Source organism: Cinclus cinclus, chromosome 1, assembly GCF_963662255.1.
Source record: "Cinclus cinclus chromosome 1, bCinCin1.1, whole genome shotgun sequence".
Lineage (NCBI taxonomy): Eukaryota > Metazoa > Chordata > Aves > Passeriformes > Cinclidae > Cinclus > Cinclus cinclus.
The window spans coordinates 99,408,453-99,524,374 of NC_085046.1; the positions used below are offsets into that span (position 1 = coordinate 99,408,453).

The 115,922-nt window shown below is 38.2% G+C and overlaps 2 protein-coding genes across 3 annotated transcripts; both read right to left on the bottom strand.

Annotated features, from left to right (window-relative positions):
- Positions 1-33,466: 33,466 nt before the first annotated feature.
- CEP192 (centrosomal protein 192) lies at positions 33,467-89,147 on the bottom strand. Its single transcript, XM_062487776.1, has 43 exons — positions 88,728-89,147; positions 87,756-87,878; positions 86,110-86,264; positions 84,560-84,606; positions 83,091-83,223; positions 81,414-81,568; positions 80,174-80,314; positions 79,582-79,918; positions 79,111-79,251; positions 76,597-76,661; positions 76,345-76,515; positions 74,737-74,863; positions 74,487-74,617; positions 71,855-72,869; positions 71,621-71,744; positions 70,310-70,481; positions 68,135-69,017; positions 66,837-66,985; positions 65,007-65,237; positions 63,455-63,580; positions 62,364-62,498; positions 62,106-62,169; positions 61,248-61,387; positions 61,032-61,124; positions 60,082-60,197; positions 58,396-58,572; positions 56,486-56,576; positions 55,595-55,771; positions 54,813-55,073; positions 54,506-54,615; positions 52,354-52,463; positions 51,019-51,160; positions 50,257-50,429; positions 49,806-49,929; positions 47,931-48,036; positions 46,364-46,568; positions 45,042-45,121; positions 44,078-44,173; positions 42,473-42,592; positions 38,643-38,764; positions 37,640-37,763; positions 37,146-37,204; positions 33,467-33,938 (listed from the first exon to the last, which is right to left on the bottom strand). The coding sequence occupies exons 1-43, from the start codon at positions 88,892-88,894 to the stop codon at positions 33,800-33,802; spliced, it is 7,557 nt and encodes a 2,518-aa protein (XP_062343760.1). The 5' UTR covers positions 88,895-89,147; the 3' UTR covers positions 33,467-33,799.
- A 3,183-nt stretch (positions 89,148-92,330) lies between these two features.
- On the bottom strand, positions 92,331-103,916 carry SEH1L (SEH1 like nucleoporin). Of its 2 annotated transcripts, none has more exons than XM_062487791.1 (9): positions 103,760-103,916; positions 102,090-102,140; positions 100,514-100,660; positions 99,930-100,141; positions 99,148-99,246; positions 97,960-98,100; positions 97,529-97,686; positions 96,695-96,845; positions 92,331-93,128 (listed from the first exon to the last, which is right to left on the bottom strand). In XM_062487791.1, exons 1-9 carry the CDS (start codon positions 103,868-103,870, stop codon positions 92,939-92,941), a joined length of 1,260 nt encoding a protein of 419 aa, XP_062343775.1. In that variant the 5' UTR covers positions 103,871-103,916; the 3' UTR covers positions 92,331-92,938. The 2 variants fall into 2 exon arrangements, with proteins under 2 accessions (XP_062343775.1, XP_062343784.1); XM_062487800.1 differs by having other exon boundaries at positions 92,991-94,803; positions 103,760-103,915.
- Between the last annotated feature and the right edge of the window lie 12,006 nt (positions 103,917-115,922).

Genomic DNA, 115,922 nt, shown 5'->3' on the forward strand with positions numbered 1-115,922 from the left:
GGAAGAACCAAATGTCCAGCTATGCACACTGCATCTGCAACTACTTCAACTGGACAGTTCCTCTTCTCTGTAGCACAGCTCCTGCTAGGAGACAAGTTCAGCTCCCTTCTTTCTCAGATCCCTGAATACTATATGCCTCACTGTTCATTTCAATGTTTTTGAATATAGAAGTTTCAGGATATTTTTTCCTGTAGGTAAGTCTTCCTAAGCAAGACACAGGAACTGCAACTTTCAAACCTCTGTGGTAAAGGCAGACATTAAAAGGGGTCAATTAAAGACCTTAGAGGTTCGGGTTCTCCTGAGGTGCTCCATCAGATGAACTCCAGATTGAAAAGAAAGGGGAAGAGAGTTATTAATTGGCATCCACAAAAGCATGATAAAACATAGTTTCAACTAGAACCAGACAGTTTCTGGGCTCACAAAGCAGACAAACCCCATAAAATTCCAAATTTCCCACCAGCTGAAGGATTCAGTTTTAAAACTGTCAAATAGAACATTTTTTTTCCCTTAGTTTTAATGTTTAAAAGACTGACAGTTTCAAAAGACAGATACAGATGATTAGCGCAGGTCCCCAAATATGAAGCAGGTCCATGAGGGATTTCTTCAGCCCCTGACTTTGCAGCAGACGTCTCTTGCAGGCCATCCAATGAAACCACATGTTCCTAGAAACACAGCCTCCCTGGTCACAACGTGGGATCCTTGGCAGTTTACCTCTGTGACAAAGACCATGAAAACACCAGGCCTCTGGCCAAAACAAGTTCATCAGGAATCAACGAGAGGTTCTGTCTTATTTTGATTTCAGTCAAAGTCTGTCAGGTCTAAAACATTTGCAATGAAACATCCCAATTTCAATGAACTGCCACTTTCTGTGTAAATTACGTACACTTGAAAGTTTGTAATTAGGTCCATCTAAGATGCCTCTTAATAGCAGCATCAGGAAAACTGATCAATAACAGGGAACATGGAGGAAAGTTGAGATTAATGAAGCACAGCGTAAAACACTGAAGTTACAGCATGATAAGCATCTATGTCAAGAGCCTCTCAGTCATGGACAGATAGATTTAGATCACTGTAATTTAACTTAAGTTTTGAATTACGTTCTCCATCAGATGAGAACATTAAAAGACCTTTTATTGATTCAAATTAAATATATAAGGCTGTTCTATATTCAACAGAGCATTCACACACAAGTTTAACATACCCTAACATACACATCCTGACTCAACACTTCAAGTGATTTGCTCTGGTGTCTCCATGTAGACATGATTAAAGGCTTTTATCTCCAATCACTAACAATACCCAGGGGAGAACAGGGAATGGGAAAAGGCAGAGTCTGTTGCTAGATGCATATTCAACTGAAGAAAGAACTCAACATTTCAAAAGATACTCCCAGAATACCTTGCACACCTAACCCCCACTCTGCAAACTAAAGAGGTCATCTTACTCCTCTCTGTACTTGTAATTCCTTTTGGTTTGCTCTGCTTTTAGATAATTTCAAACAAAATTATAAATCATTAACCACATACTTTTTAAACTCATTACTGTGCATTATCAGCACTAACACATCAGCACTGCAATATTTCTTTCTTGAAATTTATGTATTTGCCCAGCCACTCCCTATGAGAAAAAGGAGACTGGGCTACATAGGTTGTTGAAGCTTTCTGCTGTAGAAACTTTACATTTTTCCAGCTGTTTTGTTCAAAAGGCTGTAAATAACAGAACAGTGATTTTTACCTACAGCTGCAAGTTAGAATCATTATCTCTGTAGCCACTGCAAGTGACTTCCTCTTGCAACTGAGTAGAGGTTTACCTCCCTATTCCTTGGTACAATAATCCCCACACAAAAAAGTTAGACCACTGTTGTTACCAATCTAATAAGGCTCTGTAAGAATAAAAATATTTGTAAAATGCTTTGATGAGAAAGCTTTGCCATAAGGTGCTAAGCAGAACAGGTCAGATAAAGCACACATTTGACAAACACTGGCAGTATTTCTGTTCATCAACAGATGGTTGCTCTTAAAAAAAAATTATTATTATAAGCTATGTGAAAGTAGCCACAAAACAGTACCTGTATTCAACCTTATGCAAGCTGCTTTAATTGGACAGATGGATCACGTGTTAGAGGCTTCCCAATTAAATAAGGGTAACTCATACTTCAGGACATTTTAAGTGAAAGTAGGGTACTTGTAACAAGCTAATCTCAAATGTCCTGTTTCTAAAAGCCTGCTAGAAAGGTTATTACAACAGCAAGAAGAACGTGAGAGGGTCACAAAACCAGAAAACATCTGCAAATATCCACAGAATTCTCTTCCACCTCACTTCTAACACCAATATAAGTTTGATGAGGAATTATAGTCAACAGAAACCTTTTGTAAAACAAAACATCTACCCATAAACTGCACTGGCCAACAGATGACATCAGTCAGCCCAAGTCTAACTTTCATATGACCAGGTGCAATCTCTCATTTAGGAGTACTGAACCTTATCTGCGTGCATTTACGAATGTTCAATTTAATTTTGCCTAGCACTAGTTAAGGAAAACCTACAAAACCATTCATCCACTGAGGTGAAACTGTAAGGGAAGAACACACACCAATGTGGTATCTCACTGAAGGCGCCAGTTCAACAGCTATGGAGATTAAGCTGGGTTATTTATAAGCGTTCCTTACATTTTCTCTCCCACTCCTTCTGCTGTGCTCCCTGACTCTGGCCCATGGGGCAGAAGCTGGAGAACTCAGTTTTGTCTTTTGAAAATCCCAATGAACCAAGGCAAACATCCAGCTGTATATATGACATACATATATGACATGCTGTATAATACAGGCCCAAATACGCTCTACAGATTAGCTTCACTTCACTCAGTAGCTAAAGGCTGAGCAGAAGCAGAAAGTAAAGCAACACCTTTTACACCCAAGAGTTTAAGAAATACTGTTACATCTAGGCAATTGCATACGTTAAGTACATCCCAACTAGATACAGGATTAACAGACCCATATAATTCTTGCTTCATGTGTCATTAACACCTAATGGAATGTTCAGAGGTGTTTACAAGTCCAAAGTAATAATGGATCGCTCTTAATTAATGCATGGGAAAAAATTCATGAAAGTCTCAGTGGAAGAAGGCAGCTGTAAAAGAGATTGCTTCATATCTCAGTCACAGACTGCCCCCTCCTTTCCCTCTATGAAATGGAGAAAAAGTAGGTTACAGGTGTGAGAAACCAAAATAATAGGTTCAGCCACACAACACAAAGACATAATTAAGAAACTGTCACACATTTTCTTTCCAATAATCTTTGATAAGTTGAAGAGTGGAACTTGTGTTTAAAAAACAGAATACTGCACTGTTTGAAGATGCTTCAAATACTGGTGCTGAAAATTGAAGACAAAACACAGTATCTTTGTAATGGCATATGCCAGATAATATGAGTCAACGCTCAACACTTATTTTAGAACTCTAAGTACATTTCAGGGTTTATCCAGAAGAAAACACTATTTTCCAGTCTCTTCTCAATATGAGAGAGATCCCAGATCTTATTTTATTAAGCATTAACATTTGTTTTAACAGAAACCATAAGAGAATTCTGTACCGTCCTCTAAAATCACAACTTAAATACACTCAGTGTGTCCAAGGTTATGACAGAATCATTCAAACCTCGAGGTATTTCTCATACAAACATGCAAAAAAACCCCCACATCTTCCCCAAAGGTCAGTACATCTTTTACAATTTCAGAACATAGAAACTAAACTTAAATACCGTGTTTAAAAAAGAATTGAAATCTCCAAATTCACCTTTTACAGGCAAGAAAAAAAATCACTATCATGACTACATTTTTTCAGAAGCAGATTTATTAACAGTTTTTAACAAAAAGGGAACTAGGGTGTTTAGCATGGAAGAAATCAAGAACACCAGCAGATGGAAAGACAAAGACATTCCAAGAGACACTTCATCAACCTGCTCCATTCTCATGTGCATCATTTTCAGCACTGCATCTTTCTAGGCAGTACTGTCCTGTCTTTTAGAGCTAATTCTAAACACATGCTCTATTAAAAACATGGGTACAATGTCCAACACTCTCTTTTTGTTTTCCCTGTCCTACAGACATCCAGGAGTCAATATCAACATAGAAAACACTTCACAAAGACCCCCACTCAACTGGCAAAATATACTTGTCCTTTTATCCACTGCAACCAGCACTGAAGTCTAATGAAGTCCAATATTTTCATTTCTCGACTCACCTTAGTGAAGCCAAACATAGCGAAACAGGAGCATCTGGATTTTGAGCTAGTCCTACTCAACTGTACTCATCAAGTAGCTGCCACTACTCTAGCAAGTAGAATTTCTCTAAAGAGGAACAGCTCTCCAAAATGGTGAAATACACAAGTGGAACCTGTACTGAAAAGCAGGTAACAAGCAGGCATATTTCCAAATTAAGCCAAGTGCAAAAAATACTCCTGTTAGAATTGTTTTGGATTAAAAAATTATTTTCAGTCATGCCTACCAACCAAATGTCTATTTATAAATTTTTCTACAGATGACTAATGTTTTTCTGGGTAGGTAAGGGAGAGACTAAACCGTGGGGAAAAAATATTGAAAATTTTCACACTTTAAATGTCTGAAATAATGTTGTGTTCAGAATATAACTAAGTTTGCTCAGCCAACCTTTTAAGACTAAGCATCTGACTCAACACAAACCAATATATTCTGCTTTTAATGGCACTTTTATGGAAAAATACCTCATCTGAGTGAATGACTGATTCTTTTAAAAGTTATCTAGCCATCAGAGAGTCTATTACACCTGCAATTCTGCTTAACATGTAGAAAAACACAGCAGCATCAGGCAGAGCCCCCATCACAGGTTTACACTGAGCAGAGGTGTTCTAGCAGCAGTAATTTATCTATCTCTGCCATATAACTTAAACAGCTTTTCTGTGTGGATGCTGGCAGTCGCTGACTTCCATTGTCCCCCAAACTGTCTAACAACATTTTCAAATGCTTTTCAGTTTTAGCAGATAATAAAACATAAAATCACTGTCATATCCACTCTCTTTTGGTGCTCTCCTCAAAAAATGAACCTCCCTAACTCATAAACTGCTCTCCTAATAAAATTGTATCTCTGTGAGAACACAGCTCTCCCAGTTTGAAGGAGCCAGACTCCTGCTCCCAGCAAGTTTTCAAAATCCTGTGGTAAGGGTTTCTGATCAGTTTCTCTGCAAAATGCAGACATTAAAAATAAATTATGGGTGTGTATGTGTCGCCTTCCCAGCCCTCTCCCCACAGCATGCACTTCCACCCCCAGCTCCTTTGCTGGTTTTCATGCACATTTGTGCCAGACATTCAGCATCCTCATTAAGTGGTGTCTGGCAACCTGCCTAAGCTTTAGTGGGTTCTGGGAATGCCAATATATTAACCAGAGGACTTTTTGCATACCCTGGAGAGATTTTTATTCTAGAAAAGTCAACCATTTGGCACCAAGAAAACTTACTTCAAATCTAGGAAAGCTCTCCATTGGCAATAAGAAGAAAAAAATGCATTTACATTCTTCTTAATTTCTGTCTCCTACCTGAAAGAAAAGTTTGATGTAGAGCAAGATCATTCAAGCACAGTTTAGAAGGTCGGTGTGTTCTCTGTAGTAGGATTTTAGAGAAAAGAACAGATATGAACAACACAGACACAGCACATCATCAAGAAAATTATTCATTTTCAGTCCCTTGTCTCTTGTGACCAAAATAATCTTAATCAGGAAGATTAAATTTACCAATTATTATGCTGAGTGATAATAAATGCTGATATGGCTGCTTGAAAATTTCCATTTCTCAACTAAACAATAAGAAAAAGCGTTTAGTAAAATGCATCTACATTTAGCATTCTGAAAATATGTTAAATCAAAGCATACACTACAGTAATGCATATATTAAATAAATATAGATGAGAAATACCAAGACATTCTGCCAGCATGAAATATAGGACACACTGTAATGTCATGCTTTTATTCACCTGCAAGCATTCTTTCTACTGCTGTCCCCTTAGAGTTACTATTATTCAACTGACAGTCTCAGAACTAAGCAAATAAAACTCTCAGAGAAAAAAAATGACATTTCTTTTTCAAATATGAGGTTCAAAAGAACACAATGGAAAATAGAAAGGCCCATAGCTTTCCTTCACTTGAATATTCTGCCTGTGCAGCATACAGAGAAAGTTAAAGTACACCGGACAAATGCGTCATTTCAAGATCATTTCTTCAGGCTTGTGTACCCAGAGAATCCAATTCATTTCAAGAAGTAATCTGCTACCATACAGATATCACTACCCATTATTATTATAAGTTTCTTCAAACTGACATCTACTTCAAACTCATCATCTTTCTTTGTGCAAAAAATTGCCAGATTCCGGGCATCAACTCCAAAACACCATGGTCCCTTTATAATGGCCAATTAGAACCAGAGATTCAGCAAGAATCAATTAAAATCAATTCCATTTAAATGTTTTAGTGTACTAAGATTATGTTTGGTGTGAAAGAAATTTTTAGCTATCTAGGCTGCCTTTGCTTAGATATCAACCTTCTAGGCAAGACAGCTATTCTTAAAAATAGCTGTCAACTGAGAAAAGAAAATGTATATGCATGAATCATTTCACTACAGGGTTGGATTCCCAGCAACTGATGCACCACTGTTCTGGCATCAGTGCCTTTAACGAGCAGCTGATACTAGATTGGTGCCATTGAAGAATTTCACGGTTACCACAGAACCAATCTGCAGAAAAATTCATCTCCAAACTCCTAGAAGTATCTGCATTCCGTAACTGGCAATGCACTTGCAGGGAGCTGTTTTGAACCATGAAAAACCAGACAGAAAAAAAACTTTTTCAAGACCACTCACAAGTTAAAACCAATAACCATGACTCCTGATGCAAGAGTTGTTGGACAGGCAACACTTTTTAACACTTCATTTCTCTTAGAGACTATGCTAAGTTAAAATACTTTGAAGTATATCTCTATTATTTCAATAGCTATTTACTTCTTTCTGGCCTATCATATCCACATTTGTAAAGTATTCCAAATTATTTCAGACAGTGTCATTGACATAAAACTAGCTCTTGGTGGAAGGGCAGCACTAGAGAGGGTACTGCAGGGCAGCTGAAAAAGAACTAATTTTTAGTCAAGATAATCAGAGAGAAAACTTTCAACCCCCTCTTCCCCACAATCCCCTCCTGCAAAAACTCACTGGCAATGCAGGGAAAACTAACAATTCCCCATTTCAAGTCTCACTTTAAGGTTCTGTGCAAAGAAAATAGCATTTTATCTACTTAAAAGTAACAAAAGGCCAGGTTAGTTCTAAATTCCTAGGCTAAGATACTGCCCAGTGGCTCAAATCTTACCACACTTAATAGAACTGTGCCTCAGTCCTGAATCTCAACTTCCTTCTACTTCCATAAATTTTCTTGTAACAAGTCTAAGGTTCTGAAAACCTCATCAGTCTAACTCTGCCTAGTGCCTGTAGTGTTTCAGTTAACAAAAACCAACGATCTGAAATACTGTGTCTCACACAGTTAACTCCTTCTGCATTACACACTGATCACCACTTAGGCCCACTCTGGCACCTGAATTTACTGGACAACATTGATGTGCCTTATGTGCATATGCAACAAGGATCTTCACATACCTGAGCTGGAACTAACTGCACTGGTATAAACGCTGATCATAAAAAAGGATGTGTTTCTACTTCTATACATAACTGTAGAGAGTTGACACGTTCCAGTTTGAGTTCTCCTCATGCTGGTCACTTTGGGTATCACAGTAACTTAATACCTGATGCTAAAATGCAAGTACAGATATAGATGTTCAGATTATCATCTCTATCTCAGCTAATACAGACAAGGGGTTGTTGATTAGGCTGCTTCCCAGCAGCGCACTGGTTTTCCAGCAAAACCACCCCCTTCATTTACAGCCACTAAGTCATAACATTTATATGTTCATTAGTGGAATCAAACACGTGTCCACCATGCGCAGTAATTTAATTCTACTCAAGGATGCATCGCAAGTTAGAGAGCTCTGGATCACTGCAAAGAATAGGTTTCCCAAAACATTTTCCTAGAAATGAAATTGAAAAGCAGAATTGAAGCTTTGTCCAAACAACAAACCCAGGTGTTGAAGGACCAGCAAGAACATTGCCCCTACTTAGGCAGCATTTATGTTCTTACCTCATCTATGACTACCGGTAATTGTCCCTTGGGCTTTCTTACTGGCAAAAACTCTCTCCCTTTTTGGCCAGCTTCAGATTTATGATGCTGGAGACACTTCACTCTTCATCCTACGTGATGCACCTCTCCAGTCCACAAATATTTTAATGTTTTTGGTTTGGAAGCACAGACAAGCTTCTTAAAGGAGCTTGCCATTCTGACAAGGAGATGTCTGTGCTATTAGATGGACAAACTTTTATAACACCAAACAGTATTTTTAACACCACATAAAATCATTCACCAGATTTTTGTTCTCCTGCACAACCATCATTTGCTATTCAGAAAAGGTTCTGAATCCCACTAAAATCTGTATCGTTCTAGGTGTTAAGATCGCTCAAGAAAACAAGTTACTTTTGCATTTTTCCTGCTTCCTGTTCGTTCTTTGCTGAACTTAAACCTACACACAACGGTGTGTTTGCCTCTTCAGCAAGCATCAAACCGTAGCCTATGCATAACAACCTACCCACCTACATGACAGAAAACCTGGCACACCATTCAGAAATTTGGGATGCCCATATTCACTGCAAACAATGCAGACAGGCGTCTGATACAGGACGGCAAGGCTAGGCTTCTGCTAATAAACTTTTTTTTTAAGGGAAAAAAAGAAAAAAAAAAAAAGTCACTCCATCAAATATAGGTCAGTGGTGCGTGAGCCCGAGTGCCGCACTGCCACTTTGCCTTCCTGCGAAAGTTGCCCGCCCGACGCCGGGCGCGCACCGCGGCCGGGCATCCCCGGCAGGGTCTCCCCGCGGGGCCGGGAAGTCCCCGGCAGCCGGGCTGCGACACCAGCCCTGACCGAGCGGCCGCACGCAGCTCCGGGATTGACCCCGGAGCAGCCAGGGAGGACGTGCCGCGCGCTCCGTGCTCCCCAGCGCCCCGCTCGCCTCCGCCTCTCCTGCGGAGCCCCGGGGGTCTCCCGTCCGGGCTGCCGCTTCCCGGGCCAGCCGGGGCAGCACGGCGGCGGGGCTCTCCGGAGCCCCAGCCGGCCCCCGCTATCAGCGGTACCTGTCACGCTGCCCTCGCCCCGGCCGGCACCCCCACCCGCCCCTCAGGTGCCGCGGAGGGACGCGCTCAGTCCGGCCCCGGCCGGGCACTGCCCCCGTCGCGGCAGGGAAGGTGGGCGAGCGCCGTCGGAGCCCCCGGCAGCCACCGCCTCGTCCCCCGCACGCTCCCAGACCTCCGACTCGGGCCTCCCGCACTTTCTCCGGCACTTTCCGCCGCGGCGCCCCCCGGCCCCGCCGCGCCGGGCGGCACTCACCTCCCGCCGGCCCCCGCCGCTCGCCCCCGCGCCGCGCTGGCCTCCTCCGGAGCGCCTCGCCTCCTCCCCCTGCCTGTCTCCGGCAGCCGCTCTCCCTGCGCTGAGGCTGTGCCTGCCTCCAACTCATCCCCAGCCTCTCCTCCTCCTCCTCCTCCTCCTCCCCCCCCCCCGCCCTGCCCGCCCCGCTGGCTGCCGCCTGTCTGCAGCGAGTCTGGCTCCGGCGGGCGGGCGGGCGCGGGGGCCGGCGGCGGGGGGGCGGGCGGAGCGGAGCGGGGGAGGGGAGGCGGCGCTCCCGCCCGGCCCCGCAGCCCACACTGACACCTGCCGGGTGGATGTGCGCGGCTCCGGCTGCGCGGGACCGGCCCCCGACAGCGGCGGGGGGCGCCCGAAATGCCTCCGTGACTCGCCTTCCCGGAGAGAAAACTAATGAGGTTCGACGAGGGCGAGTGCAGGGTCCTGCACCTGGGGAGGAATAACTGTGAGTACTAGCGCAGGTTGGGGGCTGACCTGCTGGAGAGCAGCTCTGCACGGAAGGACCTGGGAGACCAGGTGGGTGACAAGTCGGTCATGAGACGACAGTGCCCTTGCAGCTGAGGATGCCAACGGGATCCTGCGGTGCACTGGGAAGTGTGGCCTGCAGGTTGAAAGTTATCCTCCCTCACTACTTGGCGCTGGTGAGGCCACGTCTGCAGTGCAGTGTCCAGTTCTGGGCTCCTCAGTACAAGAAAGACGAGGAGCTACTGCAGAGGGTCCAGCAGAGGCCACAAAAAACAGACATCTCTCTTAGGAGGAGAGACTGTGAGAGCTGGGCCTGTTTAGTCTGAAACTGAGAGGGGATCTCACCAATACATATAAATATCTCAAAGCAGGGTGTCAAAAGGATGGTGCCAGACTCTTCAGTGGTGCCCAGCACCAGGACAAGGAGCAGTGGCCATAAACTAAAAAAGAAGTTTCACCTCAACATGAGGAAGAACTTCTTTACCTTGAGGGTGGCAGAGCTCTGGAGCAGGCTGTCCAGGGAGGTCGTGGAGTCTCCCTGTCTGGAGACATTCAGAACCCACCTGGATGTGTTTCTGTCTCACCTGCTCTAGGAGATCCTGCCTTAGCAAGAGATTTAGACCAGATGATCTCCAGAGGTCCCTTCCAACCCCAAAGGATTCTGTGAGCTGTTCCGTTACTGTGGGAATGGCCCTGCCCAGAGACTTGTGGCAAGGAGGCAGCCCCAGTGTCCACAGGGTAGCCCCACCACACACCTGCCAGTCCTCGGGCAGCCCTGCACCTCTGTTAAGGCCAGGACCGGCACAGGGTGGGAGAAACAAAAAAAAGTACACTTTGCCCCACGAAGAATGATAATTTTTTTTAACTTTAAAAAAAAATGTTGCAAGACAGGAAAACCCAGTTCATGTCACGGCCCAGCAGGCATGAACCCAAGGCAGCTTCTGCCTTGCCTGTGTTCACTTGCAGGCATGGTCCATTCCAGGCTCAGTAATGCAGTCCCATGCAGAACTGTCAAGCATTCATTAGCCCTTGGCCGCCCCCATCCCTGTTAATATCCTTTGGGATGCAGCCCAAAGGTAGTATGTGGTATGGATTGTCCAGTAAAATAGCCACCTTAATCTCGACTATGGCCAAATCACTTGGGAACAAGTATAGCAACCAGAGTTGCCATTACATGTTTACATGCAGGAATATTTATGCATACAATTCTCACAGAAATAAAGAAATCCTTGTTTCTGGGAGCACTGGAACAGAGAGAGTGAGCAACCAAGAAGTTGTGGAGTCTCCCTCACTGGAGATATTCAAGCACCAAGTGAACACAATCCTGTGCAATGTACTCTGGGATGACCCTGCTTGAGCAGGGAGGCTGGACCAGATGGGACCACTGTGGTCCCTTCCAACCTGACCCATTCTGTGATTTCTGTTAATTTAGAGAATCAGCCTCAGTTCACATTCCCATCCACAATGTACTCTTGAAGACTTCTCCCTTCCCAATTATGCCTGTGAACCTAAGAATGAAGAGGGTAAATAGTAGGGATGAAGTAACATGAAGTGTAAACGTTGCTAACTTTAAGTATGTGCATGTTTGATTCAAATGTGCCTGTTTCACTTTTTTCCTCACCTCTCCCAAACTGCAGGTTGGAAGGAAGATGTAAGTCTGCTTGAAGGAGCCAGGAATCTGCTGAGAACTCAGAGGACCAAGCTATGAAGATTGTGGAGGTGACGGCCTGAAGTTGGTGCTGTGGGTCAATATATGGGGGTCAAAAAGGGGGAACTACCAGATTACTTCCAAAACAGAGAAACAGTCAGAACAGCAGTCAAAGATAACTTTAGCAGACATAGTTTGCATTTAGCCACAAGGAGCCAAAGGAACATCAAACAGTACAGAAAGGAAGATCTTCCAGTAATATAGATGATTACTGAGGCTACTTGTCCTGAAGGTTGCAAAAATCATCAAGAGGTCACAGGGTTAACTCATAACTTGGTATTTATAATTCATTTATTTATAATCTAATGAATTGGGAGAAACTTGATTTTAATTTTGCTCTGTAGTTAGCCACCAAGAGTCAAGTGCTTCATTTTCAAAAGTGCCCTGTTAATCTGTAGATACTTCATAACAAATTAGTCTGACACATTTCAGCTGTATTCCCTTCAATGACTTCTCAAGGAATACCAACTTCCATCAAGAGAGTCTTCCCATGTGCAGAAGAATATCCTAACATGTGGAAAACCTTGTAAAGCCTAACAAAATCACTTACAAGTAACAAATTATTTCTATCCAATACCTCTTGAGTGAAGAGATTCGCCTAGAAGTAATTTGGGATATTTTGGGCATGTAGGAGGAGGAGGACAGCAAAAACCAATGAAAATGCATAGACATGCTCAGAAAGCATTGTGATGGATGCACGTCTGGAAAGTGAAATGCTGAGAACACTCTATGCTGATGATACTTTTGTTCCTATCCGAGATGTCTCTGGAAGAGAGAACCTGCAGCCTAACATACTGGCACCTGCCCGAGGACAACATTTCCTCAGGTATACAAACTCCTTTACCTTTTAATAACCAAAGTTTCCATTTTAAGTTCTCTTCAGTGTCTTTCTCCACTTAAACATTTCTGAAGAACGTCAATATTTCTGAAGCTTAGAGAGACAGTTAAATGGGAGTGTTAACATTTTTTCCCTGACAAAGTTTAAATCATAGGAGAACTTGGAGTTGTATAGAGGTTTCACTATAAAGAGAATCCCAGGGAGAGTTTGGTTATATGAAGAAGCTTATCTTAAAAATTAAAAAAGGAAAACGCCAACATCTCTTCAGTGAAAGCCATACTCACAGTGTCATGATATTGGGTTCTCGTATCCATAAGGCTGCACAGACATCCTGACTCTTTCTTTCCTGGATAAAAAAGTGAAAATTCTTGTAATTGATTTAAGGTGTAGGCAGATCTGTGTTTAATCTTCATTTTTTTCTTTATCTTCCTCTCTAAACATAGCAATGGTATAGTTAATAATTGGACTGTTGGAGGTTTTGTTGGGGTTTTTTACTACTTCATTGTTCATCTGATAGTAAATGTGACTTCAATTTTACTGGCAGACAGCAAGGCGCTGTGTTCCTAAGGGTGTAGCTTAAAAACAGAAGCCCCACTTACCCCTGTCATGTCCAGAACCCCAGTAAAAATCTAAGGAAACCTGGCAGAAAGAATCTCTGCTATTCTATAATAAATACTTGGCCCAATCATTCACCACATCATTAGATCTGGTAGGAGATACAGAGTCTAGTGAAGCACTTAGGTTCTGAATGTCCATATCCATCCCTGGTGGGCCCCTTTTCTGGGCTCGTTACACATACTGCAACTGCTATCACTTCTTCCTTCCCAGTCTGGCAGTCAGCAAGACGTGCTGCACTGCTAGGGAGGAAGTCGGTGGGGAAAGCAAGTATCTGAACAATTATACTGAGAAGAACAAATTTTAATCCAGGGACATGGAGGCTGTTGGTTTTAGTTACTGGTGACTCATCTTGTTTCCCACCAGGAAGCCACAGATCAGTGTATTTCAACTATTGCTGATTCCTATTATCTGTTACCCTGAGAGAACAAGGAGGAAGAAATTAAAAACATTCAAACCGCAGTAAGAACACAGCTAAATAACATATGGGCACGTCATAAACCAGCCTTGCTAAACCACACATAAAAACGTGCTACAAGTAAAATACCTAAAACTAGTCAGAAGAGTATTTGGTAGGGTTTGTTGCAGGTCATTGAGATGCCTCTCCCAGTTGTCCACCATGAGCAGATAAGCAATGCTCATAATTCTAAACCTGGGGCTGTTTTGCCAAAAAAAAAAAAAAAAAAAAGTTTACTGCAGCCTTACTGGAACCCTGCAATACACAGGGACAGAAACACCTTCAATATGCTGGCTTCCAAAAATCCCCACTCAGTCTAGCCTTAGGGGTAGGGGGCAGGGCTTCATCTTGGTGGTTTGGTGTTTTTTTTAGATTTATTATCATGGTAGAGTCTAGTGAGGGAAGCATTACAACAGAGAAAAACATGACAATTCTCTCTCACTAAAGCTGGGAAGTTATATTCTTTCTCTTGGATGATTCCCAAAAGGTTGTTCATTCCAAGGGCTTCCACTCTCCTTCCAGATTAGGCTAACCAGAGTACAACAGGGAAGAAAAATTCTATTTTACACAATTTATGGAACTAATGGCAAGCAATCAAATCTCTTCAGAATTTTAAAAATAAGTAACATTCAAAAACCCATGCCATAGCTCGCCATTGTGGTTTTGGCCATTTTGAAGGAAAAAGGTCTGTTAAATATTTTAGGAAAATACTCTGAAATTTTCCAAAATGGTTCAGGATCTTAATCCAAATTCTAATGTTTTATGTGTACGGGGATAGAGGCCTCAGTCTGCCCTGGCTTCAGAGATGTGCAAGGCTTTGACATACACCTCAGTGCCCCAGCAGATGTGTACAGATGGGACTAATGTAGAGCCAGACACAGGTCCCAGACTATTTCCAACATGTCACAGTGGTGTGAAATTGTGTCACTCCAGTGGGTGCAATGTCCACCTTGTATGCCTTGTTAAATAGGCAGTAGGTATGAAAGCAATGATGGGGGGAAATGGATGTAAGGATGGCAGCACAAGAAAGATTACTTATAATATTTTCCTGTTGTAGAAAATTCTCTGCCTGTTCTAGTCATTCACTGAAATTAGACTCCAGCTCGTTTGTTGTTCCTGGGTGCACACACATACACATGCTCATTCTGCAACACGTTCATCTGCCAATTCCACCCACACACCTGCAGACCCCATCACTAGATGTCAATCTCAGTTTTAGATAATCCCACATATCTTAAGAGATGTTTCGGTTTTCTTGTCATGATGGACATAACTAAAAAGGGTTTTCATGCTAAATAAAATGTAATGGCAGACTGTAAACTTAGTAAGCACTATCAATATCAGAAGCACCCCAAGACTCTCCAAACTGTAACAGCAGCGACGCCACCCTCTTTTTCCTACAAGGAGACCTAAAACAAAAAAGTTCACAATGAGTGAGCACAGATCAACTTCCCAGGTCTACCTTCAGCTTCTGATAAATCAGCCAAGAAAGCTAGTATGCCAAAACTCTCTTCAAGGTACCAAGCAAAAGGGAGTGGAACCAAATTGTATCTCATATGATAATACCATGTACATTACCATAATTACACACCCTGTGTAAGAGGGGCTGGGCTACATCTTATTAAACAGAGTCGATAATGTATGTAGCAATTAGACAATATTTGATCATCAAATCAGAAACTAATTCTTGTCTTAATGTGGCTGTTCTACAGGGAGTGCTCTGTTGTCATGAATTTACAAAAAATTTACAAATACGTACGTTTTCAGCTTCGCAAAACAGTCTTTGCCACATGAAGGTACAAGATTTTTGTTTATAATACCATTTCCCAAATATATTTTTAATATCTTTCTAAGTCTCAGACTGATTTTGTTGAAGGACAAGTCTCAATTTCCCATTATATAGATAGAGAATTTAAGTTATAAAAGAAATATGACTTGCTTTAGGAATGCACTGTGAGAACAGTACAATCGGGAACTGATCCAAATTCTCCTGGTTTATTCTATGGCGTTCTGTCTACTGGATCACAAAGCAGCTATTCACTGCTTGTTATTCTACACTTTTTGATTTAATGTACTACCAAAACCCCCTTTTTCTCCAAAAACATTTCCAGAATTAACTTTCTTAGCTACCAGTCCTACCGCACTGGCTTATCTCAGGTTGTGAGGTAAGTAATTAGTTGCAAAACACTTGTAAATGAAAGAATTGACAAATGTCATTGGAAAAGATCCTCTTTTCAGGTTCCCACCTGAAATCCCACTGACTTCAGTAGAGTACAAATGATCAAACTCATTTTATACACACACACACACACACACACACACACACACACACAGAAAACCTACAGAAAAAGCATTCAATAAACAATGTGTTGCCCACCTACTACATCAAATGAAGCCATGAGTCAAAAACTCCAAAACCTTGATAAGTCTTCAATGAAGAAAGGGATATTGTATGACAGGAATGGATAACATAATAACCAAGAACAGCATCATCATCTTATGTTTAACTGTAACGGTAAAATCAGTACTACAATCTATAACCTTCTGGTTTATGTTCACTAATATTGTAACTCCTATTCAGCTGCCCATCTTCCTACCTTCCATAACCTTCCCAATAGCTGGATACATCCACATGTGTTTAAAAGCCACTCCATTCTTCTTCTTCAGGTCTTCTTAGAGTATTTCTATCTTTCTATTTAAACACTCAAAAAATTCCCTCATTTTTGGAAATAAGGACCATTTTCACTGCTTCCCTGTTACAGTACAGATGCATCTGCTCAATGCTTAAGCCTTAAAATACATTTACTTGCATTTTAAGAACCCTACCCTTCCAATAAAGTTCTTCTGGTTCTGCCCTTTGACTCTTCCAAAAGATAAAGCTGCAGAGCTCTGAGAACTTCTCAGTGTCCACTTACTACAACTCTTCCCCCTGTTCTCTTTTTTAGGTTTGGTTGGTTTCTTTGTTGTTTTTTTTTTTTTTTTGCCTCAGCTTTTGGACTTCTTTTCAGTTAAAGCCTTTGCACTAATGCAGCATTGAAAAATCTGAAGGTTTTACCATCAGAGAAGACAACTAAATTAAAGCAAATAGATTGGACAGAGGACACTAATCAAATTGCATCTATTGTCATACAGTAAAGTAGATGAGTGTTTTTCATGCCTAATAGGAATATCACCTTCAGGGACCCCAGGCTAACACTGAATACTGAATCAGATATCCATACTGTCCATAACAAGCACAAGTGGAACCTGCTGGTGACCACATGCCTGCTTTCCTTCATCTGCTGCTCTAAGCCAATGCATTTTTTCATACCTGGAAAAATGTTTTCACAATTGATTACAGAAATACTGCAAGTTGGACTGTTACATTATTCCTTTCTAGGTAACTCCTCCCAAAGGGATCTTAGGAACTGTTCTCTCTGCTCTTTCTTGTTAAATGAATCCCAGTGATGTTTTTTATCCTCCCAACTGTTTTTGCATATCACCTGTAATATATTTTTAATATTGAAAATCTGCATAGCATGCAGTTGTTTAATGCCTTCCATGAAAGGCTCTCAAAGCATTTTGTTGTCACTAATCAGTTCAGTCTCACCAACCCAGGCGTACACAAGCATTATTCCTATTCTGTAGACAAGAAAACAACTATAGAGAGGGCTGAGTGGCAGAATTCATTCTAGCATTCAAACTCCAACCACTAGATCACAAACTGCTTGCAAAAAGACAAACTGTTCTCTAATGCTCAGATCTGTAGGACTTCATTAACTGGAGCTCCTTCAATAACTTGCTGTGTCTTCTCTCAGACACTTCCTTATGCATTCATTTATTGGCAGGTTACCTACAGATGCTAACATATCATACAGACACCAAGAACAGAGGCCACTACAAAATAGGCTATTAAAAAGGCACTTTCCCAGTTATTTCAGCATCAGTTTAACAAGTTGAAAAAGTGCAAAATACATAAAAGCTACAAATTTTTACATGTTTTTCCTTTGACATACTGTTTACTCCTTGGGCCACCATCTTCAGCATTCTTCACTGACAGCTGAATTACTTTAAACAAGACACTACTGGGAAAAAATATTCAGAACATGTGAAAGGAAAAAAAGAGTTTCTACGTCTCAAAATCTTAACTTCAAAGATCTATTTTGCCTTTATAGGTACCATCCTAACAGGTCATACATACATCTCTCAAGTGAGTGTTAGAAGTACTGAGATGTGCCCTGTCATGTTGTAAAAATAATACCTTAATTCAGATGCTTAACATAATGAGATGCATAAATCCTCCTGTATTTCTTTCTCAAATCTATGGAGTGGGAAACTACTATGTTCAAGGATAGTCTTCTGCAACTGATTAGAATTGGTAGATTATATACTGTGTAATACAGACTTTCACAAGTGAACCAGTTTTTCCAGATTAGGAATTTACACAATAGGCAGGGATGCCATATACTAGAGTTTTGGAGATTGTTTTAAATGTTAAGTGTCATGATGGATTGTAATCCTAACACTGAAAATAAAATCCTGTTTCCAGAGTAATGCAACTTTGGAAATTCTTCTGATATTATATATATATATATATATATTCTGATATAATATTAACATTTGCAAAAATAGGAGTCATATTACACTGTGAAATTAACCTCTACATGCAAAAGAAGTTGGTCCTTAACCAAGAAAATAAACCTCTTGGAATTGGCTCATACTGACCTGACAATTACAATTTGCATGCAGGCAGTTAATGCAAAACAGTTGACTTGGAGTAATTTCCTTAGAATGAAGAATCGGAGATGGAGCAGGTTATTCATGTATGCATACTCTCAATATACATGCACTTACATTATGTCAGACAGTCTGGCAACATTTTGATAAAATACAGCTACACCTGGAGCTTATGCCAATCTAAGTTACCTTGTTTCCAGAAAATTTCACTTCTTCAAGCTACGTCTTTCTGGCAAGGTAAAAATGTGTGAAATAATGTCCTTGTTCCTCAAACTTGAGACTTTTCATCATTGTGCAAACAAGGGCACATAAATACCTGCTTATGGTTTATTTGTGGCTATGCCATTCAGTCTTTTAACACATAACTATCCCAAACTTCAAAACTTGACAACTCGAAAGACAGTAAAGCCTTTGCCTGTTCTTAGGTTTTAGAACTAATTTCTTAAGGTTTATTTGATTGATCTTTATAGCTTTTACAGTGCTATTTATTTATTTCTCTGCTGTACTCAGTTTGTTACTCTGAAAGCAAGAAAGATGAGCAACAACAAAACTTGAATTACACCCCATGCAGTGAGGCCACGCAGAGACCTCAGAGCCTTCCAGGGCAAACAGGCACAACGTTATCTCCAAGCCCTTTCTCCCTCCCAATATCTGCCCTTCTGCTGGGGGCAAGGCAGCAGAGCAAAGAAGATATTGTTCTGTTCAACCCCATTCCTGGCACCGCAGCCCAACAGCAGCATGGAAATCTTGGCAGGGAACACCGGTGCCGGGGCCCCTTGAACAGTTGCACGGGGCAGGCAGCCAGAGGCTGCCCAGCTGTTGCTGGAAGGGGCTCCAAGTCACCCTCTCACCTACTGAGCCTCTCTGGTTCCACAAACCACTCACCCCATATGGTGAAAACTGGAGCGATATCAAGGAGACCTCCCCTTCCATAAGTCCTTCTATTAACTGGTATAGACTCTACTTGGTAGTCAAATACAATGATCCAGGCACAGGCTAAATGTTGAATTCATTCAAAGAGGCCTCAGAATCATGTCTGCTACCAGAAATAAAACTAAAACCACTTTGGAGTCAGTATAGCTGTGATTTGTCTGTTCCTAAAGAGAATTACATGAGCATAGGAGTTTATTTGTCAGTGGGCAGTCTCAGCTTTGTACTAGACATATGATTTTATATGAAATCCAGATGTCATTTAGAACAGTGTCAAAAGTCAGACTTAAATTAGTATTCATCAAATGAGTTTTTAAAAGAAAAAATATGCTCTGCAGCTTAAAGAAAGAACTGTAAAAATATCTCAGACTCATGTATTTCTCTTCACAATGTCAATAGGGTTTCCCTTGTACAAATATATATATAAGTCTAAAGAATCAAGAATGAAAATGCTTTCCATGTTTCTGTTCAGATGTGGCTCATAACTTGGGATCAAATTTGAGTCACAGTAGTTTCCCCTGAGTACAGAACTGCCCACCGCTACTCTTTGATTTGTATGCACAAAATCTACCTACATGAAAAGTCTTGAAAAGACCAAGATGGGTTCTTTACATTTATTTAGCAAACAAAAGAAATTACTTTTGACAGTCTTAGGTTTACCTAGGCAATACCAGAACTCTCCGCACACTAGTCTACTAGTCAGTGCAAGTAGGAAAAAAGCCCAAAATACTGCTTATTTTGTTTTGAGACAGTCACACCAAAGCTCTACCTACCACTCTACAGAGAGTTCACCTTCATGCCATGCTGTGCCTACCCAAATTGTAGCAGTCACCCACTTTCACTGAATAAAATGGTGCTTTATTTGTAAAGATGTAAATAAAGCTCTCTTTGTTCATGAAAGATCCCTATTCTTTTCAGCAAAAGGCATGATCTCATCATTCTGATATAATTGTCCCATTAATTGCATGAAAAGAAACTTTGCATTGCCACAGCTGAAACCGATCACTCTAGCAGGTGAATTTGAGAGTCTAGAGGGATGTTTACAATTTACCTCATCAGCAGGAAGAAGAATATGTGTCATTTAGCTATTCCCTAAGAGCAAGAAAGAAAGCAAAATCAGCATGGGGCTAGGCTGACACCGAGATGCCATTCAAAGAGTATCCAGACCCAACAATGTCTCAGCCTCATAATAAGCCTTTTACGATAAGTTGGCCGTCAGCTGCACTGCAAAATTCCATTTCAGTAAGGGATTAAATATATCTTTTAGTCAGGAACATTCCATTGCACCTTCAGGAACACCCATTTACATTAATGGTTGGTGTTGATACTTTCTGCTGCATGTTTTGCAAAGACATAGTTCATGTAGCTTTTTGATCAATTGCAGGTTTTTGGTTAAAAATGTTTAATTTGTGAATCACAGCAAGGACAATTCCAGGAAGAAAATATTATTATAGTCTGGGGTTTTGTTTGTTTTTTTTTTTTAAGAAGAAAATTTGGTCATACAATAAATACAGTTCTCTGTTGTAATAGAGAGTACCATTCAATACAGATTTTGAGCTACAGATTTTTTTCAAATCACTCTTCCTTCCAGAGTTCTAAACAAAGTGAATAAAAAAGTGATCAGACACAACAGCAGTGTGAAAGAAAAATCCTTTCTTTCAGATGCATCTCAGTAAGTAGTCTCAGCAACCTAACACTCTTGAACTGACAGAGTACTTGAGTCGTTTTCTAAAACAAACATTGTGAGAGTCAGCTACAATAAACACGGTGTTACCGTTCAGTGCTTTGGGAGTTTCAGTTTATTGAGACTGACAATTAAAGCAGCTTGATGCTGAAATAGCAGTACTGACTCAGGGAGGTGGTGGAGTCACCATCCCTGCATGTGTTTAAAAAAAGATTGGATGTGGCACTTGGCGCCATGGTTTAGTTGAGGCAGTGTTAGGGCATGGGCTGCTCTCAATGATCTTGAAGGTCTCTTCCAACCCAGTGATTCTGTGATCTGTTTGCAAGAATGCTGCATTAAGAAACCATCATGTTCTCCAAGTCTCACTAGGAAGACCAAAATCCTTGTAAGAATACACTGTTCTTGGTGATTAAAGCCAGAAATTCAGGAATGTGGAGTTACAAGATTAGATCTAAGCACTAGAGAAGGCAAGACCAAGTAAAACTATCTCTGCTACAGGTCCTTCTACTTCCCCCAGTTAGATGTAGTGGTGCACATTTGACACCATGCCAGAACAGGTCAACAGACTTTTCACCTTTCCTCCAGATCATTCTCTCATGGGTCTAGGATTGCAGTTCCACCCTTGCACTCACATCATGTGGATTTCACTTAAAATATCCAGTTTGCCTTTTTTGGTTTGAGTGTGTGCCTGACTCCACAGGTATCTGCTTTTGACCATGACCTCTTGGATTTTGGGACTGAGGACAAATACTACATCATCTTCAACAGGAAGATCCATTTGAGAGACCATGTATCAGTCTGACCTGCTAGAGATTAGGCCTATCATATTAACATTTAAAATGGACCTCATCCTATCCCCAGATAAACAAGTAAAGCAAATTCTTGGCAAGAGGAACTATAAATTGCCTTCTTTAGATATAATTATTTATAAAGTTTCATATCCTGAGATATATTAACTAGGCTGAGCACTGTGGAGTTCTTCCTCTGCAGAGAGGAAGTATGGCATCCCACATTAATAAGTCCTCAACTCAGGCATCTCAATGAACAAATGCTATAGCAACTCCCACATTACCACATTAACTCAAAAGCATCTTAGAACAACCTTCATGTTAGCATTCCAGCATATATGAATTGGATTCCTGAGAAAGCAGGTTTTCAATAACTGCAGTGCACTCCAGGGCATTGACAGACCCCCAGTCTCTGCTGTTGCTCCTGCAGCAGCTGTACCCTGTTTTGTTGTAGTTATGGGATGAGAGCATCTGGATTTCAACCCAGTTTCATCAAAGAATGGCACCTGTAGGTGGGCTGGTCTTTAGTCAAGCTGACAAAGGCATCCTCATAACTCAGCATCACTGTTCCAAGCTGGCCTGCTTTCCACTCCAGCATGTCTTTCTGACTTGAACAGGCTCTAAATACTGACACCCTGCTCTCAGTCACATGCCTGTAGAAGGGAGTAGATCAGCAGCATGGGTGGCTCCTGGCTGTGGAAGTGTCAGAAGCAGCTTTTGCAGGGTGAGGGGTGTCTACAAGACCCCCACCCCTGCAGCAGATATGCTTGCATCCACCCAAGTTTTGAAATAACTAATTTATCTCAAGAAACTCCTCCAGCTCAGAAGAGGTTACAACCTCCAGCCGCCTGTCATCACCCTTCTGCTTGAGATTATCTGCTGGAGGGGCTCTTATTACAAATGTTCCACAATCTGTTGCCTTCAAAGAGAACCAAGTTAACTTTAAATAAAAATAAAAAAGGTCTTTTCAACCTAACTCATTTTGACAGACAAGTTAGAAAATGACAACATGCACAACGAACAGATCTGAGATGATGATAATCACCAGCTGAAAAGACGGTGACAAGCAACTGAAGGGCAGTTACCTCCTCTGAAAACATAGCAAGATCCAGGCAGTAACTTCTGTCTACAATTTCATTAAACTATATTTTTGTCTTCTAAAACACAGCTTATTTTCTATACATTGCTAGAATAAAGAAAAATTATTTCTCAAGTGCATAGCTAAAGCTAACATCTTCTACTTAATCCACTAACAACACTTTAACTCCTGCACAGCCGAGTGTTAAAGTATATAAAGACTCTTCCCAAAATCTTTTTTTAACAACTTGTCAACTTCCTTACCTTCAATGAATCAACATTTTTCTATTTGTTTCATTCTACACCCCACCACAAAAAAATGTTTAATTTTTCATGTTAAAAATGCAAGCTCCATGTTATTATACAAATTTCTCTTTCATTCTACACTCATACGTGCCTTTGCAATGACACTAAATAAACTTCATCTTTCTACAAAAGGGTGGATAAGGAACTCCATGCCATTAAAAAGCCCCCCATGATAACCTCCTTACTGAAGCAGTGCAGGAGAATCTCACCTAGACCCTTCCTAAGAGGGTAACACCATACTACAGCATAGCTGTTTTCATGTCTGGTGATGCTAGTGATTACTCTTCTTCTGAGTAATCCTGTAGCAGTTCTGGGAAGCCTCAGCTGTGCTGGGGAAGGGTCCTGTTTGTCTGGAGTTTGGAGGGGATTTTTTTTTTTTAACTCAAATATCTTTTCGTGTTTGCAGGAGTACTGAAAAGCCTAACAGACTAGTTCCATACAAGCCACACAGGGATGCCTGGAGCTTTGGCAGTAATTCCTCTGAGGACTCCAGGGGTGAACACAACAGAGAGGAGTACACAGAAACTGTAGGGTCAATGCAAGAAATAGATAGCATATGCAAGAGGCTTTGAAATTACTTCCTAACATACATCAACTCCCTAACATGGATTGTCTGACCCCAGAAAAAGCCATGCAGTTGTGAAGGAGCAGCAAATGAGTTTTGGGAAATCAAAAAATTTGCCTGCATTTAGTTATACAAGTAAATGGTGAGATTTAAGCACCAACTGTTGCTATAGGTACACAAGCTCTTTCAAAATATCATTCCATCATTTAATTTACTTGATTTCTAAAAATGCCAGACCTCTTCAATTAGTACTCAACTACACAATGGGTTGCCAGATGTAAATCAGCATTATTTCCAGTGTAAGTTTTAGGCTCACAGTTGTGTTTTCACAGTTAAAACCAGGTAAGAATCTTTGTCTCAGGTTATGCTCACATGCTGTTCACACGCATCTTGCTTTCTGTTTTGTCACAAGGACAATAAACCTCAGACACTTTTTAATACCACTTCTGTATTTTCATTTAATTATTTTAGTTTTTAAATTTTTATAATATTTATTCAAATTACAACTATTGTCAACAATCAAGTGCATCAAAATTTTTCTTTTTTCTTTTTCACTCCCTAGAGAAAAAGCTGAAGGACTGGTGAATACATAGTTTTAAAACTTAAAACTAAAACCATTAGAAATTAATGCTGTTAGTCCTTTTCCTCCATGGTTATTCATACCAAATATGCCACTTTTATAAGACCGTGAAGTATGTAAGCTTTCAAAATGCATGATTTTATGACAGCTTCTTGGAGGTAACATCTGTTTAAACAATTAGAAAATGAACTTTTAACAGTTCACTAAAGTTTGTTTTGTCAAGCCATTTCTAGATTTCATCAAATGAATTTTTCCTAACAACTTCTTTCCTAACACTCAGCAATACAATTTAAAAAAGAAAGCATATTTGTTCAAGAGAGGCTTGGAACAGAACACAAGATCCAAATATTCTTGAATTTTGGAAAGTCTGCTCCATACTGTTGTCTTTATTTACACTGAAAGAGAAAGAGAAAGAAAACTGTAAGAACCTGTAGCAATATCAAAATGAGGACATTTTAATACTTTGCCTTTGTGCCCAGTGTTTCCCGTAGAGAAAATAAATCAAGAAACCACTCCAGTACCAAACAAACACTGCAATGAAAATGTAAAATCCACAATGCAATACTAAAATTTCCTGAAACCTACAGTACAGACTGTCAGACAATCCACAGGGTGACATCACGATTTACCTGAGAGGTGGGTTAAATCAAAAGCCTTCGTTGTTCTGGCATTGCCTTCCCTTTCTGTGGAGGTCCTGGTCTCCAAGTATTGATAGATAGCATCAACAGGAACAAACTGGAGCTCTGAGCTGATTTTCATACAATTGCTGGAAACCTGTAAGATAAAGGGGAAGAACCACTGAAGAACAGATTACTGAGAGAAAAAAAATCCACAATATGAGGACACAAGATATTCCTTTCTGAATAGAGAAATTCCACTTGCCTAGCTGTCATCCTTAACTATGAACCAACTTTAAAAGACTATTTCTCTCTAGTACTCATGAGTCATTTTCTAACATCACGTCTTCGGCAGCTTGAAGCATTTTGAAAGCGGAAAGCAAATAAAATTGCTTTTAATGCACTCATAAGAGGGTACTTCAGGTTTTTTAAAAGCCATTTTTTCTCTATCTTTTAGCTGCTAGGGGGCTTTAAATGGGACCCCTGTAGGTTTTTGTCTGTAAACCATACGAGAGCATAAAAGCTTGGAAAACTTGCAGAGATTCTGAAGCAGGTTCACACAGCTTCATTGAAACTGTGTGTGGTTTTGAAGCTCACCAGGGCTCTACTCACCAGGAACCATTTAAAATTGCCAACTTATGAAGTAGATTTAAAACTCATAAAGGATTATGATGAAAACCTAAGACTTATTTTGTAGGTTTTCCAGTTTGAAAGAAAAAAAAAACATTCTGTAAATAGGGAGGAATGGGTTTTCATTCTCTAAAGGTTTTGGGGTATTGTTTCTTTGAAAACATATACAGGAGCCTGAAAAAGGGATCAGAATAACTTCTGTAAACACAGCCTGAATTAACCTGCACCAAAGTGATTTACCTGTATCAAAAGAGTCAAACTGATCAATCCATTATACCAACACATGGTGGCTCAACTCTCCTAAAAGCACTTGCAGGATAGTTACAATCAAAATGCGTCAAATCTTTCCGTCTTTGGAGATAACTCTTCTCAGCCCACTTTACTATCAATCAGAACAGCCAGCAAGAAAAGAAGGCTTGGAAAAGCACCATAAATACCATGAGAAATGAGAAACTACTTTCATTTTTATGAAGAATCAGTCAAAGAAGATTTCATGACTCATACTGTTCTCTGCTTTGTATTGTAAGGTTATTAGGACTTGGTGCTGCAAAAGAAAATGGAAAAGAGTTGGTTTGAATGGCAAGAGAGACATGAAAATTTATCACAATAAGAGCTAATGTAGTATTTTCTTCTTTCTGTACATATACAGTCATCTTTGAAGGCTCTGAAAGTTCTGTGAGCAAAGATTGCCAGGTTGGGGTTTCACTTCAGTCAACACAGAAACTCTAGCAAGACTCCCAAGAAGTTAGTGGACAGGAATGAAACTGCTGCTTTTCATGTTTTCTGATGGCAAGCAGTACAGTGGTGGATGTTTGATACTATTTAAATTAGTTGTGGGACTGATTTTTGCACTAGTGGTTGCTTTTGGCTTTTATAATCATTACATATAAATTTTATATTCATTGATAATAAGGAATACTCAACAGTCCTGTTGATTTCAGGTTAAACATTCAACACAACAGCAGCTGTAGTACAGTGCCAGGAAATCAATGTCACTGTTCACTAGGGTCATAAAGAACATGGGGTTGGTCATAGAAGCTTATTTTTCTACAATCACAACCAGCCATGGAATTAATTCCTAACTTGGGAAGCTCTATGTAACAACTCTTCTGCTAATATATAATACACCAGACTTTTTTTTCCTATTTGGCTTGGAATCCATTGGCCCACACCAAATGACCAAAATCTGTAATATATGAGGCCTTGCACAAGAGCAGGAGGAAGTGGAGATCAGCTGTTTCCAAAGTCCTTACTCTAACTGAGGTTTGTAAGAGCTTCCAGAGGTACAAAGGAGAATGTTCAAATCTTGAAGAGGATGCCAAAACATTTATCCCTGCCTATTTGGTGAGGGCAGAGGCCCTGACCTCAAATGTAGGCACAGGAAGCAAAACACACTGACTAGGTGCTTAAAAGAATGTTGTCAAAGGAAGTTCCAGTAAACACCTTGTGTGTACAACTTTAGCAACCTTCAGTGCTTCAAAAGAAGGTAGAGAGGGAAACAAGAGGGAAGGGAAGGGAAGGGAAGGGAAGGGAAGGGAAGGGAAGGGAAGGGAAGGGAAGGGAAGGGAAGGGAAGGGAAGGGAAGGGAAGGGAAGGGAAGGGAAGGGAAGGGAAGGGAAGGGAAGGGAAGGGAAGGGAAGGGAAGGGAAGGGAAGGGAAGGGAAGGGAAGGGAAGGGAAATTTCTTCGTGGATCTTAAGGGTAAGTAGCAATTCCGACGCATGGCATCAATACAGCAAAAGTGTAATGTAAACAGATACTCAAGTAGTCTGTTAAAAAAAAAAAAAACGAGGGAGTGGAGGGGGAGAGGTACTATTCAAGTACTACTCAAAGAGAGCAAAGTCTGGAAGAGCACAGCCCATGGCTGGCATCTCAGTATTTTTTTTTCCACTAGACTGATTTGAAGAAAATCCCTGCAAAGAAGCTTTCATAAGATGGCATTTTTGTGGTTCAGTATAGCACCAATATTCCTTTTGAGTTTTATAACTGTTCCTAGAACATTCTTGGCAATGAATTTAAACTTTTTGAAAGAGGTCGCATTTCACTGTAAATGGTTATCTGGTATTCACAACACAAAATAAGCATTTGAATATTTATTGTGAGCACACTGCATTTTAGGGAGAACACACAAAGATTCTTACTACAATTATCTTGTTCCAGCTTTAATATATTAGCTGTCACCTCTTTAATGGATCTTGTGAGAAAGGAAAGTTTCTTTCTTTAACTCCCTTTTCCCCCTGAACGCAATTACCACCTCATTCAGAGCTCTTTGTGTCCACCTAATCTCTCTGATTATGTCTCTGACACCACCACAATACTACATGACTGACATACCTGACAGCTGTGACTAGTGACAGAACACTCACAATGCAAACCAGCTCTATGCAGGATGAGTATTACCTACCGCCAGCCTCCCAGAACAAACATGGAAGGAAGGTAAAAGGGGTGGGGGCATTTCACGACCAGCCTAACCCCTACCGATTTTGCCTCCTTTTAGAGCCAAACAGCATTGACAAGCAGAGCCTCTTTGTACATACCTACCTAATGAACCAATTGTTGGATGAATACAAAAGCACACCCATTAGTATTTTAATTTTTAATTTATAGAGTGGAAAATGCATGTTTGGAGACCTGACTTACAAGCAGGACTTGATGGATCATTTTGTCTCGCTCCAGCCCTTTTATGCTTCTCTGGGTGATAACTCCCAGCTGGTGCTCAACTGTCAGCATTAGGCAGGTGGCTATAGATGAGAGTCTGAGGAAAGACATACCTGAAAATGTCATTCCCAGACAACAAACTGCCCCTGGAATCAAGGACAAACTGTCTCAGAATTCAGCGTTTTGAGCCACAAAGACATGAATTTGTGTTACAAATAATTGACAAGTGCAATGGCAGTAATGAATACACCAATCAAGAAAAATATTAGAGTGCTTTATAAAAAGTCTTGTACTTTAAAATTCCATGGTTTTAAGTAGTATTTATACTTTAAAAGCTTCATCTTGTCAGCACTGACTATCATTTTTCCCCATGAAAAAAAAAAGAAAATTTTGAGGATAGGGATACAGCTGATTCTTCAGAATAAACAATTCAGTCGCATCTTTCTGAGCAGCTCTAGAAATTACACATTCCTAGAATCAGAGAGAAGGTGTAAAAATTAAAAAAAAAAAAAAAATCACAGGAAAAAAGTCTAGGAAAAGTCTAGAGCCGAAAAGTGCCACCCAAGCATCCAGTTTTCAAAGTTGATCAGATAATACTAACAGAAAATTTATCCAAGTGCATTATACTCATCTAATTTTGCATCTAATAACTGCTCATGTAAGACTGTCCTCCAAAAATCATACAACAAAAATGAGATACCCAGGATTGAGGGATATGCTTAGGAAAGCTTTGTGGTCAAACACTATCTTATTGAAAGCAGAATTTTCATTTTCTACCTTAACTTTCTTATGCTGCAAGTTAGGTGTTTATGCTATTAGTATAGATTTAGCACATTGCATTAAGTTTGAAAATATTTCAGGAGCAGTTTTAGCAAATTAATAAAACGCCTAAAGAAAATTGTCTTCTTAATCCATCATGTTCCAGCTTGCAACACTTCTTTATTCCGTACTTGAAGGTACCACTCCATAGGAACCTGTAAGGCAGATTCCACATTACTTGATATATCAGTGAACTAATGCAGTGCTCTAAAGGCAAAAAAAACCAATGCTGTTATAAGAACATGGATAAAATTCTTTTCTACTGTTACTGCCAACTCAGATTTCCAAATGGGAAGCTAGAAACAATATTCTACTTAGCTGACAAATCTGGGGATAAAATTAGTATGATGCAGATACTACCTCTTAAAAAAATAATAGTCAGCTTTCTTACTGAATATGAGGCATCATGGCAAGCAGGTGGATCCTTCACCCAAATATTTGATGTTTGTCATTCTAATAAAAAGATGGATATTCTTCATTTATGCTATACATTGAAAGCAGTAAGGCATGAACTTCTGTTACCTGGAGGTTTTTCTTAAACAAGGTAGAACAAGATAGCTGTGACTAAAAGTCAGGATACTCAATTATAGTATCAGGGACAACTGATCTTATGTCACCTGCCCACTCTCTCACTGGTTTCCAAGGACTTTTGTTCCCAGAATGCCTTTTCTCATTTCCAAAGATGCTGCAATATAGAAAGCCAACATGCTTCCCATACATAAGACACATAACCTACTAACCTCATGGTGAACCCCCAACTTCTCTGTAAGTCATAGGAGCAAGAATATACCAGCATCTTACCTATCAGGCATTCCTACAACAGAAATGCCCAGAGTATTTAGTACTCTATTTCAAAAGACCAACACTGCCCTCCATAATTTATGTATCAAAAAACACTCACAAAATTCTCTTTACCATTTTAAGCTTTTATATAATCAAAAAAATCTTCTAGAGAGCCAGGCCTTGCTATGCACCTATACAAGGTTTTCTGAATACTAATTAGTTTCAGATGCCAGGGCAACAATCTCCAAAACACACTGAAGCACGTGTATGGAATGTATTATAGCTCCATTTGTAGTCAATTATGTGAAAACTTTACAGAGCTCTTGAATAATTATGATTACTAATATCCCAATTAGGTTGAACAGGTACACAGACATCCTCAGTGCTAGACACTTAATGAATTTTTAAAAATAACTTATTTCTGAATTTCCTCTCTGACTGGTCTTAAAATCAACAAATAAGTATGACCGTAAAATGACTGTAATTAAAAAGTTTCAGGTTTGTTTGGGATTTTTTTAAGTTTGCTGCTTTGGGCATTTGAGTCAGTCTTGCCAATCTCAGACAAAACACTGCATCCAACAACATGAGAAAACTGAAAAAAAGTTTCGGAGCTGTCAAAGATCAAAATGAGAAAATAATTATACCTAAAGTTAATTCTACTTACTTTATTAAAAGTATTACAGCTTAAAATCTTAATCAAACCAGATTCTGGACATAATTGTTCTATTTTTCTGTGTTCCTAAAAGAAGTAGATAGAAATCAGGACTTCTTCACAGTAAGCACTGGATAAATCAAAGCAAGATTGTCTTTACTACAAAAGTTTATTATATAAATAAAGCAACCATGGGGAAAGGAAGCAAGCTCATTTTGTGAAGTAGGAATGGAACCAGTCTGAAGTGACTGCTAAGAAAGTCATTATTCGGAGTGAAACAAATACAGTGGGCTGCAAACAGAAACCAAAATAATTCACATCACCTGCAAATCAGGATTCTCTTGGATAATGAGGACAGGTCATTTGCTCATACTTAGATGTTTCACCTGTATGTATTTACATATTTATACACACAAACATAGTACCAGAGTATCCACAGCAGCACATTCTGCATCCTTTTCCTCCCTTACATCCAACACAGGAGAAAACAGGAAAAAATGCATAGCCATTCTTCCCAATTCTTCTCATCTCAAGAACTCAAGAAAAGCCCCTAACAGATGCACGAACAGAGCCACAGACAGCAGGCCTACCACAGGAACAGAACACAAAGACAATTCTGAATTTACACCAAATACTTAATTATCCAAAGTCAGGGCTTCCCACTGTAATTCAAAGACACCTTAGTCTTTTTCTCAGCCTTGGAAGAGACTTCCAATTGTGCTTCTAAAACTGAACAGACATAGGTTTTTGCCTACTAATGTCTTTCTCAAGCAGCCAAGCCTGTCAAGGTAAGACAGCAGGAAGAAGATTCCCTTTGTTCCAATTCTGTATTCAGAAGTACAGTGACATCACATCAGTCAAGGAAACATGGAACATCTGGGCAGAAAGAGGGCAAAAGGAACATAGTCACAGTATCACATAGACAGGAACTTACATGTTGGGAGAATAAGGAGGTGACAAGACTTCTCATCTCCAGTTTAATTTCTTTTAATGAATCTGCCCTTCCTGGTTTCCAGACTGCTGAGAAACAGCAGCTTTAGTATACTTCTACTTAACACTGATGGTATATACCAAAGGCAATGGAGAGGGTTCTTCAAGTTTTACCTCCCCGCTTTTTCACATTTCAGTTGTTTGAAAATTCTGCTAAACCAACAACCTTCTACTAAAACAAATTTCACTCACACCTACCAACCTGAAGAAGAGAATAATGTACATCTGTATGACAGAACAATGCTGTCAAAAACCTGCACTTCTATCTTAAAGCAACTATGTCCATACAGCTCCATGCTACAAAAACAAAATAGAAGACAGAGCCAAAGACTACAAACAACATGATATTTGAAAAGTCACGATGGTGAAGTCCCAGGTGACTGAAAAAAGGGAAATATTACACTCATTGTTTTAAAGGGTAGAAAAGAAGAGCCCAGGAATTACTGACCCATCAGCCTCACATCTGTGTCTGGGAAAATCATGGAACAGCTCCTCCTAGAAGCTATGCTAAAACACATGGAGAACAGGGAGGTGACTTGAGACAGGCAGCAGCCTTCACCAAAGAGAAATCCTGTGTAACCAACCTGATGGCCTTCTGCTATGGAGTAACTACATCAGTGAACAAGGGAAGGGTTACAAATGTTAGCTTGACTCTTTAAAGCCTTTGACACAATCCTGCACAACATCCTTCTCTCTAAATTAGAGAGAGATGGATTTGATGGGTGGGCTGTCACCTGGCTAAGAAATTGGTTAAATGGTCACATCCAGAGGGTAGTGATTAATGGCTCAGAGTCCCAGTGGGCACCAGGGACAAATGGTGTCCCTCAGAGATCCATACCAGGACCAGTGTTATTTAGTATCTTCATTAATGATACCGAAGAAGGGATGGAGTATAGCCTCAGCAGGTTTACAGATGACACCAAGCTGAGCATTGCAGCTGACATGCCTGAAAGGCAGGATGCCATCCAGAGAGACCTGGACAAGCTCGAGAAGTGGGCACATGGCACTCTTGAAGTTTAACAAGACCAAGTGCAAGGGGCCACATCTGGGTTGGAGCAATCTCCAGTATCAGTCACAGGAACGAACAGACCAAGAGCAGCCCTGCCAAGGACAGCTTGGGGGTGCTGGGGAGAGGCAGCACATGAGCTGGCAATGTGCACCTGGAGCCCAGAAAGCCAATCATATCCTGGGAACAGGTTGTCCGGAACAGGTTGTCCAGAACAGTGGAGGATGCCCTATCCATGGAAACAAAATTTCAGGTCAGACTGGATGAGGCTCTGAACGACCTTGTTTAGTTAAAGTTGTTCCTGTCCATGGCAGGGGTGGTAGACAAGATGACCTTTAAAGTTCCCTTCCAACCCAAGCTACTCTGTGATTCTATGACATGGTAACAGTGGGTAAGGGGATGGTGGAAATGTTCAATGATTCCTACAATACAAGAACTGTAGAGTACTCAAATCAGAAACAATCCCGTTTACCACAGAAAAAACAAATTTTGTAAAAGAATATACAGTGAACTTTCAGAGCTTGCTACCACATGGAGCTATGGAACACAGGGCCAAAAGGGTTAAAAAATGTGAACAGGTGAATTCACAAACAGGGCAATAAATGTAAAAAAAAAAAGGCATAGATTGGACTCTACCTCCCATCCTTATTCATCTGGTAGCAGATACTGAGGAAATGGAATTGAACCAATAAGCAGACATTTCTCAAAGTAACATCTTGATATGACTTTCAGAGACAGAATACTGGGTAAGATGCATAATTCTGGAGGGCTGAAGGCACTATTGCTCATGTTAAAATTTACATTGTTTTCACGTCGTTAGAGTTAAAAACAGTGCTTATGCCTGCAGGGGCTGATTGTCAAATCCCAGCATTACCTCATGGAAATGTGATATTAGCAGGTCAGCTTCTCGACTGCAATGCCTCCCCCCATTCCCTCACATCCCTCCCCCAAATTCAGCATTGTCTAAGAGGAGGTAGCTTGATCCCTTACCTACAGCAAAGAATCCTCTAAGACAGAAATCAGGTAGAATCAATTGTTTACACATAGATTTTATTTCTGAATTTACAATGCTTAAAATAAAATGTATCAGCATTTAGCTATTTCTAATAAATGCAAAAATACAAAGCTTCCATTTGCTTTAAAAGTGCAGAAACATAAATTATAAAATGATGACTTTAAAATATACAATGTTATTTCTCAATGTTTTTAGTATCAAAACAGACTTATAAAACAAGCACCATAATTTATCTTACAGAAGACTTTTCATCAAAGCAGCATCACAGGCCAAAACAAGTAGGGCATTAGTATGGAAATGTAGTAGCAAATCTTTGAATATTTTAAATGGTATGAACTGTTATAAATTCTTATAAACAGTTTAAAAAACTGTTCTATTTGTTTGCAATAGCTTTACCATATAGCCGAATATTAATTGGGCCATATTTGGTTGTCAGCACAATGAAGACATCTTCAAACAATCCTTCTGCCTTTGGCTTGAACTGGACTGGCACAGTGATGTAATGGCAGGCTCTAAAAAGGCAATTATGGGCATAATCATTGTTAATAAATAAGTAAATACTACCTGACAGACAAATTCTTGTTTAGTTTGGATTTTCACCAAAATGGTATACTGGAAGTGCACTGGATCATCAAGTTTATTTTTATAAATTTGATTATCTATTTTTCTTCTGAAGGACCTTGATCTTCAAGGCCATGTTTTCCTTCTGATTATACAAAGTAATACAATACTTTATTGCTGCTGGTTTACCTTGATAAGTTTGGCCTGCCTCGTGGCAATATTGACAGTGCATAAACTTCATTTAGAGCAAAATTACTACATTTCTTCCTTCAAACATCATGCAAGTACACTAAAATTTCCAACTCCTTTTCTAAATTCATGCATTTGAAGCTACTAATTTCCATTACTTCTAATTGACTCCACGTTAAGAAATATTTTGCTGAATTACTGTAAATCAGTATGTCCATCCTCAAACAGAATTTAAGAAGTTTTACAGTTTTTTACATAATTCCTCTACTATTTGGATTACATAAAAACATACCAAATGTAATGGGTGAGAATTGTTAAAAGCTTAGACTAAATTATTTTAAAGACTGAATTACTTTAAAATATAAGCTGGACAAGCAATAGCTGAAAATTCTCCATGGCATCCAACAGAAATATCCAGCACTGAAACAGGTAGCAGTTACAGGCACATACTGAAATAAGGAATTATCCACAGCATCACTTACTAGAAAAGAGACAGTTTTGTTTGCTTTTACTATACCTTCCATTTTCTTTCCTTAACAGTGTACAGTATTATCCAAAGTCCTATGGAATGTGCTTATTTTTCCTACTTTTTCTGTGTTCCTACCTTTTCATACTCCTTTTCTCTATACTAATCCAACCTATCATAATCAGTCTGTGCTTCTACACTTCTGCTCTACCCCTTACCTATATTTGAAATTATAATATCTGCCCTACACATAATTCTCATTTTCTAATATTATCCTTAGTGCTGAAGTAACAACACCAGTAATTTTATTTTGTTTTTATAAACAATGTCCTGGGCAACAAAATAAGAGTACACAGAATTAGAATAAAGACTGGAATGGTACTGTACTTTTTTCATCAGGTTAATACAAAAATAAAGTTCTAATTGTATCACAGTGAACTACAATCAAAAGTGCACCAACAGAATACTACTAAGTCAGAGTTTCACGTCTCATACTCGACTACCAAGTGTTGTGTAACAAATCTGGCAGTGTCTTTTTAACCATCTATGATATACAGGCTGAAGGTATTTACTCAGCTCATTTAAAAAAGAATAATTTTTTTAAAGTGAAGGACATCAGTATGACTATTTAATATGTAACATGCATTATGTTAGAAAGCATAAATTTTAGTAGGAATAGAGTGTGAAGCTGCATATAACTAGGCCACCCAAAAATTTACAGCAGTAGAAGTAAATTCAGCAGAAAGCCAGAAGAGATGCAGAAGTCTGTATCATCTCCAAAAATAATACATGTATACTCCCTGATATATTACATAACACTTAGTCAAAAAGAACAATATGACCATACTCAAACTTACACTATATCAGAAACTTAACAGTAAGTTAGGTATTCCTCTTTCAAAAAGATGGCCACATCTGGCTGTCAAATATTAATATCCAGAATATGTACCAGATGAACTCAGTGAAGTAGAGCAGTTTCTTAGCAAATGACAGCTGTATTAAATGCCTCTTGATCTCTAAATTCAGGTGTCCATTTGCTGGGTGCTAAACCAAATCAAGCAAAGTCAAGCAAATCTTCTGTGCTTTATAATCATAAATAGGAGAACACTATGTTGACTTCAGAGAAATAATTTTTTTTAAAATATAGGAAAAGCTGGTATTTACAACTGAAGAGAAAACTGCCAAAGTTACTAGGAAAAAAAAGTTGACTGACTTTTAAACTTGTTAAGACTACTTTAGATAAATGAAGGAGGAGTTCATAATCTCTTGCAGAAAATGTACCAAATAGTTTTTACAGCATTCCTCAAAAATATTTTTGAAATATCAAAGTGTCTTTCAGTGAAGTTACTTATTTTTTTGTCAGGGATGACTGAAGCAAGTCATCCTGTCCTTTGTCTGCTGCTGTACAGCCTCAGACAGATGTAGCTGGTTGTCTTTATTTGGACAGATCTTATCCTGGTCACTACCCCCATTTAAAAAAACTCTTCTGTGCCATCTCATGTGAAATATTTAATAAAAAGATGACATTTCAGTTGAAGCACAAACACAAGCCCAAGAGGAGTTACAACACTTGGCACTAAAAAGTGGCCTTCAGAATACCTTGAATACCTCTGGCTAACACCACTACAGCCCTGTCTTTGTGATAAATGTGGAGCAGACTAGGACACAGAATATCTATCTCCATTTACAATTTCCTCACAATTTCTGCTTTCGATACCTTTAGCTTTTCCCGTGTTTAAAATAGGAACCTGTTTAAACACTGACATTGTATTCTGTACCACTTCTAATGAAATGGTTGCATTTCTGCTTCCTGACAATCCCACTGCTGCAGAAGAGCATGTGAGATACTGTACTTCTTGAAAAGATGACTAATACTACTGTCACATACTTGTAATGAACTCCACAGATGACTGGGTTTATTTTCAGGGACTGCTATCACTAACTTAAAAATTTCTCTTATGCAGGTAAAATGCTGAAATAGTTGGTATGACCAGACAATTCCAGTGGCTGCTCAAATCTTGTGTTTGCAGAGAATCTTTGATACAGCTCTGCAGGTTTGTCAAATTAGAAGCATGATGAAGGCAATTTGCTTGGTCTGTTGTGCAGAAAGTATAAATGGAAGGAATGACTTGATTGTGCACAGCATGCCAAATGGTTACATGAAGCATTAGGCTTAACATTAAAAGCAATAGCACTGTTAGAAACAATTTGCAGGGAAGAAATTGGCAGATGCAGAAGTAACTGTGTGGGCTCATTCTTCTTCGAACAGAGATTAGAGAGAACAGTTAAGTGAAAAAAAAAAAAGAAAAGAGAAAAAAAAAAAAAAACACAACAACACCCACACACACCAAAAAAGCCTCACGAACCTCCCCCCCAAGACAGTAACTATAAACAAAAGCATCCAGAATATTTATAGCCCTGTATATACAGAAGATATTTATCTCAATGAATTACTTGGTTAATCTTTTTCTTAGGAGAAAATGTTAGCATATGCATTACTCACCTTAGATAGTATTTGAAGTGCTTGATGTAGAAAGGCTCTCTGGGATTTACAAATTTCAGCTGTAATTTAATACAAAATGCTTAAAAGTGCACTATATTTAAGCCCTGATAAATCAGGTCACTAACAAACACAGCTTTACACAGACCCAGGGTTTAAAAAAAAAAAAGAATGCCTACATATGTGAACAGTAAGGAAAAAAAATCTTATTTCAATACTTTAATGAAGTTAAAAAATTAAAATCAGTAAATCAGAATAATAACAAGCCTATGCAAGCTATGATCTACCAAACTTTCCTATTAATATATTACAAATACACTCAGTTCTTCAGTCAGACAAAACAGAAAAACTGCACATCAAAATTCTTCCAGTATTGACTTTTGGAAATAGCAAACTAAGACACGAACTACTGCAATCTTTGTCAAGAGTAAAAGAAAAAGCTGAGCAACTGAAAGGACTTACAAGTATCTATTTAAGATGAAGTCTGTCAAACTTACCATGTGTGTTGTACAGGAGTTATTCCGCAAGTGGACCTTTAATGTGGATGTTTTCCCAACTGCAGTTAGAGGAAAAACGTAGACATCTTCTGGTGCATACACTCCTTTAATAACTTCTTTTTGTCTGATTTAAAAAAGGGATTTGAGATTTTAACATTTATGATCTGTGTATACTGACTGCATACTTGAAGTAACAGGTGTGTTTTCTGAGAATAAGTAAGGAAAAATGGAAAGACCTAGAAAACATTCCCTCTCTCACCTTAAGTTTTATAGACAAGATATTTTAGCCAGAAAGAATAATGAAAGCATAGCTGTGGCATAAATATACAGGAATTTACTTATACACACTTTCACAGTCTGAAATTTTCCCCCATATGTTTTACCAAAGACCTAGAGTCTTACCAAAGATTGCCAGTTTAACCAAACATTTTAATCTCCTGCCACACTGACATCATCCCATAGTAAAAGAACTGACAACTTAAGACTGAATAGCAAGGTAAAGACATGCAGTATTGTGGTTTTCTCACAATTATCTTCATAGTCAACTGAGGTATCCAAAAGGCAAATATAATAAAAGTATACACAAAATTCTAACACCAATACCAGTTCATTTACCACAGCATATCATAGTTAGACAACTTAGAAACTCAAACAAAAAGAAAAAGTATGGAAGATTAAACAATACAAAGCCACTAAGAGGCTTTGGCAAGTCTGTTTTTTACAGCTGCTTACTCTAACATAGAATCATAGGATCACTCAGGTCAGAAGGTACTTAGATTGTCTCTAGGTCAACCTCTTGCTCCAGTCAGGGTCAGATGTGAGGTCAGAGCAAGCTGTCCAGTTAAATTCCAAAAACCTTGGGGCACAGAGACTGCACAGACTCTCTGTGAAGCCTGTTCCACCACACAAATAGTAAAAACAGTTTTGGTTGTAGGGCTGGGTTCTACTCCCACACCCTTTTACCCAGCCACAGACACTCTTGTCAGGTTTTGTCCCTACATACCTTATTCTTTTTGGTGGTCCTTCAGAGCAAGCTTTCATTTCTGGTCTAACTGGAAGCTCAGTTTTTGTAATGGCACTTGGAGAAGATCTCAAAACTGGTGTTTCTTTTTCTGCTTTAGTACTCTATTGGCAAAACCAGAGAAGACTGTAAACTTCAAGTTCAAAAGTACTTACGTATTCAGGAATGTAAGTATTTTCCCTTACCCAATCCAAGATGTTTTATTTAAAGAATAATCTTTCAGGATCATAAGAGTCTGTATCACTGAGATGGTAGCAATTATTTAGGAAGACTACGTCAACATGCTTCTGTGCTTTACGAATGCTTATTTATTACAAGACAGCTCACAACAAACTAGCAGTGCAGGTGGAATCTCAAAAAGGCTGCAAGCAACCAAGATTTTACTAAAAGCCTAAATACCCCTCACTTCCTCTGCAGATATTATGCCCATGTGCCTCAAGAACAACCAAGCTGGCTAAACAACTGCTCAGAAAGAAGGAAGACATAGGTCAGCATTATAATCTGAACTCTCTAAAGAGCAAAAAGCTTTGTAATAATTCTGCACTATGAACAATACATTCTTCTCAAAGAAAGGCCTCTCCAGAAAGGCAGAATCAGCCAATGAACTCTACAGCATCTTCTGCATTCAGAAATTAGGCCAAAATATTGATAATCACCAGAACCCCCATTTAGGGTATTCTAACACAGGGACACCAGATCACCCAATGAGAATAATTGGACAAACAACCAATTTCAAATTATGCATTGCTTCATTAATATTGCCAGATATTCTTTGGAGTCCCCTTGGGTCACAACATCTTAAACAAAGTTAAAGAAGCAAAAGAACCTCCTACACTTGTGGTTGTACAACATTATGTCAATTTTTGAAATGGTGCTGACGTTTTAGACAAGCAGTTGATTCCCTGACGCAGGGAAGATGAAAAAAATAGATTCATCTTCAATAGAGCTGCTATGACAAACTTGTCTTTTAGACATTAATTTCTTCTATTGAAAAAGCTGCTAATCAGTCTGTCAGAAATAGCAGCAGCCATTTAAAAAATTTTAACTTAAAAAAATATATTTTTCAGTTGCAAACTGAAAAATGAACCCGTGAACCCCAGTAGAACCCAGTAAAGACAAGAAGGGTGTGCATGTGTTCCTGTTCCAAGAGTTTTTATTTTTCCACATAGTGAAAAACAATGGGTGTCATGCCTCTGTTATCATTCAAATTCTAATTTATCAAAAGGCAAGTTGACTGCATGAGAATAAGGTACATTATTGAAAATAATCAGAAGTTACCCCAGCCTAATGGCATCTTGAAATACTGCTTGCTTTACCACAGCCAGCACTGACTTCTGCTATTTCAAATGAGAGCAGTACATTAACACTCGAAATGGCTACAATTGAGTGCTGCAGTTCCAAAGGCACCTCAGGAACACAGAAATTTGTAAAGCTTGAAACTTTGAATTATTTTGCTCACGGAGTTTAAAAATGTTTTCCCTCTTCTCACTTTGGAGATACACAAAGATGATGAAGCTTTGTGCTGCTGATACTTTTAAATATATTTACCATTACTTGTGTACATTACTTAACTTTTCAAAGTACATAAACCGCGTAATTAATTGTAGTATCTTCAAAAAATAGCAGGGATTCTTTACAAAGTCCTTAACTTTCCACGTGCTAAAGGAGCAGTCAGGACTTGGATGCTGCCTCAGCCCTGTGGCAGATGTTTGCTAGCTCACCCAGAAGGGACCAACAGTTAGACCCAAATTCCAGTCCAAGACTCCTGTGCACAATACTCATTCTCAACTCAATGATCTTCGAAGAGCCCTCTGTAGCAGCCCCCAGCAGCAGGAACAAATGCTCCTCAAGGAAAGAAAAAGCTAAATTTGAATGACCAGCACTGAAAGGCTGGGGCTGAAGAGCAGAGAGAGAATCCCTCCTTTCTTTGTCTCTCAGACTGGTTTTGGTGACATGATGATCTGAACTCCTGACTACAGTTTCCAATGGTGAGGACTGCAAACACATGTAGAGCATAATCAAAATGACAATTAATTTGTTAGGAGATTAAAGTGGTATGTGCCACTGATTTTTCTAACTTAATGTTGTTCTTTTAGTTCCTTCCTGAGCTCTTCCAAATTTTTCATTTCTTCTGAAGTGGTTCTATAAATAAACAGCACTCAGTCACTCTGAATGACAGTCTGTCACTCTTCCCACTTCATTCTAACAAAAGTCACATTAACCACAGCTGTAGCCCACTGCCTCAGCAAAACCACCAGACTCCCAAGTCCTTTTCAAAGTTTCAGTAACACTGCTTAAAGTCTCGATCCCTAGAAGATAGGAGATTATGATTCACTTGTCTTCTCCACTAATAGCTGCAACACCCTAAATGTTCTGTGTTGATCCCTCTTCTGAACATGTGTATGGTTCCCTACCTAGTTGATAAATACAGTACTTCCTTTCCAAATCTTTCTGAAAATGATCATGACATGCAGTTCAAGTATTTTCTACGAACTTTTTCCCCATGTGCAGAGATGCTATAAATATCTAATTGTTAACAGCTTTGAAAAATCAAGAACAAATCTGACACAGCAGTTCAAAAACATCAGCATCAAGTCACATTGCTCAAAGATTTACACAACTCTGACAATTAGTCATGTTTAAAGAAGAGAATTCTTTAAAACTCTGGAGAATTCTGTTAAAGAATTAATCTTCTCCACATTTCCACTAGCTTTAAAAAGACTAATTATTTAGATGTTTTCCTCATTTTCAGGAAAATTATAACCAAAGAATTTGATGAAAGCTTAATAAAAACCCTCTAAAATCAAACATTATACAGGACTCTCATGCCAAAAATCAGAAGTTATTTAACAGAAACCTTTTTTCAACACAATTAATTTGGAAGGAACAAGGAACCTATAAAAAAATGTAAGGTACCTCAGCAAGAAGGTTAAGTAAGGTTCCTACTACTGAAGCATGGTTAGTACTCTAAAGCAAGATACCAAATCTTGGTATGGATTTCTTAGAAAAATCAAGTCAAACCTTCTGAAGAGGACAGCAAAGCATATATAGCAATCATGCCATACAGATTGTACACAACTCTTCACATTCAGCTTATTTAACTAATCATTAGAATTAATTCTTACTTATGATAATAAATCCTCTGTAAATTCCTCTTGTATAGATAGGATAAAAAGCAAGGTAAGGAGAGAGAGAGAGAGCACAGAAAACCAGGTGCAAGTCCCAACCCACTTCTTCCAAGCCTTACCATAAATTTGGAGCTGAGGAAAAACAGGGGAGCAAAGGAGAGCTCAAACCCAATTGCTCCCATGTATAAATTTCACAATTATCCCCACTTAGATTGTTACTCTGATAAAATACTCAAACAGGTTTTATTAGACACACAAATACCCATCTCCAAGATGAATATTTGAAAATTTCAAAACTGCATTGAGTTAAGTGTTATAGCAAAGGTCAGTTACTTCTCTGTTTATTTACAAAAATAAAACTGAAACAAAAAACCAAATAAAACTGATAGAAACATATTTGTCTACAGAAACAATTCCCCAAGAATACAAATTTGTTTCTATTCTCTCAGAGCTAAATAAAGTTTTATATCATAAATGGCAAGAGATAATGCATTATCACATAAGGAAGAGAGTGTTTTTGTAACATAAGAAAAAATATGCAATTTAGCCCAGCAAAAATACTAGCGGGGTTGAGTTTTTTCCCAGAATATACCAATGTATATACAAAAGAGTAGTGTACAGTAAAATCATAATGTTATCAAAAATTTGTGCTCAAGACAGTGTTTATAGCTTTTATATACTCACATTTCCAGAAAGCTGTATTTTTAATCTGTGTTTCCTACTCGGATTTTCAACTGAGTAATACTCAAGGTCCCAGAACTGCGAGTAATCTCCTTTATCTCTAGGTGAAAAGATTACAGCAACCTACAAAAAAAAAAAAAAAATAAAAAAAGAGAAAAATTTTGCAGAACATTCATAATCTTCAGTCTTCACCTCTTCACAATTTTACCTGTACAAAGTTATGGTTCAGCCAGCACAAAATTTATACGCTATAGAACACACATGGCACACACAGGTGATCTTGCAGAAAACTATACAATCAGCTAGTCCTCCTTTGCCCAGAAGTGGAAAAAATTGGATGAAATATATGTTGTGCAAGCAATTTTGAACAAAATTTGAGTTCAGATAATCTGCTTTTAGCAAAGTCAGCAAGTGCTGGCACAATTACTTCTGTTAGTAAAATGGAGAGAAAGGGGACCACGAAGGAAAATGTATGCAAGTGGAAAAAAAACTTCATTCATCTGGCAACAAAGTTGTGAATAACTCAACTCCTTCAGCTCCAATTCTGTAAGCTACAATTATTAGAAGGCCTGAAATTTAAACCAACCCGTACATTACAAATTTGATCATCGTTAAAGGTCACCTATCTAACAAAGGCTTGTCTCCATATAGTTCTGTACCAGGTTAATTCAAGAGTAAACTTGCATTATTTTCAGAACTCAGTTAAGGGGAGAAGAGACAGAGAGTGACAGATTAGAATAGAACACTACAACTATATATAATTAGCCAAACATCAATTCCACTGCAAAAAATAGCCAACCATGATAGCACTGTACCTTATCAGCTCCAGCCCCCATCCTGGCATGCCAATGATGATGTAAATGTTATTCAAATAGGCCTGAACTAGGATTGCTAAGGTAAATACAATTGCTTAAATTCAAATAATGGCTTGAAATGTTATGACATTACTATGAAACTGGACAGGAATAAGTTTTTTTATTCTTGTAAACAGATTACAAATTGCATCTCTATGGAAATACTGCCTTAATTATCCATAACAATGAAAAGATAGGTGTTAATGAAGATGAAAAGATAAAACTCAAGTAGCACTGTGAAAGAAGATGAGGGAAGACCCTTACAAACTCATTCAGTCTATCCTTGGATGTGCTTTATAACTGTTGTTATGAAACCCTCTACTGGCCAGGAGATAAAATTGTAAGTCAAATGAAACCAACTTCAGGAATACATAAGTGTTCCTGAGTAAGTATAGCAAGAATGTTTCAAGGAAGGGAATCAGGTGCTTACACTAGTTTTGTAATAACCCAGAATTATTTGCCATTTTCTTCTGGAATTTTACAATAACAAAATAACTTAAAGTAATTTTCTGTTCTAAAATAATTTGCCCTTAAAAACCCACAAACAGTAACACAAACACACCACCACTTTGAAATCAAACTAGCTTGACTGCATTAATTCTTAGAATCAACTCTGCATTAAGCTGATACACTCCAGAACCCAACACTGAAAGGCCAACATTTTATCATTATCATATAAAATTTACTTCTCATTTAAGATCATATTTTACAAGTGAGATACACCTATATGCCTGAAATATTTATAAATGTTTACCTTCTCTCGTCCATGAGCCTCGAGAGTACCGGAAACATGGGAAAATCCAAAAGAGGAGTAAGGAACTCTATAAACACAACTACTTCCATCCACATCCTGCAAATAAATTTATGAGTCAGATTCAGAAGAGAAATGAAAAAAATAGCGTGAAACCATACAATACACCCACATACACACCCCTTGCAGAAAACTGAGGAAAATACACCCAATTAAGCTGCTTTTAAGTGAAGAATTGATATTGACTCCCTAAAAGCAAATTAATCAAGACTGAACTACTAAATAGTTGTGGTCAGTCATCACAACTACTGCCTTACAGTTCAGAGGTGGTGCACTGGCTGGAACATGACTACTCAATCCCACCGGGTACTGGTAAGAGTGCTACACAACCATTTTTCATCGTTTCACAACAATAAATAATAATAATAATAATAATAATAATAATAATAATAATAATAATAGTTCTAGCATAAAATCAAAAATCATCACATTTAAAAACAGCAACAGCTAGGCACAGGTAACAGCAGTGTAATAAAAATATCTGTGACCTAACTCAAATTTCTACTGTACCATGTACAGTGCGATTTCAGCAGCACAAGTCTGGAACAAGACAAGTCTGGAATTCTAGAGCCAAAAAGAGACACCTATCTTTCATTTATGCTTGATTATTTAAGGCAATATGGATGATAATACTGTATGAGCATTAGCAAACTCTGTAAAGCACTATGAGAAGCAGAAACTGTACCACAGAGCACTGATTGATTCAGTCAGGGAGCACATTAGGCCTGAAAAAAAAATGAGAAAGCATTTCCCTGATATGGACAGAGGAAAAAAACCTTTGTAACTGAGATCATGCTCAAATATATATTCTTTCTTGAGAGGCAGCAAGGAGAAAGAGCACAACAGGAAGAGAGAAGTTAAAATAAAACCCAGGGATGTGCATAAAACTCCCACAGCAATCACTCACTTTAACATAGGGTGGTGCAAAAGATGACAATTTCCAGATCAGATTTTCATTCCCTTTATTCTCCATTTCCAGGTAACTCTCTAAAAGAGAAATATCAGACCAGTATATTAAACATCCTTGTTCAAGTATCTCTGCTGTAAAGAGTTAAGCAGAAACTATATTTCTAGATGAACACAAGTTTAGTGGAAACAGTTTTCACTCTAACAAGTCTCAAGAGCAGACTCAAACAAAGCACACTGTCATAAAATTTGTAAAAGCTTATACATAAGAAATCTAGACTCGACCTAAAAAACCCAAAAGATATCCAACTCCTTCCCAAGACATTATTTGATCATTCAGAGACAAAACACAAGAGTATTCCAGTCTGGGACCAAATAAAGTTGTACCAAAAAAATCTGTTTTGTTACTCAGCATACACATAAATTCGTGTCTCTTGGCAAGAATTAATAGGACAAGGTCATCTCAGTCTGGAATAGCACTTTAAAAAGTATAACTGCAGATATATATTATATAGGAAATTTATAAGCCTAAAAGTATTCTATTAGAATCCTTTCGTAATTTCAGCAAAAAAACCCCAGATATAATTGATAAATCAGGCCTTGAAAGTCCTCAAGTGTGCTGGAAAAAATTATGTCAGTGGATCGTTACAACAACCTTCTTTACCTAAAGAAATTAAGTACTACAAAAAATGCTGGTATCTAGATAAAAGAATGAGAGTTCCATAGAGTTACTTTGAGAATTTTAAACATTCCTGGAATTAAAGGTACAGACCAAGCATTTTAGACTCCATTATCTTCACTATCCTTCTCGATCACTATGTACCAAGACAAGGACAGCCAGCCTTACAGCTGACACTGCTATTGTCTTCAGGAAGAGCATTTATTTCCCTGCTGAAGACAAACAGATTGGTCACGTATCTTATGGGCACAAGTGCAGATGAGAATGGATCTACTGCAAAGGTGCATTGAGCCAAAAGAGTTTCAAGCAGACATAGTAGCCTTTTAATACTCTTTTCCAGGCACAGTGTAGCTGCATTTGTCATAATAGCTTAAAAACCCAGCAACTGATTTGCCTGTATGCAAAGTTATCTGTGGAAAAAAAGGTGTAACTACACTGTATAAGAGGAAAAAAAAAAAAAAAAAAAAAAAGGAAGAGCATTTCAAACTTAAGGCAGAAGTAGGGAACTGGTCATTCACACTTACTAGACTAAGAGAACAAAACCAAAGTCAAGGCACTAAAGTTCCTAAACATGCAATACAGTAAACAAAGACTCTTAACACAAAATACTACAGATGTTATAATTAATAACTAATTCCTCTTACCTGAGCTTTGACCAGGTCTTGTTTTAGGAAAAACAATGTTTTTGTTCTTTATCTCCATTTCTGTTAGAGGGAGCCTGGGGAGAGGCTTTGGCACATCAACAGTGGGATTTTCAGACTGTGGAGTAAGTATATCACATCTTCTACATGGAAAGTCTGATCCAGCCACGCTCTGTGCAACAGCCTCTTGAATAACCACTTTTATAAACTTTTGCACAATTTGGAGAAAAGCAAAGTTTTAAACAGTGAATATTGATATATTAACAAGTCAAACTATTTAGCTCTATTTCCTTGAGCTGCAAGAGCTTATATTCAGCTTTACATTTCAACAGAGGAAAGCTCTCATATATTAAATCACCAGGTCTTCTCCAGCCTCAAAAGCTGAAAGATTCTAGGACAAGTTTAATTTAGCAGAAAAGGAACATTCACTGAAAATTTGCTATCTAGGCATTTTAATTCAATAGGAATAGTAATTTCAACTAGTTTAACTGACAATTTCTACAACATTCTCTGTTGTAGATGATGGAAACAGAGCTGCCTCATTCAGAAGGAGCTTTGTGTTCACTTCTGCTACAAAATTAGGAATTTTTAAAGTTTCAGTTAATGCTAGTAAAATCTTCGCATACTTCTGTTCATTTGGAGAGGTAGCAAATAAGTGACAAAAGCATTATTAACTACCAGATTTCTTATAATTGTATGGGTTTTGCTACATTCTCTAGACTTGTCCTAGTATATTTCTTAAATTCTTTTCTCATACTGTAGAGCATAGCACAGTTAACTATGTGCAGTCATTGTTTCCTTCTCAACAACTTCCCTGTTTGTTTGGCTTTTTGAAGACAGTTTCCAATTCTATATCATACCTCACCCTTCCCTCCATGCAAAAGAAAGTAGATACAGTTTTATCCTTTTAATGTCTACTTCTCTCTCCATGCATTGTTACAAATAACCCAAAACACACACTGACTGTAAAAATAAGAAAAAAAGTCTGTCTTTAGGAGATATTACCAAGAAGTCCTTCTGCTCTTACACAGAAAAAAGAAAAACTGCTGGCTTCATAAATTTTATTTCTATGCCTCAACTTAATCAGCGAAAGGTCTCGGATTAAAATCCATGAGGAGGCAGAACCTGTTCTAGACATTCTTTATCACAGACCAGAAGGTCAATTTTACCTTAAGGGACCTCAAAAGGAGCTATGGTGATTTGTCCAATAATCTCTTTTAACTTCTTTTATCTTACAGTATGATACAGACTACTTTTATGTGTGCACATCTACATATATATATATATACATAGTATTTTAGAAAATTATGCATAAGGCAGTGGTGAGTGCAATTTTGTTGGAAATTCAGTTAGTGTTCACATCATAATATTTCTTCAGAGATGAATGAACTAAAAATCTCGGTTTACAAAATGGCATCGTACTTTTCTTTTTAGTTCTCTGAGACCTTTGAAAAGAATAATGGAAGTTGACAGAGCTGCTGACTCAAATCTAAAAGGTTTTAGCAATTTTATTCGAATTGACAAAGTAAAATAAAAAGCTGCAATCTGAAGTCTCAAGGAAACCACATACCTTTAGTCCATTATCACAATGGATATAGATTAGGCCACTCCAAGGAATTAATGTGGGCCTTGTGGCAAGTGACGGATTAGGACTCACCAGAATTAGTGTACTGCCTCTAAAAATAAAACAATAAAAAAAATAAAAAATCAACTAGCATGATTCTTGTACTAGAATCAGTATCTACAACATTTGTCACCAGCCCACCCAAAAAAGAGATGCACTTTTAAGAGAGCATCTTTAAATTTAAGGTATTCAGATATGTGATATATTAAGGTTTAATGGCCATGATCCCAGGATCTTCTTTCATCATCACTGAGAAATCACATCACCTCTTTTCATGGCCTAACTCAGTTCAAGAGTTCTGCAGGCTCCAGCCAGCACAGTACAGAGTATAAAATATTCTGGCTGGCTCCCGTTCTGAAAGGTTGACTGACCTTGGCACTGCAAGGAGATGGTCATGAAAAATAGAAAACTGGGCAAAAGTGCAGCTTGCTGTGCTTAAGTCAGCTGTTCCCACGGGTCTGCTTCCTACTTGCAGACCTCTGTTCTTGATCCAAACTACTTACTTGGACCCAAAATGTGAGGATTCTGCCTACTCTTTTCCAGTGAACACATTTTAAAATTCTATACTGCAAGAAAATAGCTTGCAGAAGGCCTTCAGTACCTTCTTTTTAAGAAATCATCCAGACAATCCTGAATTTAGGGCATGAGATATTCTGTAAGTCCTTACTTTCACAGGACTGGAGAGTCATTCATTGTTACTGCTTTTTGAGACTACTTTTCTTGGCACTGATTGAATCCGCAGTGAGTGGCAGATATCCTAGCTCTTCCATGGAACTCTATTTTGTTCTCACTACTGGTGAAAGTTTCCCAGAAATTTACATCTACATGAATATGAAATTAAGTGCTTAAAATGCAATCGGAGAGGCAGGAAGAGAAGAGAAAGTATGTTTGGGCAAACATCTTCAAAGTTCAAGCAACAACTGAAATACAGCTCTGAAAGCAAAACCTATTTTTTGGTGGGAAACTTTTTTATTCTAAGATGAGAATAGTTTAATAACAGGATCTTAAAGCTGTTCCAAACCGAACCTCAAAAAAACACCAGATATTTAGAAGGGAGAGGTGAGCATAAATTGTGGAAGTCTTTGCTGCCATGTGTGAAAAGTCTCGTATACAGTGATATTATGATTACTTTTCCAAAAAAATGGTGATCAAGGCATGGGCAAGCTGACACTGGCTTGGCATTATTTTCATACCTACAGATACTGAGAAGCCAAAGGTTGAATGGCAAAACCCAGTTTACTCAAAATAAAATAAAAAAAAAATAAATCCTAAAACCAAGTTGTGAGGAATATCAGCACACTTGCTAAAGAAAACACTAAGTCCCCAGAAGAGAAGCCTTCTGTAGGAACTGTTATTTTGGGGGTTGCTTCTTGGTCATGGGAAGGGAGGAAGTGGTTTTTGTTTTTAAATGTACAACTAAATTCTAAACAAAAAAACTACTGTGAAGAGATTTCTAATGCTTCAGCTTCACTCATTCAGCTCCTTGAAAATTATGCAATAATAATAATACTTCTAGGTACAGAAAATCTCTGGCATTGAGGTGATTATACACATGACAGAAGAACATTCCCATTATACACAACTGTAAAAGGATAAGGTCCTAAAAAAAAAAAAAAAAAAAAAAACTAGATTTGCATGCAAATTGACAAAAATTCTATACCCTGGAACTAAAAGTTTCAGGGTACAGTCTAAGCAAACTGAAGTAAATTCCTAAAAACCAACTAAAATTCCTAAATTAATTACACAATTAAACTAAAAACAAATGCTTCCAAAACCTCACCACACTTTCACACATAAAGGAACTTATGGAAATATACTTACTCTGGTTCAACAACTCCATGTTGTGGGGTTATAGTAAGGCAGTGAGCTGGCCATGAAAGTTCAAATGTCAACGTTCTATTGGAATTGTTGAGAATTTGTACACGTCTAATATCTGCTGTTTCACCTGTAACACAACAAAAAGCTAATACATACAGAAACTCACAAAAATGCCTATGACACAGAGATACATCAATGAAAATAAAACTATTTTCTGCCCTAATTTTACCTTCACATTACTTTAAAATCTTCATAGGTATGCAGTGCATTCCGTATGTATACACAGAGTACATTACCCCGATAATTCATCCAAAAATCCATGCAAGTCTGCATGAAGATTACTGGCCAACCTACACTTACAAACACCTTATGCAAACACCTTACAAACACCTTAAGGTAACACAGTTATCTTAATACTGAAGTGGCTATTTAATTAACTTAAAAAAATACTTACCAATAGAAGGAGATGTCAAAGTCAAATACTCAGGTGTAACAGCCCAAGTCTGTTGAGCATCTGATTTATTCTGAACCAAATCTTTAGCTTTTGCAGATAAAGAAGTACCCTGAGGCCCTTTAACAGGAAGAACATCCAAAGTTGCAGCAGTATGTCTGACAGAGTTCTCAGACCTGAAAATAAGACTGCATTAAGCAAAAGCAATAAAAAAAATCTCATGAGTAATTATAATAGCCTACTGTTAGTATTTCTCAAAATTTTATTATTAAAGTACAATACTTTTTACATGAGCCCTCAATTTAATTCAATTCTCCATTAAGTAAAAAACAATCCAGCAGCTCTATCAGGATCAGCTTTTACACAGAATGTTTGGAAGGTACCATTTAGAATAAGAGAAATTAAAATAAATAATTATCTTCAGAAGATAATAATATAAAATAATTTGAATAAAACAAACAGAGAAAACAAATACTGCATAGACAAATAAGGCAAGGCAAGTTGAGTTTGACACCATGCTGTACAACTCATCCTAGAGATCAGCAGGGACCTGTGGAGATCACCCAGTCTAACACTTCTGCACAAAGGAGGGTCAGCTGCAGCAGGTTATTCAGGACATTGACCAGTCAGATTTTTCATTTCTTCAGAGATGAAAACTTTACAGCCCCTTTGAACAACCTGTTCCAAAGTCTAACCACCCTCACAAAAAAAGAGACATAATTACATACATATAATACATGTAATTACTAATTATGGTTCTAGTACCTGTCCAATTCCAAATGGGGTCCAGGAGACTGCTGAAAGCCATCCTGATCACAAGTGGAATATCCAACCACAGAAAGGAGAACCTTTTGCATATTTGCATAGAAAAGATGGATATCATTTGTCCCTCGTGGGAAATCACACACTAAAAATGAGAGTAATTGAGCATTCTAGTAAGAAAAATTCTGTAATACTCAGAAATTACACCACAGAGATTTAATACATAGACCTAGTTAATAATCCATCAGCTAAGAAATCATAGATCACTCCAAAAGTACTTCCTGCATGTTTAGTTAACAGGCATAGCTCAACACTAACATCAAATACAATATATAAATCTGAATACACACCAATTTAAAATTTTTTATTAGAAGATATAACAGATGCCATATATAAAAAAATATAAAAATATTATTATATAGTTTCCACCTTTATACAAATGCTATATACTATTTGATTCTGGGCTAAATTAGAGTTTTACTTTTTTTCTAACACTGGCATAACAACTTCAAAGGATACTCCAGAACCCAAGTATCTAATATTCACTAGGATTTCACTCCAACTAACTAAGATGACTGATAAAAGCAAAAAATCTTTACTTTTCCAAGTAAATACAATACACAACTCACAGGGAAAGAAACAGACCACATTTCTTCAGGTGTAGTAGCCTTACAACAGTAAGTTATTCCACATGTGAATATAACTAGCTCAAGAATAGGGTTTGACAGTAAATTTGTTCATGACACTTAGGGGATTGAACAGTTGGGGGGGTGCTTTAAGGAACCCTTTAAAATATATTATATTCTTCTTAATGCATTCCTTACTAACAAGCAGAAGAAAAAAACTATTAAATTTAGAAAGGAAAAGAAATATATATTTTGGTGTCAGCCAAATTGTTGCCTCTCAATTTTCAAATATATCTATGTACAACAAACTGAATCTTTCTCATTTGTTCAAAAGGCAAATACTTTACAAATAAACCCAGCATTTTTAATGCTATAATATTTACAGACTGAGGTTTCATGTTGCTAGGAGAAAAGTACAGAAAATCATCTAAAGAAATAGATACTGAATGAAAAAAGGCAAATTATTTTGTGATGGGTTGACCCTGGCTGGATGCCAGGTGCCCACCAAAGCCATTCTATCACACTCCTCCTCAGCTGGACTGGGGAAAAAAAAAATCACAATAAAGCTTTGCCCAATACAACTGTCCAAATTCAGAACTTTTATTCTACATTTATTAAAAAAATAGTGAAAAAGTAACTAGGATTCAAGCCAAAAGCACATTTGCCACATGAAAACAAGTATTATATTGTTCCTTTAAGAAGTCAGTCCTACCTTCTGTCACAAGCTGCTCCCCTTGAAATTCTTCATCAAATACAGCATTTCTCAGTAAGTTATTTTCTGGAATTATGTGTTTTTCAACCTCACGTTTATACATCACAGCTCTATTAGAGATAAACAGGAGTCATTAAATTAAACAAAGTACTAGAAACAACAAATTTGAAAGATGGATAAGAATTGTCAGAATCAAGCATAATTTTCACTTCATTTCTTGACTACACCAAACTCAAATCTGGGAATATTCACTTAAAACAGAAGTCTTTTCACAGTCTTAAAGTGGTTATATAAATACCTGCTCTATTGCTGCAGAGTAAAAGGAAACACTGAAATAATGGTTACCATATGTTTGTCTTTCCATACCTGCTCTCTGCTGTCAGTCACACCTACCTAGATTTCTGATAAGCACCTCAGGCATCTGAGTGATGTTTTAATCACCACAGGAAGCAGGAAAATGCCATTTTGTTTACAAGTGAAAGCCTTTTGAGAGGAAAAATTGACTAGTCAATGTCAGAGTGGCAGCAGGTGCCAGCCAACAGCAGGAACACTGAGCCAAGGAGCATGATTCCAACAGAATAGAAAAGACTGAGAGGCACAGGGATATAAATAGTCTTGGGAAAAATGGGAAGCTACAGGTCAGCAAGAGGAAATGTGGCACCCAGATAAGGTCAGAGCCATGGAAGAGGAAAGAATACCTGAACACTACTAACTCTCAGTCTAAGCTACTTACCGAGCTGCTGACTACATATAATTTTGGAGTAAGGAACTTGGGGCACAAGTTGGCAGGTGAGGCAGAGTACTCATTTCACATTCCTGCCCCTAAGTCCCAAATCATGTTCTCATTCTAGTCCACAATTACAGAATGGGTTTGGGCTGGCTTAGAGAACTCAGTCGTTGCAAGCATACACATCTCTTTCAAGCTTTCAAGGGAGATTTCAGAGAACCTCCCACCGAGAAACAACCAGCTAGACCACTGTTTTCAAGAACAATATGCCAGCCCACTGACTAATCAAATCAACAAGTCAGTTTGCATACATAACAACATCCAGAATTTGAATTTTAAAAGTTTCCAATAATACCTGTGTAGTTATACTGAGCTTCTAGATGGGTTTTCTGTTGATCTGTAGACCGAAACTGTTCCCTAAGTACTTCAGCCCTTTAAAGAGGATTCTAAGATAGTGAGCATTGCCTCACAGAAAACAATTCATACCAAATATCAGGAACAAGCATCTTCTAAGATATCTAAAATAAACCAGTTTCCTGACAAGGTCAGGAACTCAGCTATTCCATGAGCTTTTTATTCAAAGTTACGCAGTTAAATTCAGCTGCGTTTAATACTTCATTTGGATAAGAATATACACAATTGACTTTCACATGTTGTCAGGTAATGACACTTAAAAGCAACAATGAAATAATGCTGTTTGAAGTTTTGCTCTGAATGATGATCATCAGCACCTTAGTGCTCTACCTAGCCTTAACATTCTGCATATCCTATACCCCACGGACAGCACAAGTCACAAGGGCCACTTATGCCACTGAAAGCAGAGTACACCATTTCTGTGCATTTGAGTTGTACAAACTGAAATGCAGAATAACATGACCCCTATTTAAGATCAGCAAGGTATTTTCAACAAGTTTCCTTAGTATATCATGAGTCTATGTGGATATTGTTTTTCTCATATACACACCTACTCAAACACATTCTTTGTCAACAGAATTCAGCAGAGACATGAACCCTGTTTGAAACTTAATACTCCTGTATATCAGAACTATTCTTTCATAAGCCTTTTTTTTTTCAAGTTACATGCACATTAGAGACACATTAGAGAACACAGATCTCTTTTGATACAAAAAAGAAAACATTTCCCTAAAACCCAACACACTTGAATTTAAGAAAGTTAAAATAGAATCAAATCCTTAACTAGGATTGTAGCTACAGTATGTAAGCAAAGCCATAAATGAACAAACCCCCATCAACAACTTATAGATGCAAGGCTTAATAGATCTCTATATATCATCACCATCTTTTACGTTGTTCTTGCTTGTTTTGTAAATATGTTAAAAAAAATACAACCAAACTTGTGGTAGCACATACCCCTAGCTTTAACTTCTTATTAAACATCTGCTACAACAGCAAAGCACATCTTACCTGCGATACTGCTGCCTAGAAACTTCATCTCCCCAAAAAAAACATACTGTAGATACCATCATGCTTGGATGAAAGTCCTTTTCCATTGCATTCCATGTTACAGTAATCACCTGATAAAATAAAGACAACAAAAATTAAAAAACAACCTTACTGTTGGTATTCATGTTTGGATCGAGCCAACAGATTACTACAATACAAGTGAAACAGGACATAAAAATTCAGTGAGATTTTAATAAAGAATGAGTCAGACATTTTCATTAATAATTTAAGTTCATAAAATTTGCTCAGAACAAAGCACTGTACTTACTTCATGTGTTCCTTCTCTTAGTACAAACTTCTCTGGAGACACTGTCATAACCTGAGGGTCCATCACTGTTTTTGTCTGAAGGTTTCCCAAGCACAGCGCTTTAACATAGGCAGCCCGGGCACCTGTGTTTCTCACGTGGAAGGAAGCTTTCTGTAATCTTGCAGACAGTGATCCTTCCAGTGTAACCATGAAGCTATCTGACAATTTTTTAACATTTTCTAAAATTATATTGCTTGTTCCTCCATATCCAGATAACGGTATCTGGGAGAGAAAAAAGCCCACCACCAAAAAAAAAAAGTACTTCAAGTGAAAAAAGCTTCTTACTAAAAAAAAATTATGTGCAACTATGGTGAACTATATAGAGTTACAGAAAAACAAATGAAAATGTTAAAAATGTGAACTGAAAAGCCCTTGTAAGAAATAGAAAAGCTTAAATTTACTCAATCATTTTCAAGTTCTATTTCCAAGTTTAAGACCTACCTATAGAACAAGAGAAGTTCAGATTTTACAACACTTCTGCATGTAAAATCTTAGGCTACTTTTAATATAGTACATAAAATATTTCATCCTTCACAAAGAAAAGACATGCATGCAAAATTGATAGTATTGTTCAAAGCATAAAATTTAGTGCCCATATGATTTGAACAGGTACACACAGATACCCACAATATCTACTTTGAATTTTCAGATTTTTGACAGAAACAGCTATTCAGTGCTACATTTTCAGTAATTATGAAAAAAAGGACATTTAAAATTATTAGAAGCTATGTTGGGACTCTTACAGTAAACTTAATTCCTGGCTTTGTTCGAATCCCCAGATGTTTGATTTCCAGTTTTGCAAAGCAGCAAGTTACTCGAGTGGGTGTAAACATCAGGTATATGTTAGTATCTTCTTTGGGACGCATTTTGAGTTCCCAATTGCTTGTTAAGCGTTCTTCTGATCCAAATATACTTTGCAGCTATAAAAACAGACACATCAAAACTGAGTGACTACAATAGGAAAAAAACACAGCAGTAAAACTTACTATACTTGGAAGGAAGAATTAACTTCTTTGAACTCCACTTTAACTTCTTTAACTACAGCATATCTAAAGTCGCAATGCTTAACATGGAATGAAAAAGAAAGTCCAAGATACTTTATATTCCCATCATGAACATTTTGATGCCTCTCAGTTTAGACAGACTTTTTTGTCCCCAGTCCCCAACCTGTCAAGGCTGAACTTTACCAGCACTACATTAATTCTCTGTCAGTATAAGGGTTCAGATTTAAAACTCTGAACATTTGAGGGAAAAAGGGGATAGAAGTCAATGCAGGTAACATAAGAAAAAGACCCATTAACCGTGGTCATTCCAGAAGGCTAATTCTGGTTTTTCTATCCTCATCTATACTCCATCCTGCAAGAAGGGTCACTGATGGATCACTCCACCAAGTACTGACTCTGTTGTGATACAGCAGCTTAGAGAGCTGCAAACTGAGCTCCAGTTTGCTGTAGTGCTCCCATTTCAGTGGCTCCCAAGGATGCCAGTGTCGCTTAAGCTCTGCTACCACACTCATCTTGGCGGTCTCGAAACAAATACACAGCCTGCTAACACTTCAGGGCAAAAACATTTCCACTATAAACATAGCCTGGTAACTGCAATAAACAATAAAGAGAAATTTCAATGACAGCCACCTGAAAGCAGTCATGATCCTGGCCTCTTATCAACAGTCTTAAATGCTGGGTTGCAGATGGAGAGGCATTTCTTAGGATTAGCTTCTTCTGTCTGAAAAATATGTTTGGTTAGATTTTACAGCAAATACAAATTAACTGCATCTATTAATTAATGGAAACAATGGAACAGGAAGAGTAAATTTTGAAGCAATTTAATGGGAAAAAAATCACCTCTTGGAACAACAGAATATATTAAATAGAAAGTTATTTCTGAATTGTCAAATTTATACCCTACACTGCTATACACCACAACCCATGAATACTCATATTGCAAAACAATCCCCAGATATACATATATATAGTTTTCCTGAAGCTCAAGTACCATACTTAACAGCCTGAACTTTCAAAGAAACCAGCAACTGTATCACTACAAAAACTCCTTAAAAATCCCCACTTCAGGATACAGTTATGATGAGATTATCCAGAGACAATTAATTATGCAGAAACCAAGTCTTGTGATTAGTGTGGCCCAGATTCACTGGAACAGTTGTAGAGAACTAAATTCAGGATAACTTTTCCTTTTCATGTACTCCTCCATAAAATAGCAACACAGAAAGTTATGGTCACTTGACAGAATCAGGTTGACTGAATTTCTCTTTTCTCTGTGATACATCCTAGCATTGACCAGCCTTCTGGTACTCAGAGCTTTCCTCAGCAGAGGTAGGGAACATTTCCAGCAAAAGCAAGTGCCTTTGTCACTTTAACAAGTCAGAAAACATTGACAGATGAATTTGACAAGCCTTAAAATTGCTACAATGTAAAATAGTAGATCATCCAGTTGGAATCAAAGAGTACAGAGAGAGCAAAACCTCTCTCTATCAACACTGACAGACACTCTTTTTTACTCTGCTGAAACAAAATTACAGAAATAATTTCAGCTTCCTAAAACCAAGGTTCATTAAAATTGTTTTAATTAAGGAGGAACAGAAAAAAAGATAGCAGCTTACAAGAAAGAAGCAGCAATCCCCAAACACCAAATACCCAAAACTACTGTAGAAGCAGCAATTCCCAAAAAGCAAATACCCAAAACTACTGTTAGAAGCACATCACTTTAACAAACCAGAAAAACAGAAATGCATGTATCAGAAACAGTTCTTGGCAACAAACATGGATTGACTTTAAACCAGCAGGAACATCATTAGACTCCTCAAAAACTTCCGTATCAACCAACAGAGGATTAGTCTTTCAAGGAATAATTACTACAAATTCAGAGATCTGCAAAACTTGCAGGCTTTACATACAACAGAAGCAAAGAATATCCTGACAATTAGGAACAGTTTCACTAAAGCATAGAATACTGAACCTACAAACTTGAACCTGAAAAAGTGAGGACAACAAGCAGTCTGAACAATAAAGCAATTCATAATTAGGGGCAAAACAGATTCTCCATCACTAAAAGTTTTAACACTGAAACATTCAAATCAATTAAGGGATGTTCAACAGTTTATACTATTCAGATGGTCAAATTACATTACACAGACTGGCTTCTGTTTGTTGTAATGGATGATATGAAGCATAATTAATGTCTAGCAAGAGATAGGTATCAAAAGAACCGAAAGAATTTTTCTATCAGCTTAATTGAAAAATACATTTCTCCTCATTGCTATTTACATGACATACTAAACTTTCAGAATCAGATATTCTAATAACTAAAGAGTCCTCAAGAATAAGTAAAACTTGTTCAAGATCACTCTGTTTTCTAAACTTTCCTGCACAAGAAAAATAATTGGAATATACTGCTTCTTTCACTTGAGGCATAGAACAAATCGCTGCAAATTATTAATGTGAATAGTAAATTTTACTTCAAATAAGTGCAATATAAAATACTTAACTTGATATTCTATATGAACAGCTGTCCAACTTATACTTACACTGATGAACCAAGTGATACTGATCCCCAGGCAATGAACTGCTTGTTGGAAAGGATGGGTGGAATGTCTGAGCACTCAGCAGCAGTAGATACAGGTCTGTTTTTCCCAGATTCTACCTCACCTTTTATCATCACTTCAAACTGAGGCCCAGATGGCAGCACAAGGATTTTCAAAATACTTTAGAAATAAATAAATAAATTTAAATCCCACAACAGAACAAGATTAGCTGATGAAATCAAAACATAACTGAAAAAATATTATAGACAGGCGTTTTTAAAACTACCTTCTCAAGGCAAAAATACAAATACTTCTTTTTAGTTTATGACAAATACCAGCTTTAGGCACAGCCCTACATTTAAATCCTTTGGGCTCTAAATACACATGCCACATCTATCTCACAGGGTCCTCTGAAGTATTTCATCTGGAAATGATTCAGACAAATATTTCAGAGGCTACAGCTCAGCAAAGTATTTTTTGCTCATACTAATTTCTAATTATTTTGACAGACTAATTTTAGAAAGAAACTAAGTCTGGCTGCAGATTAAAGAGATGCCTTTTGAATGCCATGCAAAAATCCATTGCATTTTTACAGGTGTGAGCTATCCAGGAGCACCAAGGAAGGAAATCTAGCTTTTAAATAAAAGCCTGAATCATTTCCTATAGCACAGACAGACTTCAAGTCCAGAAAAAAACTCAAGAACCTCCATTCTAGCTGTCAGTGAATCCCTATGATGCCTGTTGACAAAGCCCTGAATCCCATCAGCAGGGAACATAGACCCTCATTACTGCCAATTTGTTTATTAGTCTTTAGGCAGCACTTTGATGTAGACTACTAAGTTTCCAACCCTGAGTACCTCAAACCTGTAAAAATTCAACCTATCCAACAGGATCACACTGCCACTAGCACAGAACTTCTCATTGTCTAACTTAAATGCACTGGAGAGCCCTGGTTAAGCTACCTAGTGAAGTTGAACATATTTTGAAGATACTCTGTTGTCCATTCTTGCTCTATCATGGCAGAAACTGGAAATCATATAACAAGAGAGGAAAGGCTACTCTGGAGAAATGAGTCAGACCCCTATCATTGCCAAAAACTCACATGACATCTCAATTGTCACTTGAACCAATCAAGTCTGTTTTGCAAAATGAAGTTCAACATGCCCTAATGAGCAAAACTATGAATGCTCCATCTGCAAAAGCAACATGTACATTAGTGTTGCACAGAACAAACTTTTACGTGATTACAGCACACAAGTGAATACTTATGGTCTTGATCTGTTTTGAGTTTTTTCACATGTAAAATAGAAATAACATTTCCCTTGCCGCAGCAGGGAGAGAAAGAGGGAAACAACTGAAGGGGCTGCTGAAGGTATTTTCACTTTTGTTGTACTTTAGAAATAACTATCATAGAGAGGGCCTCAGGGACTTACTCCATTTATTTACACTAAGCAAATCTTAGAATATTTCTTGATTGGAAATATTACCTATTCATTCAGCTATACACACCTGAAGAGGCAAATAATCTACAGAAAAGGTGAACCTTTGCAAAAACCCTTTTGTAATGGATGAGAGCTCTCATGAAAACAACTGAAGTCTCTTGTATGGGTAAATTTTTTAATTTGTTCATTACCTTAAGGTCAAAAGTAGTTCAGTTTAACACATGCACCACCGAATCAGTTATACTACCTTTCTGTAGTTGTTGTGCTTTTTGGAAAAAACTGGACAGTCACTACTTGTTCTTTTCCAGGTAAAAGGAAAAGGTCCTCAGGTTCAACAGCAAAGCAGCTGTCTTGATCTGATGTCTGAAAGCAGCCAAGGGCAAAAGGGAGGGTTAGTTAACTACTTTAAGGGATTAAACACTTCTATAACATGTAATACAGTTTGGTTGTGCAGCTGTTGTACCTGCAGTTCAGACAATTTGAATACACCTGGAGGCTTCAACACTTTATCAATTAGCACCCAGTACCATCACTTAATGTGGCATTTATATATATATATATATATATATATACATATATACACACATTTATATCCTATTTCCATGGCCTCTGATCGTAGAAATGATGGGCTAACAAATCCCTTTTTGTAAAATTGAACAAACTGCTCCTTCTGTTGACTTTGAAATCCAAGTTTCAAATGTGTTTATGTACACCTCAATCTGGAACCATATTTTCCATGGATTCTCAAAAAGTAAAGACATTGCATATCTGAAAAGAACTCGCTTTGAGTTGGCAGATGTACACTAAAACCTAATGCAGTTTTGCTAGAAAACACAGATGTTTGCTAATGCTAATATTCATCTGTGCCTTAAGCAGTCTTTACCAGCTACCTAACACCAGCTGTGCAGCACAGGCTTCACTACTTTTACATGTAACAAATATTTTAGTTAAAATTTGGTAAAAATCATAAAGGTATGTTCACTATAACAAATAAAACCAAAGCTGAGCAAAAGAACACCCATATGCTTTTTCCAAAAAGTAAGCTAATCTCATTGCCATCTTTCATTCCCTTTATGTAAACTTGAAAGCTTTTTGTCAAATCACAGAGCCGAACTAAAATCCCAAGGCTCAACTCTAGCTTCAGTACAATATGAACAGCACAAAAGTCATGATTTCAAGAGGGAAAAGCCAACCTACCTTAACTTTCAAATGTACACTAATATTTCCAGCATTCTCCAATGGCAGCTGCTGTTTGATTGTTGATCCCACACTAGTAGACAGATGTATTCTCTGTAAAAATTAAGTAAGTGTACGTTTGTATATATATATACATAATAAAACCAAACATTATTAAAGTAGGAGGCTAGGAGAGGCAAACTGCTCTTGAAAAAGAGTTTGTAAATATTCACAAACCTTTAAGTCCTTTGGAATATGTATCCTTGCTGTTCCAGCTCTTGCTGTGACAGAAATACTTTTAATCACAGTGCTAGGTCCTGGACTATCCAATTCCACATCCACTCTTGCCAGGAACTCCTCTGCTGGACTCAAGGAATCTAGGAACGATTTCATGAGTAGCAAAAGCAAACAAGTCTGCCAACAGCAAAGGCCATTCCTATGGATGCATGTCTCAGTTCAGCTACTCTTCAATCTTAACTTGTTCATGTGGTGATAATAACAGCAGCTCTCCTATTACTCCTGCAATATCTTTTTCCTCTTTTAAATAAAGTCTCACAGGACCTCATTTAAGAGTTTGACTTTTTGTCAAAAGTGACTGAAATTGTCACTAATACAAACAAAAACCGCATCCTACCACACCAGCCAAACTAGTTGATATATGTACTATTTTCTATTCAGGAAGCTGGAACAATTCAGACGTTTGTTCAAATTTATTACCTATTTCACAATTAATGCAATGTTTTCTTCAGTGATGGTTTAATTCCCTCTGTGAAAGGAGTTAACACAAATTCTAGGCATCTTGCAGTACAAACTTTGTACAGCTTTATACTTAAGTATAAATATCCCTATAATACATATATATGTAATTTAAATATATTATATATATATATAAATAAATTACATATATAAAGGGAATAAAGGATTAAGACAGAGATATCCTGCCTCCTACAGTTACTAAAAATTAATATACCTGAAATATTAGCGCACATAAACCAAACACAGTTTCAAGTTTGGAGCCTGTTCCTGCATTTCTAACACATGTATACATTAAAAGTCAAATCTGTTTCAGCTGAAATGAAAATCAAGTTACTTTACCTGAACAAGAAATTTGTTTCTTAGGTGCATGGAACAGAACCCAAACTGTTAAAGCTTCAGGATCCTGGAAAAGAAATTAGTTGACTCACCTTATGGAAGGGAGAAAATTATTGAGAGAGAAAACAAACAAAACACCCACAAAACTTAAATGTGCAAAAGGTGCACTGCACAAAAATCATTACTGTGAACTCAAATATTCAGCACTGTCATTTCAGACAGCAAGTAAAAACAAGAATCAGCCAACTACAAACTACTCACTTGCCCATCATAGCTTGCATGTATCACATGATTTAAAACTGATGGAGCTGCTGTCTGAGAAACTGCATCCATTTGTTTATTAGAAGTATTAACAGGTTCCTTGGAAAAGGTGAAGCACCGCCAGGCTACTGCATTCTGTCCAAAAAAAAAAAAAAAGCATCACAAGTATTAAATTTCTTACTGTCAGTAATGCTGACACAGCTGAAAAATGCAAAACAAGTTTTTGAATGATCCAAGTAGTTTGGAAAAAAATAACCAAAAATGAGGCTGCAGTTTTGTAAGTATATGACAGTCCAGCAAACCGTCTAAAAACAATAGGAAATTGTTTTGAAGCAGAGTCTGGTTACTTAAGCCTTCAAGAAGTTTGGCTGCTCAAGACAAAACATCACTAGTCCCCAACACAACCTGATCCACCTTAACATAAGGCCAGTCCTTTCTTGTTCCCCTTCATAAGGAAACAAGGCCAGGTCTCCCCACAGCACAAATCAGCAGTCAGCCCAGCCAAAAATGTGAAAACTGCACTGCCAGAGATGCAGAGAGGACCACGCTGTAGCCTCTCAGACAGGCCATTATCTAGTGAGAGACAAAGCAGATAGAGAGAAGAGACCTGCTCTTCCTCCTGCAGAGGAAGAGGGAGTATATTAAATTTGGCAGCAGTAAGCTTGGCTCCTTGTTTGAACAGCCAGCTGTTCCATTTGAATAGTGGAAAACATCTTCAGCTTCTCAGAGAGAAGAGAGAAGCTTCCAAGGGAAGGTTTAGGCAACACGACCATTTTCCTATCTGCTGCTCTGTGCTATCAAAGCAAGCACCAGAGGTGGAATCCCATGGGTAAGCTACAAAAAGTTACCAACAGACATGAAACAAAACACCACACATCTATCCCAGAAGCATTTTTATTGCTACCATTACAGCAGAATCAGATTAGCACCCCACAAAAAATATTTATATCCTGACTAACAAAAGACTTTTTGGGAATCTTACATGTAGTGTCCAAGAAATATTTCATAATGATATGTAACAAAGCAGTTGGGTATTAAAATTCAATATCACAAGATGTTAACGCTCTCATAAATAAGTTTACTGTACTTACTGCATTAATAATAAGTCTAATTGGCATAAAAGCATGGGTTTTGTTGATAAGTTTTAGGGGAAGAGCCTTCCAGCTGCCAAAAGGCAAGTCACCAAAATCCAGGCCATCTCCTTTTCCTATTTCCACCTGGTTTTAAAACAAAGCAGAACTTAGAAGAAAGGAAAACCGTCAAAACATACTACCCTACAAAAGTACCAGGAAAGAAAGGATGTTACTCACCTATTCCATCCTATTAACACTATATCCACATAAAAAAACAAACCTCCTACCAGGGGCAGGGATCTAAGAATAATGTTTTCTTTGATATTAGAAGGGGTTATAGCCAATTGGTTCTCTCCCATACATTCTGCATCAATCAATTAAGTCAATCTTAGTGCAATGTTTATCTACCAAAATCCAGCACTCAATCAATTTATTTTGGATAATTCAAATTAAAAGTAAGTTTTAACCATGATTATTGCTAGCAAGTACGAAATGTCAGTTTTAGACAGTTAAAAACTCATTCCAGCAAGTTAAAAGTTAAAAAAACAACTAAGGGGCAGATAATTTTTACTAGCTTAAAAACACTTAAGTGTCATCATCTGCAGTAAAATACAGCTTTTATTTGGTACTTTTTCCAATCTCAAGAATGCAATAACATGCAGAGATTAAGCAGAGTTTAAATTTTATTTGGACATGACACAAGTTTAAACTATATACTAGGAAGACCATGGAGAATGAACTATATGTAAAAAAAAGGCATTAAAAAGAAATGAAAATTTATGGAAGAAGCATTTAAAATTATATCCATTCCTGTGCATTCATTACTTCAAAACATATAATTAACCCAAAGCAAGTTAAAAGACCACCATAAATGAAAAAAAAAATATTAGCTGTGGCTAATGACTGAAAATTTTACTTTTATCAACCATGTCACAAACTACCATGTCATTTGTTCAGGCTCCTCCAAAAGTACCATCAAGCCTTTTTCTGCCTGTCCATACTCTTAAATCTAGAGCTATATGAAGCCAGATTTAATTATTAATGTCATATTACTAACAGTTGTTCTTCTTGATAAGACACAAGACAAAAGCACTTTACACATGCACTTACTTTTAATTTTTAATTAGTCAAAAATAAGAAAATATTCTCTACAATCATAAACAAGCTAGGGGTAGTAAGAAACCAAGGCAGCGCCTACTTGTTGTAAAAAAAAACAAAAATAAATCCTTACAATCGGAAAGAAATATTTTTTATTACATTAAATGCCTAATTCAACACAGAGGATACCTAGTAAGCATCAGATGTTTAAGGTCTTGCCCAGTCTTTTAACAATGAAAAAGCAATGCATTTTAACTTACTCTTTCTCCATTTCCAGCTAGCTGCTTTTCCACAACTGGAATATTGCAGATACAATAAGCTTCTCAAAAATTTTCTTATATTTCCACTCAAAATATATGAAATTCCAGGTTTCTTTGAGGAACAACTTTGCAATCCTATTATTTTCCAGTGTCATTAAATTATTCATAAAATTGCAACAACAATGAAAGACCCACAATAAGCAGCAACTTACTTCTAAATTAGGATTTTCAGCAACGGCTGTCAGAACTACCCTGCTTGCCAAAGCTTCTGACTGAACAATTGTCTCAGCATCTGCAGAAACTGGCCAGGATGAAACATTGAGGATACACTGGAAGATCCCCGAATGGGAAGGTAAGAAAAGTATTTTCAGGTCATTGGTAGAATAGGGTCCCACAATGGTTTTGTTCTTGAAAACCAGACATTGATATTTCATAGGATCCATCTGAAAAACAAAATACCTGTCATTTTCAAACAGGCCTTCTACTAGAAGAAATTTTCTTTCCAAACACCACATTTATCTGGCACCACTGCTTAACACAAACGTTTTGTATATATTTTTCCTCCATTTAATTAATGCATCTTCATATCCATGGCCCATTTGCAACCTGCTCAACTGCAGGCCTTTTCTTTTAAAATAAACAGAGAAGTCAGCCTGAAAATTGCTGAGGTTTCTTTCTACCATCTAATGAAAGACTGACACTGGGAAAATTAATAAGTAAAACCCTGATTTTTGAGAATGAAAAAAAATGGTTTTATTCACACTGTGCAAACAATTGTATCTATTTATTCATGGGAACAACTGTAAAGCAATTTCATTTAAAAAAATCACCTCTTGATACAACAGACTCACTAGTTACAGGAGGTGCATAAAAGCCCTAGGAAGTTGATTAAAAATGTAAATCCTTAATTCTCACATACACAAACACACACATACACATATATACACACACATTTATATACAGGAGCACACAGAATTGTGGCTTGATGTTCTTTAAAGAGGTAGAGAAAACAAGATCAAAACCAGAAATCATACTCTGGAAAGACACATGCTACATCTGCTGGAAGAATACACCTGAGGGGTATGATCAGGATTTCTAAGTCTCATAAGATACAACATTTAAAGCAAATCCTTGTCTGCTGTTCCTCAGTAATATGGACCAAATAAAAACAGCAAGAACCATATTTAAAAAAAAAAAAACACAAACAATACTTTATACAATCTACAACTGAACTGAACTGTGGACAACACTGCATAGTTTCAACAGATCAGCTGGATAAGGAGCAGTCTACCAAAAACTAGTAAGAACAGAAATAACATCTAACTAAAGTTACCAAGTACCAAACTGCCAGAAGCTCAGAGTATTCTATGCTTGTTCTGTTGTTATAGTTTTCTCTACTAAGTGTATTCATCAATAAAAGAAATTAAAACATTCTAATGCACTGATTGAATCTAACTCATTCTCAAGTTCTCAAGGTATTTTATTTCTGGAACTATCACTATGATAACAGAAGGATATATAATTTAACAAAACTGAAGTGCAAGACAGCCAATTTATGGCCTACAAGCTACTTACAACCCACAGAACAACCCATCTAGCTTGAAGCCTGTTCCAAATATTTCTCATTCTCCATCACTCAAGATCTCCCGATCTCAAGAAAAAGAGGAGCAAACTGCCAAGAATGTTTTAGTAGTAACAGTTCCCAGCATGGATGTTTTCTGGCTTAGGGCTGACTTTTCTTGCATACACAAAGGTGGGAATGAGTAACTCAAACTCAAACTGTGCACACTTCATGCACACAATACAATTCTACAGATCACTCACCTCGTATGGTATTTACCTCACAAAGTCTACTTGTTGGAGGAAGTCAGGTGACCTGGCTAAAGAAAGTAGCATTGCTTTTGTGCTTATTAACTATAAAACGGGGGGGGGGGGGGGGGGGGGGGCATCACAAATCTGTAAAGAGGGCCTTAATTGTAGATACGATATCTGGTAAGATCACAGTATTATTCAGCTTTATGGAAAAAAAAAAAATCTCTTACCTTTTCCCCATTAACTGAAACACTGAGTATTCCAATGTTGACCTGCAACCACCGGTCACTTGGATTATAAATGCTAAGAACCGTCTGTGATACAATTCCCACACAACAAGCATTAGAGAACTTCAGTTCTTCTGGTACTTTTACATGTCCTTTGGAAGAAAATAAGCTCCTATTAGTTACAAATACTCAGAAGTAGATCAGCACTCAGGCTGCCACCAAGTTTATGAACTCATCTGACAAATGCTTCATTATGGCAAGGAAATATTTGGCTTATACAGGTCTCATAAGAATGTTTTTCCACAAGTATGAAATTTGAAATATCAATCATTTCCAATTTGCACCTTAAAGTACTACTGTGACAAAAAGACATACTTATGGAAACAGCACATTCCATACAGACCCACAAAGTGTATATATACACCTGTTATAAAACACTCAGTGGTCACAACTTAATCAGTACTAGCCCAGCTTGGAAAATTTGAACAAAATCTTGTCAGTATAAAAATAGTTAAGGAGTATTTCACTATTTTAAAATGCACTAACAAAATCAGTGATTTGGAACAATCAATAAACAAGCTCTAAACTGTGACAGATTCACATCTTCAAACCCACTAACTTGGCATTCAGGCTGAAAAGAATTAACCAGAGGAAAAAAGTATAGCAAAAAACAACTAACAAGAATGTAGTTAAACCAATTTTTTAAACTTAAATAGTAATTTGTGTTGCTTAGGTTGAGAGGTAAGTCTAAATACTGAATAATAGCAGAAAGGACAGAAGATATTTAGCAGCTTGTCTTTCCCTTCATAACAGTTTCCCTTCAAACAGTTTCAGCCATCCATGGGGTTCAAACTTCTTATGAGTTTTGGCCTTCAGTGACTGCTAATACCAAATTAGGCTGTAAACAGAAATGTCTTCTACTTTCCAGATTTAAAAAAATGGAACTTCAAGAGCATGACTTCTCTTGCCTAGTTTGAATTGTAGCTAGGCTTTCTCTTCCTCCTATGAAAGGTAGTTCTAGATCCTTTACACAAACACAGAAGTACTTAATATTTAAGAATGTTGAAATTCTTCTAAATTATGAGAAATGTTTTTTAATAACATTAGAGGAGCTGCAAGAATAGACACTGAATTCAGAGAACATCATTAAGCAAGGAAAAATAGCCATAGGGTTTGCATAAACAATAACTGCAGTTACACTTAGTACCATCTTAATTTTATTTACTATAATGCAAACAACATCACTATCACCATTCCTGTCCACAGCTGTATTTCAAACACACTGTAAAAAACACACTTACCAATACCAGGTGATTTGGACAACTGCCACTCACTTCTGCCAGCTCCAAGAGGTTGTCCAGTACATGGTTTTATATTTAAGATATTATTATTCCATGAAGTACAGTGTGGATTATGAAGTGAAGCTGCACCCAAAATGCCAGGACCAATATTTGGACCTAAAGGCATTCCTAAGGTAAGTGGATTCTCAACATGTCCTGCTGGGATACCAGAACAAGGAAGCCCTGCTGGAAGGCCAAAACCTGCAGAGCTGCAGCCATGAAACTGAGACAGAACTGCATTTCCTGCAGGTTGTACAGTTCCCAGATGCTGCTGTGCAAATGGAGTTGCTGCAAGCAAGGTGGGGACAGAAGAAATTGCTTGACTCTCAGAGGTAGTGACATGGGATTTAACAGTTGATAGATGAACATACTGTTCAGCAGATGAGTTTTGATTGCATGGCAAACAGGTGTTTAATCCAGAATAAACAGGTAATGTATTCAGAGATAGTAATCCTTGTCTCTGTGCTTTGTTTGTTTGATCCTGACACAACTCCTGTGCATCAACATTGACAGAAAGTTGTGGAAAGGTGCAGAGTTTACTTGGTAAAGCTGATTTAAGATGGTCTATCTTTTCATGATTTGCTGGTACATTTGAAGGAATAAATGGAAGCTGCTTTTCATTCTTCATAAAACCTTCATTGGCCAGTTCTTGGTCCAGTACATGATGAGGTTTTCTTTGAAGACCAGCAAGCTCATTTTCTTCTCGTTTCTGGTCAATACCAACTACTGATTCTTTTCTATTTCTTTGACTTGAGCAGTCTTCTAGATTTTCTTTTGTATGCTCCTGTGGAGGAATTGGGCTGGCCTGAATTATTGTTGTGCTCAGTTCACCAGTATTTTCACCCTAGTAAATAAATATAGCATGCAGTATTACACATTTTAGAAAAGCAGTAGGGTACATAAGACACACCTAATTCTGGTACTGCCTGTTCAAGAAATTTTCCTGTCCAATCATTACTGTATTGCCATCCAATACAAATAATCAAGCTTGTCTTGTCTGAAGTTTTACTTTTGTAGTTGTGACTCTTCACCCTGAGAAAGAAAACCTGCAACTTCAACTGTCTGCTATCTTAAAGACACATTCTACTGGGTCTGGCTGAGATGGAGTTGATTTTTTTCACAGCAGTCTCTGTGTATTTTTAGATTTGTGTTCAAAACAGCACTGATAACACACCAGACATACTAGCCAGATTAAGAAAAAAAAAAAAAGCCCACAACTAAATGGCCTTGAAGCAAATCACTAACCAAAAAGGATTTGAGATGCATGAAAATGCATTAGAACAAACATTTTCTTTGTGCACTCACACAAAGAAATCATTCAAGCCCAGAGACCTCCCATTTGGATAGGAAAGGTACAGCTGGAATGAGCACTCATATTTACACAGACATGCATGTAAGTCAGAAAAGTTCTTTGCATTCTGTCTGTTTTTTAAAGTTCCATCCACAGTTACACATGCTTCGGAAGGGGGCGGATGTAGCATGAATTCCAGACTCCAAGGAATGCATAAATACAGATAAAAGATCGCCAGTTATTTTAATCAGTGTAAGACTGCAAGTCTGAACACAAATTTCACCTTCAGTGTACTTTCTTTTCTAAACCAGTAAAAACAGTGAGAATTACTGTCAGAGGTGGAAAATTACAGTTTCAGTCCTGAAAAAAGTAGTACAAGCTACATTGTGTATTTATAAGCATTTCTCCAGAAAAAAAAAAATAAACCAGGAAGAGTATTCTCCTAACAGCTGAAGCTGAACAGCAAGGGAGCCTAAGGTGTGATGAAAGCAATACAGATCCTCCAATATACTGCTGGAATACTGCACCACATTCCAAGAACAGAATGACTTAATGAGAAATTATGGAAAAAAAATAAAAGAAAAAAATACATCAACTCTAACTTTTTCAGAAGTTCCTAGTTCTTTGATTGTTTTACTGTGTTTTATTAGAGTGTGTATATTTAGCACAGCTGATACCAAAATTCAAGATTCAAATTCAGAACCTGGAAACAAGAATACCTTTTCCCTATGCACAGCATATCCTAAACTGTTTGAAAGCCCTTTGAGCTTTTCGAAGTTAGAATTACTTTGACCTGTAAATTTTAGTTTAGGGGCAAAGGGGAGGTGCTGTTTTGTCTTTCTTACCCAGTATGTCCCAGAGTTATGTATCACTGCTGAGTTCTTATGGGTACTGCCAGATGCAGAGACATAGGTTAACCTGCTCATGCTTGGACTCGAATAAACAGACTGAGGTAGCACATTGTCTTTGCAAGGAGATTCCTGACAATGTGATGGGCAAGAAAAGTCCATTTCAGATCTGAAAAAAAAGATTCAAAATATGCCAGTGTTATATATATTAATATATATTTTTAATATATATATATTAAAAAAATATATTTTTAATGCTGACCTCAAGAAAACCAATGTTACACATTACCTATACTATGCTAACAGTCAACTTAATTAGCTGCTCTTTTTAATGCAGTCAGTAGAAACAAGAAATCAGCTCCCAATTAACCTTTACAAGTTCTGGCTTTGGTGCATATAAAACACATTTTCATTCTATATAAATCCACATAGGTAAAGCATCAGAGTTACACAACTGAATTCAGATGCTAAGGCCACAGAAAAAACACAATTTATTAAAAGATGTGAATCAATATACTTGTATCTAACTAGATTTAAAAGTCAAACTAAATCATTTAACCTCCTAGGCATCACACATTATTTTCCTATTCACTGCTGAGACTCTCTTCATTTCAAATACCTGAAAACACAGGATCTCTCAGCACTTTGTTCAACAAGACAAGCTAACATGATAACAATCAAAGTTACTGACAATTTTAACTGGAAATCCTAATAGCTATATAACATGCCTGCAAAAATACATCTACTCCTGCATATACTAATTTCTGAGAAATGCCAGACAGACTGTAATTCTAATAACACATACAAACACAAACTGTAGTTAAATACCAAACAGTGAACTTAAAAATTAAGCCAGGGACATCAGTTGCCTCATCTTCTTATGAGACTGCACACAACCATTAGCTACTGTTTGTGTTTAAGACTACAGAATAAATTTGGTTGCAATTTTATGACACTTACTGTTATGGGAGTTCATTTAATATTGTTCTTTCAGTTGCTAAGGAAACCTTAAACCTTGGATAGGAGTACACATCAATACAAAATAATCAAAAGCAATAGAACTATTTCTACCCACCCTCTCCCACAACAAGCAATGATACAAATCAGAGAACCAAATACAGCAAAATACTTCTAAGTTTAAAAAACACATCTTCATTGGTCTATAGAATGTCCAGCTTAGTGTATAATGAAGCCTTAGCCTAATAAAGATCTATAAATCTGGATCACAGTCAACATTCAAACTAACACATGATCTCTCAACAATCCTCATGAAGCACTAATTCTTATAAACTGCACTAAGAAACTTACCCTGAAAATGCTGTTCCAGAAGTCTCACTAGGGGAAGAGTGAATCAGAGGTGAAGTTGAAGGTCTGAAGCTACACTGCTCACCCTCCGGAGTTAAGTCACATTCAGGTAGAATGAGTTTATGCTCTGGCAAATAAACAAATTTCAAACACCGTATTTATTTATGGACATGAAATAAGTTTACTGTCAAGAAAAGCCTTTTCAAGAACTAATTGCATTTACATGGGTTTACTTACCAGTACTATTCTGGGAAGTTGGGGAGAGCTTCTCAAAAGTTACATGTTTTGCATTCCCGTCACGAGGAGTACTGGCATCCTTGTTTCTCTTCTCTGTATTTTGCTTCCTCTCATCATTGTTTAATTTCCGCACAGACTTGGCTGTTGTAGGACTTACTGAGTCATATTTACTAGATTGCTTGGCAGGTTTTAAGTTGCTGAGGGATGAAGTCTTTCCTGCACTTCCATCCACCAAATCATTACATGGTTCAGGAACAGCATTTGGTGCTTGGTCTACTGTTTCTCCATCTTCCCTTAGACTACATGTATTAGTGAGATTGTTCTGGTAAGCAAGCAGATTTTGCTGTGCCATTTCCAGTTTTGCTGCTGAAAGGATTCCATATGTGTGGGCTTCATTTCCATTAAGTGTCTCTGATCTAATATCAGCATCCAGTGACTGCAAATGTTTACTATTTACCAAATCTGTCAACTTTCCTGAATATTGAACATTATCTGCAATTACATCTCCGCAGCTAGGAATACCAGACAGACTAGAAAAATTCTGACTGACACTTTCTTCATTAAGATAATCAAGCAATCGTTTCTTTATTCCTTGCTGTTTGCTATGATTATTCATCAAGTCTTCTGCAAGACCATCCTTATGTTTATCTTTACCCAATAAAAAGGTATCAGATGTAAGGCTCTGGACAGACGTTTCATGTTTCACAACACTCTCGTATTCACTTTCACATCTGTTCTCATCTGTTTTTTTGAGGTATTTTTCCATATCAAAGGCACTATTTTCCTCATTGCTGGACAATACCTCATTAGCAGAGAGTTCAGCTTCTTTAACAACGCCAGGAAGGACATGTGTTTTTTTATTTTTATTGGAGAGTGCCATCATCATATCAGCTAGCTGGGAAGGTTCAGCACTGGAGGAAGCATTAGCAATAGCATTTGCAATCGTGCTGATACTCAAGACAGAGTCAGAATGATTAGACAAGCCATCCTTAAACTTGCTTTTATGAATTCCATCCTACAACAAAATAAAATGATTTAAGCACCACAGTAAAAATATTTTTGTTCAGTGTTTTGTTTCTTGTTTGCATTTCAGGATATGGCAATATAATAACATTCTTCATTTATACATTTTAAAAACCTGTCTAGAGGGAACATTGAAATAGAGATTATTCTAATTCTCCTGATTTTTTAAGTCTATTTCACAAACACTTGTCTAGATTAAGTAAGTATTAAGTAAGTATTGCCTACTAGGAAGCCTTATTTCTTGGGAAACTTTCAAAATTCTAAACTGCTTTTAGTTCAGTTGAAAGAACTGGGAGTAAAATCCTATCAAGGACAAACAGCAGAGAAGTTACCATGACCAAATATACAGTAACTTCCCAATTAATTTTAAATCATCTGCCTCTACATAGAGAAGACATAGCTATCCCTACAGCTTTTTCTATTACTCAAGTCTGATTTCTTCTTTAGTTTTCACATTAGCTATTCTTAGCAAAGGGCACAGAGTAGGTAGACAGTTATATCCAGAGTCCAGTTTCTTGCTGTCACTCTCAGATGGACACAGACTCATGAAGAATTGAAAACACCTGTCCTCCTGTAGATATGCATGCATCACCTCACAACATCCTCATTAAAAGACAGACAAAGCAAGGAGCAGACAGGTACACCATGACTGGACTGAAAACAAGCTGAACTGCCAGGCAGATCAGCAGCACCAAGTTTCCATCAGGAGGCCAGTCACTCACTGGTAGAGTATCCTAGGGATCAAGACAGGCCAGCACTGCTCAACAACTTCATTAACATTGTGGATGATCGGGTAGAGTGCACCTTCAGCAAGGTCTATTGTCACACAAAACTGGGAAGTGTGGCTGATATACCAGGAGAGTCAGCTGTCATTCAGAGAGACCTCAACAGGACAGAAAGATGGGCTGAGAAGTTCAAACGGAAATGCCAAGTCCAGCACCCAAGAAGGAAAGACCTCAGGCCCCTGTACAGGACCTCAACCAGCTGGAAAGCAACTTGGCAGAAAAGGACTTTGAGGATCCTGGCAGATAGGAAGTTGACCTCAAGCCAGGCAAAGAAGCTCAGCAGCATCCTGGCCTGCATTAGAAGAAGGTTTGCCAGCAGGTTTTGGGAGGTGACACAGGCAGGGATGGCAGGTATCAAGGACTACCAAACTAACAAGACACTTTTTTCAGACATGCACCATTTCATATTCTTAAATTCTATTAACTAAAAGATTTTATTCCAATGCTAAAGATAATTTGTTTCATTACAAAAATAGAAGGGGAAGACACAGCTGAAATTCATAAACTTGGTCACAGAACATCAAAAGCCTGTGAGTCTCTGAAAAACTGTGGGTTGACGGACTGATCAATTCCAAAAGTGAAGTTGGAAGAAAAAGGAAAATGAGACAGTGATAATAACACCGGACTTACTACAGGATCATGCCTTTCTAATGAAACTATCCTAAGAAACAAGGGCACCCACTGGGATTCAAATGATCCGTATAAAAAGCAGTGAGCTTATATGAAAGTCCAAATTTAGCTGTATTCAAAGAATAATAATTGGAGTAATTTGAATTTTGTTTCAGTTCATAGTCGCACTTTAAAGAAAAATACAAGATTAATACCTTTGCTTTACTTTTTATAGCATCTTCTGTACTCATATTTTCATGGATTCCAGCAGCAGTATCCACTCTATGCCCTGAACCTTCAGAGGTGGTAAAATTTGCACGTTTTCTTGTTTGCACTTCTAAGTCATCTAACAAAAACAACAAAAAAAAATAATTTATAGTAAGGAAATGGTCTAAAAACCTGCATTCTTGGGATACACATGTTCCCTTAATGCCCCATAGAAAAAAAGAGCTGTTCCATAACTACCTGAAAACACCTCCTCAGACAACTGTGAAATCTCTCGGCCAATGTCACCCCTTGATGAATCAGATCGCCTTAGCAAAGAAACAGGCTGCCTTTTCTTCGGGGACATAATATGGTAACCAAAAGATGGCTATAAAAAAAATACCCCAGAATACATATAAATACATTTAATAATTAACAAGTAAGTTCAATGCACTTATAAAGCAGTTTTGGTCCGCAGTGCTTGCTTGGTATACCTCTCATACTACAAAGAAGCAATGTGTGCCTCCTAGCATTGCAAATGCCTAATCTAAACACATACACACATAAAATAAACTAACAACTGGCACAGCTCAACCCCAGCTAGTGACTAAGTACCACACAGCTGTTTGCTCACTCCCCGACTCCTCCGACAGAAAGAATTGGAAAGAACAGGTAAATCTTGTGGGTTGAGATAAGAACAGTTTAATACTGACAAAAGATATAATTTATAACTATAATAGCGGTAATGAAAAGGAAGGAGAGGGGAGTAACACCCAAGAGAAACAAGTGGTGCACAACACAATTGCTCACTGGACACATATCAATACCCAGCCTGTGCCTAAACAGTGATCCATGGCTGCCAGCCAACTCCCCCCAGTTTATAGACTGAGCAGGATGTTTTATGGTACAGAATATCCCTTTGGTCAGTTTGGGTCAGCTGTCCTGGCTGTGCTCTCTCTGAGTTTCTTGTGCACCTGCTTCACTGGCACAGCATGAGACACTGAAAGGTCCTTGATTTAGGGTAAGCATTACTTAGCAACAACCAAAACAGCAGTGTGTTATCAACATTATTCTCATAATAAACTCAAAACACAGCACTGTACCAACAGAAAACTAACTCTATCCCAACTGAAACCAGGACACAACTTGCTTCTACCAGTTACTCAAAATAAAGAAATAAAGTACACATGCTCACATGATCTCTGCCTGGAAGCACAGTGTGCCACTAAGTCTTGGAATGCTTAGGACAGACTCTAGCTCTGCCAACTCTAACAACTCCTCATGACTCAAGTGAATTACACAAGCAAATGTGACTTCTTCCCATTGTACACACTGCCCCGTTGTCTGAAACACAGATGAGATCCCAACTACCAACAGCAGAAGAGAGAAGTACCCATCAGCTACAAGAAGTATACAGATATTTTAAGTCAGAATCTAGATGACTGCATTTTTACTGAAGTTGGGCATTGCCCAGATAGCACATCAACTATCAGCAGCCATCAGAGATGCCCTCACTGTTCAAATATCCTCGTCCGAAGGGCATTTTATTCAACTATGCGGATAATTTGCTGGGATCTCCAACATGCCTCCTGTATAAGGTATACTTTTCTCCCTCTAATCCTACACATAATTAGTTCCCGACCAAAAGGCAAAGATGAACATTCAACAGTAACACCAGCCAGCACTTCACATCAAAAATTCCAGTAGGAAACCATCAATCCACACCTGTAAGACATAGAGAATTCCCTTCCTAAATCAACTAAGAAAATTTGTTCCAAGAAAGAACTGGTTACAAAATAACAAAACTAGTGCTAGTTGTGGCTGTCTTGTCTTTTTCTTGTTTCTCAATATTAACATTTAGATACATACCCGTTTCACATCACCGCCTCCACCCAGACATCCAAGAGCTTCCGATCTCTGACCGAAGAACTCCCCCAAAGACAAACGTAAATAGCTGGCATCTTTATGAAAAATGAAGCTATTCGATTTCCACGAAGTATTTGCTAATTCAGATGCATCTGGACTGCCTACCTTTCCTGCCTGCAGACAAAGAGATTTCAGAAGTTGCAACTTGTAAATAAATTAGAAAACTATTTTGATTACATTGAGGTCCTTAGTTACCTGCACAAGTCTGTGTGCCTTCTCAAATTCTTCCTCATCTTGTGCAATCATAGCTGCTGCTTCAGCTTAAAACCAAAGAGAACATTTATTAAAATAAGGCAAAAGCTACTATGTAACATCATCACTATTTGTCATCATTAAACTCAATTTGATGGAAAGTTATTGCACATATAATTCTAGACCTGAGACAGTCTGGGACATACTAGCAGTTATTCAATCCCATTTCGGTGAGAAAAGTTATATGAAATTAGTTTTAAAGGAGTACTTGCTGGATCTTTAGTAAAGATATCAAAGTAAAATCAGCATTTAGTTAATTAACTTAGTGGTGAATAATGCAAGTTTCTAACAGCCTTAGCCTCAATCTAAACTATAACTTTTTATAGGTTATGATACCCATACTAGCTATAACCAAGCATTACACGGCTAACTTGGATCAAACCTTTACTATATTTGAGGTTGAAAATTTTTTCCATCCAGGTGGTACCTTTGAATTGGAGCAAAAGAAAGATACTGGCTTGTACCAGTTCACGAAAAACACACACGAATTAACAAGCCAAATAAATCAATCTTACTTTTGAATTCAAATGCCAGTACTTTTCACAACTACCATCTACAGAACAACTAATACTTAATCCCTTCACCAAAATGCTGTGAAAAACTGATCAAGGGATACTACTCTACCACGTGATTACAATGTTAATGTATCACTAAGCTCATCAACACTTTAAAAACACATGGCCTTGTACACAGAGCAACCCTAGGCACAGAGGGCACAGCGCAAAAGCCAAGAAAGGATACAAACTTCTAAAGTGAATACAGCTGCTGTCCATAAAATTACTCATGACAAGTCACAATACATACTCTGAGTAAAGAAACAAAGTTGGAATATATCTTTATTGAGCAATCCAAGTTGATCTTGTAAAGGCAACACTGCACTATCAACAACACCACACTATCAACAACGCATTATTCTATCCAATTGAGCTCTCAGTCAGTAGCAGTTCTTTATCTTCTCTGTGAGCCCTACAGCCTCCAGAGACTTTCTAAAGCACCCAACACTGTCAAGTGAGCACTCCTGCACTATTCCATACAAGAACACACTGTAGGCACAGTTTGCTGACAGAGACATGTCATAAATGAGACTCCAAAGAATCAGATGTAATATGTCCTTTCTGTCATTACATATAAAATCTCTTCAGCTCTCAAACATCACTGCAGACAGACTAGCAGAGACTAAGCAGACTAGCAGCCAAAAAAATGCCAACCATGTGGAGTCTGTCAGTGTTTTACCACCTACCATGCAAAGAGGTAAGCCCATTGACTTGAAAGAAGTGCTTAAAAATCCATCAGATGGAAAAACCTAAGCACCTTGGAAAAATTTACAACAGTCAAATATTCTAATCACTCAACAACTCAAGTCTAAGATTCAGAAGGTGTCTGAAATATAATGGCTTTTGAAAAACCATGGAAGAGTTACTAACATAGTAGATAGGAAAGTGACTCCCAAATTTTATATTTACTTGAACCATCAGAAAACCACTACAGTGTTGAAAAACATTATTTCAACCAGTCAACCCTGTTTGATCACTCATTCAAAATGAATAGTGTTAAACACATTTGCTTTGAAAGAGAGAAGAACCTTGAGTGGACCATGGGCATCTTGAGAATACATTAGCCCATCTACACATCAGCTTTAGAAACTAGAAGAGATTAAGAGAAATTCTGTTGGACACATTGCTTGAATCTCTTATGAAACAGATTAGCAGATGACATTTTGGTGCGAAGGAATCAATTTGTCTATGGCATTATATGTGAATTATCCATGCCTGTATGACAAATATACAGACTCTCACAAAGATCAGTCTGACATAGCTTAAGAATAATAAGCAACTTTTTAAGTAAACAGAGGTTCAAAAAGCATAGAATTCAAGGGAAGATAAGAGTACCAAAGCCCCTCAATAAGCTCCAACATTTTTCAGCAACAGTACCATTTTTCAGCATCAAGACATTCCCAAGGGACTTCACCAAAAAATCAGCAGCTAGCCAATACACTTTCAAGTCTCTCAAACGTCAACACTGTATTCACATTCTATTTGATTTGGTAGTAATTCCTCATTGATAATTATTTCTTCTCTTATAAGCATCATGCAACACAAAATTACTCTTCTTTTTTTGCAAGAAAGGATAACAATCATTAAAATCCAAAGGAATAACTGGAAGTGAGAGGAGTTGCTTTAGCTCATATAATAGATACTTTTTGTTTTGTCTTAAAATGCTCTTCATGGGAAGAGTAGGAAACATAGAAAGATGCTATGAAGTATAAATAATGTTATCACTACAGACTACTATCAGCATCAGCTTTCAAATAATTTGTAATATCCAAAACCTAGTGTCTTTCCAATACCAACTACTGATCTGTTGAAGTGAAAAAAAAAAAGGAAAAAAAAAGGAAGAAAGTTTACTTAACATTATTAAAGACAACAAGAGTTAATTTAAAAAAAGATCAATACATACAGCCAGTAATGAACTCCTCATTGCTTTTATCATCTTCATACATATTTAAATCTTGTTCTTCATCAAATGCAGTATAATATGCAAGATCAGTCACCCATTTTCCTTCCTCATTTTGATAGACAATGCTGTGTGGCAAATCACCTGAAAGGTTCATCAAATGCTACATTATGGATTAAAGTAAAAAGGGATATGGCAAAAGTTGCTGCAAGCTCAAACTGCAGCAACTGCAAGCCTAAACTAGTTTCATCAGCAAGTAAGTAACAGTTAAGTGTAACAGACAACAATCATTGTTTCTGAAAACAAAAGCAAGTCAGAATTAATTCATGCTTCATTGTTTTTTTATTACCAACTCCTACAACTAAATAAAAACGCCTGGCTTACAATTTTATTTCTTTTCCCATGCAAGAGGGTATGGTCACAATTGCATAGACAGGTTTAATATAAAGATAGTTTGCATATAAAGCATCCTACCTTTGTCTGTTGTAGCTAAACTTAAGTTCTCACAGCTGTCCCCAGCTGGAGAGAGGTAAGTATCAGGAAGACCAACTTTACATTGAGTTGCATCTGCCTGAGGTGCATTTGCACTAAGAACTTCAGAAGTGGTGTCATGTCCCAAAAATCCTCTTGCTGTGTGTAGCACTTGTGCATCAGAAGAAGCAGCCTGACAGCCAGAGGACTCTTCTTCTTGCTTTGGAAGGACATCTGAGACATCAGCTTTATGGCTGTCCATGCACTGGAGATAGAGGGAATCTAATGGCAATTCAGCAGCTATGTGGGAATCCAGCACATCCCCAGCAGTCACAGAATTCTTTGAAAACAATAATAATTTGTAAAGTGTCAGAAGCACAATTATTAACTTCACGTACTACAAGTTATTGATACAAAACAGTCCAAGCAGACTACGTTTGAAAAACAGGCCTAAAACCAAAGTGGTATTATTAATTTTTTGTAAAGGGAGATTGGGTGATGAGCTAAAGATCTTACAAGTTTTCAGAAACACTGCCATCTTCTACTACAGTCTCACTCTACATGAATAATAGGAATCTAAATGGCAATTTCCTACCATTTGCTGTACTGCTCTGGTCAGCATTTCTCTTTGCACAGGACATCCAGTTATCCCTTCACTTTGTGAATCTTCATCACTAGCATTTCCAGAGTCTATTCCAGTCACAGCCCCATGAGTGGCAGAATGCTGAAAGTTCTCCTTTAAATAAAAAATATAAAATATTTAGGTTCCACTAGAATAGACATACGAAAGGAGAGGGGAAAAAAAAAACACTACAGGGCCTTCTAAAATATTAAAAAAGTCTCTAGTATGAAAGAGATTAATGACACTTTGTTAAATCATATGACACTGCCATAGCCAGCACTCCTAGTTAGCCTCTGCTATCAAGGACAATAGTTCCTGGCTATGCCAATTCATGGATGTGCCTCCAAGGGCACACACAGCAAGAAGAGAGGAAGATCTCTTCTTATTCCTACTACATCCTCTCATTCCCTTTGATATGGGTAATGTGTTATTTCCCTTCCCTTCTGGCTGACCCACTGTTGGATGAGAGCTCCAACTCAGGCTCAGAGCCCTTTGTACCTACCCTACTGTCTACAAGGCAGTGAAGCAGGGACATCTTGCACAGAGAAGCCCTGAAAGCAGCTCTGTTATTCTTAAACCCACGTACCCCTTCCTTCCTACACTGCTGTAACAAATTTCAGCCTATCCACACTACTTGTACAGGGTTAACATCACTGCCTGCACAGCTTGGAAACTCTGATGTCAGTTGGGAAATTTCTGAAATTTCAGAAGCTGCAGTTTAACTGTTTAAATCAATCACACTTTTCCACTCTGGTCAAGCATGAGAGTGCCATGATCACATTGATTGTTGCAAAGCCAAGAAAATGGAAAGGCACTTAATCCCTGGCAACCTGTCTGGAATGGAGCTAACTGTTGCTCAGAGGCAAACCACAATCTAGCCTGTTGCTCCCCTACATTTAACTTCCACACATTTACCAATTATTTAAGAGAATTATTAACTCTTCTGGAAAGACAAGTCTTTGTGTTGCTATAAACTTAATAATACCTTGCACATTGCTATCCAAGATGAAAAAAAAATGTAAAATATTATTTATAAACTCATAGTATGATAAAAAAGAGCCAGCATGTTGCCTTGATAGCTATAGAAACAAAAAACACAAAACCAAAAAATAGTTAAAACTACCTCTGTTTAAGAATACCAGCAAATATAAGCACTGAAAGTTTAACATGTTTAAGAGCCATTGGGATGCTGAGCTTTGAACTTTAAACCTACTTTTGATAAGACATTTTCAGAAAGCTTCAGTGCTGCACAACATTCTGAGAGTTTCTGCAGGTTGGTGTCTCTTCTTGTAATTTCTGGTTGTATCAGCTGCTCAAAATATGCTTCTAGTTGGTTATCAAAGAATTCTCCATCATCAATATCATCATCTATAAGAGAAGAAAATATTTCTACGCAGCAAACTATTAACTTAATCCTTATATGATTAACTCTCAAATGAAGTTTTGCAACAAGAAAGAACAAAACAACTTCAAAAGACAGTCGTGACATATGTAGATGCCATGGGAGAAATGCAGTAGCCCTATTTCACTGCAAGGGTATTTCATCTCACAACAGCAAACCTAATGATCACTCTGCCTTCCTCATTGGTACATCCAAGAACATGCCCTGTCATCTTTCATGTCAGCTGCATTCATGAAGAAGAGCATGTTTGTCCTTCTACAGCAGTCACTGGAAGGGCACAAAAAGTTCAAAACTCTTAGTAATAGAGAACTCATGCTCTCACTTTTATGCCTGCAGGTAAACTAGACTTCCAGCATGGATGCCACCCCACACATGCAGTATCTAAAGACAGCTGAACTCAAAACTTAAGTAGAAGTCTGCCTTGGGGTGACTTTATGATGCTTCTATCACCAGTTATCTGTTCTGCTGGTGTTGAATATTGAGATCTGCATCTTTAAGGCTGGTTCCAGGAGTGAAAGGAAAGAGAAGAGGTGCAGAGTTTGTTACCAGAGACTTCACTTGCTCCCCCACGTCCTTCACACAGGCTGGGTTGTCTGCAGTGGACAGCAGGAGAGAGCTCTCCTTTGCTTTTGGTTGTTTTTTTTTTTTTTTGCTGGCTAGCTGAGGCAAAGAAACTCCCTGGACTGTGGGTTTTTTCCCCCTTTTTATTGGAATTGTTCAAACCTGCTCTGGACTGAAAACCCAGAAGAGCACTGGGAGTTCACAACTGTGTCCCACCAGGCCTGGCCTGGGCTGTGGCATTTCCCAGCACTGGAGGAACTGAGAACAGCCTGAGTGAGCTGGGCTGCCACCCACGGAAGGGACTCTGCTGAATTTGCCATCTCTTTGGCAGGGCAAGAGGTTTTGCCATTTAGTATTGTTCATTTTTGTGCTGGGGAGTGCTTTGCCTGTTAAATAAGCAGTTTTGTTTTCCACTTCTCTCCAAGGAAATATTTTTCCCCGAACCAGTTTGGGGAGGGACTGCTTGAATCTGTTTCCTAGAGGGACCCCATTAAGAGGTTTCCTCCCAGATTTGCCCTAAACCACGACAAAGTCCTTTTAAACTGCATGGATGTGCTCTTCACCACAGAATTTTATCTCTACTAACCTGAACTGAAAATTCAGGTAGAGTGACTACTTCTCTGAATCAATGCCCACATTCCCACCTAGATCTTCGATTCACAGTAACTAAGGGCTGTTGTTTAGTTTTTTAGATTAAAATTTCAATTGTGATCCTCTCTGAAAAATTCCATAGCAGCCTACTCCTGTTAAAATTTAAAAATAGTCAGTTTTCCAAAGAACAGTTTTCTTTAATATTGTTACACTCCTTTTTATCAAGTACAATCTGATATTAAATACTTAAGTAAAACAGAATCTTCCACCTCAAGTACGCAATGACACAGAGTCAGAATTACAGACTCAGCTACCAAGAGACATAAAAACACCTACCAGTGGAATCTTCATCTGAGCTTAGAAGAGATGAGAGCTTCTCATTCTCCAAAAAACTTGAAAGGCTATTGCTAAGATGAACGCTCGAGTTAGCACCTTCTATCAGCTTTTCAGAAGGTTCAGATGGACCAACCTGTGAAAAGCACCCATAAAAATGTTTATAGAAATTACTATTGCATTAATTCAGCTAATAAAAAACAATTAATGAGGTCAATAATATTGCAAAACTCTGCATGCACTTTTTTTTACTTATCCCAGGAAACACTCTAGTCCCAATGGACTTTGCCTGCTAGCTTCCAGAATGGATGCACACAAGAAACATGGGAATCATAAAAGGTGAAGAGCAAAAAAGCGTCTCAAGGGCACCAAACATAAGAGATTTCAAAATAAAGAACTGAAACATTGCATTCAAGAGTTTACACTTGAAAAAACTTTCCTTCATCCACTGAGCTGCAACCCCAACTTAAATGTACAAAGACATCTCTCAACAGTTTCCTACGCAGTTAAAACAGAGCTTCTTCAGAAATTGTACACACGGATCCAACCTTTGTTGGAAATTTCTCCAAATGACCACACTGAATTACTCAAAAAGTAATATTTCAGATGAATCTAGCTAACAGCAAATACTATCTTTTCTATAGGTGAATGATTTTTTTTAAAAAGCAGGATGCAATGTCTCGTACAGAATTAGTCTAACGTTCTTTGCAATGAACAGATCATCTTTAACAAACAACAAAAAAAGTCCAAGTTCGGATAGTAAAGAATTTGTAAGGAAAATTAATTATGGTTTTCAGAAGACAACCTGCAAGCATTCAACTGCAACTCACTGACCCTACAAAAATCAAATGTGGCCCCTACAAAAATCAAATGACAGAAAACTAAATCAAAATACTAGCTGACACATTAAGGAGTATGTAATGGACAGCATTTGGCTGCAGCCTGATATGTGTCTTCTACAAGGAACAGGCGACCTCCCATTCCTGTCTGCATTGTATTGCATCTGTGCCGAAAACTGTTAGCATCTCTAACTCACTAGATAAAAATGGGTGAAGCACAGCCCTACCTGTCAATACCAGCAGCTATTTGCTAGCTCTGGATTGTCTACTTCAATTTCCAAAAGCACTACAAAACATTCCTCAAAAGATGCTTCACGAAGATAGACTACAACTGGGATAAAATGCAAGGTCCTTACAGTGACAAAGAACTACAAGACAGCAGAGGCCAGGAGCAAACAACAGTTTTCATAACTGAGGAAGACTAGATGGAGTCATGCTCACATGGTACTAATTAAGTGATCTGCAAAATGAAGACAAAGTGAGTCATGCCAGCACCTTTAAACCTTACGGTATACACAATACAAGACAATAAACACAGTTCCATTCCCTCCCTCCTCCTCTCACATAATTAAGTCTATTAGAAGATTAATAATAGAAAACATTTTATTTCACTGTATTTGGAAAAGCTTTTACCTTGTTGTTCTTAATGTCTGGGAGAAAACATATTCCAGTTGGCAAATCTGAAACATAAAGTAGTGTAAGCAGTATCTTCGTAATACTACATGTGAACCTAACAAGGGCTGACTATTCACTAAGGTTAAACTGAGCCTCTGGAAGGTCTTGGCATATACCAGGGAAATAACCCAAACAGAATACCACAACACTAAACCTTGTACATTCTTATGACAATGAACAAATGGATCTTGTTAAAAAGGCAGAGCTTCATCAGGTCTCAAACTCTAAAAATGATGAAAGATTTTTTTCTGCCTTAAAGATTTCCACAAGGCAGCACTAGAAAGTAAGGAGTCCCAGTTTGTAGCAGTGGAAGGAAGAACAAGTGCTCTGTTCTACTGTTGCATTTCACCTACTGGGCCAATTCTTGTTTTGGATCATTTTAAGCAGCTTCCACTTGTCCGTGTGTTATAGCCACACATAATCCGGTTGGAAGTCATACATGAGAGAGAAGAGTTTAGACTTGCACACACAGATTTTAGCAAAAAAAGGTTTGCAATTCTTCAGTAATAGGTGTGAATAAAAGACAATTTCCAAACAACAATTTCCAGCTTAATATCAAGTAACTAAATCTGACTGCCACTATAAAGTCCAAACACTGGGCAGTCTCAGCTTTCCAAAGCATCACCATTTTGTTACCATTTTACTGCCACTTCCTCAAGACTACAGTAACAAATTACTGAAGCCAACATTTCCCTGATCAAAGTGTTTTTTAATAAGGGTCTGTCTATTTATATTAGAGGTCACAGTACTTTCTAATTGAACAGGTTATCTGTCAAAATTATTAACACTTGACAAAAACCTATACAAATACTCAAAGCTTGGAAAAGGATAACGTCTAGAAGTATATATTTACTAACTATATTTATGGAATTTTACAGGACAAATAGAATTTATTAAAGAATTGGCATTAGCAAAAAATCCCAGGCAAGCTTAATATCAGTAGTCATGCTATTAAAATAAGTTTGGGAACATTGTTTCCCAATATTATTTTGCTACCCAGACTTCAGAAAAAGTATAGTTTTCACAGCAAGTATTCAAAACTATTTTTTCATGCATAACCCTACTAGAAGAGTATGCTCCCAACACCTACAGCAGCAATGAAAGGCACCTCTTACAGGCTGGAATTGGGCAAGAGAAGAGATGCTAGATAAAACATAACCTTGCAGCTTTACACTTACTGAAATAGAAGGGGTAGAGAACAAGCTACATACACTTCTTCCACAAAGTTCCTTGAACTAAGTCTGATTACTAATGGCATTCTATTTATGGTACTATATAGCAAACATTATTTTCACCAACTTGCTGTATAGCTTTGTACTTTGAGGAGCAGTCCAAGAACATACCAAGCACAAGCTTTCTCTGTTCTCAGCTTGCCCAAATCCAAGAGATTTTTTTTTTTTTCAAAAAAATTGGCCATAGAACAATGAAAGGGTCAAAAGAAGACATCTGTAGCATAAAAAGCTAATTACAGTGACAGTAAGTACTCCATTTTTCTCAAAATTTAATACCTTCCAATTGCTCAAGTGGCAAAACTTCACGTAAGGTACCTTGACCAGGATTTGAATGTTCAATGACATTCTGAGCTTCCTCTCCATATACTGAGTGGGATGCTTTCAAATTAACACAAGGTGGCTGAGGCTCTTCAATTTGTGTAGCAATTTCCCTAGAAAGAGAATTACTCCAATTAAAAATCAGTAAGCTACACAGACCACAAAAAAGATTTGATAAATACTCCAACTGCTTTGTCTCAAACAGTTGTTTCCAATACAGGATAGATTCTAGAGACCTGTAATTTTACAGTAAAAGAATACACATAAAAAATTACAAGGACTTCAGTTTGGCAATCTAAACTGTGACATAAATTGTAAAATTTCACGCAAAATAGCCTCTCTACCTATCTGTTCCTCTCTTTCATTTCTGTAAAAAGAGGGAAAAGTATAAGGACAAAAGGGTCTACTCTGGCCAGGTTCCATGATCCATTTGAGACCAAGTCAAACAACAGACAAGATTTCAGCAAGTCCATAATACCACCAAGTCTTTTGTTATACTAAATAAGGGGCCAAATTATAAAGAATATGAGTTATTGAAATTGCATGTAGTTAAATAACAGTTTTTGTAATTATGCAGGAAAGTTACCCTTCACTTCTGGTTTTACAGAATGTCCATGCAGGCTTATAAACAAATCATGCCACATGTTGAAATTTCATACTTTTGCTTCAATACTTTAGATAAGTAAATGAAGCTAACATTTCAAAGTCTAAAACACAACTATTCCATGTTCTGTGTTTTGTTTTCTTAGTTGAGCATAATCAAGACACTGACTCCCTCTCAAATCTTATACTCTTCATTTTGATAGGGATATACTGCCTAGAATGCAATTTTATCAGAGAAAAAAGCACACACAGTGCAGTTTCTGTCACAACAGGAACACATTTGGCCTTGGTTAGAATAATCTGTGCAACAGCTTTCAACACTTCCACCACTCAGCAACGCTTCCTCAAGTGTATCACTAATACTAGTTATTTCCTAAGAAATACCAATCACTAAGGCTACAAGAAAGGCAAATTTAATAGAAACCGTTGCTCCTTTCTGCATGCAAACTGCTTGGTATTTATTCAAAACATATTTATAGCAGTGCAAAATGCTATTCACACACATAACATGAACCAGAAACACCAGGCCACATTCAGGTAAATCAATTAAATAATCATGCTCAGGACATTTTTAATTAGCGTGACAACAAAACAAAACCTCACAGTCTAGAAAACATCACTTCTGAAGATTCATTCCTGTCACATACATGAAGTCTAAGTGGTCAAACAGCAGAATGCTGCTCGTGTAGGCCTGCACAGGCTAAGTGGCATCAGTCACTGCAGAGAGTGCTTCCATGAGGCCAAGCACTCTCTTCAAAAAACATGGAGGAGCAGTTTTTGTAGGAAAAGCTGTTCAGGCTGCCAAACACTCTAAGCTCACAGGCCAACGCACAGCTGAGCTCTCCAATTACTGCAGGCCAGTAGTAAAAGCTGCTGTCCTCAACTCTGCAACTCAGCTCTGAAGTAGCCCATAATTAGCCATACAGTACATATAAATCCACATACTAACTTACTGGTATCTGCATTTTCGGACAGAAGTAGACTTTAACTACCTCACTTACATGTCATCATGAAAGCAGAGGGCAAATCTTCCCACTGGCTCAGAATGTGACTGACTGCTGTGAGCAGATCCTGATAGAGGTGAATGTTTCCCTTCCAAATAGGATGCATAATCATCAGGAAGCCTGTAAATGTGGGGTGGAACAACACACATAAGAGTCAATCTAATATGCACTGCTCCCATTTTCCAAAGAACTGGTGGGGAAAAACTCATATTGGTGACTACTTATTTCTTGTAAGTTAAGCTATTTCAGTATTTTAGCTAATCTGTATTTAGAGATACATATATGTATCCTGAATGCTCCTCTCCAGTCTTCTTTAAGTCTTTAGACAAATACCACGTTACAGTTTTTAGTGGATAGCAGTGTCCTTCTGGAGCACACACTTCTGGAAAGACAGGGTATTAAAGTCTCACGTTACTTGTCCTTAAGTCACAGGACAGCAGTTAAGTGCAAAAGCTTCAAATTGTTAGTCTTTGCTCTACTCCTTGCTGACCAAGTTTTAATTCTTATACATAACACTAGCTCTTACACTTTCTAAAAGGAGCCAAATTCAGGAAAGTTCAGTGAACAATTAACAGAAAGCATAATACAAAAAAAAAAAATAGTCTCTACATAACTTCAAACTCAAGTATAGTAAGCTGAAGAGCTGAGTTAAAAGAGACTTGACTGCTACAGTCTAAAAATTATATTACTTTTGAAGGGCAATTTTCACAAGTGTTAAGAATTGAACTAGTTACAAATTAAATGCAAATTTTACACTGGTAATAGAATAGAGACAATCCTATGTTTACTGATTACTGAGATACTGATTGCTAAATAGTTTTACCACTGACCAAGTAATTTGTGAAATTAATTTTTGCTCTCTAGAAGCAATGCTTCAACTGGTTTTTTTTTTCTTTTTTTCTTTCTTTTTCCTTTTTTTTTTTTTTTTTTTTTTTTGTATTACTGAATGGCATTTACTGAGACCCTCACCTGTTGTCACCGCCGGCTTGGCTCCTGGCAACAGTGGAGGCCGCCACAGGTAACCCCGGGTCGGAGACGGTGACATTCTCAAAGACGACACTCGCGCTGCTGTTCAAGGATTGGCCCAAGTAGCTCGGGAACGTCTCGTCGGCGATATTCCTGAAGTCTTCCATCATCCCGCACACACAGCACTCGGCCCGGCAACACCATCAGCCCCGGTCGAGCAGCATCTGCAAGCAGGACCCAAACAGCTTCACGCTTACACGAGGCAACGCACTTTAATCACGCGTCACTGCCACTACTCCTGGGCAACCATCCCGCTTTATCCACAAACGTGCTCAAGAACCATTCCCAGTCCTCTTCCGCCAAGACTTTTGGGGGGGACACACTTTCACAGCCCTCCTGGAGGGCCTAGAAAGAGCGGAGCTCCTGCGAGTCACAGAAGCACCGCAGCCAGACGCGCCAGCCTATATTTAGTCCGTAAAGCCGCCCGGACCGCGGCAGTCCGAGCCTGCCCTGCGCGGCCCCTCCGGGGAGCACCTGAGGCGATACCAACTCTGTGCGACCACGGGCCGCGGCGGGAAGGCTCCGGCTGCTCACCGGCCACGCTCCGCCGCGTAGTTCGGCGCCTTTTTGCCCAGACAACAGGGGAAGCCGGGCTCTGCCCTTCCCGAGGGTCGCAGGAGCAGCAGGAGCGCCGGCGGACAGACGGACCGACCGCCAAAACTCGGGATCCGCCCCCCCCGCCGCAGCGCCCCCCAGCGGCCAGGCGGGCACCGCTCGCACCCCGGGCGCGCAACGGAAACGGCCGCGCGACCGCCCCGCCCCCCGCGCGCCCAGGGGCGCCTGCGCGGCGGCGCCGCGCGCTCCTCCCAAACTTTGGCGGTCCCACCCGCGCAGCCAATGGCAGCGCCCCGAGCGGAGCCGGCGATTGGCGGGCACGGCCCGCGGCGGGAGCCGGGAAGAGGCGGGAGAGACGGAACGTTTGGGGAGGCGTGGCGGGGGCGCTGATTGGGCGAGGCGCGCGCGGCACCGCCCAGCCCCGCCCCCGGCGGCATCCCGGCGGCCGTTAGGCGGGAACGGGAGGCGGGAGTTTCCCAAGGGAACGGGCACGGTGTGGCGAGGGTGTGTTTTGTCTCAGGTACTTGCTTTAAGGCCGGCCGGCCTTGGATCCTTATACTAGTGAATAGCTCGGGGTCTTCCAGGGAAAGGGCCGCTGAACATCCCCCCTCCTACCTAAAAATGGGAAAAAAAAAAAACCTCCATTCGGATTAACTCATGTGACGTTGTTTATATTTCCGGCTTTGTTTCCTGCCCCGTTTTTGCCATTTGGATCAGTTAGATGAGGCTGAGAAATAGAATCGTTAGGGGTGGAAGGGACGTCTGGAGATCGTCCAGTCCCACTCGCACACCAAGGCAGGGTCACCTAGAGCAGGTGACTCACTCCAGATGGGGTTTGAATGTCCAGAAAAGGAGACCCCACGACCACCCTGGGCAGCCCGTCCCAGTGCTCTTCCACCCTCAGCATGAAGTTCTTCCTCGTGTTGAGGTGGAGCTCCTTGTGTTCTATGTACAGAACTCGGAAAATTTCATTTCCATGCTAAAGCGTACGTGTTACTTTTTTTTTTAAGTAGAGGGTGTGAGCAGGTGCCTTCTGAACGCGTGTATGTGTGTGTGTGTGTGTGTGTGCACGCACATGAAGACTTCAACAGATCTTCAAATCAAATTCAGTGTCCAGGATGTTTCCACGATGCATTTCTACAGTTGTATTCCTGGTATGGAGAGTACAGAAATTGCAACACTGAAAATTCACGTTTTGTGGTAATCAGAAATTCACACTGGTTCAAGTATGTTCAAAACAAAACCAAATAATAACAAAAGCAAAACCACCACGACACAATCCACACACGCAAAACCAAAGCAAACAAATAAAGCCACCAAAGCCATCTCATGGCTTCCACAAGACCCAAAAAACTTCTGATCCTGGCAGTTCAAACTGAAATGTGCTCCAAGCACAGAAGTAGTAGAAGGGCTACCGCAGGTATTCTTTCAGAAGAAAAAGGAGCATAGCCTTTTAAAGTGCTGGATAAATTTAAAATAATTGTGAGTACCTGCTGTAATTATCCCTTTCAAAGCCCTTCTATAATCTTCACTCCTGAAGTTCTGCTGCCTATGTCCAAGGGTCCAGATCCTGCACAGAAGTACAGTTCACAAGCCTGAGTCAAGGGAATACAGGGAAGCATGAGTTTGAAGAAGCAGGGGTGGAAAGTCGGGGATGTGGATCGAAGGGTCCTGGTTTGGAGAGAGGTCAATACAAAATAGCAGGCAGGGGGCAAGGCAGGCTGATATCAGCCACACAAACAGCCTGAGTTCATTTGCTGAGGTTAAAGTACTTGGCCTCTGTGTTCTAACATGACCTGTTTGAACTGAAACTTACAGCATGTTTGCCTTAGTAAGAAGTATGATTGGAATTAGGATGAACAACACACGTTCATCACAGAGGAAAATAATGTGACCATGCTAATAAACTATTAACAATGCGCTACTAGAAGTTGCAAAAAACCTGTCATTACTATAATTGGTTAATCTGTGACCTCTTCAAGTGTTAAGACAGGAATTCTGCAAATGGCTCAACACTTCAAAAATATGTTCTGTTCTTTGCATACCCAGAAACAATTTGCTCTGGTTTAGGAAGGTATCCCAGTGTTTATAATTTTTAAATTATTCATTCTCCCTCAGAGAAATAGTTACTTCCCACCCTCCCTTTAAGTATCATCTTTTAAGCATGTAACATTTCTGTTTACCATACAAAGTTGGCATAGTGGTAAAGGTATTAAACTTGTTTTTTTCCTCCACCTTTCTGCTCCTGTTGGCTGGAAAGCAGGCAACCTCTCCCCCAACATGTTCAGCAAGCACATTCTAACACCAGTGTACCTCATGGGTTTTTAAATTAAAACTTGTTCCCTCAGAGAGAAATAAAAAAACAAATGTGCCGGATCTGAGCAAATGAAGTTTTCAGACTCACAGGAACTTGTCACTTTGGAAAAATACAAGTTGCCCTCTCCTTTACCTCATAGTAGTGGTCTAGTCCAGTAGGACTCAGGGTAAGGCTATTTTGAAACACACTGAAATATATAATTATACTTCAGGTTTCTGCTGCACAAAGGTCTCCTCTTTCCTTGCTCCCCTCGAGATCTGCCCAACAAAGTCAGCAATCCCACCCTGTGCAGTAATGCTACTCCTGGGCAACACCATGCACTTTGTCCAGCATTATCTTCCTGCCTGTCTTGCACCAGTCTGAGTCAGTGCCAACACACTGGTCCACGGCAGTGATGTTCCTGTGCTGACACATCAGAAAAGACATTTGGCGTTTAAGCAGCGCTCTTTCTTCAAAATGTCCTGATTTAATTCAATCACTGGAAAAGAATTGAAAGGTAATGTGAAACCCAACAACTCTAGCAGTCTCCACAGACCTTCAGCACACCCACGGGGAAAGTCAGAGCACACCTTGTGGCACAGACCAGAATATGCAGCTGCACATCAAGAATGGCACAAAAGCAGAGCTAGGAGAGTAGACACATGAATCAAAAAAACACCTTCATCAGGAACCTATTAAAAAAGAAAAATGTTTATTATAAGGAAAAGCATACAAATACAGACCTTTCAGAACAAGTTTATTAGTCAACCACAATTATAAAATTTAAATATTTATACAGCAAGATGGAAAAATCTTAACCAAACACTTCAAATTATTTTGCTGCGTATACACAGGAATGGTTTTGTTTCTTTAACAAGCTGATCCAACATCATTCTTCACTCACAAGTGTCTTGAAGGCATGTCTAATTTACAGAATGTTTGACATGTAGATGCAGTATACAAAAAGAAAAAAATTAAAGACCACACTAAACTGCTTTCAAAAAGGAGAAAATAAAACAAAGAAAAAAGGACAGGCACACTGAAGTCACCTACTCCATAAAGAGCTTGTGGCTAATACTCTTTATATATGTTGCCAAAATTCAAAGGGTACAAATTAAAATGGTCTTTGATACACAAATAACACGTTCTAAATGTTTTTTTTTTTCCTTTGCACAACATGCATAAAGTTCCCACATTTTTAAAAAAGTCTTCTGTACCAGAGAAGGAATACAAAGGCAGCCAGAAATGGAAGCATTCACAAATACCAGAATAAGGCCCTTCAGGATTTATTTAAAGTAAAATATTAAACCCCTTCATTCTCAGGTAAAAGATTAAGAGGCCGAGATACACATCGTCTGCGAGGGTGAGGATACTGGAGGTTGGCAGTGTCAGCATCACAAGACTGCTCTATCAGAGGAGGAGGAGGAAGGAGCTGGGCATGACTGGACCATCGCGATCCAGCCCGTGGGGAATCCAGAGGGGGAAAGAAATACCTGAAACAATTAAGGAACAAAACACCAAAACAAAAAAACCAAACCAAACCAAACAAAACAACAACCAAAAAAAAAAAAAAAAAAAAACCAACAACAAAAAGAAAAAAAAAGAAAAGAAGAGAAAGGTAGTAAATACAAGGAGAACCAAAGGGGAGAAAAGACATGCTGGAAAAAAAAAAAAGCCTTTAGTATATCCATGCCAAAACCAATAGAACATAATAGCAGAAATCAAGGCTTGCAATTCAAAACAAGACAAATCTGGAAACCCCTTTTTTAAAGCAAAGTAATAGTCTTTTCCACTGAAATTCACTGAGAAAATACCATAGTCACAGTCCTAGTATACATTTTTACAAAAGAATGGAGTGCTTTGGAAGTCAAAAGGGTGGTGTAGTACAGCTATTAACAGGCTTTCATTCTCCCAGAATTACTGTGATTTGTTAACAGCTTTCAGTAGTGCTTGTTTATGACACAAAATATACATTAAATATTATCAAAGTACATTTGCTGCATATGCCTCCAATTCAGATGAACTTCACAGCATTTCTAGAATAGATATAAAAACCTTGCTGTTAATTATTAACATTAATGATATACATTTACAGAGAACAACTACTTTGAATTAATTACAGTCTTTGTATCTATTTACACATTTCTGCAAAATCCTCAGTGTAAATTCAAGATTCCTAGTGAATGTAAGATTCAGAATTATGCCACTTCATGTCATTTTGCTGCTGTTTTAATTAGAACTTACCCGTAACACTTGTGCATTTCAATGTATCTATATTATGTTTTCTGTCTTTTTTACAATTCTGTGGACTTACATCAAAAAACAGCTATCACTTTATTAATGAAATTATGGGACAGTTAACAAGCTGCATTTTGGTTTATATCTCTGTATGGCTAAAGTGTTTCCATTTTTCAGGAATACTATGTTTAGAGAATTTAAATACTCCATGTAATTGTAATTATTACCGTAAGAATGTACAAATATCTAACAGGAAAAGCACTTCTTTTAGGATGAAGGAAGTATGACGGTACTTACAAAACATTTATTTGAAGTCATACTAAAGAATATAAATGAATCAATACCAAAACACTAAAAGCCATCATCTGTACAATTGTCAGAACAGTTTTCTTACTCCTTTGAACTACCAGTTGCATATATTACAAAGCAGTTACAATCTTGTTATGTTTAGGAATTTTAATCAAATACTGAACACTCTGAAATGCAAAACAAATTGATTCTCAAAACAATTTTAATGGAAGTTATTATAATGGTCGTTTCCCTCCTCCCATCCCAATCAAGGACAAAAATTCTTGTTTTTAATCATGAACTATGTTTTAATTTGACAAGCTTTCAAAAATATGTTCTGATGGAAATTTGGGGGTTTGGGTGGGTTGTTTATGTTTTTTTCCAAACAAGATGCCTCTCCAAATATTTTTCTATCAGGTGTTCCGTCAGTATCAAACTGTGCAGGCTAGTACAAAAAAACACACACGTGTTTTTAAAAGGCTTTTTGAACAGCATTTAGTAGTTAGCAGGCTGCTGGTGTCTTGGGAGAGGTCAAACGACGCTGGGGAAGGGAAAAAGGAGTTCGTTTTCCATTCCTGTGTGCATGCAACAAGCAGCAAAACACCAAAGTTACTCCAGTTAGCTTGGTATCAGCTCTGCTTTCTGTTAAAAAGGACATAATACAAATGGAGAATGGAAATTGTATCATAAATCTAGACAGACAATTACATCAACATAATAATACACCCCTACTGGTTTATTTCCTAACAATCTACATCATGTGTGAAATTTATTTTGAGTAAAAATCCAGTTTGGCCATAGTGCTTTTATAATCTTTTTTAGATCTGCCTCTGCTATAACTGTTTTAAGTGCTGAAACATATAGACATGAAATATAGCACTTACAGTCACAATAAGTTATGTATAGGATACCTATTTAGTCAAAGGTCAATGCATAAATCTTTATCAGCATGTTAACACTAACACAGAAGTTAATGGCTGTGCTTATTCAACTCAGGACAATATCATTACAGAAGAAACCATGTAGTAAAGTATGTGTCTTTTATAACAAGGCTCAACCCTAGGAACAGACACAGTATGTCTGGAAATTCCACAGCCACTGACTTCATTCTGGAAACAACATTGTATTACAAATCGGAGGCAACAGTAATTTATTAAAAACCAAAATAAAACACCTTCCATAATACAGAGCAATCAAGGTAATAGAAATAATGCTAGAAGTTTCATTTTCACGGCTTAGCACCAAGTTCAAGGACAGGAAAAGAGCCACCAGTGGGGTGGGGACAGTTAATCTTCGTGGTAGCACAGTCCTAGATAAGGAGATTGTGATACCACACCCTGTGCTAAAGAGCTGTAAAACAGCCTGCATTTCCCCCACAGGAGCCCAAGCAAATACAGCTACACAGTTCTGGATATACCATTTCCAAGGCAGGGCTGCATTTCATTTAATACACTGCAAGTAGAACCTGGAACCATGGCCTACATCATTCTGCTGCTCTTTCTCGTAGGGACCAGGCCCATTACCGTCTCTTGTGCTCTCATTTATTTTGTGAAGAAAATGTGAAACCTATTCTCTGTTCAATAGCCTTAGCGATCTTGAACTGCCATTCAGGACTGACTGCTGAAAGGGGAAGAGGGGGCAGGCTCGTGCTACTCTCCAAAAACAAACTTTACTGATAAGCATTGCAAACTGAAAAAAAACCCCCACATGAGTAGCTGCACACGGATGGAAAGGGAAACTGTCCCAAGGCATTTGAAACAAAGGTGGCCACAAAACTTGGAAACTGCTGCTATAGAATCTGGCCATGTCTCATCCTTATACAGGACTTAAAATTCTGTAAAGTTGAAATTACACACTGCACTATAGAGATGCAAGACTCAGCATATTTCTATATTTCAGTGTGCACAAATGTTTTTTTCAAAAGAGGCAGTAAAATTTACTAACTACTCTTATTACAGAATAAAAATCTAAGAGAAATTAAGGCAAAGTATCTGCAACATGAATGCCATATGAGGGAAATTTTAAAAGCCACAAACTTTTATTCAATTGATGCTACACACCTGCAAAAACCAAGTAAACTAACACTAACATTTGATTGTTGAAACCATATGTTATGAAGTAGTTTCTCTTCCTTCCCTTCTGCTACATTATCCCAGAGAAAAGCAGAATTTGTTGCTAGTAGTTTTGCTTCAATTTTAAATATGCATCTAAAACAAAAGGGAAGTTACAGACCAGTAGGATGAAGCTTCTCTTTCAAAACTATTTCGAAAACATTGTTTTTAATAATATGAAAGGACTAAACAGGAAAATAGTTATTTAGACTGCTTATTTATACAGACTGTTTCAGCATCACTTACTGTTTTGTTCATTTTCCTCTTAACACTGGAATAACAGACAAACCACAGAGCAAAACCAGAAGAGCTTATAGACATTGCACTTCAAAAACATGTAAAATATGAGAGCTAAATGAAATTAAGAAGATTCAGAGAAAATACTATTTACTGAAAATCAGTCTCTCTACTAATTAACCTACCTGCTGGCAGATGATCCATTTAGTGAATTCTGCAGACTTGTATTGGCTGAACCTAGAGAGGCATTAAAAATTCCCTGCTGAGAACTACCATTCACCGGACTCCCATTACCTTTCAGTATACCAGTACACTTCCAGTTGTCCATGTAATTAGCTGCAAACACAAACATATAGAAACTGTTAAGTTTCTCTTCTGAAGCTCAGCTTTCCCTACAAATATGTTTCACCTGCCCCACACCTGGTGTGAATCAGAACTGAACTTCAATATCAATATATAAATTCCAAACAGCTGATGATCTGGCCTTTTAGCTGCCTGATATTCTCTGCCTGTCCATAATTTAAAACTCAGTTTCCACTATTACAATACTGAGGAACAAATGAGAATGTGTAAGGTAACTTCCAATGGGTTTTTGTTGTTGTTGTGGGGATTTTTTTCTTATTTGTTTGGTTCATGGTGGGGGGGAAGTATTAATTTATTTTCTTTTAACAATGCAAACAGAAAAAAAGCCATTTGCTGGACACTGTGACTGAATATAGATTTTCTAGGTTTAGCAGCAGGAAAAGATCTATCTTACTTTTTAAAATGACAACTTCATGTAGCTCTAGTCTAGTGAAACAATTCCAGGGTACAGTAACAAAACTATTCACAGCAGCCTAAATCATGCAAGCATTCCAGAACAGGAAGTTATTTCTGAATTCTGTTTTCCTTAAACATAAATACAGAAAAAATATCCATCTTCCACAAATGGAACACACTCCAAAATTACGTTCTGAGCAAAATTTCTCAAGCAATTCAGCAGACTATAAAGTTAATGTGTTTCACTTGAGTGACCTTACCCTTCCAGAGCCTAACACAGCCATCATCACCAGAGGAGGCAAGCACTGTGCCTGTAATATTCCAGCTCACTCGCCACACCTGGGAGTTGTGATTATCAAACTGTGCCACAATATGAATTTCAAATTTTGTTAATCCTCCCGAGGAAGTCAATTCTTTCCTGTTTAAGAGAAAAGTGACAATTCTGCACACAACTGTTCAAAGGTCTGGGCTTGAACAAGATGTCAGAGAGAACTACATCTTTCTAATAACTGTTACTAGATTAGGTATTCAGACAAAATTATAGACTTGCTCACAATCTTGTCACCTTAGAAATCAGTTTGCTAAAACTCCTGAATTTATGAAGTTATTACTTTTGCTTTGCAGCGACTATTTGAACAAGATTGTATAGTATGCATCACATCACACCAATCCATCTTCCTCTTAAGCTCACCTTAGAGGTTTTAGTGTGAAAATTCGTACATCTTTGGTTGCTACAGCCAAGATGTGGAAGGATCTTCCCAAATTTGGAGCAAATGCAATATCATGTACAGGATCTGTGACTGTCATCAGAGCTTCTGCTTTTGCGTATTTCCTGTACAGTGCAAGAAATTAACCTTTAATGTCATGAAAACTGCCAGTAATGCAAACTATATAAACCAGATACAGTGGAAATGGGAAAAAGGGTTAAGTACACTTGCAAAAATAAGAGTATATTTTTAACATAAATTTAGGCAATAATTTCAAGCAGATTCCTTCAGAAATTGAATCTATCAGATACAGTAGCCAAGCTAAGTACAGTATGCTACACTATTGGAAGTCATACAACAGAGCAAGAAATGCAGTACAAAGAACATTTCTGTCTACAACTGGAAAAGGGAAATTAAAATAAATATTCCATTCACAAATCTAAAGGGAATTTGCATCTCAGTAACTTACTGAATTTTCCATGCTTTTAAGCAGACAGCTGTCTGCCTCCTCTGCTGTATGATAAACACATATTCCATTTTCTTAGTAAGTTACAGTAATTTTTTTGTTAATGAACAGAGAGCATTGCCTGAAGCTGGGCATAAAATCCACAGAACACTCGGTCTCCTTTCCCACATCAATCACTCCCAATCAAACACACTTTCTCTGTTATCATTTAATTGGAAGTAGTGGTGCGCAAGCTTCCTAGCCTTTTCTGGTTCTTTGAACTCTTGACTGTACAACCTGAACTTCAGCAGACCATGAGCAATTCACAGCATTTTCTGTCATTATAATCATGCCTTTAAAATCTTTGTAAGGAGGCTTTGAATAAAACAGTGCCTGGTGCAACACAATTCAAATTTCACCTGTTAACACCTTGTGCAAAATTAAGCACATAACTTAGTAGTCACAGAAACAACAACTCTCCCTTTAAAGTGAGGTTAAGAGCACCGACATTTCTGCACTGACAGAGAATAAAGTTATCAATATAACTTCTGTTAACCTCAGTTACCATTCTGGAGTCTCCCTCTTTTTTCCCACCCAATGGATCAGAGATAAAATTAAGGTATTATTATTCACTACTCCACTCCACATCTAATGATAGGAATAAAAGGCCATATATTATAAACAACTTCATGATCCCATAGACATTATATACTGTTATTTAGCATACCTGGTATTTTCATTATATTCATAAATTTGAACCTTAGCCAGTATATTTGGGCTGTTGTCATCACTTCCTACAGCTATCATTGGAGAATGTGCTCGAGAGCTAAAAGGGGAAAACAAATACTGTTATATTTACATATTATATATATTATATTAATATATACTATTTCCCATAGAAAGTATACTAAGCCACTTGGTAAATTTCAAACACATTATCTATAGAGAAAACAAAACACCACCACAGAGTATCACAAGGAAAAAATCACAAAGAAACATGAGTTAAATGTTATTCACAGTTACCACTATCTTCACTGTTGTTTCGAAAGCCCACTTTATACACTCCCTAAGGTGAAATCATTACTCAGCAATTCAAGACTATGTTCTCTGAGAGAAAAATGGTCTTTCTCTAATAGACTGCATCTACAGTCTAGTATTTACCACAAGTTCCCTGGCAGAGTCTGCATTCTTTGCAGTGCTTTTAATGGTTGATTTAGTGATATTTCATTCAGATTTTGGAAGATAAATCACATAAGCTAAAGGTAGATGAATGCTAGGTTTTAAATCAACTTTTATCCTATCCCATGCTTTAAAGTGAATGCTTGTACTCTGAATCTTCAGCACAGACTGCTGCTAATGAATAGAAGAGTAAGGATCAGCAGGACACAACACTGTGTCCACAGGGAAAGCCATTAAGTGCTTCTGGACAAACAGAAATCAAAGCACTTCAGCTTTGAATGGTTTTTCCTTTACTGTTACAGTCATAAAGCAGATGTTTTAGTAACATACCTTGAAGGATTCCAAGAAATACAACTGCAGCTGAGTTTACATGAGATTTCATGCTGTAGTGACCACTGGCTGAGGTTCATCACATCTGGAGCTTCATAGATCCTTACAACTCCATCTGCTGAACAGGTTGCTAACATAAGACCCATGTGCTTGGGAGCAAACTTCACATCTGTAACAGATGTCCTACTGTCTACTAGAGTGGTCCTCTTGACCTGCAAAGAAATTCCCATTAAAAATTTATTCCCTAAGGAAGGCTAATCAAAGCCTGACAGCATCATTTCACAGGATTGTTTACATCTTCCACTAAAACATCCCCCCCAACTTTTCTATTGTTTGAAAGATGAGCAAGAACAGCCAGTGCTGTTTCAAATGATCTGTTGACAAAGAAAAAAGCAACTTTACCTCTACTGTTGATGGGAATTCATGTCTGCAAGTTGTTTGCCAGGGAACATCTTACTATGACACTAATTGGCCAGAATGTAGCCAGTTTTCCTCAAATGTTTTAAAAATACTTACTTTACATTGGAATGTTGCCACAAATAGCCAAAATAAGAAATTTTATAGCTATAGAAAAGAAGTCTCACCCAGTGACTCTGGCCACGGAGTTTATCATTTGACTCTCCCACTATTTCTTCCCATACAGCTGCTGTTCTATCAAATGAGCAGGAAGCCAGGACCTGCCCAAATTCAGGATGGGCCCACGTCACACGCCACACTGATCCACTGTGTGTCTGCAAGATAACATCAAAACACTGTAGAGAAGCAAACTTCCTGCATTAGGCCAAGGAACCTTCTATTTTCATGACTTTCTGAAGAACAGAATTCTAGAAAATAGTAACACTCTTCCTTTGAAAACTTTGTGTCACAATAGAAACAGACAGGACTCTTGATTCTTTATGTAGAAAAGCTAATCTTTACCATTACAGCCTATTTTTATACAGTTTTCAAAGATCTTGTGTTTAACTCTAATTGGTTCATAACTTTCTTGCCACTCAATTCATTGGTTAGTAAATGGCATTTTACATGTTCATCAAATTTCTCTATTCCTGAATAGTTTACATATTTTGTTCACTGATTCCTATGGGACAGATGCTTTGTTTTTGTAGGTGCAAAAGGTTTTGTTACAACAATAGATTATTGTGCTAACTGATCCTCATTTTCATAATTTTTTTACATTTTTATAAGCTAGTTGTTAGCTTAGCTGGAGTAGCAGGGCCTAAACATTATTTTATAAGGCCTTTCTTTTATAATAATTCTACCTATATGCAACACCTATGTTATTTTACATAAAGTTCCATAGCAGCTGTTGCAGCTATTTTTTCCACCCAGAACTGCAAAGTTATTGTTCTTAAGTGTTTAGAATGCAATTACTACAAGTCTATTTCAAAGCATTATTTATTACTACCTTAAGTTCCAAAACATGATTCTGTCTTAATGTAAAAAGTACAGTTTTGCTCTCAATCAAATTTCAGCCATTACAACATTCACTTCTAGCTTGCCTGTACTTTTCAAAAGCACTTGCAGAGCATTATTAATCTTCTTTTTAATATGAAGTTCTTCTTTCATACCTAGTCAACATTCCTGTCTTAGAGAAGGGGAATTCAGAAGCCTCCCTTGCATTGCCATTTACAGGAATGAATGTATTGTGGTTCTATTAAACACAAGTTTAAGAACAATTCAGAAGCTGAGTGCACCATCCAGATGAAGCAGAGCCTCTATATTACACAGTTCTCAGAAAGGTTTTGGAAAACAAAAAGCAGAGGTTAGATCTTATAACATTTAATAGCCAGACATCTTCCTTTTAATTTTCTGCCCTTTTATTATTTTTAAGTCTTACCATATGCAAAAGGAAATATTAAATTAAAAATTAAGGTGCTGTTTTCTACTCCCTGAATGCCAGTCACTGATGTTTACTGATACTAGAGTCCGGCAACACAGCTAGGTACTAACAAGAGCAGACTGCATGTCGGAGTCTGCTTTAAGTAAGAGGCACTAGAGATGTTTCATAAAAGCAAAGAAAAAGTATTTTACACAAGACATACAGAATCTACATCAAATGAAAAGCATTTCTACTCTAAAATTCAGCAGAAACAAAGCATGTTGCTCCAAAAACAAAGAAGAAATGACAGTTATGTCTGTGTAATTTTTACAAACACAAACCTTCCAGCTGGCAGTGCAATGCCAATCTCCATTTTCACTTTTGTCCCAGACCTATTGAGAAATCAAAATACAATTAGTAAATAAAGCTTACAGACTAGTACTTTAAAGATACATATATATAAACAAAACTACACACACACACACACACACACACTAAACATTTTCATGCAGAACACTACCTGGTTCAGTACACAATTGCACTTCACTCAGCCATGAAAATATTCCTATTACAAGTAGGGAGAAGAGCTACTGCCTGCAAAATCCACTATTGTATGACTTCTACTTCTTTTTAAACAGTAAATTACACAGAAATTATTACAATTCCCAAAACTTCATTCACTTTGTTCCAAGAGTTCACTGTTCTGTTTCATTCTAGTGCCCCCAGCATCCTCAAGTGCTCAGATCTGGTTGCAAAACCCTCATGCAGCTCCCAGCACTCATCCCAAAAGCACAGCAGGGCAGAAAAATATACATCAGGATGGTGTGGGAACAGATGTTGTTTCTTTTTATGAGATTTCTGCTTTGATTTATAACCACATGCAAGTCACTGAACCTTCTCCTCTCTTGACTTCCCACACCGTCTTTATGAGTTTTTTACTGAAAAATTATGCAGAAAGTAATGAACAAAAACCAAATTAAAGACACCACCCACTCCTGTTTGTCACTCATTCACTTTAAAGCTGTACTGAAAGTCCCCTCACGTTTGCCACTCTGGATCTCTAACACAACCTGGGTCATGTCCCTCTGGTTGGAGGAAAACTTCTGAACAGTCTCATAAAGGGTGCAATTATGACTGGAAAGTAACATTACACTGCTAAGGAACATAGTTTCTGTGTTCAACCTACCTCCTGGCATCTTTGTTAAGAACTGCCCACTCTAGGTAGTCAGTCGAAACCAAAGATCCCCATGGCTTTGGCTTACTTTCTGGGGGGACCATTTTGTTGCGGCTGGTTATTTGCTTTTTAGTCTGTGCTCAGAGAGAAGGGTCTGTTTCCTTGTTCTTAAACCTAATCTGTGTATGACATAGCTTTCTACGAAAAAAAGCGACTTTCTCAACCATTTACCTGGACTTAATAACAAACAGGACAGCTCTCTACCAATTAGATTTCTGAAATCTACCCACGCACGAAAAAAAGGGAAAAAGCAATCAACTTTTCGCTGAAGTAAATATAAAATGTTGTTTCATTTCCTCTAAAGGGACGCAAAAATTAAGGCTTCTAGTATTCTACACTTTCCCCAGTCTGCCAGGGCACACATGGAACACTCCGGCTTTCTGCTTTCTGGCACTCCACCTTCTTCCCATAACAAATACAGATAATTGGCACTACGTAACGAAGCAGCAGTTTCTTTCATAAATACTCCTTTAATAAATAGAGATTTTTAACTGAATAAACAAAACGGCTGAAGGCACAGCAGTCGGGAATCTTTTCCCTGCCGCAGCAACGGGTCGGAATCAGTCCCCGTGTTCACACGCGTTAGCGCACACACAAACACACACACAAAGTGCACTGCGGGCGAAAGCCTCCCGCCCCCAGGGCCCGACACCGCACCGGGACCTCCCGCGCACCGAGCCCTCGGCTGCGCCCCAGCCCGAGCCGCAGCCCGGTAGGCCGCGCACGCCCGGCGCCGCGACACTCGCCCAGCACCAGGCCCGGCGTCTCCCCGCTCACCTTGACGCTCTGGTCGCTGGAGCAGGTGGCCATGCGGCGCCCGTGGAAGTCGAAGGACACATCGTGGATGAGGTCGCGGTGATCCGCGGCGATGCTACGCGCCACGAACATCCCGCCGCGGCCGCCGCGCGCGCGCACGCCTCACGCGGCATGGAGGGGCGAGGGGGCGGGGCCGCGGCCGCGCGCGCAGCCGCCAGAGCCCGCCGCGCGTGCAAGGGGCTGATCCGCGCGTGCGCGGTGCTTCCCACCGCCGGGAAACAAGGGCGGGGGCGGGACCGGGACGCCGAACCGGGACTCCGAGCCGAGCCGAGCTGGCCCCTGAGGGTCGGGACGGTGAGGGAAGTTGCCCCGGTGCCGCGCCTGAATTCAATATGTGCCTTCGCGTAGAGACAGGACGAGAGGACACAACCTCCAGCTGCAGTGGAGAGGTTTAAGGTTGGACATTAGGAGGAATTTCTTCTCAGCCAGGGTGATTAGATACTGAAATGGGCTGCCCAGAGGGACGGTGGAGTCCATGGCGGTGCTCGTTTACAGTTCGGACTCGATGATCTCGGAGGTCTTTTCCAAACGAACTGCTTCTGGGATTCTGTGTGGTTGCCAGCCCGGGGCCGCTTCACGCTCGGGCTGTGCCCACAGTTCCAGGGCGGATCCGAAAAGCTGCGGAGGTCGCTGTGGCGATGCAGATCAATAAACACTCGGCGCGGCGCTGTGTGATACACTGCACTTGCTTCGTTAATGACTTACGGCATTAATGAGCCCTACCAGATGAGCCTTGTGGTGCGAAAAAATGTGAGACCTGATTCCGTGTCGGGGAAAGATTTGGGAGGATGAAGTGCGTCACCGACAGTGCAGGCAGGGGAGGGATGCGCGGACAAGTCGAGAAATTCCTATGAGGAAAGGCTAAGAAAATTGAGATTGTTCAGTCTAGAAAAGAAATGGCTTAAGGGTGACCCAACTGTAGCCTTTCTAGTACCTGAAGGGAGCCTACAAGAAAGATAGACACATTTTACAAGGGTGTGTAGTGACAGAGCAAGGGGAAATTGATTCAAACTGAAAATAGGTTCAAATTAGATATTAGGAATAAATTCTTTACTGTGAGGGTGGTGAAGCACTGGAACAGGTTGCCCAGGGAAGCTTTAGATTCCCAATCCCTAGAAGTGCTCAGGACCAGGCTGGATGAGCAACCGGGTCGAGGAACGACGTCCCTGTCCATGGCAGCAGGATTGGAATTATATGGTCTTTAAGGTCCTTTCCAACCCAAGCTGTCCAGTGATTCAAACTGAGACACGGTGAGTGTTGGATAAGATCCAGACGATGAAGTAGAAGAAGCAGAACAGAGCCTGGCATGTGGTAGAAAACACATCACGAGTGACTGAACTCTGGGTGGGAGCTATAGACCAGTAAGGACTGGTCTGCAGTCAGAGGCTGTGCAAAATAAATGAACCGCAGCAGATGGAGGGCTCAATACTTTCACCCCTGACCTACCACCTTTCAAGGAGCCCCTCACCAGAAGAAGCACTTTCTTCCAGTTTGTATCCTGCAGTATACACTCACAAACTGGGTCATGCAGCTCACAGTGCCAATACCTTTTAAATATCATTCATTTATTGTGTCACTGAGCACAAGGCCGTTACAGCATCTTGTTTTTAAGGAATGTTTCACCTGCAAGGTGTGTTATTTACTGACTGTTCTGGAGATAACTACAATAGCAGACAAATATTAGCAAAGAGAAAATAATTCGTGCACTGTGCTCCAAATAGCAATAATGCAGTCAGTAGAATTAAGAGAAAAAAATAAGAATAAAATTATGATTGTGTCAATAAACACCAAAAACAAATACATTTGTATTTAATTGGTTTATATTTCAGGTCCAAAACAGTACTGAAGTCAGCAGAACACCTCAGGTGCCTTAAAGCTATGATCCAGTTTTCCAATCACATATTAAGTGAAAAGGGGAAATGATTTAATTCCCTGTAACCAGATTTATTCAAATTCTCTGGAATCAAGTCAGATTCAGACCTTTTCTAGAGGATTTTTGGGAACTGCACCTTTAACAAAAAATTAGATTTAACATTTTTGAAAAGACTTTTACTTCTCACTACCTCATTTAAAATTTTCATGTTTGTGGCAATGAGGAGTCAATTTCTGTCCACTCAGTGAATAGAATTTGTTCAGAGATGTCCAAATTTTTCACAGAATCATCAAGAAAATGTTATGTGCTTGTGAAATAAACCTGACAGTTTGATATTTAATGATTTATTTTGGCAAACTGCAAACTACATTCACTAGGGACTGATGGAGGTGCTGTTAGCACATGCCAGAGCAGTCCCTGCACTCTTTCTGTGTAACCTGCATGCAAAATATGCAAGTATTTAGCACCCTAATGCATGTGTTTCATTGCTAGGCCTTATATTAAGAGTAGATATGGTGGTAACCAAATGTGATAAAGAATTATAATAGATAGAGAATAATAGATTAAGATAAATTACAACTAACTTGGACTTAAAGGTACACCATGGCTTTAAAATGCTAGAATTCAATTATTTTAGTGATATTGGATAAGGAAAAGTTAACATGTTGAAAAATATTTTTTTTGGCCAGCAAATATGATAAAAAATGTTTCTAATTACAGAGGATCAAAAATGTGGAAGAATTTAGAAGAAAAGTCACCAGCTGGTTTTACATTCATATCCAAGTTGACCAATAATAGTTTTAAAATTATATTTTTAAAATGCTATGCAACTAAATCTCAATGGATAACAACAGCTGGAGCTGAAAAGAGGAATTTGCAAGAAAATAGTGAAGAAAATTTAGATATCTAAGATTTACCTGTTTATATTAGTAGAGAAATTTAGTTGGCATTTGTAAATAAGAGAAAACTTGCAAAACATTTTTAAAAATTAGAAGCTAATGAAAGGAAGAGGTTAACATTTTCTCATTTCTGAAGATGAACTGGTATTGCACAATCCCTCTCTTAGAGGGAACCTCACTCTGGGGTCTAGGGCTATAGTACAAATACCCTTTTTTCCCCCCTGTAATAACATGCAATCACTTTGCAAGTTGAAATTTCAGTATTTTGTAAACAATGGCTAAATTTTAGGTAATGCAATAGAAGAACCAAGCAAATGTGACTGTGACTGTTTCAGTGCTGTAATTACAGAGGTAGCAAATTTTCCATGTTATTCTCATATATGAGAAAAACAAACAAAAAGGCAACGCCCCCCGCCCAGAACAAATACCAGTAATTTTTAGATTGTAGTAGCATATATTTGGATTGCTAAGGAGGCAGGATTGCTAAGGATTCTTTTAAATATTTTGGCGTCATTAGAGATGTGTACTTTGAAATTTCAGTTATTGCTTCATTCAAACAGCTGGAGAGACAGTGCCTAATAAAAACATTAAAGCTGACTTACAAGTTCTTTAGTCTGTGGAGGTGTATCTGAACAGTCGATTTTTTTAGCTATTTGGGGAAATGTCTTTTACTGTAAACCACTGACTGTGTTTATAAAAAATCACATTTTTTTCAGAACAATTGTTTCCAGTCAGTGATTCAGCTGTCAAAACCCAATTCTTTTGCAATATTAGTGATGTAATGATTTTGTTGAACTTGAGCACATTTCAGCTAGTGAATATTTTTTTCACCTGCTCAAGTTCAGTTTATTTCTTCAGCCAGTAATATCAGTATAGTTGGAATAGGGCAAAACTGTCAGATTCACAAATAATTGGCATCAATCATTTTCATTTGAACAATATATAAATATGTAAACATATCGCAAAGGCCCATTTTGACCTAAAATGTTTATTTTCTCTGACAAGGCACAAAGATTGTACACTTCAAGTCAAGATTAGGCTTTCTTTATAACTGTTTGGTCAGTAAGCAAAACAAACAAAAAACAAAACAAACAAAAAACCAAAAACAACAACCAAAAAAATCCACCAAACCAAACAACTATCTATTTTTAGTAACAGAGATATTTGTCCATTTTTAAAAACAACCATCCCCTGACCTCATTCCCTGGATTCAAAGCAAGTTATGTCAGTTTAGGTTTATTTAGAAACTGGGTCCAAAATCATCACTTACTTTAAAAAATCCAGGAAACATGGGTGATTACCATCTGATAATCTTAGTTTAATGTGGTGTCTGGTTTCAGTTAGTACCGAGGAATGAGATAAATACATTTTCCTCATGTAAACTATTGTATCAGGTGTTTTCTGTTAGTAGAAAGACTGGCACAGAATGAATAAAGGAATAGAGGAAACACTTCACAGTGAAACATCCAAATTAGCAAAGGGATGAGAGGACAAGCTACAGGATTTGTTAAGGCAAGTAGTCATTAAATAGCCAATTGGAATGGAAGGCATCTAGTCTAATAAAGAGGCTTTCACATTTTCTAGGAAATGAAACAACACTTGTTTAAATTATTTTAAATGGCCAGATTGTCTCTTGCATTAAAAGTAAAACAAAATTTGTTGAGTAAGATCAAAACTCTTTGGACCTCTTCAGGAAGATTTCAAATGTTACCAAAAAATTGGCTATAAAAGCTATCATGCTACATCAAAAGAGGGATTTTCCAATGATGTAATATGAATACAACTTATTTTGGAGCACAAAAGTCTTGATATTTGGGGTATGGTAAATCAGATGGAAATAGTATGAATGTTATGTAAATGCTTTCCTTTTGCTTCCTCATCTAGGTCTAATATAAACCTTTGTAATGAATAAATACCTCAATTTATTTTTGTCTAAATCTAGGTGAAATTAGTAACAAATTCAAGACTACTGCCTAGTGAGACATTCCCTTTTGAAGGGTGTAACAAATCCAAAAAAGCAAGACACTCAATGCCGAAAAATTGCAGCAGCTCCCTGCTGCATTTCCAGAGTATCCAGAGGGTTATAAAGTTGGTGCACAAAGGGACAATCCCTACTGCACAGCAGTGGTTGGCAGCCACCATGGCCAGGTCAGGGTGCACAAGCATCTGCTGCTGATAGTAACCAGAACACTCCATGCCACGTAGCAAGATAACGGGAAGCATGCTGGAACTCAAGGGAACCACAGGAAGTTTGCACTTTCCAGTGAACTGAGCTGTGAACTAGGATTCAGCTACTAGCTAACCTTGGAGACTTCCTCTTACAGCTATCTAGTGAGGAAAAACTGTTTGTGGTGATGGTGTGCATGAGGTGGAAAAGACAGTTGTATTTTAACGTTACTTTTTGCACAATGATGTGCAGAGGAAGATCACTCAACTATGACAATCCTGGTACATATTTTTTAACATTTTGATTCAGCATTATATCTTGATTGAATTAAACTGAACCACATCACAGAAGAAGTAAAAGCATCTATAATAAGGTTAGTTTTTCACTTTTGACACAGTAGGCCAATTTTGTTCTCAATTTGACTGTTTAAAACTTCATAATTTATTTCTGCTGGAAGTCCAGCATCAGTGTATTAACATTGGTAGAGATATTCTCATTCAAAATTACTATAACTGGCATTGCTTTGAATTAAAAAAAAAATACGGTTAAGACTTTCCTGTTTTCAGTTTTGACTACGTTCTTCAAGTAAAAGAAGCTTTTGCCTGTAGAAAGAGATTTTATAAAATGCAAATGCCTACCAAAAAGAAAGTAAATAATGAACTGTATTCATTAAGGATGCTTGTATCAGCATGGGATGGAGGGTGAGGAAGCCTGCTTAAAATGGCTATCACTGTTACATGCTTCAGTCATGTCTGCACTAGAAGCTGGTCTGTTACAGTGAATAATGGATTATCATGCTGACAGCGAACATCTTGCAGCAGAGTTAAAGGTTCCGTTCCTGACAATCTTTTTAAAATACTATTTTTGGCAAAGAAGACCTTCCTGACCCTGTAAAATCCACACAGTTTTTTGTAACGTGTTTTCCTTAACTTAAAAACTGGATTCACAACGATTCATAATATCTCACAGAGAGTAAAATGATATGTGTTATTATATATCCTGGATTAACACAATGTAGAAATACAAAAAGCTGTTATTGAGCAACTAGATTCAGGGAAAAAATTCTGGTAAACCCAGTCATTTAGGAGATTGCTTAGCTTTGATAATCTGAGGCTTAAAACTCGGAAAGAGTTTGAAAATATTGGCAAGTGGTCTTGTATGTGTAACATAAGTGTCATACAAACTGGAAATCTAAAGGTGGATGTTTCAGAGGAAAGCATGCACAATCTGTGCAAAAGATGTGGGCTGAATTCTCATTCAGGAAAAATAATACCAGCAATTACTGTTATGAAGAGTAAGAGAAATTAAGAGGACCACTTACCAGGCATGACTGGGCAATCACGGCAAGAAATTATTAGCAAAATATTATTTTGTGGGCAAAAATTATGGTGAAGTCTCCAAGCCTTTTTGTGAGTAACCTGAGAGTTAAACAGGCACTTAAAGCAGAACAGTGAACCTTTATGTGTCACCCTGCTTTTTTGCTGCTGCTGCAGAACAGGTTCCACTTAGAACCTGTTATTTATTTTGCTAGGAACTCAATAGAATGTCCCAAACTGGATTTAAAACCTTACTGTTTTATCTTAAAAAAAAAAATACTATTAGAAAGATGCAAGAAAAAAGGATAAGCTCCAACTCTATGAAATTATGTTTTACCGCAAACTTTTTTCTTCAAAAAAGAATACAAGAAGACAAAGTAAGCAAAATAATAATTATTAGAAATTACAGTCGAGCAAAGCAGTTAGTCATGATCAAACATAGCTGTGGCAGCACATAAAATTGAGTTAAGGAGAAGCAGAAGTGGTGTTATATATATAAGTAACTGACTTATGGACAAGAACTATTCTGAGTCATATGAATGTGCAAAGAAATGTAAGGGAAAATTGTAATGACAAGTTGACAAGCGACATAACTGACAGCTAGAAAGGGAATACTGATGGCTTCATAACAGATGAATATGAAGGTTGATCTCAGATAGTATAATTCCATCAGAGCTATCTTTAAATTAGTGATCTTAAGTTGGGAAATAGAAACAGCTTGTAGGAGAAAAAGTAGAAAATAGCTGGCCCTGAGAGTTTTCACAGTAAGAACAGACAGAAACGTCTAAACTTAGCAGCGGTGGCTTTCCTCCGTCTGTTTTGGAGTGTGGAAAGAAACACCAGAAGTAGAAATCAGGGTATAAATGCTGACAAAGATACCAGTTAAATCATTTTTGCAGACCACAGTATGATAGAATATCAAATGCATTATTATAGCTGTTGCTTACGGAACAGTTATGTGTGTTTGTTTATAGGCCGAGGAAGCCGTCAATGCCTTTAGTGTTGGGTGGTAACACGAATCTTTCACCACTTATAAAAAGATTTCAAAGCATCACCAGTTACCACAGAAATATTCAGTGATTTGGACTGTGGGGTCAGGCAGGGTTTGGTGAACTGTGCTTGACGAAGGACTTCTGCCTTCTAGATTCCATTGTCTCAGTGACCTCAGAGTTTCCTTCATTTCCTTCAGCACTTTGCTCATGAAAAGGGAGAGCAGTGCTGAGGGAAGGAGCAGGTACTGCAGCCTTTCTTCTTCAGCCTCACACCATGGACGGAGCTGCAGGATGGCAGTCCTGCTCTGTGGGGACAGAGGCAGAGGCAAAGCTGTGGTGGCCCACAGAAAGTAGGGCTCTGCCACGGCACACATGGTAGTGTTTGATGCCAGATATGCATCATGATGCCATCCATTCTGAATGTGACAATATCATTTACTACTGGTAGATCTTTATTTTTTTTCTTTATTTGGAGTTTTTCTTCCTCATATATTTGAAGTGAGCATACAACTTGATGTGATCCACTTAATAGATTGGAAAATTTCAAGTACCTTATTCCTGGAGCTGACTCAAGGTTTCTCCACGGACAGGAAAATTTTAATTTTGCAGCAGTACTAGAGTCTATACAAAAGAACATAAAGGTTGTAGAAGGAGGATGTGCATGAAGAAGAGCATGGAGGAAAGAGGAGAGGGAGGTGTAGAGAGATCCATTGTCAAGATCATTCAGCAAGGTTTGGGATGACCATGAGTAGAAGCTCTCCAGTCTTTAGTTTCAGGAGATTGTTGCTCTCCTTGCCCACACTCCTCACTTCCCAAGCAGCAAACTTCTCATAATTCATACCTCCTCCACTGCTTCCAGGGCTTAGCTGCTCTGGCAAAGGAAGGGGCAGAAATAGGACTGCTCAGAAGTTCAGGTTTGCTACTGTCACTGATGCATACTCAGAGTGAGTATAAAACACACACATATACAGTGTAACACATATATCCTTACAGTATAAAAGTATAAATTAGTTAAGCTGAGTGATTTTGCTGTGGAAAGGTAGAGATCAGTTGCTCACATATGAACTCAAATGCATGGTCTTCCTATCCATAGGAGAAAAGCCTTGACAGAAGAAAGAGCAGAACTTGGCTGTGCCACCCCAAACAGCTGCATACAGAGGCAACCTGCCTACACTGCCAATACCTGCAGCTGGCCTTGCTCTTTTCTGTTCAAATATAATAAAACCTCTAAATTTAAAATGGAAACCTCAGCAATTTCTTTAAGAATTTCTTCCTCATTTGGAAAAAGAAGACTAAATATTTATATTAGGCCATAATATCCAAATGTTTGTCTGATACCAATCTTTATTTATAGTACAGCAGAGCTGGTACAATGCCATTTGAAAGATGATAACAACACGGTGAAGTATTTACTATGGCAGTAACTTGCTTATTACTCATTACATGATTGATAATTTTGTTGTTGGTAAGTGTAACAAACATGCTTCATTAAAATGCTATTTAGCTATAATAGGCTAAAGAGCTTTTGAAATTAGTGTTTTAGAAAAACCACATATTCCCCAAACACAACAGTATTACCCATTCTAAAAAAAAAAAAATACTTAAGCAACTGTACAGGGACATTAACATATCTTTGCATCTACAAGCAGAACAGCTTAACAAGCTCAGGATCCATCCCAAAACCAGTCTTATCCATCTATAAATAAAATAATAATTATTGGAGCCATTTTTGTGTATCTAAAAGTAGATGCCTAAGATAAAAGGACCTATTATGTGCTCTGGGGGTAACAGGAATCTCTTAGCTAGGGCAAGTGACTGTACCTACAGGCAGCTTCAGACTTCAAGGAATATTTCTGAAAGGGCATAACCAAGATTTTCAAACTGTTAAATGATACTTCAGTCTTTTCTTATGGAGAATAGACCCCATCTCTCTACCCCAGATTTCAAATTATATTTTCACAAGGTGTACGGGGAGACTATAGATATGGAAGCACATCTTCAGGGATGTCATATGCTATATATAGTTTATATAAAATCATGAGGCATAACAAGACAGAGTAAATTTAACTAAGGAACAGTCTGGGGACATAATCCAGATAATATATATCAGCAGATTTTAAATGGGCAGTACTAGAGCAATTTTCTGCTTTGATCACCATTAAGAGAAATTAAACTTTTCTGTCTAGGGAGGTCTCAGACTCCAGTAGAGAGAACACCAAAAGGCTCCCTAGAGATGTGCTGAGCACTCCTCCTCCCTCTGACATTTCTAAAAGGAAATGTGATTAATTTATTCTGACAATAATAATAGTTCATTGTTTCCAAAGCATTTGAAACATCTGGATTAAGAACATGTAATGAAATCCCGGACAAGATTCCAGGGGAAGCATACTTGAATTTCTGGAAGACACATGACTACAAAAGCTGATTTCCCATTCACTGGAAATTTTGAAAATGTTTTGTTGTGCTCAGTTAAGGCTTCTCCTCTGCCCATGAAATTCTCACTAGCAAAAATGCTGCTTTACTGTCAGATATGAGGGTGCACTCACTTTGAAGAGAAAAAGTACTGTGACTTCATATCAATCACCAGCCCCTTTATTCATCTTATGTCTCAACTCAGCAATGCTGTTAGATCATAATCATAACAAAGAGAACTTCCCAACAGGAACTGCTATGAGGACAGATTACTCAAGGGAATCATTAGATGCAGCAAAGAATTTATATAATTTTGAAATGTTATTGTGTAAACTGTATGGTCATAGTTTACGTTAACATATTTTTAATTAAATTATTTCTAAATCTTGAATTTTCACTATTGCAAGAGAAGAATCAAGTCTGCATGTTGTTAAGTCTCTCTTCTACAGTCTTGTACAAATTAGCATGGTTAGCTGGCCTTAGAGGAATAAAATATTTTTGCATTGTGACAGAAATTTAAACTGAAAACTCAAGGCTCATGCCAAAGCAAACACAGCCCAAATCTGAGAAAGCATCCACCATATGAACATGCTGAAAAAAGTACTTGAGTATTTTAAGAAATGTTCACATTGTGCCTTAGGATTAATGGTGCTTTGAACATTCCCACGCAGCTCTGTTGTGGAGGCACATTAGCAACTGCTGTACAGGGGATTCTCCTTTCAACCAAGATCAAGTAAGTGACACTAATTGCCAGCAACTACTTTCTGCCCCAGGTAACCCACTGATACATTGTGGAGGAAACAGTGTATGCCTAAAATTTCTACCCTTGCAGCTTATTCAACATTTCCCCCACCATTAAGTTTTTGAAGAAGCTGAAATACAACTATTTCAGATGCATGTGTCTTTGGTGAGTGGTTTATGTACCACCCCTAAGTGCTGAGCATCTCTTCTGAGCCCCTGCCCTTGAGCTATGTGAAATACAAAGAAAATACCCAGTACATTTGAAGTGCTCTGTGGGAGGACAGCAGGAGCAGATGATATTTATATACACAAGTATTATGCACAAAGTATAAGCATATGAATGGAACACTGAACAGTGTACACAGACTACTTCACCATCTGCTGACTTGCACAGATTAGTGAAAGCAAAAATATTATTTTCATTTTCCCCCCAATAATGCTATATTCTGATAAAAGAAGTAAACTTCCAAGAGTTAATAAAGCAGTTATCTGCATGACCATTAAAAGTATCTGCCTTACTTTTTATACAAATATTTTAAAATTATCAAGAAAAATATAATTCAGCACTTTATAATTTTAGCTATTTTATTTTCTATCACATTGTGTTAGAATGATAGATTTAAAGGTATATATCTATGAAATTCCCAATAGAAAAACAATTGTATAAAATGCTGTGCGTGTAAGTTTCCAGTTAGAGTAACCAGAGGGCTATAATTTGCAGCATAGATTTCATTATTCTGATTAATTATCAAACCTATTAATGACTCACTCCTCTATGTGAACAAAGCACCCCCACTTCTTCTCTCAGGAAAGTGAGAGGTAAAAGAAAGAGAAGGGAAAGTTTTAATGTCACCCTGAAAAGTATATATATATATTTCTGTTTTAGAAACTTAATCCTTGCATTGTTTCATTGGAACCTCCTGTCCAAAGATATTCAGGATTTATTCCACTTGCTGTGACACAGTTGTGTAAATTCAATAGCAATATTGCACTGTTGATGTATATTTGACGGCAGAATTACATGTAATGACTGACCCAGTCACCTCCTCCAGCTGTCTGCCTCATCCTGCTTTCCAAGGTTGCTGAAGCTCTGGAAAATAGGTGAGAGTAATCCTTACCACTTTTTTCTGAGGTAAAGAAATACTGTCATCACACAATCTGTGATATGCCCCAGAGAAAACTGTAGGACAAAGACTCTGCATGTGGCAGTTTCACAAATAATACATTCCACTTCTCATTCACCATTACTGCTGGCATATTGTTCCTTGTATGGCATTTACCAGCCAAAATATATTCTGAATCCAGAAATTAGACTGTGCATTTATAACTTCTGGTAACAGTATCTACAAGGTATTACCAACGTATTGAGAAGCAATGGGAAATTTGGACTGTTCTGATTATGACATAAATGTTAACGTAACAACTTCTTAGGGAATGCAGATAATAGGCTTATGGCAGTCATATCTCTTAATCCCCTCCCCACAGTATCATTTTCAGGAATCTAGTCACCAGATTCAATTAAATGTTCTTTCTTAAGTAAGAAAAACAAAAGGGAAAACTGAGGTGATCTTTCTTGAGCACAAAACAAACAAAAAACCCCAAACATCCTTGGGTTTGCTCTGCACCTTTCCTTTCCTGCTCAGTGCTTCAGAGGGGGCTGGTATGAAGAAAGCAGCTATCTTGGAAAATGAAAATTAATTTCAAGTGAATAGAGCTTCTAAAAT

Bases quoted from the DNA above. Each gene is read 5' to 3' on its own strand.
- CEP192 (XM_062487776.1), bottom strand. From the start codon at position 88,894: ATGATGGAAGACTTCAGGAATATCGCCGACGAGACGTTCCCGAGCTAC. The intron at 80,315-81,413 runs GTAGGTTTAAAG...TTTTATTTAAAG, and splicing joins CTGAAAATGTCTTATCAAAA to GAGAACTTTCAGCATTCTGC. The intron at 44,174-45,041 runs GTGAGTGATTGC...ATTTATTTGCAG, and splicing joins TTGCACCACCCTATGTTAAA to GATGTGGATGGAAGTAGTTG.
- SEH1L (XM_062487791.1), bottom strand. From the start codon at position 103,870: ATGTTCGTGGCGCGTAGCATCGCCGCGGATCACCGCGACCTCATCCAC. The intron at 102,141-103,759 runs GTGAGCGGGGAG...ATTTCTCAATAG, and splicing joins CCAGCGACCAGAGCGTCAAG to GTCTGGGACAAAAGTGAAAA. The intron at 98,101-99,147 runs GTATGCTAAATA...TGCACTGTACAG, and splicing joins GAATATAATGAAAATACCAG to GAAATACGCAAAAGCAGAAG.